General features: G+C 41.8%; 1 protein-coding gene across 1 annotated transcript; it reads left to right on the forward strand.

Moving 5' to 3' along the window:
• The first annotated feature begins 18,513 nt into the window (after window positions 1–18,513).
• RAMP3 (receptor activity modifying protein 3) lies at window positions 18,514–74,963 on the forward strand. The gene is made up of 4 exons (XM_059818915.1): window positions 18,514–18,574; window positions 37,021–37,050; window positions 39,758–39,890; window positions 73,391–74,963. The coding sequence occupies exons 1-4, from the start codon at window positions 18,547–18,549 to the stop codon at window positions 73,644–73,646; spliced, it is 447 nt and encodes a 148-aa protein (XP_059674898.1). The 5' UTR covers window positions 18,514–18,546; the 3' UTR covers window positions 73,647–74,963.
• Window positions 74,964–144,179: the final 69,216 nt, after the last annotated feature.

Genomic DNA, 144,179 nt, shown 5'->3' on the forward strand with positions numbered 1-144,179 from the left:
ATACAGGTAAAGCTGCACTCAGGTGTTTCTACTTGCAAACCTTCAGTGAGTTACTGAAGTGCTACTGCCCTTTCCTTCCTGTAGCGAAAGCCTAGAAATCCCTCTGTTAAGCATTATGCTTTTTTTCTGCCTGCTGGGCTTATTTATTTGGTTCTTGATGACGTGCATGGTGTAGGCTGAGGCCCAGCTCTGTAACAATGAAGCAGCTCTTCAGTCGGACTCTGTTGTAACCCATGTTTTCAGAGCTATCACAGCAAGGATTTTCCATCAAGAGGAAAAGGACTTCCGAGATGTTGCCCTAGAGCATCTTTTCCGTACCATGCTTGGGTGTAGCAAACATTAATTGGGTGTGTATATTAAGTTCATATTGCTAACAGTCTCTGCTTTAAGCCTTTCCCTAGTGTTTAACAGAAAATATTCCTAGTTCCACTGAGCCACGTATTTCATTATCCACTTCCCCCATCATAGCACCAATGCAAATGTGACTTGGGTCTTGAGAGGGCAGGCCAAAGCGGTTGGGTAAGACGGCGAAAGTTGAGTAAGCGCAGCCGAGTGCTCCAAGATTGACGCTGGCAGCCAACGGGAAGCCATAGCTTAGACAACTTTGTCGTAATTCAAATACTATTCAAGTTAATTTTTTAGAACATCGGTTTCCCACAGGGACATAAAATCTCTTGGTTCCCCAGTGAAAAAAAAGGAGATGCATTGTTTTATTTTTAACTGAGGGAGGCAGGGAAGAGTTTACTGAGGAAGGCTGTAAGATGGCCATGTTGAGTCAAAAACTTCGTTGTCATTGGCCCTGCACTGATCATGTTTTTGCACTAAAAGTAGAGATTACTCTGGGAACCACACTCTGGGATTCAGAAGAGGCTTAGAAGGAAGGCTTTTTGTATCTTGTAAATTATTTGCTACATGACTCGAGCCTAGTTGTGTGACCTTCTGGTTAGTTTCTCTGCCAGCAAAATGGATGTAATACTAAATTGTGTGAATATAATATTAATTTGGAGTTCAGTTGCTATATTTATTTAAAGTCTTTTGAAGGAGCTGGAATCTACATATAAATGAGCCATTATAAAACCCTTGCAAGAATTCTTCTATATCTTTAGATAATAGACCTATTTTCTTTTTCTTTTTTCTTCTAATGTTTTTAAAGGGAATTGTAGCCCTGACTGTAACAGGAATTTTCAGAACAGAAAACTTAAATATGTTGTATCCATGGCTCAATTTCATTCACTTTTTAGTCTTCTCTCAGCATATTCTTTTCAGACCTGGAATTCCATCAGAGTTTTAGATTTCAAGTTTTCTGGTCATCTATGAATGTACTATTTCAGGGCACAGGGACCCCTGTATCCCAGGATACAGGGTTCAAGCATCGAATCCTTGCAATTTTGTTTTCTGATGCTCTGCAGACTGATTACTTCATTGCTTTCTAGCATTCTTTCAGAGTTTGAAACAGATCTGATAAAAATTGAGTACCTTTCTGGTTTAGCCACTGAGTGGTACCGAATGGTTCTGGCACTCATCACCTTGACAGCTAATCTTTGGTTAGTGTAATTAGGCATCGGTTGGACCTCCAGGCTCGTCACGGGGAACAGTGATATTTGTTTTCTGTGATACGATTATTTCTTTTTCTGTCATGCAGTCTAAGCGAATTTCGTGTTTCTTAAATCTCTTTATAATTCTGTTTGGTTTGTTTCTTTCTATTAGATTTGCTAATAGGTTATGTTTACTTCTCAGCTTTCTGAACTCTTTCAAACTTTTCGCTGATCACTGTGGGTTTTTGCGTGATAGGTATTTTCCTCTCTTTCCCTCCCCGCCCTAATTCCTACTTTCACTGTCCTCTTTTCAGTTCCCTTACCTGCATACTTTCCTCAGCCACCTGTTCCGCTGCGTAGGCACAAGGCCTGTGAACATGAGTTAAATAATAGAAGAATGTGCTGAATGAACCTTACTGTCTAGCAGGTGAAGGAAGCAGACCACACATGCAGTGACCTGTTCATGAACAGAAGTACTTTTGCTTCTGTGCGCTTTGTGAGCTACATGATCTTGTTGGTCTGAATTCATGTCATCGGTTAATTATCATTATTTATTCTCCGTGTGCAGCGTTCCTTGTTGGAAAAACTGTTTCCACTGAAATCAAAACTCCATTTGAAAACTAAGTCCTAAGATACGTATTTTTCCAAATGTGCATACTCACCAATAAACACAGGAGTTAATAAACATGAAAGAAAAAAGTGCCTAATTTTTTTCCTATCATTTTACTAACATTGAAATGCTAAAACATGTGCTGACTGACAGACCAATTTGAGTCCGTGACTAAAACCCCACAACTCCCAGAGACACTTGTTCCAAAATTATTCTGGTTTTCTTCATTTCCTTGATTTTCGTCTTTTTCATTTAGTTTATTATCATCGGACTAACCTTGGTTTAGTCAGTTTTGAAAATTGATCAGTTTTGCATTGAATCTCTTGTCGCTGTTATATTGATTTATAAACCATCTATAATAGCTTCCCCCTCACTCTTCTCCTTATTATACCTGTTCTTTCTTCTACAGGTTGCATGATTTTTTTTTTTCCTTAATCTAAGCAGAGCCTTTCTTCAAGCTCTGAACCTCCTGGCTTTCATCTTCAGTATCTTTTATATTCTTCCTGTCAGACTCTTTGTTCAGAGAGTCATCTTGGCTTTTGTTAAAGTGCGTATCATAAAAGAAAAATGGAAGTCACCCAGTTCAATTCCCTCAGACTATTGTGGTATTGTTCCCTACTTAGTATTTTTCAATACTTTGTCTATTTTTAAATATCAAAAGATACAAAGGCACTAGTTATTTGTATTAGAAAATTATACAGTAGCTTGATCGCTCCCTAACTTGTCTTCTTCACACTCACCCATTTTTTCTCATTAATGCTGTTTGCATATTGTACTTCGAAATTTGTAAGAACTGCAAGAATCCCCTGCTTTTCCAATGAGTTTAAAAATATTCTTTCTTGACCTTTACCCTGTAGCCATGATTTCATGCCTACCTCTTACTACTCATTTTTTTAAAATCTCAGTGGTCTGTTTCTGTTGCCAGTATTAGTCTTTTTTTTTTCTGACCTCTGTTTAAAGATCTGTCTTTGTTAATTGTGATGGATTTGAACAATTCTGTTCCACTGCAAATTTCATTATTGTCTCTAATACCTTTATCTGTATGGCACTGAAGATGATGAACACTTTTTACTTAGCAGTCCTGCCAGTCTCCTTGGACCAGACTGGATTGCAGGTCATAGTAAGCGATCATCAAATTAAATTGACAATTCCCGCAATGGGAACAAAAAAATAGTACGTGTGCTGCATTTTGAGATCCCCGACAATCTGCAAGAGAATGTGGAAGTCCAGATTAAGATAATGATCCATTTCTGTGGGGGACCAAGACCCCAGGAGGGAGAAGAAGCTTCAGTAGGTCCCCACTCCTTATGCAGTTTCCTCTCTATTTTTTGTCTCCAGAATTTATGAACCTGGCAGGACTCGCCGTGAAAGACGCCTTGCCAACAGCTGTCTTGGGATGTGCCTGCAGAGCAGCCCGTCACAGGGCACGAGGTGATTGTCTCTGCGGATTTGTGCACCCTTCTATTGGATAAAGTCCCCCCCTTGTACAAGTGGAGATATCTGCCTCCGATCTGGGGGATGGCACAGTTGAAAGAAGAGAGAGATTTTCTGATTTTTCTTTTGTAAACTTCAGAGAACTTCAGGACAGGTGGGGCACACAAGCCATGAGCGCCCTTCTACTGCCAAGTTCTGCTGAACTGGATGAAGACACTGAATTTTGTGGTAGTTGTTGCCTCAAAGAACAGGCTTTGAAACCTATGTCTCTGTCAGGAGAGCACAAGAGACAGGGAGGCTTAAATCGGACAGAGTGCTTTGATGTTACTGCAAACACCGGGAATGCTCCCTCCTTCTCCTGGAGGCACATTAGAAAGGTGGAAGTTGGGACAGTGTTAGGGGGCTCTCGAAGGCAGAGAGCTGGGTGTGATGAAAAGTCTGTAGATAGATGGATCCGATAGCGCTGGAGAGTGTGGTGAACCTTTCCAGAGTTCAAGGGAAAATACCAAACACGGAGGCAGAGCAGGAGGAGAGCAGGTTATCTATCTGCTGGGAGATGTGGGAGTGCTACAGCACTAGTGGTGTAGACATGTTGAGGGGACCGGGAGTAAGTTTACGTCAGGTCAGCTCGCAGTTCTGGATTTTTCTTCGCTAACTCTCTGTACTCAGGTCAATTCAAAAAGAGTACCTGATGGACTCTGAGCTGGACCAGGGATGAGGGGGGAAAAAGAAACTTCAGAGGCTCTGAAAATGCATTTGGATGTTTAAAAACCTTTCATCATTACTGTTGTCCCTGTCATTGCTAATGACTTACTGTCTTTTAAAGAGCTGTAAGTCTGACTGTTTCTTCTGCTTCTGCGCTGTTTACAGATGAGAATTTTCAACTGCTGTCTGCTTTGATATCTCCATGTTGCCATATTTCTCTCTGTGGTTTCATCATAGGTATGAACACATTTAACTTTAAAAAACTGAAGAGATGGATTTGCGTGAAACTCTTGGTTTCTTTCTTAGGTAAATGGTTAGCTTTCCCAGCCTTTAAATGCTCTCTGCACAGTCCTTGCATTTTAATGAATTGACCACTTGAAGACAGATGTTTTGGCTTTTCACTTCTAAAGCAATGACGTAATTAATGTTAATTAGCAAACAGGGATACTGAAATGCTTGTTTCTCTGTGGGACAGTCTCTATTTGGAAACGTAATTTGTTGCGGAAGGACTACTGTCAACCAACACCCCCAGACCCGTTTTGCAGGGCTGCTTTCCAGCCACTCCTCTCCCAGTTTAGAGTTGTGCCTGGTGTTACTCCGTCCCAGGTGCAGAATCCGGCATTTGGTCTTGTTCAGTTTCATGCCATTGGTGAACCCCCAGTGCTCCAATCTATCCAGATCCCTCTGGAAGGCCTTGGGCATCCCTACATGCAGAGGAATGTCTAGGGTGTAAATGCCTTCCCCCTAGTCTGGCCGTGCAGATGAATTTGCAGGGAGGCCCAGCAGCTGTGCCCAGCGCATGGCCACCACGGGCAGGGACAGTCCCCTGGGCCTCCTGGGCACAGGGACTGCCTCGGGGCCAGCACCCCAAAGGCCTTCCTCCAAAGGGTGCTGGGTGGAGGGGCGGTGGGTGGGGCTGTGCATGGGGGCCCTGTCACCCCCATGTCATAGGGCCACCGCCCGGCAACGCCGCAGTCACAATGCCCTGGGACAGGATAAAAGGGAGCACCGTCCAGTGTCCCCCTGCCAGAGATGGCCTGGGGGCAGCCCGAAGACATCCCAGAGGAAGCCCTTGAGGAGCCGGTGGAATTACTTGGAGAGGGGGCTGAGGGAGGAAGACCAGAGGAGGTGGGACGAGGCTGCTGGAGGCTCTCTGCTGCAAGGCCAGCTCCCAATGGGGCCCTTTCAAAGCTCATCTGATGGATGGAAATCCTTTTCAGCTGGATAAGCAGTGGCCAGACCAAGGGAATGTCTTCTCGAGGAGCATTGCAGAGCTCGCCGTCCTCATCCCCTGCGGAGCCAGGGGCAGCAGCTGTAAGAAATGGGATGCAGAGATGTTGGCAGGAGTCCCAGTGCTTTGGAGCACCCACTGGTGCCCTGCCCGGCGCGGGACGGATTCTTGCCCCCAAGGTCGATCAGGCCGGGGGCCTTTGGCCACTCTGGGAAGCCCCTGAGGTGGCTCCAGGTTGAGGGAGAGTAGGGCTCAGGCATCTCCTGGGAGGTGTGACCAGCCCGTGGGACGAGGAGGCAGGTCTTGCTCCCATGCTCAGGGACTAGCCGATCGCCAGCGCTGGGGTCAGGAAGGAATTTTCCCCCGGGGTGGATTGGCACTGGTCCCCGGGGGTTTTTTGCCTTCCTCTGCAGCATTGAGCATGGCCACTTGTCAGGGCTCCTCGGGTCCCTTTTGGCTGGGTCACTGCCTGCTGCTCATGCACCACGAAGACGGCCCCTCGTGCCCTGCAGCTGGGGGGAGGAAGGCTTTTTTTCCCCCAGGGTGGGCTAGCCAGTGTCCCCGGGGGTTTTTTGCCTTCCTCTGCAGCACTGAGCACAGCCACCTGCCAGGGCTCCTTTGGGCCATTTTGGCTAGGTGCCTGCTGCTCCTGCTCCACGAAGGTGGCCCTCGTGCCCCGCATCCGGGGGGAGGAAGCTTTCTGGACTCCCAGGGTGGGCCCCCAGGGTGGCCCCCGGGGGTTGCTGCTTGTCCTCTGTAGCACTGAGCACAGCCCCTTGCCAGGGCTCCTCCGGGCCCTTTTGGCTCGGTTCTTGCCTGCTGCTCTTGCACTTCCAAGGCACCACTCGTGCCCTGGATCCCTCGGGCTCTCTTGCCCAGCGCCCGTTTGGAGCGGGAGTGAGATCTGCTCTTCCCTCGGCTCCATTTCCCCAGGGGTTCTTCCTTGTGCAAATCATTCTGTGCTTGAAGGGCTCCAGGCTCACTGCATCATCCGGAGCTGCCGCTTTTCAGCTCTCCCGGCAGACAAGACAAGCGCAGGGCAGGTACGAGAGCGCTTTTCATGCGCCACTGGCCAAGAAGCACAGCGATGGAGCAAGTTTTGGAAGGCCGGAAGTGTGCTTGTCATTGCTACGTGTCATACTTTGGAAAATACCCCACGGTACCACACACCTCCTCTTCTTCTTCTTCTTCTTCTTCTTCTTCTTCTTCTTTTCTGTGTGGTCAGTACCGATGCTCATTCCTCAAGTTCTCACTCTTCAGGAACCAGGGACTCTTGGCCTGTATTCCTGCTGTGACTTTCCGTGGCTCTGTGGCTTTCCTTTGCCAGACGGCGAGGGATTTTTCTCAAGCTAAACTGAGTAATGCATCAGCCTGCTCCTGGCTACAGACGTGCATTGTGTTAGTGCTTGTGAGCATCAGCTCTGAAACAGATTCAGAAAAATAACGTAAAATAACATAATGTAAAATAACATAACGTAAAATGAAATAAAATCCTGTTTCAACTCATAATCTTTGTGATTTGTGTCCTTGAAAGTGTTTCAGCTCCTTTGGAGCTGAAAAGCCCCTGACATTTCAGGCAAATAATGGTCTCATCATTATTGAACTCATGGTGAGTGCAGCGAATAGAATACAATACAATACAAAATAGAAGAGCTGAGTTGGAAGGGACCTACAACGACCATCAAGTCCAACTGCCTGACTCCTTCAGGGCTGACCAAAGTTAAAGCGTGGGCATTAAAGGCATGGTCCAAATGCCTCTTAAACACTGACAGGCACGGGGCATCGACCACCTGTCCAGGAAGCCTGTTCCAGGGTTTGACCACCCTCTCGGCTAAAAAAGGTTTCCTCACGTCAAGGCCGAACCCCCCCTGAGGGACGCAGCTTCGAGCCGTTCCCACGCGTCCTGGCTCTGGGTCCCAGGGAGAAGAGCTCAGCACCTCCCTCTCCACGTCCCCTCCTCAGGAAGCTGCAGAGAGCGGTGAGGTCTCCCCTCAGCCTCCTCCTCCACAAACTAGACAAAGCCCGAGTCCTCAGGCGCTCCTCACAGGACATGCCTGCCAGCCCCTTCCCCGGCTTTGGTGCCCTTCTCGGGACGCACTCACGTACCTTAACATCCTTTTTAAATGGTGGGGCCCAGAACCGCACACAATACTCAAGGTGAGGCCGCACCAGTGTTAAATATAGCAGGACAATCACCTCTTTTGACCGGCTGGTTATGGTGTGTTTGATGCACCCCAGGATGGGGTTTGCCCTCTTGGCTGCCAGCCCACACTGCTGAGCTCCCTGTCAACCAGCACCCCCAGACAATTTCTGCAGGGCTGCTGTCAGCCACTCCTCTCCCAATTTAGACTTGTGCCCAGCGTTACTCCATCCCAGGTGCAGAATCCAGCATTTAGTCTTGTTGTTTCATGCCATTGATGATCACCCAGTGCTCCCATCTATCCAGATCCCTCTGCAAGACCACATGTCCCTCAAGGGAGTCAACAGCACCTCCCAGTTTGGTATCATCAACAAACTTGCTAATGGTGCATTCAACTCCTGCATCCAGATCACTGATACAAATATTGAACAGAACTGGCCCTAGAATTGAGCCCTGAGGAACAGCGCTGGTGACCGGTCACCAGCCAGATGTAGCCCTGTTCACTGCAACCCCGTCAGCCCTGCCCTTCAGCCAGTTCTTCACCCAGTGCACCGTGAACGCGCTCACCCCACAGCTGGACAACTTGTCCAGAAGGATGCTGTGAGGGACAGTACCAAAGGCCTTACTAAAACCCAGAAAAACTATATCCACGACCGTCTCTTCACCCACAAGGCGGGTGACCTTATCGTAGAAGGATATCAAATGAGTTAGACAGGGCTTTCCCTTTGTGAGCCCGTGTTGGCTGTGCCTGATGATTGCATTGCTCTTTACAAGTCTTTCAATAGCACCCAGCATGATCTTCTCCATCATTCTTCCCGGTCCTGAGGTTAAAGATAGTTTGCTGTCTAAGGCACAACTGTGTTGATACAGCTTAATTTTATCCAAGGAACTTTTACAAAATAATCCTAAAGATAGTTCTAATCTCAAGGTAGGATGCAGAGATGTTATGCAATGTAGTATCACAAGATGGTAAGTGGAGCACCATTGCCCATCCAGAGCAAAGACGAACGATGTCTCTTTGGATGGAAGATGAGCAAATCTCCACCTTGTGCCCAACTTTAAGGTATTTAAATTCCAGAACTCAGAATATTTGTTCGCACATTTAAAGGCACATGTCTCCTCTGGGAATTCAGAATGAAAAGAAGATGGAGGTAATTTTTTTTTTCCTTCTGAATCATTTCTAGATTAAACGCTTTCAATCAGAAATGGTCTCTTCCTGCTAATGCCTCTGCTGTGTACTGTGGCAAATCACGCACTGAGCCGCTGCCTTTTCTTTTTCCATCATCTTCTTCACTGGGCTGAACCACCTTCTCTTGGGCCTGAGATCCAAGAGTCAGAATCAGTTTAACTTGTTAGAGCTCTTTCTTTGTAGGAGTTTTTACAGACTGCAAGACAACCTTGGTTATGCTTCTCAGTATTTTTATTTTTATTTTGAGTATCAGCTAACCTGCTCCTAATGAAGCAGAACTATAAGCTTCATTGATGCTTAGTAAAAGCCGTATTCCTTTTTTTTTTTTGTTTTCTGCAGTGGTTTGATATTTTGTGATGATGTATATAGAGTCAGCTATTCACAGACACAACATGTATATTAAAGCAAATTGATGTGGCCCCATCACCGCGTGACTGCTGCATGAAGTTCTTTTAAGTACTGATGTCCAGTGCACCTGCCTGAGCTTTTAAAGGAGAATGCAGAGGCTGTAGTGAGGCTTGGCCAGTTGCTCTATTGGGATGTCGTGCTCCAGGATAATACAAGATTAGGTCCGTGATGCCTGATTCCTGGATATTAGCAGAGAACGAGCTCAAAACCTAGCTGATCAACACTGGGGAAAACAAGAAAATAACTTTGAGTATTTTCTTACATTATTTTTGGTCTAAATCTTTTCACTCCTACATAATTTTAAATAAGAAAACACTAAGCTTTTTTTAAAAAAAATGTTTGCACAGTAGAGGGAGCTGAAATTTAAAAAAACTATATTCAGTGTGTTGTTGCCTGTAAAGATGAGAAACGTGGGTGGAATAATGCATGAGGTTTTAGCATTGCAGTTCAGGAAGACGATGGACATTTGTTCCAAGCTATTAAGTGAAATGAGTCAGAGGATTTTAAGTCAGTGGTGTTAATGGTCTTACCTGGGGACACTACCATGCAGAACATAATACAGCAGAGTAGAGGCAACATGCTGCTCAACCATATGCTTTGCAGCTGATTTTTATTAAACTACAGCTTACCTTGATGCTGTTTATGTTCAGATACACTCATTTAATGGAACAATTAAAATGAGATATGTAAGAGAAATTTTTCAGTTACTTTTTTATACTTTGAGAATTAAATAATCTTTCCAGATTCTTTAAGTGTTGGGGGTTTTTTTGTGTATTTTAGTTACTGTCAGACTGGTTTCAGTCAAGCCTGAGATTCAGTCCATCGGAGCTGCCAGTATAAAGGCACGTGTACTTGCCCCTGAGCCTGTTTCTGTGAAAAGGAGCCGGGTTAACCTCTCATTCTCCCACCTCCATAGGATTAAACTATTTATGCTAAGCCCATTTTGATAAAACTGGGCAAATGAGAGGCTGCATGCTTGGCTGGTCTGGTAGATCTGGAAGAAAATATAAACCAGTCTTATCTCTCGCCTGCTCAGAGCTACAGGCACCACGCACGCTCTAATGAAAAATCCCTCGACCGGTGTTTATTTCCAACATACATGGGAATGATCAGGAAACCCTCCAAAGAACAAAACGCCCTGTTGTCATCGCTGTCCTTTGGCCGCGTTAGAAAAACGACCTACCTGGCAGCAGCCCTACCCGATCCTGTCGTTTCGGAGGCATCTCTGAACATGTGCAGAGGAGCACGGGGCTGCTTCTCTGCTCTGCTGAGAGCAGAACTTCCTTCGAGCAGTAGGATTTTCATAATGTGATGAGCTGGTGGGAGCGTGTGAACTGGTGGCAGAAGTGGTTATTGTGAATTGAATTAATAGGGGATGTGATAGAACGAGAGCTCTAGCTGCATGGACAGTCATGTCTCAGGCGGGGGGAGAGGAAGGCACGAAAAAGATCAACACTTTGATTTGCGAGCTTAAAGATGAGCTTAAATTTGTGAGCGGTGTTTTGGAAACAGAAATTGCCACTTTTACATCAGATCCGTGCTGTTGTTACGTGTGTTATTAAAAGAGATGGCTTTATGATCTATTATTTAATCATCGTAAATCGTTCTTCCTACTGCTGTTTCTTTGCAGGCAACTGCAAAAGTGGCAGTTTAGGCTCTTACCACAGGGTGTCTCTCACTGGTAGAGTTTGGCATCCTTTCCGTTACGACCCGTATCATCTCCGGGCTGATAACTACTTTCTCTTATTTGGTCAAGATAATTCACTTCAAAGGATTTTTTGATTAAGCAAATCCATTAATATGATCTCTAGATAATAGTAATGCTTCTTTGCTTGAGTTTTCTCAGTTACTGTTTGGACAGCACATTTTTCTGTAGTCCATTAATGAAAAATCAGCGTTTTTTGAAGTTTACTTTAATGGAAGGCCTTCTATCAATTAATTAATATTTGCTAAGTTCCAGAATGAATTAACTGAGAAAAGTAAATGTATATGGTATTATTGCAGGAAGCATCTGTGCCCATCTCTTATACAGACCGATTTAATGCATATCCGTGGAAGTGTTCACCTGAAGAACAGTCTCACCCTCGGGCTTTCTGAGCCCATCCCACAAACTGTCACAATGCTACCCAAAATGTTGATTTCATACTCCGCAAAACAGACAAATGAAAGAAATGTTGTTCAGGAAATTACGATCTTTTGGATCTTTTTGTTCATTTCTTCCAGGAAAGGAAGAAATGTTACAAGAAGTCTGTTGAAGGAAATTTATTCCTTTAAGAGACGGAATTGCTGTCTCAAGCCATGAAAACAGCTTTCCTCACAAGCTCAACTGTAGACATGTTATTTTATTCAGAATTAGAATAGCAATATACTGAAGAGTAGACAAAAAATAATCAGATTGTTCTGATAGAGGAACAGTTGGGAAACGTGCAGAAGACAGAGCCAGTTAAAAATATTTGGAGGTAATACTGTCTTTTAAAAGTAGTTGCCTAATTTATGGTGTGCACAGGTATATGTTTTTGGTTAAATATTTATGCTTTTTTTTTTTTCACCCCAACATGCACTTTAAGCACTTTCGGGGAAGTATAATTATAATTTGTTTTGGGTTCTTCTGTTTGGGGTTGATTTTGAAACTCCCATTTATTTGAACCTCTGATTGATGATTGAGGCAAACGACACACTCGTGACACCAGTGAAAAAAAACCTCCGTGTGTGTGTGTGTGTTCAACACCGCTTGACTTCACTATGAACTTTCAATCTTGGTTTGGCTTTTTGGCCGGGGGGAGATTTCATACTATCTGATACCTGTCACTTCCCCTAGTGCAGCGCTGTACTTTTTACGCTGAGCTTTGCTTCAAGTATTCCTGTTACCCTCGCCAACATCAAGCAGTAAATTCCACCTGAAATCATTGAGCTGCAACTAATTAATCAACCGGCTGATATAGTAGATGGAGACGGTGAGTGTGCATGCCTGCCGGTGGTACACCACCTGCGGTGCCTGTCATCCACTTACTCACGTCCTTCCTCTGATTTAGAAATCTCAGGAGACAATGGTAAAGATAGCTCGCCTTTGGAATATTTTACGTCTTTATCTACCAACAAAACAGCTGCCTATCTCAGTTAATCTGAGTTATTTAAAGTATTCGTTCTCATCTATATTAGTTGTTCACTTCCTTTCCATGGAACAATTTGATGTCTGGTAAATTTAACTTGTTAGGTGGCTACTGCTATCTCATTTTGTTGTTTCTGATCTTTTCTAAGTTGAAAACAAAAAGGAGCGATGCTGAGAAGAGATCCTGTGTAAGATTTCACTGATGCTTCCATGAGATGCAGTAACATTGTACTACTAGTCTTAAAAACAGTGAGAAATTTCTACAGCAAATCAGTTAAACATGAAGGCCTAGATATTCTGTTAAAGGCAATTATGAAGAATAAAACCCTCATAAACAGTGAACAACTGAAAGGAGAATCTTCTTTCCTTCCCTTTATGTTTTATACTTTTATTTGAGGATAGATATTATTACATGTTAACTAATCCATAAACACACACTTTACTTTTCTGAATAATATCTGGAATTTCCTTAAAATGTAGGTTAATTCTCAGTGACTCAGAGACTGAGCACAGCCATTTCAGCAGCGTACGCTGCTGTTCGATGTAGAGTGAAGATAGCAAGTACTACCAGGATAAATCTTCAACTCGCTGTTCCCACCCATGTCCTGTTCTTATTTTTGTGCTGCTCCAGCTGTTTGAGGCACGTCATTTTCTCAAATGAGAGTTACGGTCACTTGGCACACTGAGCTACTCTCTGTCGGTTGGGGTCAGCAGAACCCAAGCAGATGCTGTGTTCTGTAAGTGTAATAAACTCGCTGAAACCTTTAATTGATGCACTTGTAAATGCAAACAGTAGTTTCATTACCATGTGAGGGGAATAATTGGTCCCCTTGGCTGAAGCCATTTGGAGGGAGTCCCGAAGCTTATGAAAGTATGTGCTCAAAGGGTGAAAAAACCCTTGCGAATGGATACTTTTGAGATCCCTGGAAAGATCTGACAGTGATGGAAAACACGAGCAATGATGTGTCTCTGACACATCATCTTTCTTTCCTCCCTTCCTCTTTTTCAATGGCAGTGATGATCAGTGATGTGCTTTAGGCACACTGCCAATGAATTTCCCCTAAATTTCCCAATAATAGGCAAAAGTATTTACTGCGCGTCACTTCTCCATCAGGGGAAAGTGAGGCAGTACCTGTAAAGAAAATGCATGACACTGCGGAAGCTCTCTGGATCTTGTCTTTGAGTAACGGAAGCTGGAGCTCCGCACTATCGCGCCGCAAGGGAAACTGGACAAGTAAAACACCGCGAGGCAATCTTTGTGCCTGGGTTCACATTTTCTGCGATTTGTAGCAAATGCTGTGAGATGTGTCTGTGGGAAGAGGTGTAAGTGATCTGCGCGTGAACTGGGGTTGCTTGGGGCTGTAAAGATGGCAAGATTAAAATAGGATGATTTATTATGATAGAAAACTAATGGTGTGAATGTAATAGCAAGCTGAACTCAGCCTTAATGAAACCATGGGTTGTTTTAATCTTCTATTTTACTTTAGAAGGAGAACTAGAGTAGGAATTAGGAGTGGAGAAAATTAGAAGTGTTATGTATTGCATTCATTTTGTGCCTCCAAATAACCTTTTGTTTACTATGGGATCTGTCTTGCTCAGCCCTAAAGCCAGTCTCTCATGCGCCTAATTAATCCGTTTTCATGCTAAGGGGACGCTGGCTGGTTCATAATTGCACTGATCGGAGTCCGCTCGTGGAGTGAGAAATCCCGGGCTCAGCCTGAACTCGAACAGGCTTTGCTGCCTTCTGTGGCAGGGAGGTTTACGTTGGTACTGTGGGCTGCTTCGCCAATCTCTGCAGAGTCACCTGAATATCAAGGGTTATAAAATGATCCTTGAATATTCCCTCAGATGGCTGCAAGAGTACTGATGACTCAATCCTGTAAGATTTCAGACTTCAGCTCTGTAAGATATTGTATCAAGAGAAATCGTAACTGTTATTATTTCTAAAAAGAAAAATATATATGTGTTTCCATCTCTCTTCTTGTACCTTTCTCCCTAATTTTCCAAGCTGAGTTATTTCTTGGAGACACAACCATGTATGGAGACAGTCTACATATTCCCTTGCTGGCATTTCCCAGGCTGCTCAGACAGCCTGTCATGAAAAAACAAATGCATTTTCTGAGTAAAAATTCAGGGCCTCTAGAACATAACTGACAGTGAAGTGTTTAAAAACATATAAATTAATTTTGGCTTTATTTAGTCTAGAAGGAATAGAGCGTTGTGTGCATTTTGCTAATGTTTACATTAAAAATGAAGGCATGATTAGTTTCCCGTGCCTGAGCTGTATTACAAAGCCTTTCTGTTATGCTAAAGCTTCTGCCTGATGTACAAAAAGAAGAATAGCCGTGCGCAACAGGAAGAGAAGATCACGGCGTGTATGACACACAGTCAGTGGCAGCCTTGGGATGCTCCTTTTGATAAGAGAAAACCAGCTGGGAATCGGGGGAGATATCCCAGCTCTTACAGATTCATGCTCAAGTCCCTTGTCAAGTCTTCCATCCTAGAAACTAGGATGGAAGCAAAGTAATTGAATGTTCTGGTTCCTTCAAAGAAAGCCCACATCTTGTGCCAGTGGAAAGGCTGTCATGTCATAGCTGGGTACGCAGAATAAAGTGCTCTTGGAGGTGCTGAACATTCGCAGCTCGGCACCTCTGAAATTGAGTGCAGTTTGAAACACGTGCATGCTGCTCAGATGCTTTGCTCTGAACACGGGAACCCGGCCGAAATCACAGAGTGCATTCACAGGTGGCTTAAAAAATGCAGTTTTTGAAGGCTGGCAAAATATTTGTGCACTCCCCTAATCCGTGTCTGCTCTCATGTAAAAAAATGAAGATCTTTACATACAAAAATGTCCTTTGCTTCTCCCTTCAGTTCAGGTAATAAAGGCATAAAGAGTTTCAGCTCATCAAATTTGACTGACTTAAAATCAATTTGGCTTTTATGTGCAGTCGATATACCACAGTGTGGCCTCTGAGTCACAAAAAGAAGCCCTTTTTTTTAACTCTCTTTTTTTTAGCATGTTTCTACGTTTCCTATATTGATGGTAAAAAGACCGGAGAAAAGATTTGTGTGGAATTACACGAGTAGAATACAAAGGACAAAATTATTTTAATGACCTGCAGGTGCCTTTTAGTTGTTTAAATTTCTGGAGCAGGAAAGGCATGCTCCTAGGAGCACTGAATGGGAAAGATGACCTACTTTAGTTGAAAACCACAGATGAACTGAACCTACTTTTTCAAACCTCACTCCAGCAAGCAATCCCATTACAACGTGGTCTTAAAATCTTAATGTATCTCTCATACAAAATTGCTGTGCTAGGAAGAGGAGAACTTTCCATCCACCACTGGGCAAGGTCTCTGCGCGCAGGTGAGCGGCCGCTCTATCCGGGCCGATACTTGAGGCAACAGGGAAAGGCGATGCTGTTTTCCATAATGTAGTATCTTCAGCTTCTTATAAAATTTTATTACATTTTATTTTTACCTTTTTAGTTTCTGTTGGGTGAGTTTAACCTCTGGAGCAGGAGAGTTTATTACCTTATCCCGCACTGCCCTGAACACCCTAGCACTCACGATGATACCTGTCCTGGATGGCTTGACTCCTTCCGTCTTTTCTCGTCTCAGACTCCTTGGGAACGTTCCATACTGAAACAACTACCTACCTGTCTATTGCTATCACTATTTTTAAGTCAGTGGCTTATTAGCAGATTTAAGTATTTTAAAACAACAGTGCCTGAAGGGATGTGATTGCAGCACCGTCTGTAGGGTACCTGAAAAGGGCTGTGTGTGACCTCTGGAGGTGGCGTGTTTGGAAATTAAAAGAGACTGTGGTTTTGAGGTTATCGCTGCAGCATGTTGTCAGGGACAGGATTCAGAGCTCTGCACCCCAAAGGGAATTTATAGCATTTCTTCTCTGAAGGTGAATCAGCTTTCTACTGCTGGTGTAGAGGCATGATGCTACTAAGGCAGATTTGCAGAATAAAAAGGTTCGCGGCCTTTCTGAAGTAAATTTGTTGGCATTACTGCAACGGAGGGGGAGAGGCAGTCTTAAGGAAACCCTTCAAAAAGCCCAAGTTACCTCTTGCTGATGGTTCCAACGCTGTGACAGTTTTGCTCAGATACCCCTGTGAATCAGACTTACTCATTTAAATCACATTGCTAAAGATACCACCTAGCATGGTTGGCTTCTGATTCAATACGACACTCTAAATCCGTGCGTTTGCCTATAAATTTTAGCTATTGTTCTACCTCAGGGGTACTATTTACACCTTCACACTCTCTGCTGCAAGCATAAAATGGGAAGTGCTTGCTGAATCTGGCTAGTTGAAAGCAGTAACGTTCACTTATAAAATTCTCCAGTTTCTCACCTGAAACAGATGAAGAAAACAAATACAAAAGATGTAAAGGAAAGTTATCATCATTATCTCCGTATCCTAGATGACAAAAATGTTGCCTGTGTACTGTATATTGTGTATTTTTAATATGTAATATTGCACATAAAGCACAATACATCATAACCTTCCTGAAGATCAGTCCAAATTCTTGAAAATACTACTTGTAACTTCAGATATTGCCGGGAACAGATTTTATGAGGGAAACCAGGATCTTAGCGCTAGGAAGGATGTTACAGCAAGTCTGCGGCGTATGCACCTTCACGCTTGTCACTTCAGTGTAGTTCCTTTGGGCAGGAGCAGCTTGCAAATGCTTCTTGCAAAGCCGAAGGATGATCTCCCCGAGCTCTGGTTTATTTACGCTTTACGGTATTTTACAAGACTGGCTTTCAGCTAAGGGGAAAAAGCGGCACACAAATGGTAGGAGGTTCATTATAACTGACCCACTTCAACGTCTGCAGAGCTATTTCAATACCGTGGATTCCCAGCCTTCTCTGTGGTTTCCCAAGTTTTCCATTTCCTTCAGCCTGGATAACAGCATCAATCAGAGTTTGCGGATCGAGTAGCTTGCTTTCGGAGGCGCGCTCCATGGGTAATTCTGCTGCTGCCTTGGGCTCCCACTCTCCAGAAGCGTCTGAAAGCACCATGCTATGCACAGGAGCAACCTGACTGATATATAAACGTACCCTACGTTCGTGCGTATGGCATGAAAATCTTTTTGGAATGTAAAGTTTTACGGTACCTTTGACCTTTAACAATGGCAGGGGTTTAACGTTCTACTGAAAGGCGGTTACTGAGGTGGAGTGTCCACGCACCTGCAAACGCACTCTGGCTCTTTATTACTGAGCCGCACGATTATTTTTAGCTAAGAAAAGGCTCCTTTAGCAGCTTCTCAGTCTGGTGTTTCTTGCTGGAGATGCTAATTTCCTAGAGAGCGAGCTCCAGGAACACAGCCTTTAAACATTGATGAAAACGAGGAGCCATACCAGAGAGCAGAGCCACCCCGAGATGAAATGATGACCTAAAAACACATGAAGCGTTTTCTTGGAGCTGCTGGCTGCTCTGCTCGGGTGCCCAGCGGGGTTAGGCTAGCTCGCTGCCCGTGTCCAGCCTGAAATATTACACCTTGGGGCCGCGCAAGCCAAGCTGGAAGGGCCGCGGGTGGGCCAACGCTCGTGGCGGCCCTCCGGCCCCTCAGGCCTTCGCCCCACCGCCAGCGGGTTGGGGCAGGAGGGGAGAGGCCGCTCCGGCTCCCAGGGCGGCGGGCGGGGGGGTCCCGGAACCCCTCGGGCCCTTGGGACCGCACTCTTCCCCCTTTGGGGCGGGGGGGGGTGTGTGTGTGTGTCCTCCGTGGGGGGGAAAGCCCTCACGCGGCCCCGTGAGGGGGGAGCGCCATCCCCCTCGCCGAGGCCCCGGCGGCGGCAGGGCTGCCCTCGCACGCGCGCGCAGAGGCGCGCTCCCGCGCACACACCTGCAGGCGGGCACGCCCGGCCGCGCGCACCCGCGCCGGGGTGCGCGCCCCCCCTCACCCATGCACGCCTCCCGCCCGCACGCCCCCGTCCCCCTCCCTCCCGCCCCGCCCGGCCGCGGGGCCGCCCCCCCCCACCCCCCCGGCTCTGGGAGCCCGCCGGGGGCGGGGGAGCCGCTCCCCTCCGCGCCCGCCCCCGCCGCCGCCCGGGGCTGGACGCCGAGGCATGAAGAGGAGCCTCCCGGGCGGGCCCGGGCCCTGCGCGGCTGCGGACCGGCCGCCCCATGCGGGCTCCGTCCCGCGCGGCCCCTCGCTGCCGCCGGCGTCGGGATGGAGGCGCCCGTCCTGCTGCTGTGGGGTAAGTGGCGCGGGATGGCGGGGGGGGGGGGGGCGGCTGGTCGGGGCTCGCCGCTACCGCCCCGGGGGCGGCGGGGAACCGGCCGAGCGTCCTCGCATCCCGTGGGGAGCGGGGGGGTTTCTCCGGCGGGGTGTCCCTTGCGGGGGCCGCCCGCAGAGCGGGCAGGCCGGGCCTTGCGGGCGGCTCTGGCCGGGCTGCGGGGGGCCGCTTCCCCCCCCCACCACCCCCCCCCCCCCCGGGGCTCTCCGTCCCCAGAGGAGCGGTGGCTTCGCGGCGGGAGCTGCGGGACGGTGCGCGGCATCCCGCACCGCTGGTCCAGCCCCGCATCCCGCCACCAGCTACCTACCGCCCGGGGCGGGGGGAGCCCCGAAACGCGGCCCCTCAGGAAAAACCATCTGGCCAACTTCTAACGTTAGTCATTGGGATCCTCTCGGATCCCAAAAGCGAGGCTGGGGAGGCAGGTTTGGCCGTGGGGGAAGGTTTTCTGCTGCAGGCGAGGGGTTGATTCCCCGTAGAGTGTGGCTGAGTTACAGACAGGCGGTTGTAAAAGTGCAGCTACCCTTCAGATCTTTCACTTCATAGAAGAGTAACCCTACCGCTAGAAAAACTATGGTTTTTTTCCTTGTCAGCTGGCTTGTTTCAGGACTCCCAGATTTAATACGTTGCAGTCAGGTCAAAAGTTGCCGGGAGAAGTCAGTCCTGATCTTCTTCACTCAACAGCAAACCCGGAGATGCGCTTAATTCCTCAGGAGTCAGAGATCGGGGGGAAGAAAATCAGGCCTCGTACGTTTAGAAGGTTTATCTGAGCGCTTTATAACTTTGTTCGCTAACTTTATGCCCCTTCCGAAGTACAAAGCTGGTAAACGCTCGACATCTTTCTATGAAAAGAGCGACGAATAAATGGATAGCTGTATTGACAGTGTTTAGTGGCATTGTCTTGATCTGGTCTGTCAAAAGAGTGACACGACAAATGCATACATTTTCTGATTCTCTGTGGCTTGAGGGCTGCTGAAATCTTACCTTGATCCCTCAAATTTTTTGTTATTTCCCAGCTGAAAAGGAATAAAGAAACACCCGACACCTGTTTTGCCACGTGAAGGATTTATGCAGTCTCGAACGTAGGGAACCAGACAGCAATCTTGTATTGGGAGAGACATCCTGATGTTACTGTGACTTTTACAAAGCAAAATTGCTCACTGGAGATTTAGTTTCGGAGAGCGAGTGGAGTGAGGGCCAATGTCCCTGTAGCTCAGAAAGCTACAGAACGACATTTTTCACCGGAGGGGCACAGTTAAATCAATTGCGCTAGACCTTTTTGACTGTGCTAGTTGCGTTCTTAATAGAATAACCCCCAGAAGATGATTTTGAGGATATCTGTTAACTGCTAATCCCTTACTTTTTTTTGGAATTGGAAAGGAGAGATATAACAAAAACCTAATGGAATCAGACTAATTGCCTAGCAGAAAAGCCCTGATGTGAAGTTTTCTGATGTGAAATTGAGGTTTTTCATAAGGAAAGCCTTAAGTGGTAGAAAACTAAAGTTCTTCTTTGAGTAATACAAACACGCTTTTAATATCAGTTATTTCGGAAGGATTTTTACTTGAATTGAATGTGCTTTCCTCCCTCTGATTAACCAGGGACCCGTGACCTCTCTCATTAAGGTAAAACTCTTGCCAGGATTCCTCCGTGTTAGCTCTCACTGAATTGAGCATGCAGCCTGTCTGGGTGGGGACCGGGACCGTACTTCTGCAACCTCAGACCGCTGCTTTCTGCTTTCAGGAGCCTAGGGCTCTTGAAATATTATCACTGCATTGAACCATCTGCTGTGTTATCCCTCCTTAGCGAGGATGGCAAAAAAGGCGGTGTGTTTGCTTGCTGGAAGCTCAGTTGTTGTAGCAGAAGTTGGATTTGTTCTCTGCGTGTGGTGTGTATTGGGGGGGAAGGAATGTGTGAACTGAGGTAGCTGGTCCACGGGGAACGTCATCGGTACTCTTTCCCCTATGAAGTGCTGATAACATCCAGACCGGGGCGAGGTGCAGAGCTGGAAACGCCAGCTGTCAGGTGAAATCTTCCGTACTTCGCTTAGCAGGGCTGTAGATCCTTAGAAAATTCTACTTACTGCAAGATCGGAGCACCTCAGCAATAATGATGTGTTTATCATATTACCCGATTCTTTTATTCCACTTCTGTGTATGGAAACTGAGGCAAGGAGGAACTTAAGGGCTTGACCAAGACTTTTAACAGACTAAGTAGTTTTTTTTCTACACAGGTCATCGTTTCAGCATCCCTGTCCAACCATTTGCTCCTTCATCCTTTACACAACACCTGCATTTCAGTGGTGCTATCTGTATATGAGTTGAAAGATGCTGCCAGAGTAAAGCTGGATATTTTTTTAAATTCCAGAGGAACCTTTCTCAGGATATATATGTATACCCATATAGAGAGAGATGGTGTGATTCTTCTCTGGAGCAGTATTCCCCTGCAGATTTCAAAGACTGTCTATAGTTGTTCGCATTTCGTAATCCTGTTTCCCAGCGGTTAGCGAAGCTTAACATTTTGGCCAGAGGTGAACAACCGGACAGTTGGAAAGCTGGGAACAGAGCCTGGCTCCAGGCTCCCCTTCTTACCTTCTAATTTAAAGACCGTACCCCATCCTGCAAACAATAATGAAAAAGCTGTGTATTAAAGTCTGAATTCTGTAAGGTCCTGAGCTCCCCTTGCGTGGAACATGGTGTCCGTAACTCCGGGGGAGTTTGTACCCTAACGCGGAAAAAAAAACCAAACAAACGGGGAACAATTTTATTGGGTTAAAGTTTGAAAAGCAAATAATTTTTTTTTTCCATTATTTTCTTATGGGTATATCATGCTGTTCTGCAGCTGGAAAGGGTGGAATGAAGAAAGGGAAAACCGTTGTGGGAGTCCTGAATTTAATAGACCCAGGCGGGTGTGCGTGTAAAACAAATAAACCTTTGCAAAGCAGAACATCTGATTTTGAGACAGACCAAAGAGTTTTAATGAAAACGATGCTTCGTTTTCTAGAGACACGATTTTCAGCACCAGGCAAACAGGAAGGCAGTCAGCAGACCCCATCAACATCCATCCTGAAAGCAAAGCGTCGAGTGTAAACGCGACCTCTGTTCCAACTTGCTGGTGGATCCAGACATCCTTCCCACCACCCTTCACCCTTTTTTCGTGTCTCCCGATTCCTTTTTCGGGAAGGTGTTGCCCTTTTCCTGAGCTCTGCAGGGATGGCAGGAGACACGTTCATGCTACGTTCATTTGAGAGGGCGAAGGGCGGTATCTTCTGTCCCAGTCTGTGGTGACTGCAAGTGGACTGAAGGTGGTAGCACAGAGCATCAGATGCCATCTCCAGCTGGCTTGGTCCCAGCAACCAGGAGGAATGGCACTCCCTGTTCGGAGGTAACTCCAGATTGAAGGTGAGGAGGAAGCAAAGGGACTTTCTGAACCTGATTTACGCCAATGAGATCCGACCCTGGAAACCATGCAGCTTAGCTAGTAAACCCTTGCTCTTAAATTAGGAAGATGTTCCTACCTACACAGTACTTAGGTTTTTAAATACCTTTGAGGTCTGAGGCCTTAGCTTTTAGGTTTGTTTTAGCGAGGCAAACTGTCAGAGGCTGTGAGCTCTAGCTAGAAATACATACTGAGATAGACAGGTGCTGCTGTAGGTACAGATAAAACCACGAGGTTCTAAGGAAAGGGTCCTGAGCACGACTGGGTGGGCTCAAGGGGAACCCTGGGAGGTTTTGCCCATTAAGTTGTATTTAAACATTGCAGCACCGGTGGGTTTTGTACAGTTTGTTGTTTCGGTTTCTCCCACCTCCCTACTGATTACAGAGATGGTTTGTGGCTTGGATTGGTGGCAAACGAATGAAATTCCAGTTTCTCCTACCAAGGAGAGAAATACAGGGAAGGGGTCCTTTACAAAACAACATTTGCTACCATCTGTGTCTTTGCTATTGATATTAGTGCTTGAGAGAGAGCTATGAAGAAAGCAAACTGTGTTCTCATTTAGGGCTCGTAAAGAGATTAATTTTCACAAACCTAATGAAGCCTGTTTTAATTCACACCTTTTTGTTTTAGCCAAAGCTGTTGCATGAACCATCTCATTTCAAAATAGAAGTGTATTATTTTGTGTTTTATGAAAACAGCCTGTGCTTTTTTCTAAAATAAGAGTCTCTTCGCAGCTAGGCTTGCATTGAGATAAACTGGAAAATATAAATAAAAAAAATGACATTATTTTAATTTGACTGTGTATGTAGAACAACCAAAAAAGCTGCCTGAAGAACTTTTGGGTCATCTGGGAGGAAGATGTGTGGGTATGAAAAAAGAAAGGAGTAGGAGAGCAGAATAGGAGGAAGCCACCTTTTCCACAAGTTTTTAGGCTTGATCTCCGTTCACACGCTGGCTTCCCTGAAACCAGCCTGAAAAGAGGAGGCAGCTTCGTTCCTCTCTAAAGGCTTTAAAAGAAAGTGTGTCGGTGCTGTTAGGAATGGTCTGAAGGCTAGAGAGGGTCCCAGCTTTCATCTGGAGAGCAGCTTGACATGACCTACCATATTGGCTTGAACAAGGGGCATGTCTGCGTAACAGCTGCTGGCCTCAATTTATCCCCTGGAATACAGAATTTTGTCTGTGTGAAGCCAGATTTATGGCCTTCTGCAGACGGGATGTCACTTGCTCCACCTATGCTCCAAGCCGGGGAGACTCTGATCTGACGAGGACAACGTGATAGGCACTGTTGGGGCCCTAGCACAGCACCGAGCTGACAAAAGCACATCTTGTTCGCATCTAAGCAGATTAAGTTGAGTAAGCAAAGGACTATGCAGAAGCACCGCACCCTGCAATAAAGCATCTGTCTCATTACTTTCACACTCTAATAAATGTGACTAATTTGACTTATTTTGGAGAGCATGATCTGGGGAGAAGTTCTGAGGGCGGTGTGAGAGGAAAATACTGTAATTCACGTTGGCCAGTAATGACTGTCGCTTCTTAGGGGAATTCAGAATTTTGTTTCCAAATGTTGAAAGTGACAGATTTCTTTTGCATCCCCTTGTGTGCAGAGAGATTGATGCTAAAGACTCTAATCTTTAGAAAATATTCTTGCAGTTTTGTTGTCTCAAAAGACACACTTCAGGATTTGACAGGGTGTGCTGCTCTCAGTCTGCGTGGCCCTCCGGCCTTCAGTAGAAAGGAAAAGAGAGTTCACAGCCATAGGGTATTGCAAAGAGAATGGGAGATACTGGGACAGAAATAGCATCTTGACATAGCAGAAGTCATTCAAATGCTCATCAATAGGACACAAAGTCCAGGTTTCTTCCAAGACTTAAGCTCTTGAACTTCAGCTTTGGTCTGTAGTCCTCTCTCTTACTCACCCTCTGCGCACAGAAGAATATCTTCAAGGCTGTGAGGAGGATGGCCGCCTGATGTGGCGGTGCAAAGACCACGCGAGTGCTTGCAGTCAGTCTCGTTGAAGAGACTCGGTTGTCTCTGGGGTACCTGGACACGGTACAGCAGCTTTGGAGTGGTGGAGGCCCTTTGCTGGAAGGCTGTCTCAGCCTTGGCATCAGAGCTTTGCTGCCTGGTAGCCACATGGGGCTGTGGAACACATTTTTCTCTTCATGTTTGCTTTTGGCGAGTCGCTGCAAGTGTTACGCTGTCCTTCCACGCCCCTTGAGTTCGTGAGCTATTCCAGCTTTACTCCTCAAGGATCTCCACGTATCAAGAACATAACTTGTCCAATTTAATATTAGAAGAGATTTCTTTAAATGTATTTAACAACATGTGATGTAGACTTACTATGATACAGCATTAAGCTTACGTGTTCCAGTGAAATAGGAAAAATAAATTTGTTTTGGCTTTCAATTTGGAGATGCTCAAAGCTAGTATTTCCATAGAAACATTGATTGTCATACAGTATGTGTGAAATCTCCTCTATTCCTGTTTTATTTTTAGAAAAGCAGATCAAGATACAGTTTTGTTACAAGCTAAATACATGCTTCAAAATAGCTCAAAGTTAGAACTTAACTGCATTGTATTAAAAAATCATGGCACTCTCCTTACTTATTTTTGACCAGTTGACCTACGGTGGATTTGCATTCAGGCAAGCCAACCTTTGCCATTAGTTAATGTTGCTGCTGAACGTATTTCCAGGGGTACGTTTGGGTGGGAAGTGTTCTGCCATAAAATACTTAGTGGGGCACAATGAAGTAGAGATAGTGTTGCTGGAATAACCACTGGTCCAGTATCTATTTAACTAGCTCTAGTGAAAACCAGAAACACCAAGAAAGTCAGAGCAATGTGAAGGAAAGGCCAAAGAAAAATTAAGCTCCTCAAAATATTTGTGTTTTCATATCTTTCTGCATTTTAAGATTTTGGAAAGAAATGTTAATGCTCTTTTCTTGCATTTAATTAAATATTTTTAATAATGGGGGGGGGGGGGAATCTCCCTCTGTGTAGTAACATAACATTTTAAGCCTCGTATTTTCAGTGAGTTTTAATTAAAGTAGGTTCCAACTCCTCTTTCTCTTACCTTTCTGGTGGGGCAGTACCGAACAGGTAGAATATACATTACAACACCGTAAGGATGTTTGAATCTATACTGGTCTGCTGAAGATTTTGGCTGTTGTGTGCTGAGTGTACCTTAGACATATTTGGGTTTTCTTTTCCTCCCAGTGGCTTCATACTTTATCCGGCAATGGATTATAAAAAAGCTTGTCAAAGAAATAAAAAGCGTTGGCAGAAATAATCGAAAATAAACACCTCCTGTAGGAAGTGGGGGTTTCTCCAGCATTTGCAATCTCGAAATCCACACTGGACATGTTTATGAAGAATATCCTGTCATTTGAGGAGGTGTTATTGGTTTGGTGCAGAAATTATTGAAAGACTTTCTTTAACTTGTGTTGCAAAAGGGGTAAATCTGGATGATCCGAGGGATTCCTTCTGGCCTTGGCGCGTATCGCTCCACAGGGTTTTAAAATAAAGCTGTTTCTAAGTTTGTGAGGACAAGAGTTGTTGACACATTTGCAAAATGAGAGGGAGGGAAGTCCTCATTCTTCCCTACTCCTCTTTCTTCCGATTTCTTGCATGACTCAAAAATCCTGAGGAGGATTTTCCTTGGACTTCAGGGTGAAAAAAAGTTCACCCCACTATGGCAGCAAAACCATGGAAAAATTCAGCCCAAGAAGAACGTCTCCAAGACTGTGAAAGTAGTCGGGTTTAGATAAAACGTTTTGCAGCTTCACTGGTGGTGTTTGAATTAAACAAACCCTTGTGTTCTGTAGATCAATAGAGAATAACCAGTATTGGTCAGATTATGTCTACACTTGCAGTTCCCCTTTTTTGGGCTGAAAGATCTGAATACGCAATGAATTGGCTGCAGGTGTATCGAGTGCTCTTTTCTTTAAGCCAGGGTGACTTAAAGCACATCACTTACTCCTCAGGGCATCAGTAAAGAGTTATAAAAAGGCTCCCATAGCAATGCAGGGAGGTTGGGTTTATGCAAAATGAAGCAGCCAGCTCTAATGCCACTAATTAAAGTCCCGGTTACAAAAGAGAACTGTTAGCTGAGGAGACAGGCATACAATAATACAGTTAGCACATAAATTTTTTTGCAGCTGACTTCATGCAGATGTTTATTTGTGTAACCCCCAAAAGGAGATTTCGCTTTATTCTCAAGTTATTGAAGGCATTTTTATTATTTATAGGGTGAAAGCTTGAGAAAAAGCCTCTGCAAAGAAGGTCTGGCTAGTGACCACAATAGGGTGGCTGTGCAGCAGGGGACTCGGGGCCGTCCCAGAGCTCAAAAATGTGCGGATCTAAAGGTCTTCGGAGCCTGCTCTTCAGGGTTGGTCACGTTCACTGTTTCAACCTGGCTCCACAAATAGCGATGAATGATGTCTTCTGCACTCCCTTGCAATTCTCTTCGCTCAAGAAGAAATACAGTTTAACGTTTTTCCGCACAGTGTTTACTTTTTTTGGTTTGCCGTGCTTGTTAACTGGCATATTCCTAGCACAGTCTTCACCTTCCCATGTAAATGTAAGCACTGCTGATCTGCTGTTGTTAAAGTGTTTTTTGGTCTTGGGCTGGTTGAGAAAACAAGGTCAGACATACTACCCTCTTTTTAAATTTTCTTAATAAAATACTGACATGGAAGAAAAACAGGACAGAGATTATTAATGGCTGTGAAGAAGAGTTTAATTTAAAGGTTTTACTGTCTTGTTACTTTATGTATACCTTTGTTACTGTAAGTTTTTTTTATGGAACAAGTACTAGTAAATGCTTTGTTTTAAGCCTTATGAGGAGTGGCTGAGGGAGCTGGGATTGTTCAGTCTGGAGAAGAGGAGGCTGAGGGGAGACCTCATCGCTCTCCACAACTACCTGAAAGGGGGTTGTGGTGAGGTGGGTGTTGGTCTCTTCTCCCAAGTGACAAGCGACAGGACAAGAGGAAATGGCCTCAAGTTGCCCCAGGGGAGGTTCAGGCTGGATATTAGGAAAAATGTCTTTCCTGAGAGAGTGGTGAAGCATTGGAAGAGGCTGCCCAGAGAGGTGGTGGAGTCCCCATCCCTGGAGGTGTTCAAGGAACGTGTGGACGTGGCACTGTGGGACATGGTTTAGTGGGCATGGTGGGGTTGGGGTGATGGTTGGACTTGATGATCTTACAGGGCTTTTCCAACCTTAATGATTCTGTGATTCTGTGACACACATGTAACAGCGTTGGGAATCTGCGAGAGGAGTACATGTAGCATCAAGAGAAGGTGGATGTGCAGGGTGGGAATTCTTGTTGTCTTGTGGATTCTTGTGGCCAGAAAAGGGGGGGGAAAAAAAAAAAAACCAAAACATTTTCCCAGGCCTTCTATGATGGCAGTATCTTGATTTAAATGTTCTGCCTGTCAAGGAAAGAAGAAACTTTTAGTGTCTTCAAGTATCCCATGGTTTTAAACACTTCCTCAGGAGGGAGTGTGCCGTGACCCTCGTCTGTGAAACGTTCATGGGTCATTTCCCCTTCCCAAGGTTATTTAAAAAAAAAAAAGTTGTTTGGCTTCTCTTTCAGGCTACTCCACAGGAGCAGATCAGAGTCCTTATTTGCCTTGAGGGACTGGTTATTTACACTCATTCACAGGTGGATAGGTATAGAGTAAAGTAAGTATTGTGCTGACCTTATGTTTCCTTATGTTTGACCTTATGTTTCCACTTTCTTTTGTGTTTTCCTGCCTTTTTGACTAATGACAGGCAGCTGGGTTACAATAATGAGCACCCATTAGATCGAATACGTGCTTCCAGGTGATCAGGTGGTGCAGTGTCAGGCTGAGGTCCTGGATGTGGATGACCAGCTTTGGTGGCTGTCACAGTTCACATGCGGACTGGGGGTGTGTGTCTCTCCACAGTAATTGCAAGCTGTCTGGCCTTTTGGGGGGAATAAATCTGAACTACGCTGCCTCGTTTGTTGATGTACCTTTCCCATGACTTACACGGCAGATGCATTTCACAATTATCTTTTAGGCAGAGAGAGATCGTCGTGTTCTTCAGATGCTTTGGTAACATTTTCTGAGAGAAGGAGGTAGTGGTGAGACAGAGGTCCTGGCATAGGACCACTGCTGGGGTCACACTGGACTCAGCATGATGCTCGTTCCTGCTTGTTACCTTACACAAATTTCTTGCTAGTTCTGTCATTATTTCTGTAGTTGATGTAAAATGGAGACTGCAGTAGCGGTATGTCGCTAGGCTGTAATGAACCTGAAGAAGTGCAGATGTTTAGGGGGCAAAAAAAAGATGTTCACCTCCTCTTGCTAGAATCTTATTTATCTGTAATCATAAATTATTAAGAGCTATGATCTGTTTGGTTTAGAGATGATACATCTGTGTGACAACCACTGTATCCCAAGACCCAGAAGACTAGGTCTCACAAGCAGAAGTTAGATGACAACGAGGAGCATGAAGCCTTTGGAAGGCCTGTAGATACGTCCTGAATAACAATCTTTTTCCTAACATCCTGAGGAACACGCACAGAAGTGAATTAAGCCAGAGGTGGTTTGGGTTTGTTAGGAAAGCTGTTCTGCTCGTCTCTGCTGGCTGCAGGCTGTAGCATCTCCTGAGGAGCATAGTCCTCTGGAACTCTCTTCCAACCACCTTAAATCAGATCGTGGTCCCTGCATTGTTGTTGAGTGTCATCGTTAAACAGTTACTAATGCCACAATTTCTTTCTTCTCTAAAAACAGATACTCCTCTTATTATTCTTCAGTTTTACTCTCTGGAAGGATCTTGAGTTGAGATTTCCGTCAAGGAGCACATGTGTCTATACCACTCTTCTAAAAGAGTGTGAAGAGAGTTTACTTCAAGTGATTGATTCTGCTGTTGGAATATTTAGTTAATCCACTGTCTGAAAGGCAGTGGCTGTAAAAAAAAAAATACCATTTTATATTTCAGTTACACACTGCTTCATCAAAAACATAACGGGACAGAAAAGAGGTGGAGAAAACATTATGTGACATTTCAGGTTGAGTCTCGCAATGTCTGTTACAATACAGATCTTAGCATTCGGTCAATTGCTAAGTCATCCCCTCCCTAAGTATGTTGTTAAACTGGTATGGTTAATTTAAATATTTATTTAATAAATAAATAATTAACATATAATAAATATTTGAATAGAACATACTGGTTATATATTTATTTAAATAAAACATACCGGTTTCAAACAAAGTAGCAGAAAACCCATCCAGCTCCTCTGGGAGTAGACATAGGCTGTTCAGAAATTGTGAAGTATTATTTATATGCTGCCAGCAGTGATTTAAGAACTTCACAAAGGAATATAAAGGACAATAATTCGTATCCCTGCTCTGAAAAATTCCCAATTCAAATATGAGTTCAGAATAATTGTCACATTTCTTTGCAGTCACTGGAAAGCTGGGGAACTCTGAACCAACGTGAGACTGAACAGTTGATGCCCTCAGTAATGCTTCCTGTTGATTTGCACTGATGAAAGGAAAAAGCTTAAATTGCTTCCTTTCATGCTTTTCTTGCTCTGCAGGAAGAAGACTCTAATGTCCAAAATTGTTAACTGTCTGAAATAACCTTACCAATTCAAAAGCAATAATGTAATGCCTCAAACTGTGATAAAGTACAGCACTGAACTGCGCTTTTAGTTTTGAATATTACATTTCCATGGCTAATACACATCTTCCATATAGTTGTCACAAGGGGAAAAAAAAAAAAGGTATTAAGAAGGATTCGGCATCAAAGCAGGGGATAATGCAAAGCTGACTTCTGTGTTACGCTAGCTCTCTAGATAACTTCTTGGACATAGGGGCAGATCAATCCACCCTGCCAACAGGTTTACCTTGCTCCTGCCTCTCCATGTGCTGAGGCATGTTTTTTTCTGGTCCAATTTTGCATGCTAGTGTAACACTTCTTTCAAGTACTATATTTATTGCAAGCTTCAGTTTATTCCTGGCATCCTTCCTTTGTGTTGGGTTCCTGTCATTGCCCGGCTCCGTGAACTTCAGTTGCCTCATTTCCTCAGCTGCTTTCACACTATGTGATGACGTTCTTGCGTCCTGTCCCCCCCCTCCCCGTCCTGCTCCTCTTATAAAGAAAGGTGTCAAAGGGACAGTTAGCAGCTGAGAACAAAAGATGACCTTCTGAGCCATGTATATGGTAGCAAGGGTTATTTAAAGATGGGCAGGTGGAGCTTTAGTTTTTGTACCAACAGCGTGATTTTTCCTGTCTGTACTTTTGCAACAGCCTCTAGACTTGAAATAATACGATCATTCCTGTTAGCTTTCTGAGGGCGGGCCACCTGAGATGATCTGGTGTATTTTCCCCATAAACATATGCCTGCATTTCACTGTGTAGTGGGTAGAGGTATCCAGCTGGACCAGTTTTTGAATCATGTTCATTAAGCCCTGGTGGAAAGCTGTGCTTTGTGGGCTGCTTGCTGAAGTGCTGTCAGGACTCTCAGTGCATTAACAGTGCCCTGAACAGCCCACTGGGTCCCCCCTCGCCCCCGTGTATGAGCCTGGGTCCCCCATCGTGCCCTGAGCTACACCATAAGTGGTCCTGGCTTACTGTCTTTTCTCCTGTACGTGCTCTGGACCTACGTGCTGGGTCGCTTTGTCTCCTATCCCATCTCTGGCTCTATCTCCTGCTGCTGTCTGCACTCCCTGGTTCAACCCCTGCCACGTCGGAGCCATCGATGGAGCCTGTTTCCCCGCCGTGGCTCTGCCCACCTCGGGGGATGACGCCAGGATCACCCCAGCTCATCACCAGTCATCACCAATTTTTTTTTTCCCCTGAGTGTGTTTCAAACTTTTTCATAGCAGAAGTTGATTCTTTGCCCATCTATATGGCAATTTCATGCGAAATTATGACTTTGTTATCTCCGTTGAGGGTTTAACATCCTGGTGTGATTAGCTGCAATAAGAATTGGGCTCAGAGAAGCAATTTATCATTTAAAAAATAACCCGGAGCTGCAGTTTGTCGGGGTATGAAGTAGGCCTGTAAGGGCAGTAAGGATAAAGGCTTAGATCCTTAAAAACAGGCTGCAGCAAGGAGAGGACCAGCCAGCTCCCTACGGCACTTGAGCAAGGTGTCTTGCGTGGCTGTTGAAATACATTGCTTCAAGCTTCCACAGCCCTGTAGGAAGCTGTCCGTCTTAAGACTCTTTCTCCGAGTTGCAGACAGTGGCACTGCAGGTGTTAAGCCAAATCTGTTTCAGTAACTCGGTTATCATGTCTGGTAAGTCAACACATGTCAGTCAGCTCCTCAGCGGACTGAGACAGTCAAAACTCAGTGAGTGCTCTTTTATACTAGCTAAGGATCAGCCCCTTTCCTCCCAACAGCCAGCGTAGCAAACCTTGGCTTTTAGCTGAAAGGACAGAAATGGTTAAGTTCTTTCACATGCTTCTCTTACTGTCAGGACCAGTTTCTGCACTCCCAGCTCCGTGGCCATATCCTAACTTGGTCTCACCTCTGCCCCTCCTGCCAGCGTTGTACTCGAGCTGCCGATACAAAGCTGTGTACCCTAACGTGGTGCAAAATTGGAACAGAGAGATGTACCTTCATACGTCTTTAAGAAATGCTTACTGAGGGTATTTGGCTGAAGCTAGGTATAGAGATTATGCAGGGAAAAAAGTGGGTTTGATGAACTGTATTTGAAGAAACTGTTTTGTCTTACAGGCCTGTTATTCAAAGCAGGAGGGCTCAGACCTCTGTGGGACCTTTGTGGGCTTTTCCGTCAAGTTTCAGGATTGCTCAGCGTCTGAGGTGTCTTCACCACATACATGTGACTTGCCCCCCATGGAGGGCTTTTAGAGAAGTCTTTGGAAGGCAGCCACATGACACCTGTGTTAGCTCAGTTTTTCCTTCTGTATTCATACAGACCCTCGTGAAATGACGCTCTTGAGCTCGTAAATGCCCAGGAAGACAGATAATAAAGAAACCCTACCCCAATTGTAACCAGCGTTTTTCTGATGCAGTAAGATGCTTCTTGACATTGTGTCAGAGCATAGGCAAAATTATTTCCATGGGAGTGTCTTATGCATCAGATACCCTGAAGTGTCTGTGCATTCCTGCCAGAAAACCTGTGATGGTATAACTTGGGGTTTACATAAAAAAACTGGTGAATTTAACATGATCTTTAATACCATCTATGCAACAGGTAACTTTATGTAACATTTAAATACCTGGAGAAACATGGGTACGCTTCTCTAAGATCGATTTGTTCAGTATTTAAGATCAGATTTATAAAAGAAATGTGGGTAATGACATTTGATCAACGTGACAAAATGATATTAATAGAGTATTTATTTCTCTCCTGTGTTTCCAACAAACCATAGGTGCATGACTGCAGAGAAGCAGTTGCCATTTCAAACTGCGATTTTAATTGCTTTCATGAACTGTCGGAGCAGTTCTTGCATGGTTACGTGCTGCTATCAGTAAAACTTCAGGTTCTGCAGAGAGGCAGGTGTTTGTTTAGTGCATAACTTCCAATAGAGATCTGATGTCCTGACATACAGTTAAAGATTATATGATGGTAATTGGCAGGATTGTCTTTAAAAAGAGGTATAGAAGTAGGGTCTTGACATGAGGTTTAACTTGAGGTCATTATATGTTCTTTTTTTCTTACGAAAATTGTGATTGATAAAAATATGGGTTTGAGTCAGACATCACAGATTTCAATGAATATACATAGGATTATGCTTCTATAATTGCTGGTGGAAAAACTGCATACAGCGGTCAGGTAAAACAAGGATTTATTTAATATCTGTATTCTGATAAAGTATTTGAGCTGCTCAAAAATCTCACTATCCTGTCAGTAATTGCAGCATCCTGAAGAAATGTTCAGGCAAGGGAAGATAATATTCTAACATTTCCCTCTTATATACTTATGCAAGGTTTTCGAGATTATTCTTACAAAGTGTTTGGAGGAACATGCAGTAAGAAGAACACGCAGCAATTCATATGCTGCTTGAGATTGATGAAGTAGTTGCAGTAGAAAGACTTTCAGTGCTACTTTCAAGCCTCTGGGAAAAAATACCAGTGAATAATAACAGTATAAAATAAACATTGAGAAATATTTAACCATTTCACAGAAAAACAGAAGTTTATAGACTTGAAAAATTATAGGACAGTTACCCTCTCATGTATCCCAATAGTGAATTCACATATTGCTGTGAATCCCATTCTGAATTCCCTTTCTAATGTCAGAAGAATGTCTGTTTACAAAAGGAGAGTAGAGAGTAGATAATAAGAGTCTGCAGTGAAGGTCTAGGATCAGCTTTTCTTTTTTTTCATGTACAAGATATTGAAGTAGGTTGTTAATAAAAACTTGTTTTTTTCTTGGTTTTTGTATGTGGTGGGTTGACCTTGGCTGGACACCAGGTGCCCACCCAGCTGCTCAATTGCTCCCCTCCTCAGCTGGACAGGGGAGAGAAAATATAACGAAAGGCTCCTGGGTCGAGATAAGGACAGGGAGATCACTCACCGTTACTGTCATGGGCAAAATAGACTCAACTGGGGAAAATTAATTTAATTTATTACAAATCAAATCAGAGTAGGGTAATGAGAAACAAAACCCAATCTTAAAAACACCTTCCCCCCACCCATACCTTCTTCCCAACTTCACTCCCGAATTCTCTACCTCCTCCCCCCAAGTGGCACAGGGGGATGGGAATGGGGGTTGCGGTCAGTTCATCACACATTGTCTCTGTCGCTCCTTCCTCCTCAGGGGGACTACTCCTCACGCTTTTCCCCTGCTCCAGCGTGGGGTCTGTCCCATGGGAGACAATCCTCCATGAACTTCTCCAATATGAGTCCTTCCCATGGGCTGCAGTTGTTCATGAACTGCTCCAGCGTGGGTCCTTTCCATGGGGTGCAGTCCTTCAGGAACAGATTGCTCCAGCATGGGTCCCTTCCATGGGGTGCAATCCTTCAGGAACACGCTGCTCCAGCATGGGCTCCTCTCTCCACGGGGCCATAGGTCCTGCCAGGAGCCTGCTCCAGCGTGGGCTTCCCACGGGGTCACAGCCTCCTTTGGGCATCCACCTACTCTGGTGTGGGCTTCTCCACGGGCTGCAGGTGGATATCTGCTCTGCCATGGACTGCCATGGGCTGCAGGTGGATATCTGCTCCACCATGGACCGCCATGGGCTGCATGGGCACAGCCTGCCTCACCATGGTCTTCACCAGGGGCTGCAGGGGAATCTCTGCTCCTGCACCTGGAGCACCTCCTTCCCCTCCTTCTTCACCGACCTTGGGGTCTGCAGAGTTGTTTCTCATATTCTCACTCCTTTCTCTGGCTGCAATTGCTCAGTTTTTTCCCCGCTTTTTAAATATGTTATCACAGAGGCGCTACCACCATTGCTGATGGCCTTGGCCTTGGCCAGCAGCAGGTCTGTTTTGGAGCCGGTTGGCATTGGCCCTAATTAGACACAGGGGAAGCTTCTAGCATCTCACAGAAGCCACCCCTGTAGCCCCCCTGCTCCCAAAACCTGGCCATGCAAAGCCAATACATTCTACCCCTCATTCTATTACTTCATCCTATTTTGCTTATCTTTTCTTTTCCTTTCCAAAGGCTCTTCAAACTTATTTTTCCCCGTCTTTCACTCCATGGTGCTTTCCTTCACCTCTTGCTCCAGCTCCAAGCTGGTTGATCCCTTTGCATCTGATTCCACTGATGCTAGGGGCAATCATACATACAATGTATGGAGAAAATAAAAGTTTAAGGCCAGTGCTGTGGTCCATTATTAACTTGATTTAACCTGCAGGCAACTGGTACAGTTAAACTGAACCTCCTTTCCCCTCCCTTAAATGTTGGTTCAGGTAGGAGTGTATGGCAACTGGTTGTTTTGGGATCATGGCAACATCTTCCAACACCGTGACCCACTTTGCTTCCTCTGTGTGTCTTCTAATGAGATGTGATGGCATCAACCGTTCAAGGAAAAAGCTGAACTTGCCCCTTCTGAAAAGAGCTACTGGAAAGGTCATACCTTTTTTTGTAAACTATCACTGCCAACAAGCTGTAGTCTCCTGATTAAGTCTTTGTTACGAGTTGAGTATCTGGGAGCAAAGAAAACGAAGAGGGGTGGGCATGATAGCACATGGTGGTCTGGATTGTTGTTTTACCCTTCTCTGAAGGTATCTGGACTCTCTTGGTTGAGGCTAGGTGCAAAACATCCCATGATACTTCGTTATGAGCAGATCAGAAAATGCAAAAAACATGTTTTCCTGTGAGCAGGGGGATTTGTGAGCACAAACCTGTGAGCCTTTATTTGGTGCTTGGTTCATCACAGCTTCCCTGCCTGATGCTGGGGGAGTCACTCAACCTCTTGTCTGTAAAACATGGGCACGTTGTTTTCTCTTACCAGTTCTCTCTTGTTGTAGATCCTGTTCCATTTGCCTCACCGTGGTCTCATGAGGATTACTGCAGCTGTAACTATGAAGGTTCTAGAGATTAGCGATAGGAATTGATAGAATAAGAATCGGAGGTGCAGTCTGTGGTCCTCAAGGGGAGCTTCTAGGGCACTTGTGTGCGTCTAGACTGTTTCGTCAGAATGGATGGGTTTGGCTTCCTCATGAAGTGTATGCTTTTAATTAGATCTTCAGTTTTCTGCAGTTGATAAGGCACATTTTCAAGTGAGGATTAAAGAAAAACCTACCCAGGGACTCAAGTATATTTACTAGTATAACAGCTAATAGCCTGCAAAGAAAAGTGCTCTATTTGTGAAAGAGATACAGCCATCAGAGTGTATAATGGAGTTCCAGCTCTGTGAGTTTGGTTGCAACAGAATTTTCTCATACGTGGGTTCCTGCTTTTCACAGTTTCCGTACATTCTGGCTCATTAGTAACTAAGACAGAGATTAATGCTTGTCTGGAAGAAAAACGCGTTCTTTAGAAGGATCTAAATTCTTCTCAGATTATGTAAGCAACAATTTGCAGTTAACTCAGTCGAGAGCTTCGCATATCTCAGTGAACACACAGTCTAGATCAATATGATTGGAACCGATATTCTGCTACGTATATCTTGATTCATTTTACTGGAGTGATGCGTATAAACAAGGAGCAGGAGGCACCCATCTGTGTGAAATTACTCATTTAATTTCTGATGCAAGGTTAACACTATAAAGATTTGTCAGCAATTTTTTTTTTTCAGTGGGACATCAAAAATAATTGAAGCCACATCCCTTTTAGCTATAGTTGCAAAATCCTAAGTGTGGCTGGAGCTGTGCGAACACAGTGGGCTTCTGTTGATTTAATCCATCTGGATGTACTGCAAATCGCTGATCAGAAGGCTTCTTCTGTTGGCATAGTCTGTGTTTCCGTTTGGATGCTCTTCTGACATACCTGTGTTAGCGTAACGTCCGCGTGAGAAGCTTGTGGGTTTTGAACGTCATGTTTTTCAAAATGTATGCCTTCACTGTGCAGAAGGTGGAGACCATCAAACACAGCATTACATTTCTAGATCAGTAGAGTACACACTTACTTATGCTTGCTTAATTTTAACAGCAAAAGGATATTTTTTTTTTGCTCTACACTTTAGAATGTGCAGTTCAGCTACATTTTCAGTGAATGCGTTATCTTCTCCAACTTCTTCACCCTCAAGAAGCTTAAAGCAAAAACTTCCCTGTTCCTAAACCTTAATGTTCGAAACTACAGGAAAGAGTGGTGTGGACAGACCCATAACAAGTCTGCATGACTCAACCATTTGAAGGATAGATAAAAAGGAATTTAAAAACATAATGTTCTCTAAATGTTCAGTATTCCGTTCAGACACACTCTTTAATAAAACTGAAACTAATGTTCGAATGGACATTTTGAGTATTCTGTTGAAACCTAAATTATGCTCAAGTTTGTTTGTATCTGCACTAATTCTTTTATATAATAGTACAGAGATATCTAACTAATCTCTCTCTCTTTTTTTTCCTCCCCTAGTTAATGGTCTAATGACGCTTGGATTTGCAGGTGAGCTTTACTTCTAAAATTCGAACTTCTGTTTCTGTTTTGTTAATGGCAGCCACTTGAAAAGCGCTTCCATCCTATCTCATTTCAATTAGTCAGCCGTTACGCATTTTTTACAACTGGTCTTGTCCATCGGTTGTATGAACAGAAGAGTGTTGTAGTGTTTTGTAAAGGTCAGGCTCAATAGCAATGGTAAAATTGTAGAATTATTCGTAATTTTGAACCCCTTTGGCCAGGGATTTAGGCAGAAACTCTTGTGTTGTCAGATTGTTCCTGTCAAATGACTTTATCAGAGCTTTTTCTATAACCTTGCAAAATATTGAAGTTCTAGAGAGAGCCAACCAAAAACACCAAGGCCATGGAAAATCCACTTAAACACCCTGCTGGGAAGGGGCTGGAGTAAGTTGTCAGTGCACATGACGTAATGGAGGAGAAACTTGTGTTCAGTTGGATTTACAGGGTTATAAATCAAGTGGTAGCTGGCTGTTTAGAATACCCTGCCAGGGAAAGCAGCTTTGCTTAACTTTTGTCAAAGCATCAATGCAGGATTTACGTTGCCAGCTATGCAATTTTCAGCTCTGGTTTTGAATTCTGCCCAGCTTCAGTGTTCATCTGCAGATCTAGCTGTGGAAAGTACAACTTATAACTGCTGCAGCTGCCAGATGAATTGGTGGGAACGCTTAAATAGGCAGGGTCCACGCTATCACGTTAACTTCCCAAGGACAAAACTATGCTGCCCCTTTTTCATAACTCACCGTTTCTATCGCTGGTGATTAATTGTAGTTCTGATTATTTTTTTTTTACTGATATGGATGAAGCCTTAGCGTCAGCTCTAAGAGCTCAGACAATCAGACATGATGAAGGAGGAAGGGTCAGGTCCCAGTGAGTCAGCCGTATGTCTGGAGAGGTTTGTGGTCTGTATCAAATAGTAGGCTTGGGGTCTCAGGTGTGGCATAGGCTGTCCAGTTATGGGCTTGCTGCTCTTGGAAAGTATGTGAAAGCAAAGTATTTCTTTGGTCAGATGTGATGGGTGCCTCTTGTTTGGCACATAGCATCACTGAGTCAGTGACTTCCCCAGCTACGGAGCTGGCTGCAATAACTGGAGTTAAATTGCAAGGCGCTTCTGCCCGGGCTCCGAAGGAGCCGTCTCCTTCGTGGCTGAGACACTTATTGTGCACTCGAGCCTGTTTTCCAATCACACGCCCCATTTTGAATGGAGATGTTCAAGTTTCTTGATTGATGGCTGGGTCATGACGTGAAGCCGGAAACCAGTCATCTTGCCTTAGGTTTTTTTTGACTAACCAGTAAGGGACAGCGCCCTGTTGAGAGTGAGGGCTGTGCCTGACTTCTCATCAAGCGAAGGCTTGCATGCCTTTGACCTCACTTCACCTGGCAGTGTGTTTGGCTGTCACCACACAAAATTAGAACCACCGGCTCTTTTCAGTAATGATGGGATCCTGCTCTCAAAGTAACGAATAGAAGGAAAAGAAACACCTCCTCTCCCTGCTGTAAATAGGGTCTCGGTAAAAATGTAGGTTCGGAAGAAAAAGGTGCAAGACCTGATTCTACTTAGACTTCCTTTTTCTATGATTAAAAAAGGATGAAGTGGTCTGTTCTTCTTGGCTTTGTTCTTAAAAAAAAGCTGTTCCTCCAGAGTTCTCAGGAGGGTTGCCTGACACATGGGTCTGTTTTGTTCAGGTAAATCCTTTTCTCAGATTTGTGCTGCTGTAAAGAGAAGAAATCACACTGGTCTTTTTCTGACTAATTTAATTTAGGCATTTGTATTAAATATGTTGACATATATATACTTACAGGTAATTTTTAATGTTCTACAAAATGTATGTGTTTTGTATCTAGAAGAACAATCAAAATAGTGGCAATTATAAAGGTAAAGCAAGACATATTTAACTACTTAATCAAAACAATGTTTCAGCCTTATCAAAATCAAACGCTTTGGTTAGTCTGAATAGAATTTTTTCAGAATTTTAATTTTGTAAGAAATATCAAAATACTATCTTTGTATTCCAATGCAGGCGTGGGCTGGATGAGAAGAACCTTAGACTTTGACTCTAAATGTTGTGGAGTTGACATTACAGGTTGCAAAAGATACAGGCTTGCTCAAGTCAAGCTTAACTCTTTCTTTGCAAGTAGCTGTATCCTGTAACATCAACATCTGATAATGGCAGATAATTCTTTTAGTGGATATACTAAAGAAAAAGCTTAATTGTGACTGTGGGAGTTCAAGCCCTGTAGCTGATAAGATATACAAAGGTTTCTGGTGTTGAAGTACATCTACAGTCATCTAGTTAGTTGAATAGGATGCATCTGTCTAAGCTTGAAAAGGGCTTTCTACACTGAAGTGTCCGATCGGTAACTTCAGTTAGCTTATAACTAAAAATGCAAATGGGCAGTAGTAAGTTAGTGTGAGTAGAAGCTAAGCAGGATTAGAAAAGTGGTAGGTAGGTTCCTCATTGCTAGGTCTAAAAGATGATACTATGTATGGTATCCTATAGTATTTTATACAGTTAAGTTTTTAATAAATTTACATAAAGGTATATTTTATCTATTTTCTAAAATGGTTTAGAAAGATGAATGTTAGGTTTACAACAATGTAAGTGGGAAGCAGAATTATGTGAAGGAGATTGCGAGTGATGTTTTCGTTCTTCTATTTCAGTGTTTGAGATTTAAGGTGCTTTCTGATTTTACCTAGGTGCACGTCAACAGACTAATCTCTGCAATGAATCTCTCATGTTAGAAAAGTTGCCTGCCTGTGGAAAATCCTTTGAAGAGATGATGAAGAAAGTGGACTCTAAAAAATGGTGCAACCTGACAGAATTTATCATGTAAGAGTTAGTTTTGGTTGTGATAGTTCTTACCTTATAATGGTGTTTGTCCTTTAAAAAAAGGATCATCTCAAATACCAAAAACACTGTAGTGCCTACATCATCCCTAATATATCCCTAATACATGTAAAATGTTTGTGTTCCAGATAAATTGCAATCCTCCTGTATTCGGTTGCCAGTTGCAGAGGGCTAAGCTGTAGCTGTTAAGTCCCTGCAATATGGCCACATGCACACAGAGCTCTTAACTCGAAGAGTGCTCAAAATAGAGCACTTTAATAAAAACTAACCAGTGGGCTAATCAGTACTGGCTGCTATTGCTTTTACCTCAGACAGTTGTGTTTATATTTAATCTCTATTTCTGTGCATTTTAGGCAAATGTTACTTAAGTCAGGTTTTTTTTTTCTGTGAAACCTCTAAAGCGATGTGCTTTTAGAATCACGCTGTTCTGTTTTCTCTGTTGGTATCAGTGCAGTTCCCTCCTCTGATTTCTTTTTTACCGTAAGACGACAGGAACATTGCCTCAGACACAGTTTCAGAAATCCACCTCTTGTGTGAAATTGTCTTGTGTCCAAATGTAAAATGATTTGTCCTATTGAAACTGCTGCGGCTTGTTTCTTTGCCTGCCAGATAGCATGGAGAGAGTGAGCACCACTCGTTTGGTTTGGATGACTAAAATACTGCAAGACTGACAGTAGTGAGGGTGACATTTTTATTTTCTTATCTCTATTCCTGTTCTGTAGTTGCTGGAGGTATTTAAACATATCTCTATAAAGCTGCACACTTCAAACTCTGCTCTGAAGGAAACTCGCGGGGCTTATGTAATTGGTGGCATTTTTGGCGTTGTGGAGCATCTGCTTCTTCAGAGCATGTCTGCTCATGCATAATGTTTGGTTTTCGGAAGCGCCGAGTACCCTCTACACCAGCTGAAATCAGAGGAAACCGCAGGTGTTCAGCACTTCAGAAAACGAGGCTCAAGTGAATTAGCTCTGGTGTGGCGCGAGCCAGCCTGAAGTGGAACATCTCCCTGGATTTGGAACTGCGCTGGTGCTGTTTCGGGGGCTGGCAGGGTAGGCACCAGCTGGCTGTCACCACATCCATTACAGCATCATTTAGCCCCAGATATGTTCTTGTCACACGTGGCCTTTGGACTTGTCTCCTATTTATTATCACTTCATGTGATGCAAGATTTTGCCATCTCCTTATGCGAGATTTTAACTAGCTGATCACCAATAGACCCGATAGATAATGAAATGTTGGACTGCTCTGTTATGTTGCAGCACTTCCCCCTGTTTCTCTTACCACAGACACCCGTGTTGAGATGTCCCACCTGCTGATAATGTTCCATAATCTCACAGCATATTGACAACTTAGATGCTGTTCCTTCTTAGCACTTTTGTTTGCACGCCCTAGATGACTTTACAACCTTACAGCCTTTTAAAAGGTACATTATTAAAACTCATGGCATTGGAGTGAAAGATGCATTCATACAGCTCTCTCCAACTGTGGGGAAGAGCAATTACTTATCCAGCTGGTAGAAATTGCATTCAAATCTAATAAAGACATGTGCATCTACAAAGGAAAATAAAATCCTTGCAATGCAGATATTATTAAATGTCTGTATGTTATGGGGCAACAATTTTAATTTTGCAACTCATCTAGGTACAAGTTGTTTTACTTATTTTGAAGGAAGCACTGTAATTTTACTCCATTTGATCTTCGTCACAGTTGTATTATAATCACAAACCTGAGTTCTTTGCTAATTTCTCATTCATATTGATAAGTGTCCTCAACTAGTGGGACTACTTGCAGTAGTGAAAGGTACCGACAGGAGTCAAAATATTAGACTCTGCCTTTGTTAATGCAGGTGAAGAAGCAAGCAGCTTTTCGCAAGCCTTGTGCTAAAATTTCTTCAAGAGTTGAAATATTTTGGTGCAAGGTTTTTCCAGGGTTTGGAGGTGACTGAAGTCTGAGTTCTCCTGACTTTTAGTTAGAGTTAAGAATCCACCTTGCTTTTATCCATTCCAGTTGCACTTCCCCTTTGGTGTCACTTCCATTCCCTGTACAAGGCAATTCCTGCCTATCTATGGAGATTATTTTGTCCAAAGTAATCGGTTAGTCTGAGGCTTTGCTCATTTTTCCCTATATGCAGTACCAGAAGAGTTACAGCCTCTTCCAAAGAAAAATCTCTTACATTTTTACATAATATACAGTTTTATAAAACTTTCTATCACTTACATTTCAAGTTCTAGCTTAGGAGAGAGTAGAGGGAGGAATTTGTTTTGGAATTTATTTCCTGAATCAAGTATTAATCAAGCATTATCCGTCTGATTACAAAGTTATGTTAAGGGTTCATTGCACTGAAGAAACAGCACATTTACATCTACCTTTAAGAATTTTACTCTTTGGAGAACAGCCATTACGATTTGACGTCATGCTTTATATATGAATCATGTAGGCTAATTTCTTCCAGCTCATTGGAGGAACCCTGATGGATGGGACTGAAACACTTCTTTATTTGGAGTATTCTGACAAATGAATGAAAAAATGGTATTTCTAGCCATAGTGACTTAAAATTCAGATGTTTAAACCTGGTAGTATTAGTTTACCCCGATTTTACATCTAGGCTCCAGCAGTAAAAATTAGTCAACCTGGATCAGATAGTGGGTTAAAACTGTGAGTTTTGTATGACCAAAACTGTTTTTTCATACAGTAATTTCTGCATGGCGCTTTTCACGTACAGCGATCTTGCAAAATTGGCTTTGTATCTTATATCAAATGTCATCATTTATGAAAATCTGCTTCTTTTCTAAACTCCCTGTTTTATGGAGGAGTTTTAGCTCTTCATGCTGAATGGCTGTCCTTGGTTGTGGGATGGTAAATAGCAATTATCTACATTGCTTCACTGTTTGACCAAACAGTCGTGAGAGAGATTTCAGTGACTTCAATTTGCTGTAACTTAATTATACTGTAAGATTTTCTGACAGCTCCATTACTTACTTCTTAACTTCGTTCTTAACAACCTCGTGTTCTTTCAAAAGCAGCCTTTTGACTGATTTTATACAGATGAGGCTCTCGTGTGTGGCAGCTGGTACTGGAAACCAATATAAGCGTTTTAGCCTCCACCGCCGGTCTTGACCTTGCTGGAAATGTATAACGATCACACCTAAACCATAAAATTTCAGGTCAAGTTTTACAGAAGCACTATCAGGAGAAAGTTTCCCTCTTAGTTTTTGCATTTTACTGTGAGGATTCATACAGAAATTAGGATACAAATCCCCTGGGTCAGATTGTCCAAAGGTATTTGAAAGCTTAAATATGATGAGGGATCCAAGTCGGATTTTAAAATATTTTAAGTCATTTAGACACCATGGGTTTCAATGGTTCATGCTTGGACACCGGGGTATGAAGGACAACCAGAAATACCTTACAAGAAACGTAAAACCTTTAAAAAACAGCTGGAGACATTCATTGACATAAGAGGAGGGGATCAGCTGTTCATGGTTTTGCTGATGCCTTTAGGCTATTCAGAGGGAGCCCTGAAGTTGAAAATGTGACAGAGTGGTTTAAATGACAGGAAATTATGGCACATGGCAAGTGAACAAGCAGAGACTGAAGTGTGGGTGAACGCTATGTGGGGAGTTAACAAAAGCAAATAGACTTTTTGTTTGCCAGAAGACTGGAATTTGCAGAAAGTTTTTTATTCTTGATGTGTAATATTTCTGTTATTGTTATATATATACACACTAACATATAGGTTATATAGATAAAATACAGAAATATATAATACATAATAACATATATAATATATTATAAAATATATAATATTTCTGTATTATATTCTTAATATTTATCAACAGCAGCTAAACTTGTAAAATCTACTACTGTCCACAAACCTAAGCTCCTCATTGGCAGTCAGATGTTTTTCACCGTGCTCTATGCGATAGATCCTGGTCTGGTTACAATGGGGCTGTAGTCGAGAGGCCAGATATGACTAATTTCTTAAGCAAGAGGCCAGATGAAGATGGGAGTACCCAGAGCTGTCTTACATGAACCTGAACAAATGTTGCTTGTTGCAGTTGCATAGATTGCTTTCTATTCTTAGCTCACGAAAGGGTTTTCTAAGTACTTGAACTAGATCCTGGAAACAATTTAACTAGAACAAACAGTCTCTAAACAAATCTCCATGTGTCTCCCAGCCCTAACCCCTATGGAAATATGGGACCAAAATGTGCTCATGCTGGTTCTCAGTGGCTCGTTAAGCACTGGTATCTCCTCTCTCTTCTGCATCCTCATTTTCCAAACATTTTTGAGTGTACTTACTAGCATTTCATTAATTTTGAGGCCAGAGAGATGGCTATGGCCAATGGTCTGCACTGTTGAATTGCATAGGCCACACAATCTGCCCTGTAGTCACTATTTTAAACCCTGTAAGAGTGAGCGAGTATCTTATGGGAAGTCATCAACTCTTCTTTTAAAAGATATCAAATTAGTATTAATCCATTACATCTACAGACAGATTGTTCCAAAGGGTTCACTGTTCATAGTCGGAGGAAAATGTGTCTTGTTTCTCACCAGTTCGCCTGACTCCAATTCCCAGCGATTATGGCTTCTTACATATTTCCCTGATACAGTAAAAATCCTTCTGTTGTCAGAAATCCCTTTTTCCCATTACAAGCAAGTCACTTTTAAGTCACCTCTAAATCACTTTTTTTTTTTTTTGGTAAATTAAGATCAAACTTTTAAAGCCTGTCATGGTAATGCATGTATTTCAGACTTCTTGAACCCTTTGCAAGTTTTGGCAGCTTTTCTTTTGGAGAGTGGATTCCAGTCTGGAATTGAAGATTTCACCCAGCAATAGTTTGCATAGTATTATGTACAGACTCCCTGTTTTTTTCTCTAATTCGACTGGGTATTCAGCATTTTTCTTCTGCCAAAATATTTGTGTATTGCATTAACACTCCTAGCTGCCTAGTAATTCCAGGAGGACACGCTTTAAAAGCTGTACATGATTTTAAGTCCCTCTCAGAGTGACTTGTAAGTGTGACGTACGTTATTTCTTTCTGGATCTATCATCTTGCATTCACCAGTGTTAAAATGCATATGATTTAGGTAAGTCCACATTTATAAGTGATCCAAATCAGTCTGTGTAACTACATCAACGTCTTCTACTCCTTCTTTACCATTTACTATTCTATTTGCATACTTAAGCAAAAATTATTTGTTTGCTTCATTTCATTGATTAAGATATTGGCCAAAACTTTTGCAGCTGCCCTCCATGAATGGCAATTACTTGTTTACCATTAGTTTTCCAGTTGCATTTATTATTAATTCAAGGGCTACCATGATTTTTCATGGGTTTTTTTCATCAGAGTGTTTTAAACAAAGTTTGATAAAACATTTGGTCTTTAAACATGAATGAATGCAATACAGTGATTATAAGGAAGCATGTAGTATCTGCTCACACTGAAGTCCCAAAAGATTAATTTGAAAAATCCGTAAGAAAATGTTTTGGACTCCATGTATGCATTCCTGGTTGATTGGCTGCTGTGAGAACAAATACTATAGGGGTGAGAAATACAGATCTATATGGTATGACAATGCAAAAACCTTTAGTACCAATGTATACCAAAAAAGAGACATACATAAAGAGCTTTGATTAATTAGAAACTTTTCCTTAGTATATGATACCAAGTCTTGTTAGATTAACTTTGATCTTTGCTGTTGGTTAATCCTGCGTTGCATTCCTCATAGACAAAGAGTTATACTACTTTTTTTCGTAAGGGCATCCAGTAACTCCATTCAAAGGCAGCTGTTAAAAAAAGGCCTGTCCAAATTGAACTATACTGTCGCACGATCCAGTCAGCTTTCTTGATTTTATTATTATATCTAGAAATAAAGTATTTTCAGTGGTAGCAATAGGGCTAACGGCATTGCTTTCTGACATTCACGTCCTCTTTTTGTTGACGTACCACCAAGCACCTCCTCTGTTTAGAAGTATGTGGATCTCCTTATCATTCATTTGGGCTTGTTTAAGTTTTTCTGCAATAAAAATGTTTAGGCTGTAAGAATACAGAGAAATAATCAAGGGGTCACTGCTGGAAGAGCGAAGTTGACCATGACGTAGATGTTTAGTCATAGGCCATCTCCTTTCTTGGATTGAAACGTTAAGAGTTGATGCTTAATTTACTTGGCTGCCAGAAGGATCCTGTTTTAGGCAGAAGATGCACATTGTGTGTCTGGGGCACTGGGCAGCAGATGCCACTACAGAACGCAACCCTATTGCCATCACTCAGGCAAGTGTACCAGGAAATCAAAACGAGGGCAGGATACTGCGTGGTTCTGGGCAGGGAAAGACATAGTGCAGAGAGCATCCTTACCTCTGAGTAGAGCTGATCAGTCTCTCTCTGATGTCGTTGGGGACAGTGATGGCAAACGAGCCCGGAAAGTGATCTTCCTTCAAAGACATTCCTTTCACTCAAGAGAAATGGGTGCCTACATGTTTTATACACGTCTTTTGCTGCACACTTACTGAGTTGTATCCTTATGCATCTTGTCACTCCAACAGTCCTCTCTTGAATGGAGTCTCCACATAGACAACTCCAAGCTGGCATGCCTAAGGAGCACATCCCCAGACTAATTCCTCTCGGATCCAAAGCAAACTACAGAGTGCTTTTCATTAGCTGAATCAATAAATGAAATAACAGTTGATAACGTAATACCCAAAATAGGTAGTGCTGGTATGTAATTTCCAGTCTTTGAGTCCACTAAACATTTCCTGAGGGCACAAACCAGCCTCAGTTCCTTCTATTTGCTATTGGACTGAAATGGAGAAATGCAGGATTTGATGGTTATCTTTGATCTAGGCAGGTGCCATCTATTTCAGTGTAAGGCATTCTATTACTTCAAGCCAATACTACTGTTGCAAGAGCCATCTCACAAGTGTACAAAGTCTCATACCTGCTACCGGGGAGCTCCCAGCCACTCATTCTGTTTGCCAGCCAAGGAATAGCTGTGGATCGAGAGGCCGAGGGCGAAATAGCAATTTGTGTTTTGGAAGAGAGTTCTAGCAGAGTAGCGCATGTAACGAGAAGATGCGGCTTCTCTGTTTCAGCAAAAGAATTGATTGTAACAGACGTCTTCCTGCAGTCCCTACATTTCTTTTTACCTCATCCAGCCTGTCTTCACAGCCCAGAGAGCCCCTAATTTGCTGTGAGGCAGTGCCTGTGTGGCGCTCCTCTATGGCACCTGGAAGATGTTGCAATTCCGATTTTTCCAAAGTTTTAGATTTGAGTCCTTAGCAGAACAGGAGAGGGCAAAACTCATCTTTAACTATATGTCTGAAGCTGATTCATTCCATGTATGTGTGTAACTGGTGGAATTCCCTCCTTTGCTGTGAGCGTGGTCCAAGGTCTGTCCCCACGTTGAACAACCATTTTATTTTCTGTACAGCCTCAGTGTAGTTTTCCCAGAACCCTTTACATTAAAAACAAATCCTATAAACAGAAGCAGTAGGCTTCAATCCCATTGAAAATGACAAAGGAGGTCCACCCATGTTCTGTACAGATGGTGAAGATTTGAAAAAGGAATTAAGAAAAAAAGATGTGCATGACTAGAGCCAAATTTGATCTAATCTTCTGGAAAAATAATCTTAAAGCTGTTGCTCAATTTTAAAGTCAATGGGAGTTTTGCCTGTTACAATTTGGCCCAACTAAACTAAACTAATCATAAAAGTGCCTAGTTTTCAAAGAAACAGAGTAAAATATTAAAGAAAAGAAAGCCAGATGACATTAAGATCAATGGGAAAACAAACTGTGGAAGAAACATGTGCAATCCAAGATGAAATTATATGCCCCCAGTTCTTAAAGCTTGGACCTAATAACTTCTGCTGGCTGAGCGTGTATGTAAGAGCCCTCCAAACTGAGTCATTTTCTTGGTCGGTTGTACAAGTTTTTTTTGTCTTCTCCATTGACTGCTGCAGGAAGTCTGATCTAGATGCTGGTCGGTGATTGCATCCAGCTGCTAATGTCAAAACATCTGTAGGAGAGGAATGTACTGCGAAAATCTCAGACAAACCACTGGGTTTGTTTTGAAGCTGAGGTGAGGCGCTGATTCGTGTGAGCTAATTCCCTCCCACAGTAACATGTCTCACAATTAGAAAGCGGACACCTTTGGCTCATTTTTTTCAACGTTATCAGAAAAGTCTCAGTTCTGGATTTTTGCATGTGATTTTCTCATATGAAAGACAAACTGGAGCTGCCTGGATCTGAATATTTGAGTGGCCAGCACACATGTGATTTTAGATCCAGAATAGTACTGCTTAAAGGGAGTCCCACTCTTCCTCAGCTGTGCCATGTAGGGGTGCGTGTGTCCGTATTTGCGTTAGGTTTTATATCCCGGTAGACAGACTAGTACGTTGGTTAAGGTTTATCCTGGACAAAGTAATGGTAAAATGCTGCAAATCACAAATGTGCTTGCACAAGAAAAGCTCACTGTATTGTTGCCTGGTCTCCAGATTATCTTCTGCAATGTTTTTGAGTAATGTTCTGCATGTGTCTGAAGAGTAGTTCTCTTTTTTCCCCGAAGATTTACTGGGAAAGGGAACCAAAAATTCCTTATTTAGCCTGGTGTAAGCCCTCCCAGTTTTGTCAGCCCAGATTTTGTAGAAGAAAATATTCTTTGTCCGCTTAGTGTCTCTGTGAAGGAAGGTTGAAGAAACCTGCACTTTATGTAGCCTCACGTCAGTGTAATTTATTTGCCATGAAGTGTTTGGTGCAGTATAGAAAAACAGGGACTGCTGTGGTAGATGCTAGCGTTTTCTACTTCTTTAATAGGGTGGTCTTCCTTTGGGCTTTCCGTACAGATACGGTTGCTGCTTTTTTTAAGCTCTTAGTGAAATGCAGATAATGCCAATACTTCATCCTTTCTACCTGTCTATTTCTTTCACCTCTTCAAATATCAAAACTTACAGTAATTTTGTATTAAAAAATCCTTCTAAAAACTCCTAGAGGACATGGCAGCAGTGGCAAAACCAGACTGGTACTAATTACCCCCAGGAACCTATTATTTTCCTTCTGTGACTCATGCCTTTCTTTTCAAAAGCAAAGCAAAGTAGCTTATAAATCAGTTAGGTGCAAGCAAGTAAAGCCGTGGAAAAGAATGTCATGTTTGAGCAGTTGTGTTGCCATCGTGCTGGTAGCTGACAATAGCAATTTTTAATTGCAGAAATAATAATGTTTGCCATCTATTATTTAAAAAAATAGGAAAAAAAGAACCCTACAGTTTATATAATCTCACCAGATTGCCAGGTGCAGGGCTGTGCTGAAAATGTGTTCGGGACACGGTTTAGCGGGCATGGTGGTGTTGGGTTGATGGTTGGACTTGATGATCTTACAGGTCTTTTCCAACCTTAGTGATTCTGTGATTCTGTGTGATTCTGTCCATGTGCTGTTTGGGATCAGCCATTCTAGCCACAAAGTTGCTGTGAAGTTAATGCAAAGGTGCAGCTTTTCCCTGAATGAGGCTATATTGCAATATCTTTAAGAGGAACTGCATTTCAGGTGAATCTCCTTTACTTTCATATGAAATACATTAGCTTTGTTTTATATTGCATGGATAAGAGTACATCCTGATGAATGTGAATAAAGGGGTTAGTTTGAATTCAGAGACCAGGATTCCACATCAGACAAGAATACTCCATTACCCGCATAATTGCTTTCCTCCTTATAGAGGCTGAAATATGGTTACTTAATGCAGTTCTAATTTTCTTCCTTTACTACATAGGAGAGGGAAGAACATTTCATACAATTCATGGCTGTGAAAATGAAATCTATATTTGATAATTCCAGATGAGGGACTGAATAGGCTTACAGCTTTGGACACTCATTTCTAATATTTTTTCTCTTTTTAGTGCAAAGTTATGGCAATGCACTCCTAAATCTGCATCTGCTGTGGCCACCTTACATGATGCAGAAAGGTGGTGAAAAACATTCATGAACATCGAATTTTTAATTAATTATTCCAAGTATGACTTCTGAATTTTAACGATGTGTTAAGGACACTGGCATTTATGAATTCTGTGAAGACCTGCAGACCGTTTTGCTTATAAATGCAAAGCCATCACTTTGTTCTGCAGCATATTGGACTTGATGATCTTAAAGGCCTTTTCCAACCTAAATGATTCTACGATATTGTAGAAATAGCTATGTTACAAACTAGCAAAGCCTTATCAGCTTTTCATCTGATGAGATTTCTTGGGCTTTCGTTTTAGACACTGGAAATCTCGCTTTTTACAAAGAAAACCTTGCTTTGAAGAGCTTCCTTGAAACCAGTAAACGAGTTGAATGAACAGGATGAGGAGAAATTGGCCAATCTTTTGGGAGGCTGTTGAATTAAATACACAAACTTCAAAGAGCTCAGATTTGGTGACGTGAAACAACGTTACGTGTTATTTTTACCACAACTCATGTTGTAACTGCAGTCTACAAAAGCCTAAACTCAGGGATGCCATTGCTGAGGAATGGGGAGAAGAGAAGGTGATTGGAGTTTGTTCTTCATCAAGAATAACTGTTCTTTCTTGTTAAACCACTGGAGACACTGGGTCTGCCGTTGAGAAAGCTGTATATGACTGTATCATGTCAAAATAGTGTGCTTTTGCAGCCCATTCCCCATCTCGTCAAGGTTTTTAAGAGCTCAGACCTTCCTTTTCTTCAGTTTACAGATAATTTTGCTAATCTTTATGAGAGTTCTTAGCAGTGTGAGAAAAGAGAGGGATCTTCTGAGCCTGCTACTAAATAGGGAAAAAAAAAAGACCTTGTCATTACCAATAGCTGAAAACTCTTAAATTTTTAATATCAGATTTCAGTTTTTCAAGTCCTTTTTCAACAAGTTTTGTCATCTGTTACATTTATTTGTCACGAGTCATTGTTTTCAAAAAAAGAATGAAATCTGGCATTTGCCAAAAAGGTCACCAATGTAAATACTGGTAATTGCTTCTTAAAGTTCTGAAAGAGTTTTCAACACTGGTGAAGTTAAGGTCACCAGAAGACACCAGTTAGAATATTTTAGCAAGGGTGCTGTGAGACAAATTGATGCGTACCGCAGTAGATGCATTGGACTAATGGCTGGTAGCTTGCACCCACAAGGTGGGATAGGTATGTCAGTGCTTACTTTACCAAGTCAAACAACAAATAGTTCAAGATACAAGAATATAATAATCCTAATGAGTAAAGTCACTTGCAAAAAATAATGTAAGCAATTTAGAGGTGATGTTAGAAAGCACTCCACTGTTAAATCTCATGACTATCAGCTGATCTGCCCTTTCACACCTTTCATGCCCTCTTTGAAGTTTACTATGGCAAGATCAGCAATAGAAAACAATCTTCATGCAGCTTATTATTAAAGATTGTATTTCAAAATAAGCAATACATAAGATTTCTGTCTAAAGTTACGTGGTGGTAAAATAATATGGCATAACTGATAGACTGGTATCAATTATGCAAGGCAAATATCATAGCGTATTTTTAGAGGCAGTGAAAATGCGAAAGAAGATAAATGTGTTACGAAAATGAATACTTAATAAAAACTTTTGTGGTTCTTCTGTTTTGGTTTGCAAGACAGTTTCTGCATTCTTGTTTTCTAAACAGATCAACCACGAACATATAATAACCAAGATTAACTCAGCAGAGGCAAAAAAATAAATTTTCTTGCTTCAAGCTACATGTGGTATTAGTCATGTGGTTAACTGTTGACAGCACGATGAGGTATGAATTAATACTACCCATTTGTTCTGTATTCAGGGTCTTGTTTCAATTACAGAAGTTTATTATATAACGATACTTTAAAAAAAGTATTTTACATGGTTAATTGACAAGACTCTGGCATTTCTATTTACCCTTACAAAACAGTATATAATTCAATGCTGGAAAGTATATCCAAGACAACAAATGCAGTGTTCTGCACTCTTCAAGACGTTAGTCACCTTCTGCAGTCTATTGTATAATTTGCAAAGGGCAGAGATACATGTTGCTAGCTGCACTGATAAACTTGATGGCTATGTATGAAATGACGATCGTACTTATGAAAACTAAGAGACGTACAGCAGCCTGGTAAAATGAAAGATTTTTTCTATGATAAGAGCTGAATGTGTAAGGGGTGGAAAGAACAAAGGTTGCCACGGCATAGTGCATAGGTGAACAATTAAGAGCACTGTTCTTTTCAGCTTTCATGAAACTGATGTTTTACATTTCTCTTGGGTATACGAATGTCCTTCAGACATGTCAATGACTGCTAAAATTTACCATTCATATTAAGGTGAGTATCAGTTCATAACATAGACAGGTTTTGGGAAGGGAAATGTTAAAATGAACATTCTGGCATCTAGAGCTGGGTTCTGTGTCTGCCTCCATTACGGAGCTTGCGGGGCTAGGAGTTATCACTGAGGCCCTGAGTCTGATTTTTATCTGCAGGAAGGTAGCTTAAGAAGCAGAATGATCTTAAGATGGTCTATGTTATGTATAATTTATCACATTGCACTGTAGTCTATCATGGATTTTTTGCATCATATTACTGGGGAGTATTTATACCTAATACATATCTAGGCTGACATGTAGTATACAGGTGTAAGGTATTAGTGTTACTGCTTATGAAAAAATAGGTACAAAATGTAAGATTGTTTCTCCTTTTCACTATTGCTGTGCACAGAAAAAAAAAGCTTCTTTACCGTCAGTGTGAGAATGAGGCAGTATTTTCATTATCCACAGAGGAATTAGATAAAGGCTCCTCACTACAAGAAGGACATTGAGGTGCTGGAGCGTGTCCAGAGAAGGGCGACGAAGCTGGTGAGGGGTCTGGAGCACAAGTCTGATGAGGAGCGGCTGAGGGAGCTGGGGGTGTTCAGTCTGGAGAAGAGGAGGCTGAGGGGAGACCTCATCGCTCTCTACAACTGCCTGAAAGGGGGTTGTGGTGAGGTGGGTGTTGGTCTCTTCTCCCACGTAACTAGCGATAGTACGAGAGGAAATGGCCTCAAGTTGTGCCAGGGGAGGTTCAGGCTGGATATTAGGAAAAATGTCTTTCCTGAGAGAGTGGTGAAGCATTGGAAGAGGCTGCCCAGGGAGGTGGTGGAGTCCCCATCCCTGGAGGTGTTCAAGGAACGTGTGGATGAGGCATTGTGGGACATGGTTTAGTGGGCATGGTGGGGTTGGGGTGATGGTTGGACTTGATGATCTTAAGGTCTTTTCCAACCATAGTGATTCAGTAATTGGAACAGGCTGCCCAGGGAGGTGGTGGAGTCCCCATCCCTGGAGGTGTTCAAGGAACGTGTGGACGTGGCACTGCGGGCCATGGTTTAGTGGGCGTGGTGGGGTTGGGGTGATGGTTGGACTTGATGATCTTTCAGGTCTTTTCCAACCGTAGTGATTCTGTGAAAAAGTAAAACCACTACTTGGCTAGTCACGGTGCTTAAAAATTAACAGACACCCTAACAGGTTTCTTATGGCAAGGGTTTGTAGTCTTTCACAGGTGATGTGCCATACTACACTGTTCTTTCTTGAGTTAAGGTAGAGCTTAGCAGGACCCAAGAAGAAGTTGCATAAACTCAGCAGAGCCAGAAGCTGAGAACCAGCTGCCTCTCTCAGGTGACACCCTCAAGCTGCTGGGTCCCCTTGCTTCTGATCTGCAGCTAGTCTTACTGAACGTCATCCAAAATCTCCTGCCGTAGTCTTTTTTGCGCCTGCTTAGGAGGCTGCTGACTTGTCCTTAAGCAACTTCAGGGAGTGTTGCAACACCCAAGTCTTCCATAAGCAGTTGTGGAGAAGGAGTAGGGCCCTTCGGGTCCACCGTTTGCTTTTGTTGTCTGTACGAGATGTCAGAACAGACTCGGGAAGCCACAAAGCACATCAAGAAGTTACTTAAGGGGAGGGCATGTGTCTTTATCTCCACGTAAGAGGGGAAGATGTAAGAAAGGGAAAAAACCCACATTCAATAGTGGACAGGCTGTACCGTCAAAGTCATGTTAAAAACAAAATCATGTACTTGAATAGTAGTTAAGCAGGACTTTTCTATACATGGCACTTCCCCTACCTGACCTTTGTGCTATACCTTAAATTCTATTCTAATGTTATTAGTGTTCCTCTTATTCTGTGGTTAATTTTTCATCAATTTTGGTTTCATTTGTGAACTGTCCATGGACAGATTGCAATTTTAAAGAATGTGTTTATTATTCAAAATTGCAAAAGTCAACTAGTAGTTGACGTGATCTAAAGTTTAAGATCTGTAATTAGTCCCCTGATTTTTGACTCCTGTTGTTTGTGTTCTGCTTGGAACAGAAAACAACTGCCACTCTCCTCCCGAAGCGAATGGATTTTGTAATTACAGGAATTTTATCGGTGTGTATAAAACCCATTTTCCATAAACAGAAAAAAATCTGCATTCTTGGCATGCTCATAAAAATTAAGTAAGGAGGGGTACAGAAAGTGTGATGGAAAGTTCAACTTAGAAGCAGATGAGTTGTGTTTTTATTTTATTTATTTTTCACTCTGTGCACATGCTGCAGTGGGTGTTTCTCAAAGTGTAAGCCTGGTTGACCTGTGATTTCTATTTCACAGCTGGATATCATCAGATATTTTCTTCCCTGTTTCCACTTTAAGAAATGATGCTGTGGTGTTATAAAAGGCTTGTGCTACTTTGGACTAAGTGGAATCTAATAACAGCTTCCACTCAGCAGATGACACTTTAATATCCTTTTAAAAATGGAATCCGAAGCTGTTGTTTGTAGACGTAAGCAGAATGAACGAGGAGGGCTCTTCTGTTATTTCTTACCCTGTGAGTTTTTGTCTGCTGGTTAGAAAAATGACTGTGTTCACAGGTGCCTGTTTTGAATAGCTGTCTGGAGGCCCAGCTGAGTAGTACTGATCTGGATTAGAGCCACATTTTCTCTGCTTGCGTGGCAGCTTGGTTCATCTAGATGGAAAGAAAAGCCTTGAGCTGCTGAGATGATATGGAGAGTGTGCTGCGAGCGACTAGCTCAGAGCCGCTCTGGGCCGGGGACTGGCTCTTCCCTCCTGACTCTGCCTCCTCCCCAGGTGTTGGAGGATTGGACTGAAGCCCGGTGAGCATTTCATTTTGGAAGCAGTGGTGGGATAATGGTTTTAGCATGGAGTTAGAACATTTTGAGAAAAGTAGTGTCAAATAAACCATTATTCGTAGCAAACTTTACCAGGTGAATGAACAAAGCGACTGATGTGTTTGGGAGAAAGCAGAATTGCCTCAGCGGATGACTGATGCTCGTGACTAACCTGAATACCTGCACGCACCAAGTGCATTTGCACTTGGGCTGACTGGAGGGACACGTGTGCAAACCCGTGGTGGCTCTGGTGGTAATACTTTTGGGAAGGAGTTGAGCTTAGGTAGACACAAGGATAGCGTATTGGTTGCATGTTTCTCCATCACTGACAGTGGCATATTTCAGTGTAATTCTTGACTAGCTTGCTTTTTTTGTGATGCTTTTTTTTTTTTGCTACACAGAACAGGTATGGGATTCATCTGTCCAATGTACTAGTTGTCCTGAACTCCCTTCCTAGTCAGTGGAAACTTAAGGAAGGTGTCTTAAAAGAGATCATATGCATCATGCCCTACAATTATTCCAGTGTCTCCACTGACTGTAAAGGCAGCCTAGTTTCTAAGCATGCAGAAGTTTGCTTTGAAATCTAACCTGACAAGCAATAGTGGGAATGCACCTTCAGATGGTGGTATTAGCTTCTCAGGGCTCTCATCTTCTTTATGCTTGGCCTTTCAAGGAGGATATGCGCTAGAAAATGCTGATGGTTTTCTTGATGAGACTGAAGGGAGAGGCAAAGCTGATGGGAAAGAAAATATACCAGATCTTAGTCTGGTTTTGCCTTTGCCTTGACATGTTCTGAAACAATCTGAACTGGATAGAGAAATAGCTGATTGTAATAGAGAAAAAGCAGACGAGGCAGCAGAGATTGTGCATCTCTGATTTTCAGCACTGGGAAGTATTTACTAGGGATCAAAAGATGGTCTGATCATTTGGGTCTGAATTTTGGAGTACTTTCTGCTTCCCTTCACCTGTTCTAGTACAAGGATTAAAATTTTAGATGTAAAATTTTAAACACTGATGAATATAGCGACACAAAAACATGTGATGTGTTTCAGTGCTTGCCCCAGAAACATGCTGCCTTCTATCACGAGAAGCCCCAGAAGATGAAGGGCTTTCACTAGTTTACCAACTTGACAACAAGTTTGGAACTTGATCCATAAGTAAGAAGTTTTGAAGTTTATATTTCACTTACAGTAACACAAGCCTGATTTGTGTGACTGTAAGGGGTAGGTATGTAATGATTTGTGCTACTTGTAGTCAACTGATGTCACTTGACAGGTATGTGTGCGGTCTGGTAGAGAGTACACATCTGTAAGGCCGGGGCGTTCCCTAGTGTGTTGTCTGTATTTTTATCTAGGTGATATTTTAATTGTGCAGCTGGCAGGAATTGTCACACATTAACCCTGTTAATTTCAGAACCATACCTCATTTTTTTTGCCTTTCCTCCATTTTCTGGTTCTTGTACTTCAAATATGAGGTGTCTTGTGGATATATGTTTTTGGAAAGTTAAAAATGATTTTCTAAAGAAAATGCTCTGAATTCAGATACTACTTTGAGCCAGAGGGGAGAATTTATATTAATGATATCGTGGGTTAACCTTGGTGGGCAGCTAAGCACCACACAGCCCCTTGCTCAGTTCTCCCCACCTCCGCCCCAGTGGGGCAGGGAAGGAGGAAAGGAAGAATAAAAGCAAGAAAACTTGGGGGTTGAGATAAAACAAATAAATTGTTTAAAAAGTGAAGAATAAGTGGAAAGAGAGAGAAGAAAACAAAACAAAACAAGTGATGCAAAGGCAGTCGCTCACCACTTCCCATGGGTAGACCAATGCCCAGCCAGTTCCCAAGCAAAAAGATGGCTAACCTCCCTAAAACCCCCTCTTTTCCCTTTTATTGCTGAGCATGATGTTATATGGTATGGAATATCTCTTTGTTTAGTTTGGGACATCTGCCTGGTTGTGTCCCCTCCCAGCCTACTGCACACCCACCGATCTTTTCACTGTGGGGGGCAGAGTGAGAAACAGGGAAGGCCTTGATGCTGTGCAAACACTGTTCAGCAAAAGCTAGGGCATTAGTGTGTTATCAGTACTGTTTTGGTCAAAATTGTAAAACACAGCACCATATGAGCTGCTATGAAGAAAATTAACTCTATCCTAGCCAAGCCCAGTACAATCTCCAGCCCTTATTCCATACCATTTACATCCTGCTCGGGAACTACACTATCCAATACATCCTCATTAACCACCAGCCCCCTTCCCATCCTTTGATTTATACCCGGATATCTTCCCTTAGTCTAGAGGTCATCCCTCTGAAATGTCCATAACATGTATACTGAGTTCATTTAGTCCATGACTTGGGTTCTCTCTGTTACGGTGGTCGCTCTGAACAGGAGAGACGTGTTGTATTGAGTTACTGGACACCAAAATCAGCCCAGGTTAGGTCACTGCTGCACTTGTTCAGCTTTTGCAAGGCACTTTCTCTGTTGCTTTAGGTGATTCCTGCTGTGGTACTTCCTAGAATAGACAACTCAAATCATGGGTTATTTTCCCCCAAGGTTAAATCTCCTTGAGGTACATGTTGGGTTTCCCCATCCTCCTGCATTACCCACCAAGTGTACGGAGTCCTTGAGCAAAAGCAATCCCACAAACAGGTTTGCCTTTTCCCAAGGAAGAAACAAACCATGCTGTCTTTCCCAGCCATTTCCCTGCATGCATTACAGGGACCTTATCTCCTTCAATATACAGGGGTTTTGTTTGGTGGGGGCCAGGTCAGTTACCTGATCCTCTGGTATTAACTAGCCAAGTGGCTTCTGCTAAATTTGCATCCCGTTGCTTCTATGTCCCAGCGCCCATCCCTTTCAGTATGGTCTTTAACAGTCCGTTGTATCTTTCGGTCTTTCCAGCGGCTGGTGTGTGATAGGGAATGTGGCACACCCAGTCAGCGCCATGTTCCTTGGCCCAGGCGCTAATGAGGTGGTTTTGGAAATGAGTCCCATTGTCTGATTCAATTCTTTCTGGGGTGCCGTGTTGCCAGAGAACTTGCTTTTCAAGGCCCAGGATGGGGTTTCGGGCAGCGGTTTGAGTTACAGGGTATGTTTCCAACCATCCGGTTGTAACAGATGACGTTTGCCATGGGGGGTTTGTGGCAGTGTGATATAATCAGTCTGCGAGTCCTCCCTTACTGGTACTGCAGCCACCGTCCTTTACACCAGAGAGGCTTTACTCGCGTGGCTCACTTGATTACGGTGTGTGTTTCCCATTCATGAATAACCTGTGCAATGGCTTCAGTGGTTAAGTCCACCCCTCGATCTCGAGCCCAAATGTATGTTACATCTCTCCCTGGATGTCCTGATGTTACGTGGGCCCACCGAGCTATAAATAGTTCGCTCTTACGTGCCCAGCATTGGAGCAACCAGGTAGAAATTCGCTCACCTGGCTGATGGGTAAGATCTTTCTGCCTGTCTCAAAGCTTGGTCATGGATTGGGACTGGATAGTTTTTGCCTCTTTTATGATTTATATCTCTTTCCTCTCCTGTCTTCACTACAAGAAGGACATTGAAGTGCTGGTGTCCAGAGAAGGGCAACGAAGCTGGTGAGGGGTCTGGAGCACAAGTCTGATGAGGAGCGGCTGAGGGAGCTGGGGTTGTTCAGTCTGGAGAAGAGGAGGCTGAGGGGAGACCTTATCGCTCTCTACAACTGCCTGAAAGGGGGTTGTGGTGAGGTGGGTGTTGGTCTCTTCTCCCAAGTGACAAGCGACAGGACAAGAGGAAATGGCCTCAAGTTGCGCCAGGGGAGGTTCAGGCTGGATATTAGGAAAAAAGTCTTTCCTGAGAGAGTGGTGAAGCATTGGAAGAGGCTGCCCAGGGAGGTGGTGGAGTCCCCATCCCTGGAGGTGTTCAAGGAACGTGTGGACGTGGCACTGCGGGACATAGTTTAGTGGGCATGGTGGGGTTGGGGTGATGGTTGGACTTGATGATCTTACAGGTCTTTTCCAACCGTAGTGATTCTGTGTGTGATTCTGTCCTGCTGCAGAATAGGCTACCTCTTCTGATTCTTCCTCTCTCCCCCTCTCAGGAGGAGTTTCTTCTCCTCTTACTAACCAAGCTGACCTCTGCTTCCACTGTTTCTTCTTGACTACAGGAGCAACTATTCTAGTTGAGGGTTAGGTCTCTGGTTTAGTCTCAGTACCCATTTGTGTGGCTTCAGAGCAGGAGACCTTCTTGCCCCTTTGAGGGTGTTGGACAGCGGCTCGATAGACATGGGCCAGGCCCCAGCACAGCTTTAGAAGTCGCTGTGTTACACAGAAAGTGTTGCCAAGCTTGCACCAGACAAGAGGAACATGAGACACTTAAGGAGTAGTGGACAAGATGTTTGATGAGTGCTGGAAACACGGGCCTTAATACTTGACAGGGTTGTTCAGAAGCTCTATCCAAAGTGCAAATGTTTAAGCTCAGGATTAAGGGACTAGACACACTGATGTAGCCACTCAGGTTTTCATGGGTTTTGGAAAGCAAACTAGAAAGGGGAAGATAAACAGCTATATTAAAACATCTCTTTGGAAGCAAAACTTATGTGGTTCTGTAAAGATTCTGATATTTATTTTTATATATTTGCACGTCAGCATTGCGGGTGTGCATGTGAGGCTCTGAAATACAGCATTATCTTGAGGATCTATTCAACTTTGGAAGAAAAAGAACTTAAAGTGGATGCAACTCCTCAGCCTTTGAGGAGGTGTGAATACTTAGGAGGCTGCTGAAACAGGCAGTAGCTTGGGTGCCTTTCTAAGGCAACCCTTGATTTACTCTATTTTCTCTGAAGAGAGAATTGCATCCCTCGCTTTCTGCTTAACGAAGACTGTTGTCCCCGCTGCCGTCTCTGTAGCTGCTCTGATTGTACCACTGCTCATAAGGTCTCTGGAAGCAGACTGGGAAACGTTCATGTTAGAGGTCAAGATCGGTGGCAGCCTGGTCTGCAGTGATCACGCCCTGGTGGAATTCACAGTCTTGAGGGATGAAGTGTAGAATCAGCACCCTGAATTTTAGGAGACCCAACTTTCAGTTGTTTAAGGAATTAGTGGATGCGACCCCCTGGGAAACTGCCCTCCGGGATGAGGGAGCAGAACAGAGCTGGCAGCTCTATAAGGATATTTTTTTGAGAGCGCAAGAGCTTTCATTTCCTATGTGTAAGACGACAGGCAAGGAGGGCAGGAGACCAGCATGGCTAAGTAAGGACCTCCTGGTCAAATGGAAGTGTAAGAAGGAAATGCACCGGCGGTGGAACCAGGGATGTGTATTCTGGAAAGAATATAGGATGCTGCCCAGGTGTGTAGGGATGGGACCAGGAAAGCTAAGGCATAGCTGGAGCTGAATTTGGCAAGGGATGCAAGGAATAATAAGGGCTACAGGTATGTTGGTGAGAAAAGGAAGATTAAAGAAAATGTACTCCACAATAAATAAGACAGGAAAACTGATGACAACTGACAAGGACCTAGTTTGTCTTTTTAATTTTTAGGGGGACATTAATCATCACTGGAAGCAGTCTTTTATCCCCATACAAACTAGAACAAGGTCATGTAGATCATGTGAACAAAAAAGCTGTTTTCTAGCAGCAGTCCCTTCAGCTCTCGGAAGGAGGTTTGGTCTGCTGGTAGAAGAGCTTTTCTTTTAGGTCTTGCCAAGCAGAAATGTGTTACCTGCTCCCCATGAAAAGTATTCGGTGGTTGGAGACCGTTAAATGTTAAGTGACACAATAGGCTTCTGTAGCAATTCTGTTCTATGTATTGGCTGTTCCCCTTCATTAGAGATGTGTCTAACAAAATTGCAGCATGTGATACCTTGAATAAAATAACAATTCTATGTAACATGCTTGCGGCTAAACTGAAAATTTATTGCTTGAATGCACTGAAGATGTTTTCTACTGATAAAATTTTCCCATTTTAGAGACAGCAAAATACAGCTAGAACATTATTCTTTTGAGAGAACTGTCCTTATGAAATACTTCTTTTCCTCAAAAACCATGTTATGTCACACAGTTTTGAAAGTACGTAGTGCTTTTACAAAATTTAGCATTCAGACCCCTTCTGCTTCAACGTAATACTCTAATATGCATTAATTAGGCTGATTTTGGGGGGAAATGTGGGGTTCTTTTGTTTGTTTTTCTTGAAGAAGAATCACTGCTGAACAGTATTGAATTGTTCAGTCTAATGTCCTTGTATCAAGATAACTGTCCTCACTTAGGATGTTTAATGCAATTAAATTCTCTGAGCCGCTGAGCTATCTTGTGCTTTTGTACAATTTCTCCTTTCAGCACGCTGTTCAGTTGTATTTTTTTTTTCTCTACTCTCTGTTTGCAAGCACATACCTGTTTGTGCATGGAAGGTCCACAGCCACCCGCATTTAAACTGGGAGGTAAAGAGCAATGCTGAGCAGGAAATAAGTGACAAACGTAAGAGTTCATTTGTAGCTGGTGGGGTGGTATTTGAGGGTGCGGTGTCACCAACCAACTTGTGAACTTGACGCAACTTGAGGTTTTCTGCACACAGATAGTGCTTTGTGCAGTCAGAATACTCCAGGAAGGAAAGCAACTATTTTGTAACAATAAGAACTCAAAATTTAGCCTTCGCGGACATTGTTCAGGGTCCTTTAATTTTGTTATCTCTGACTCTGCCCACTTGAAGATATCAAGGAATATGTCAAGCCCCCTTTCCCTCGATTGTTAGATTCATTTACATTCAGCTTTGTTTTTCTTGAAAGAAGCTGAAGGGGCTATAGAAATCTTGGAACAACGAAGCTCAGTAATCTTGTACAAATGTTGCTATGGCATTCCACAGACTTCAGTGATATTGCTTTGAATATAAATGGGATAGGACTTGATCAACAAGGGCACTTACCATTTGTCTAGATGATGTGGGTCTTGCTATTCTTTGTTTCCAAGTAGCGCTGAAAACACTTTGCAGAAGCATAAAAATACAAAAATATCACACCTAATAAGTTGTGATGTTCATTATTGGCTACAGTTCTGCAAATGAGATCCCCAGTCTTCAAATGAACGCAAACAAGTTTTCTTCTCATTCGTATGAATTATTGCTTTTGGAGTTGAGCAGGGACCTGTGCTTTGAGTTTCAGAAGAAAAGGAGTCTTGCGGTGGACGTGTCCACACAAAAGCTCCAGCACCAGCTGCAGTGTAGGCTCAACTGCCTTCCTTTAACACCAGGTAGATTGGGAACGATACCAGTCCACTCCACAGGAGAATGGAGCTGAGCAAAGCGGTCTGCAAAAATGAGATACACGAGCTCGTTCTGAGGTGCGTGTAGGTAAGGCTAAACTGTTTCTAATATTCACGCTGGCTAATTGGAAGTTACTGTGGTATAATTGTATTGCACTGCGTTGGTTTAGTGGCTTACAGATCTACAGACTGAAAAAGCATCTTTTTGTGATTCATTTACCGTAGGAATAAAGGTTATGGACTAATGTTGTGTAATTATAATTACAGGGAAAGTTGCTGCGTTAGAGTTACCCAAGTTCTTCTGGGGGAATGATTAGTGAGAAACGATTATCTTGCTGCTTGGCCAGATTAATACAGTTCAGTCCCTTGCCACTTTATGGTATTGAAGGTAGGAGGTTTTTGACAACATTATGTAGGCTGTTAAAAGGAGGCTTTTTTACTACCCTTCCCGCTAGAACGCCACCTCCTTTATCTGGGTCTGGAAGTGATGATTTAAATAGCAATAAAACATTACTGTTGAGGAATTCCATTCTAGGTCTGTGGTTTAGTTGTAATTTTGTTTTTCCTGTTGCTGAATTGGAGGGTTAGGATTTTTCAGTGTGTTCAGTGATTTGGCTGGAGGAGGAACTCTGTTCCTACGGGAACACTACTTTTCATTAGACTGAAGTTTCACGGAACATTGCTGTGGCTTAGCAGTGGCCACTCCCACATTGGTTTGCCAGTAAAGCAGTTAATGTCCATGCTCATCTAGATTTTCAGCTACACTTTGAAGCAGATTAATAACAGTAGGATTAATATGTTTGGTTTAATAGTAGGATTAATTCTTAAAGGATTAGGGGCTAGTGCATTGCGGCAGAGTTTGATGGAAAGGAGCACATCTTTTTTTTGCAAATCGGCAGAAGTTGTGCTGGGGACTGCAATGTTAGGGAAGGTGTCTTTGTGATTTTGTATGCATTTGTTTTGCTGTTGAGACTTAGTTCTTCAAAAGAGTTGACTCTAACCAGCGCCCCAGACAAACTGCAAACTCTGTTGCTGCTCATGCAGCTTTCTGTCTTTTAAGCTGCTCCCATGCATCATTTTGCTTACTTTAAAGCTAGCTGCATGGTATGTCTTTCCAAAAGCAAAGCTTGCTTCTGCATTGTGGGGGAAAAAAAGCGCCAATAGCACTTGGAGAGGGTAGAAGACAGTATCAGTTGGTAACACCCACCACAACAGTACTTCATATAATCTTAGGACAAACAGGGTTGCAAAACAGTTCTTGCGAGAAGTCTGACATGCTTTGAAAGTAAAGAGGAATCTAGCTACCCATGAGCAAGTTCAAAACCTGCTTTTCGTCTGTCAAGAACCGTGGTCCCTTTTTGCAGTACCCGGAGAGGTGATGAGTGGTCACAGATGAGCTGATGGCGATGAGGTTCTGTAGGTGACAGCAAGCCTGGTGCACAAGTATTGCCAGGAGCGAAAAACTGCCTCTCGCTAGGGAGTAAGCTATTACCAGGTGTCCGTGCATGTTTCTGTTTTTAAGACTGGAATCAGTGCCCTGAGTTTATTCTGAAAGGTCAGCTTCTTTAGGGCACACAAATGCTGTTGGTCTCTTAAGAACAGTCCCCGTTCCATGTATATAAGGAACGCTGAGATTTCTTTTTGTGTGGCTGAGCTGAACTCCAACGTCTGGTCTATTGTTAAATGGAATTATTTCCTGACTTACTCTTTTCTGCTATGAAATGTGCATTTTCCCAGACATCAAAGATCTTTGACAAGGTCATCATTTTAATGAGAAACTGTGCAAGGGAGAAGCAGTAGGTGTGAAAATCAAGTTTAAAGTAGTCACAAAAGTATTGTGAATTCTTAAATCTGTTTTACCTCCTCACCTTTATGGACTTATTTCCAGCATGTCTCAAAAGTATGTTTTCAAGTTGTCAGGATATGCAAGTCTATGTAACATAAATTTCTTTTAGTGAGCTTTGCAGGACCTGTGCAGAACTTAAAATTGGCAAGGAATTCATTGAATGTAGAGAGGGGGATGATCTTCGGGTGAAAAATACAAACTTGATGCATTTGCAGGGGAATGAAGCGAGACGAAAGCAAGATGTAATGAGTCCCACCTCCCTTTAGTGTCTGTTTTCTGGTATTGTGGTGTGGTTCACTTGCTGTGCAATGCTCCAGAAGCTTTCCCTTCCGATAGCCCGTTATTGGGGCTCTGTTGCAGCATGTCGCGGGTCTCATCTGTGTGCTGAGGTTTGCTTTTTGTGGAACCAGAGGGAGAGAGGAGGTGGGTTACTATGCAGAATTAGTTTGTAACTGAGTTCCCCTTAACCTGGGAACTGTGTTGCAGTCTTCAGGAACATAAATGAAATGGGAATTCATATCAAAGCTTGCCTGAACTCTCCGGGAGCAGAGCCTCTTGCACGTGCTCAGGACTGAGGTGCAGGGCGTCTTTTATACTTTGAATTAAAGCTGGTAGTTCGTATATTCCTAATTTGCAAATGAGCAGCTCAGGTCTCAACTCATGGATCTCCTTCAGGCTGCTGCAGTTTTGTGTCTATTCGGAGATAATTGCTCAGGTGTAACTTTGTGCTTTGTTTTCTGTCCCTGAGTTCAGCGTGGACAGCATTTTCCTTTCCTGTGTGTCACTCAGGTGCAGGGGAAAGAGCAGAAAGAAGTTCAGGGCATCGCTCCGTTCCCCTCTGTCAGGTTGCGGCAGACCTGGCGCTCTGTGGTCCAAGTAATCCCCGAAGACCGAGCTTTTCTGGAGCTCCACTTTCTCTGAAAGAACCAGCCACTTTCTGGCCTGGAATTAAGTCATATATAGTCATGCTCTCTGTGTGTATGTGTGCGGTGTGTAGCTCAAACCATGGAGACGTCACAAGGAGAGGGTTGTTTTCAGTACCCCAGTTGCAGGATAAGAATCAGAGTCCTCATAAGTGGTCTGGGTCGTATCTAGAGCCTGGTCCGGAGCCCAGGAGACCCATGCTCTATTCCCAGTTCTGCCATGAACTACTCTGCTGCGGGCAAATTGTGATTTCATGTTACGCTTGAGTTTTCTCATCTAGAAAACAATGAGGACGTTTGCTTCCTTTGCAAATTAATGAGTGAAAGGTATTAGATGACACATGGGCGTTATTAGCAATTTTTTTTTTTGCTTATATCCGTTAGTAAAAAATACAAACCACGAAAATATTTGCATATAGAAGTCAGTGTCTGAAATAGCAGTCTTGAATGCTTGTTTTGTGTTACCATCCCTTATTTAGAAATTAGTTGTTTTATTTTAGCTAGCATTTCCTAACTGCTCTCTGACTTTGAAACCAAAACTATACAGTTATCCATGCTGGTTTTATTTGTTTATTCATTTTTTCAGTGGCGTCTGGTCTGTCACTGCAGGGATACCTACGTGTGTGAGTTTTTGAGTACTGACTCTGTGAAGTGATACGGAAAATATGCCACATTTGTCTGGCTCTTCTATAGCGGAAATTGTAAAGGGAAGGCTTTCTTTGCTTTGTTTAACCTGCTACCTACGGTTTGAGCAGCACAGCAAGCAGGATTAAGAATGAGAAACAGATATAGCTGCTCTGGGCTTCATTTTAACACTTACAAGGTAATCAATCAAATAATACAGAGATTGTTGTTATATACTTGGTTATGTGACCAGAATTCCCAAATACTTTTGGAATTATTGTAGCTGAAATTACAAATAACATGTATGATTTCAAGGGCTTTTAGTGACTGTCTTTAGGGATTTCACTAATTTTCAAGATCTGTCTCTAAACAATTGCTGTAGATCTCACAAGGGCTCATATCCCTCCAGACTCACACTATACGCTTAAGCTCTGCTCATAAAATAAAATCAAGCACAAAATGTTAAACAAACAAATATGTCCCAAACAATCCTTCACACAAGACGGAAGAAAGAGGAAAAGTGAGAAAATACATCAGAATTACTGTTCTCTTCATTAGCTGTAATATCATCGTTTTCTAAAATGAAAGGTACAATATAATAAAAAGGTACATTTTTAATTAATCCTCTTTCTCCTCCACATACAGTCTCATTCCCTTTCCAAATACCATTTTGTAGTTAAGCTTTCTTCTCAAGGTTTGGGAATTGGAGGTTTCTTTTTTAGCTCACGGTACTAAAGTCTGTTTTAAAAATTACTCTGCTTTCTTTCAGCGAATAACAAATGGCCCTTCATTCCCCCTTGCCGTTCTCTCTGTTCTCCATCAAATGTCGGTGTTACTACAATAGCTGCTGGTGTTGGACCAGGGCAGAGAGCAGGCACCAGACTTCCTAAAATAGTACCGAATCCTCAGTCCTCCTTGCACTGTTACATGTTAAGCTCATTCTGAATTGAGATAGCGGGGTCGCGGCTGCAAACCTGGGGACATCTGTTTACCAAGGAACTTGTTAAGAAGCAACTTTGCCAGTTCTCAGGACCTTACGCAAGAAATGAGCTGCGGTTGTAACTGCGATCTCCATCAGCTGCTCTTGTCATCCAAGTTGTAATTCAAGTCAACTTTAGAAACTGAGCAGTGATCGTTTAAAAGCAGTGAGTCACGGATGACCTTATTCTTACGATAAAGAAATGTACAATTTTAAGCCAGAAATGCAAAGTGTCCGATGTGTGCGTTAATTAACATAGCAGCTTAATACCTGTTGTGTCAAACTGGTGAAGGGATTTGCCTCCACTTGGCAACTTCCAGGAGGATTCATGTTCACCACTAAAATAGCACGTATTTCTTCATTGCTGCTCTGAAAGCTAGCTCAGGAAGGATTTCTTTGGAGAAGTTCAGCCTTTTTCATTTTAGTCTTTGTCCCTGATGAGTTCATGGTTAAGTAATGTATTCTGGCATAATTCGTTGTTCATGCAATAGTGTAGTAAATAATAGTTTAGACAAACTATATTAAAGCCACAGCTCTTGAGCCAAATCACTGCATAGAGCAGAGTGACACTGCAATGTTGTAATCATCTCTAAGGAGCGAAACAAGCTCTTATCTGGGAGATACAGCACATGAATGAACCTTTGCAAGCCAGATGTTTGCAGAGCGTTTCAGCGTTTGGATTGCAGGTTGCCAGTTCCACGTGCTTCTCTTGCATCCTGCATTTTCCTGCGCCCTCCGCAGCACATTCCCTGTAACTCTGCTTCTCCCTCAGCGGGAGAGGTGGGAATTTGCGAGGCGGCTGACAGCGTCTGAGACCCCGCCCAGACTCGTCAGTGTATTAAGTACATCTTTTTCCACGCATCATCGCTGATGGCGATGGCTACTTAGGAGGTGCGGTGCATATAAGCAGTGGGATACATATGCTTAAGTTTTTGCGGGATTAGGATTTGCCTTTGCTTACTCTTTTGATTTTTGTCTTAATTCAAGGGACTTATGGGACTGGCTCCTATAGACATGGCGTAGTGATGGCTTCAGAGAATACTTCCCCCCTGAACTGGTGTTCCTCGATAACGGGCTGAGTTTACAACTAAGTAATCATTAAAATATAGCTCAGGAGTGGTGGAAGGCAAAGCCCACTTGCTAGTAGAAGCTTCTGGCTTGGTAAAATTCCGGTGCTACTGAATTTTTCATCTTTATAACATTGTACCTGGTGTCAGGCCACGTTTCCCTCCTTGTTATACATTTGCTTAATGTAGTAGTTTCTGTTGCTCATTGGAGATGAATATTAGGTATATAAACTACCGCTTACATGTACGGTTGCTCTTAATATTTACATTTTCTTGCTGTATCTTTAGGAAATTAACAACAATTTGGTCACAGTTGTGCATTTTAGGGTTTTCAGTTAGGTTTGTTCAACCATTTTTCATTTTCCAGACAGCTGTTGATGTGAAGCCAAGGGTGGAGATCTGTAATTATTTCAAAGGACACCAGAATGTATTTATTATTTTCTACCCAAGTGAGTAAATCTGTCACAATGCCCATTATTTAGTGGCATGAGAGTAAACTATACTTTATAATGTTGTCATTAAACCAGCAAGGGCTTTTTTGCCTGTTTTTCCCCCCCTATTCATTTCCTTCCTTATGTTTTGTAGTGCATTATTTTCTTCTGGCTGAATTCTGTAGTGGAGGTGCACAACAGCAGATCTGATCTGATTAGGGAGGTAGAAGTGTGTCTGTGAGAACATTCCTCTTGGCAGAAGATACGCAATTAAAGGAATGGTGAGATACAGCCACAAATCTCTTTGGAGAGATGTTGAATGTAAAAAGCTCAGAAATATTCCACCATATTTGTAGACTCATAGCTGATTATAAAACTAAAGCTTTCCTTTTAATGTGATGGTGAAACCTCAGGAGATAATCATCTTAAGGTTTGAATCTGTATTTGAAGTTCATCTAGACTGTTACACCCCTAAATTCTATAAAATCTGGCTGCGTATCACACAAGAATAGGCACTTTTTCTGTGAGGTTGTTTGGTACTTCCTGCCTCTGCTTCATCTGGAAATGCTGTAAGAAGAGCCTTTCTCAATCATATGATATTTATAGTTATCATTATTTCAGCATTTCTCATTCCAGACTGGGTGGAGGTTACAAGGATGATCATTCACTTTGAACTCTAATTTAATATATGACTATGCATAAAGAAATTTCTTTGTTGAACCATCTGGGGGAAAAAAAAAAAGAGTTTTAAAACATCCTTATTAAAGTACACTGCATAACTTGTAGTATCCTGGAACAGTGCCTCTAGATTCCTGTCCAGGATTGTAGAGTAGCAGAAGGAGTGAGTGTCCCTGGAGTATCTATTACCTGATTTACATCAAAACTCGTTTATGCTAGAGAGAATTTCCCCTGTATTTTCTGAATACTTAGTGGACTCAAAATAACAAAAATTAACCCATAATGTACATACCCTGCTGTACCCTTCCATAATTATATCACTAATCATGAAGCTGATTCATGTAAAATGGGATAGTGAAAGTGCGGTGATTGTTTTAATTCCTGACCCATCTCATTAAGCAATTGCAAAACATCCCTGACTGCATCTGTGCAGAGTGTCTCTGGGGTGGTCTGTCCACGAGTGCCGGAGAGGTGGCAAAATTCTCTTACTGGAACTGCTGGTGGGTCTACTAGCTGCAGCCAGCGCATGCCTTCAGAAGTTTGTCTTCAGTAACATGATATATAGTACTCTGCTTTTGAGAATCATTTGGGATTTTTTTGAAAGAACAGTTTTTCTTTGGAAAGCGCTCATTTGTTGAAACTCTTAATGAAACAATCTATTTGTTTTCTTGGTCTCATGAAAATTTCGAGGAGGGAGTTGTAATTTTTTTTGGTGTGTTTGTAAACCAATCATCTCTACAGTTTTTCTGTGCAGGGATGTTGAGGAAGAAAGAGCAAGAATTTACCACATTCCTCCCTGGGGATGTGGGAAACTATGGATGAGATTCCAACCCCCACTTAGACTGAGCAGTGCCCTGAGTGGTAGGCGACTGGGTACCCTGAGATGGGTGAGATATAATACATCCAGCTGTCTATTTAAATAGTTTAATTTAATAGTTTAATTCTAATAGGGCGCTCCACAAAACACTGTCCCATTAAGGCAAATGCGTGCATTAGCATTCCTGATAATAACTGCCTATTGTCCAGGTTCTTGGCTGTAGGTAAATATATATAAATATGTTTTCTCACGGGTAAAATAACTCACAAAATAAAATTTCCCACAGTTTTTACAAAAACTAACCACACTGTTATTATCTGTTTTAGTGGAGACATAAAGTACAGGAGAAAAAGTGTTTGTGCTCTGAAAAGGAAGTATTGTTCTAGAATATTGAAAACTGTCTTTCAAGACAAATGTGTAACAGCTCAGAGATTGCTCCAAGAGGAATTAAGTATTTTTCACGTTCTCTGAAAGTGAGTATTTTCAATAATACGCAGTATGACCAAGTAATTGGTTCCTCAATAAAACTTACAATGATTCTCCTGAGCCCATCAGGGGAAAGCGTATCTTTATATGAATTGTGGTGCTCAGACTATGCTTAGTTTTTGTTTTTCGGTACTGGCCTACTGAACTGAGTTGAAACTCACAGATACATTAATTTTTCATCCCGCTGATCACGAAGCTTGTGACCCGGCTCCCAGTGAATATACCTTTTCTGAGTATTAACTAACTCGAGTCCGTGTAGCTAACCTGAAAGAGATGAAAATGTGACTCAGCACAGAGAATAATAACCTTCCCACACCTCCTTACAATCCGAGGGGTGAAGAAGCTTGTGCTTCTGTACTGCGCTCCAATTACTTGTTCTGGGAATAAGTAGAAAATGTCATTTCTCATTCTTTCCTTCCACAAAGTGTGTAATTTTTATGCATTTGTGTTGAAGTACCTCCAGTCAGAGGCCAGCGCGTCTTCGTGATAGGCTTTTTATTATACAGAATGAAAAGGATTCCTACTCTAGCCTTTACCATTTGAATAAAGAGAATTACATAAGGCATAAGAGAATTAAGCGTAGGAGAATTGGATTTAAATATCTATTAACCCCTACCTCCCTCTTAAAAAAAGCCCACCAACTTGCAAACCAATTGATCAACTACGAAACGCCCGTGCCGTAGCAATGAGGATTCCGTTCCTCCTTCGGAGGCAGCTGTTACACAGTACCATGCAGAGGATTTTTTTTTTCAATGTGAACTTTCTGTTGCACTGCATAAACTGTAAATGACTAAATTATGTAAATATTTAAGTGAATTGAGCTTTACTGGCAGACATGTGATTCTCAAATAGTTGAGATTTTTTCTTATCTACATTCTCAGAATTGTGTGAAAAAACAGTTATAGTGCAGGTAGCTTTTTTTTTTCTTGAGAGAGAGGGTATTAAGGGAAAATTGTAAGGAATTCACCTATTAAGAAAACATTTTTATTCTATTTTGGCTCTTGGGGATTCAATCTTTCAAATACAATATAGCTCCCTGATTATTTTTATCTGGCCTTTTGGCAACATTTAACCAGATTTTTCTAGCTATGTTGTACTTGAAATGCCAAATCAGTGGGAAATGTTTTTGTTTATACCATCTAACATTTGTGAAAAAAATCTACAGAATTCTTGGAAGAACAGTGAACTTTGTATAGGATTTTACACCCGGGGGCGGGGAGGGGGGGGGGGACCCAAAGGTTTTATATCATGAAATCTTTCAGTTGAGGGTACTTTTGTATGAAGTCTGCTCAGGTCACCAGGACTTACTGTTGGTTTTGTTATTCTGCATGAACAGACGGGCAGATTGAGGTGGCTATGGCAGTGGGGTGCTGAAGCAGCCGTTGATGGGATGAGCTTGCTCGCCAGAGCATGGCCCAGAGCGGGGCTGGAGCAGAGCCCGAGGCTCTCTGGAGCCCTGCCTGGTGTCCATGCTGGACGGAGCACTGACCTGTCTGGGAACTGGATGCTAGCTCCGCCGTCTCTGCGTTGCAGTCTGTCGAACCTCGTAGGCATGCCTTTAGATGTGTTATTCTTCAGGTCCTCTGGGACCGTCTCTCCCACATTCAGCTAGACACCTTCAGCTTCTAATTCAGTCCAAGGACATAAAGAATGGATGCTACTGGGTCACATGGAAGAGTGACACTATTAAAATAACAAACAGCTAATATTTGTATTTTATTTTTAGCTTGTTTCCTGTTGTTTCCCTGCGGCTGCTGACATTGTCACAAAAGCTTCCTTTCTAGTTGCTTTGCTTAAAATATACATACATTGTGCATATATGCATCTGCGTGCCAGAGCATCTGGGTGCGGACTTGTCAGATTGTCCGGTGTATTTGCTTACGAACAAAGCGGCATCAGCTCAGACTCCCTGAGAATGACAACTGTGAGGAAGTTGCAGAAGGACCTTTCTGTGAGGCTTTTTCTTCTTCTGTCAACACAGCCCTGAGAACCTAGATGCTCTGCAGCCCCTATTCTCACCCGATGTGCTTGTAGCCTGGGCAGGCAGACGTTTCCACAATAGACAGCAGACTTCAGTCTTGACCCAAACACTGAATGTCTCTCCTCCAGTACTTCACAGCGAAGGATTGAGTCAGCATTAGTCCCCTGTGGTACTTAATGTCAGAACGAGTCATTCATCAGCAATTACCTTATTTATACGTACTGAGAGGGAAGGTAGGGCCTTCAAATGATAGTGCTGGATGCTATCCCTTGAGGTCTCGTGTGGTTTCTTGCTCTCTCCTTTCTATTTTTAATTTCCCTTTGAAGTGAGTTTATTGAGTCACGCAGGACTGCGAGAAATATTTAAAAATGCAACAGACAATAATTCAGCTTCCTTACTTCTTGCCCTGTTCATGTACTGACCAGACACTCTTTGTCTTCTTAATTTCCGACCTGTGTCCCCAAACTCCATTCGCTTCCTGAATTTCTTTGGCTTATGATAACACCACGAAACCCATCCGATTACTCATTTGGGATTATTGTTTCCTTTTTTTTCCGGAGGGGTAGCCAATTCTCCTAAGTTATCCCTGGACAGGTAGATTTCAGCACATGCTGTGTTGAAATCAGGCGTTAGGCATTCACAAGGGGTTCCCAGTCTTTCATGAGCGTTGTGAAGATGTGTAATTAGGAATGATTTTTATGATTGGGGTTTTTTTCCTGCTGGGTATTTGCTGGAGTTGGGGAAGAAAATAAAGGTTGTCAAAAGCTAACTTTCTGGGTTTTTATTTTCCCTTTATCTTCTTACTGCCTGAGGGTAGAACAGAACTGAAATTGTTACACAGTAATGCGTGATTGGGGCTCGGTCCCAGTGTCACACCATCGTTTTCACCGCAACATCATGTCCAATGACAGATGAGGCATGAATTATCCATGTTTTGCTCAAAATGTCCTGTTCTTGGCACATTTGTGTGTACGTTTTTTTAAAGCTACTGTAGTTGTCTGTAGTGAGGGGGTTCTAATTCTACTTAAGTGGCATTAGGAGGTCCTGGCTGTAGTAACAGCACTCAAAAGACAGGATTTTGACCACTGTCCATGCGGGATCTCAGGATTTCACATGAAACCTCCCAGTTGTATGAGTACATGTGAGTCAGTTCTCCTTCTGACTCCCTGTGTAGTATTTGGTACCCACAGCTTCCATTAAAGGTCCTTCAGCAGAGTATCTACATGATAGACCCACTCTTATAGATTCCATATGGCACCCTATGCAGCTTTCTCTTAAGTGTAATATGCATATGTGTTCTATTTAAACTTCTCTTCATTTTCTTCTTCTCCTAGGTATTACGACAACTTTACCCAGTGCACAGAACGTGAAGCCAACAATGCGAGTTGCTTTTGGCCAAACCCCCTCGCAGAGGGCTTTATCACTGGAATTCATAAACAATTCTTTTCAAACTGTACTTCAGAAAAGGTTCACTGGGAAGATCCACCGGATGAAATTCTCATAACTCTGATCTTGATCCCAGTCATGTTGACATGTGCCATGATAACACTGGTAGTATGGTGCAGCAAAAGAAGTGATATCCTGGTGTAAGTTCTTCCTCTGGACTTTCTTTTTCTCCATTTCCTTCTTCCAAAAGCACTAATAAAGGAGGACAAAGAGAGAAACTCGACATAAAGATTTCAGATCTGCTGAGATGGAACCTGTGAGATACTGAGACAGAGACAATGCTCCTGTGAACAAAAAGCTGCCTGCTGCTGCCGCCGCTGCCGAAAGTCACTGCTTCTGAGCTTGGCCATGGGTGTTGCTGGCGGAAGGCTCTCTACTTCCATCAGGCCTCATCATCATGGAATTCACCGGCAGCTCCCAGAAACAGGAGAGTCCCCAGGCAAATGGACCCCTTAGCTGCAAAAGGGGTAAAGTTACTTTCCCGTGGGTAAGGCTGGTTGGTAAACTAAGTTTTGCAAAACTGTGTGTAAGCGTATGTACGCATGGTGTAATGCTGACTACGGGGGAGATGATATCTCTTGAGTTTTTGTGCAGGACACTTGAGGTTTTTGTCTGTGAACCTTGTGGCTTGGACAGAAGATCACTGGCAAAGGAACCGAATGTGGATGTAACCAAGTGGCAGCTTTTCCTGGAAGCTACTCAAAAACATCATTATCAAGAGCTGGAAGTATTGTTCTGGCAAAGGAACAATTTATGTACCCAGTGACTATCCCCACGGGGAAATATCATGCCACCTTATCAAATAGTTCATAAAATGTCTTTAAGCATGGCTACCTAGAATTGTATGGCTCACAGAGAAACTCTGGGAAGATATATAGGTCTTATTTTACAGAGCTGGAAAATGTGAGAGGAAATTGGTTGATTATAAATATACTAAGGAGTAATGGAGAAACTTTCATATGCCAGACTCTTTATTTTTCCTCTTTTATAATTATTATTCTTGACGACTTGTGTTCACTGTATATTCCCTGCTCTCCCTTCAATTTGTGCAAGTGATATCCTACAAATAAATATAAAGGTGTCATGTTGATTGAGGTGCCTTTCAGAGTATAATTTTGTACATAAATAATTCCTTGTCCCGTTGAGAGTGTGGGAATTAAAGCATGAACATCAAAGCTTGGAACAGACATAGGAGGAAAGACAAAAAATTCTACACAGAAATCTTATTCTAGAAAGCTACTCCAGTGTAATAGTTTAAATAAAGATTATATGCCCAAAATGAAACAACTTCTATGTTTGTCTTGTAAACCTTTCTTTTCTGTCATTTCACAAAATGCCTTTCAGTCGAACGCTCTTCTATTTTAAATGAACAATATCTGTTACAAGTCACTCTTCCTTTTTCCATACCTTATGCACACAAATAAAATACAGGTTGAATGGCCAAGTAATGGTGTTGCATCTCTCTGCTAGTTAGATTTTTTCCTTGAAGATTCTGGCCCAGTGTTTGAGATTTAGGTCTGTGTGTACAAGAAGCATTTCCAGCCTTGAACCAAATTAGAAGTGCCCCCTTTACTAGAGTTGTTTATATGTGGATCGATGAAGAACACCTGTAGCTGTACTGGTTTGTTTTCACATCCTTTCACAAGGGTTGAAGGCACCAGCTGGTTTTTTTTCATTACCCTAATATTAGAATGATTCGTTTTCTAAGGTGTTCCCTGTGTGTTTTTCCAAAGATACTTTTTCATTCTCTAGACGCTAGCAGAAAATTGCTTTTTGTAAAAGAAGAATGACATACGTACTAAGGGTTTTGGTTTAGTTTTCTAGTTCACTATGATTTTCTGCATTAAAATGTTTTAGTCCCCCAAAACTAGTGGTGAAATAAACAAAACCCAACCCATTCATTTGATCCCAAAGATCGTTTGGTTAGGCATTTTGGGTGGCCAAAACCAGTTTTATTTTCTGCATGGAGTTTCATTTTAATCCTCATCTTACCTTAAATTTCAACAAGCTTCAAAGCAAGTTTCAAAACTTCAGTTTGGAAACCACATAGCAAAAATTTTGCCTTTTTCAAAAACATGTTCATTTCAATCTAATTGCCATATTTGCTGCAAATTCTTGACTGGTTCTGGCTCATTTGAAACTCTGTTCACCTCATCAGCAGGTTGTCTGAGAGATACCAGCCAGCTTAATTCAATATAAAACAGATTGGCCCGGGTATTAAATGGAGAAGAAACTGTCACCTTGAGGACATCGTACTACTAGATGTGTATTGTGGTCTTTAAACAAATGCCATGTTTAAATGGATTCTGTTTAATTTGAAAATAAAATCTAGTGTGAACTTTTCAAAGAGTCTAAGAAATGTAAGATTCAAAGAATAAGAGTGGATTTTCCTTCCTGTGCTAGGCGGGCGGGATCCTGTCGCTGCTGTGTGCTTTGGATGTGAAAATTTCATCTTCTTTGTGTGTCTTCCCCATCCAAAGTGTGATCTTGCACTATGTTTTGATATACTTGATAGAAGGGCAGAGAAGTTGAAACAGCGCGTGGGAAATGACACTGCTAATTTAATGCAGCCTCTGTGGTTAAATCTGGAGAAACATTTATAGTGTTTTAAGGAAGAAAGCAACTGAAGTGTCCAGTTCTTAACAGCTGTGTACATTAATAGGGAACAGGAATCTTAACTGTTGGATCTTCGGACATAACTTGTACTATGTTTCTACTGCATGGAGCTTGCTATCTTTCCCCAAAAGCCTGTTTCTGTTGCCAAGAAAATCATATCTGGGACCCAGAATCCGGCTCATTTTCTAATTGTGAATTAACTCTATGTTACAACAGAGTCGCAGAGGCAAATAGGCAGAGATTCAAACAGAAAGAAAAGAAATGGTTCAAAATGCTTCCTAGAGTTGGAACAGTGGTTGATCCCAAGCACTGCTTATGCCAGAAGAGAAGTGACGGGCTTGCTAAGCAGCTGGCTGACATTGCTTAATTCCTGTGAGCGATGGGACTTTCTGCATTCGGGAACAACTGGGAAAGTGTGTGTTTCCATCTGGTGTAAGAGCTTCAGCGAAGACTTGACAGAAGAAGACAATGACGAGCAGGAGCAGGACAAAGGCTGAGAGGGCTGCCATCACTCTCGAGAAAGGTATCAAACCCCCTGGGCCTCCTGGGCACAGGGACTGCCTCGGGGCCAGCACCCCAAAGGCCTTCCTCCAAAGGGTGCTGGGCGGAGGGGCGGTGGGTGGGGCTGTGCACGGCGTTGCAACGTCACCCCCATGTCATAGGGCCACCACCCGGCAACGCAGCAGTCACAATGCCCTGGGACAAGATAAAAGGGAGCTCCGTCCCGTCCCGTGTCTCCCTGCCAGAGATGGCCTGGGGGCAGCCCGAAGACATCCCAGAGGAAGCCCTTGAGGAGCTGGTGGAATTACTTGGAGAGGGGGCTGAGGGAGGAAGAGCGGAGGAGGTGGGATGAGGCTGCTGCAGGTTCTCCGCTGCAAGGCCAGCTCCCAATGGGGCACCCTTCAAACCCCATCTGATGGATGGAAATCCTGCCTCAACCTTTAGGGAACAGACACCAGCTGCTCAGGAGATGAGAAGAACCACCAAGCCCTGGAGGTGCCCGAGGCCATCAGGCCTTTTCAGCTGGATAAGCAGTGTCCAGACCAAGGGAATGGCTTTTTGAGGAGCACTGCAGAGCTTGCCATCCTCATCCTCATCCTCATGTGGTTTAGCACATTTTCCCAAGGAAAACAGCTCTGGCATTTCTAAAACTGTGTCCAAGGAGAAATAAAAATCCACAGGGAAATGAACAGGTATGACTCACCTCAAAAAGTTTTGCAAGCATTTAGTGGAGGAGCACGTCCTGCTTCAGCCTGAGGGCTTGATCTCTGAGCCTCGCTAGGGTCAGAGGTGTGGGGTTCTGCCATCCTGTGGAAGCCCAGCTCAACTGGATGGACACAGAAGGCTTTCAAAACCTGCACTTCCCACCGGCTTTTGGTAAATCTGTTCAGATGGTCAAATGATGTCAAGACGCTGCCCAGCTCTCACCCCCACCCGAAGGCACATGCCTCCTTCCCACAACGTGACAGAGCCAACGACAAGGCTGGGACATGACTGCCCATTCAATGCCTTCTGCTAGCGTAGGGCTGGGAAGAAATGTCATCAGAGATTTCCTCAGCATGTACTGCAAGGGATAGGAGGAGGTAGGAAGAAGACTAGACTAGACTAGACTAGACTAGACTAGAACCGAACAGAATAGAATAGTTGAGTTGGAAGGGACCTACAACACCATTGAGTCCAACTGCCTGACCCCTTCAGGGCTGACCAAAGTTAAAGCATGGGCATTAAAGGTGTTGTCGAAATGCCTCTTAAACACTGACAGGCACGGGGCATCGACCACCTCTCCAGGAAGCCTGTTCCAGGGTTTGACCACCCTCTCAGTAAAGAAAGGTTTCCTCACGTCAAGGCTGAACCTCCCCTGAGGGACGCAGCTTCAAGCTGTTCCCACGCGTCCTGGCTCTGGGTCCCAGGGAGAAGAGCTCAGCACCTCCCTCTCCACGTCCCCTCCTCAGGAAGCTGCAGAGAGCGGTGAGGTCGCCCCTCAGCCTCCTCCTCTGCAAACTAGACAAAGCCCGAGTCCTCAGGCGCTCCTCACAGGACATGCCTGCCAGCCCCTTCCCCGGCTTTGGTGCCCTTCTCGGGACGCACTCACGTACCTTAACATTCATTTTAAACGGTGGGATCCAATTTATGGGATTGCATTCCCACACTGTGTCCCTCCACAGTATGGGAATGCAATTAGTAGAGTGATAGCTCATTATTTCAGGATGTGTTACTTCATCATGCGTGTGCCTTGTGGGCGCCCTTTGCAAAGAGGAAAGCAAAGGGCAGAATAATCAGTGGGATAATCAGTGGGACAATCACCTCTTTTGACCGGCTGGTTATGGTGTGTTTGATGCACCCCAGGATGCGGTTTGCCCTCTTGGCTGCCAGACCACACTGCTGACTCCTGTTGAGCCCCCGGCCAACCAGCACCCCCAGACCCCTTTCTGCAGGGCTGCTCTGAACCCTGGATTGACTCTTCAACGCTTGTAAGGCTGAGTGGAGATTTGAAAATAGGCCTCACTTAGCCTTTAGAGAGCTTTTTGAATTGGGAAGAGCCTCTGTGTTTCAGGCCGGCCCGGGTTAGTAACTTTTGCAGGTCAATTGTGGCCGAGAACCCCTCTGCATGACAGATCATTGTTTGCTACGTTGGGGAATGAGAATTAGGATCAACCCCTTCTTTGGCTGGTGTAGGTGGTGTCTCTGCCTATCTAAATGTCATCTGTGGATCCTGGCGACAGGTATCTACCTGCTCCAATACACCGTTTGGATCTTTTGGAACCCGATGCGAAGTATGAGTTTTGCGAGGCAGCAAGACAATGTGTAGGTAATGCTGCAACGCTGGACAATATTTTGCTTAAGCCATAATCATCAAAGGCGTGAGGGCACTTCATTCCCAGGGCATGAAAGACCTTGAGCTGAATTTGCAGTGTCTGAGTTCCAAAGGGAAAACAAAAGGTTGTGTTCTTTCACCTCATGGGTGTGTTGGGTGGATAAGGGCAATTAATGACTGCCTTTGCTTCTGGGTGCAAGAAGAATGAAGCTCTGTCAGTGCTTAGACAGAAATATGTAAGAGCACACGGTGTTACCTTAATACTGAGAAGTACTTCAGGACATAGCACAAGCTATTTAATTTTAGTTAAAGAATCTGTGTTTCTGCTACTCTGACAGAACTTTGCAAGAATGAGCTGAGACCCCAAAATAGCTCTGTGAATTTGATAAGAAAAGCAAATTTTCTGTGTGATAGGAAAAATTCGATAAGAAAAGCAAATTTTCTGTGCGATAGGAAACCTGAGATGCTGAGAGCTACAGAGTACTAGAGGCTCTGGAGCACCGAGGCTACTACATCGCCTGGAGGTAGACTCGCAGCATAACATTTGGAAAGAAGACAAATCATAATGGTGCATAATGGGCATGTTCTGTCAACACCAACTGGGCCAAGACACTCAGGGAATGGAGGTGGGAAAACGCCGTGTTTCTGGATCCCGGGTGGTCACAGGGAGCATATAGGCACCGACCCACTTAGAGCTTGCCGTGAAAGCTAACTCTGCTCTAAAGTGCCGGGAGCCACATTAATGTGATACTGTACTTGGCTCTGAGAGGTGTCCCTTGTCGTACTGCCTTATGCACCGAGCCTTACCAGGGCAGTGACCTGGAGACAGCCTGAAACATGGGGCTGGAGAAGATGTGGCTTTGTTGAGTTTCCTGAGAGTATGCGTATACAGAGAGGACTACCTGGCACGTTACTGGCTTTTTTGGGAACCTGCAGGGCTGGCAGCTGTGTAGCTGGAATTACTCCTTAAGATTTGCCATTCAGAGATATCTGAATTCTACCTGAATTCTTCAGGGTGGGGTATTTTTTTCTTTGTAAGTTTTTATATCTCCAGTGTAGGTGTCTACATGAGAGCAGGCTCTCTAACCCCATTTTCATCACATTCTAAGGGAAATACCTGGTTTTGGTCAGATGAATGGTCAGAAATGCTCTCTAGAAACCATCAAATGGATCCTAGTGACAGTCTCATTGTAGCCTCAGCTACAAAGTAGACATCTAAATTATAGAGGACGTTAATCATGCTCCCAAGCACCTTAGTCCTCTATTTTTCAGTGCCCTGTCTGAAAAGGGAATAATGAGGATAAAAACGTGAAGTTACTTAAAGAATACTGAGTACATAGAACATATTTACAACAACCTAACAATTCAAAACAGCAGAAATTAAAAAATCAGTGGGAAATAGATGGAGGGAGAATTTTCAGGATTCAGTCCATTTGCCTAATTGTTTTTCTTTGTTGTTATTTTTCTTTGCTTTGCAGTTATTCTTTGTAAACAATACATGGACTAGAGGGAGAAATAAAGAGCCTATGCCTGTTAAAGCACAGCCCTATATATTTGAAAGATGCCATTGTATTTCCCCTCTATGATTAACAGTAGCATGGGTCTTTTGTCATCTTCATTCTCCTGCTGCTGAGAGCAGCAGGAGAACGCAATTTCTGTCTGACAGTTTCAATAGCATTAAAGGTGCAGAATGACAACAGTGGAAGCTTTTTAGCACATAGCTGCTTAAAACTGAAATATGTTGACTGGCTTGGAAACGAATTGAACTCTTCTTGGAGAGCACACCAAGGGACTGCATATGTGTGTGTACAGACAGTGAGTGGGAACACACAGATAATTCCACTGGCACAACTTCACTTTCAGTCCTAGGAAGTTATCATACATTTAATTGCTCACCTCATACGAACACCTCAGCTTAGTCATTCAAAAACAACTGAAGAAAGCCTATCTCCACCATGTATGTAAGAGACTGCCTTATTTCTCCCTTCCCTTTAACAGGACTGTAACTAGATGTTACAACTGATTGTGTGAGGTTCAACAAGGCCAAGTGCCGGGTCCTGCACTTGGGTCACAACAACCCCATGCAACGCTACAGGCTTGGGGACGAGTGGCTGGAAAGCTGCCCTGCAGAAAAGGACCTGGGGGTGTTGGTCGACAGCCGGCTGAAGATGAGCCAGCAGTGTGCCCAGGTGGTCAAGAAGGCCAACGCCATCCTGGCCTGGATCAGAAACAGTGTGGGCAGCAGGAGTAGGGAGGGGATCGTGCCCCTGTACTCGGCGCTGGTGAGGCCGCACCTCGAATGCTGTGTTCAGTGTTGGGCCCCTCACTCCAAGAGGGACATTGAGGTGCTGGAGCATGTCCAGAGAAGGGCGACGAAGCTGGTGAGGGGTCTGGAGCACAAGTCTGATGAGGAGCGGCTGAGGGAGCTGGGGTTGTTCAGTCTGGAGAAGAGGAGGCTGAGGGGAGACCTCATCGCTCTCCACAACTGCCTGAAAGGGGGTTGTGGTGAGGTGGGTGTTGGTCTCTTCTCCCAAGTGACAAGCGACAGGACAAGAGGAAATGGCCTCAAGTTGCCCCAGGGGAGGTTCAGGCTGGATATTAGGAAAAATGTCTTTCCTGAGAGAGCGGTGAAGCATTGGAAGAGGCTGCCCAGAGAGGTGGTGGAGTCCCCATCCCTGGAGGTGTTCAAGGAACGTGTGGACGTGGCACTGTGGGACATGGTTTAGTGGGCATGGTGGGGTTGGGGTGATGGTTGGACTTGATGATCTTACAGGTCTTTTCCAGCCTTAATGATTCTGTGATTCTGTGTGATTCTGTGATCAGGCTTTTATAACACCATTACCTATGGATTGTGTCAGGTAGAGCTGGAGAGGGCTGTTAGGTGTTTTATATTTGGTCAACTGCTGTAAAAGCAGATACATACTTTATCAGACTTGAACAAACAAGTGGTTTTGTTAGGAACTTGAATAGGAACCAGTTTTGAAGGCAATGTCACATTAAATCATTCCTATTCCAAATAACTGGAAAGAGGCTTGGATTTGAGTCAGCTGGAGGAATTTAATTAAACTAAATAGTCTCTTCTAAATAAAATGATGCATGCGAAGTTATGCATTGATTTTTTAAGTGGGTCTTCACCACTTGCATGAATTTTAACCTGAATGAAGAGAGAAGGGTAAAGAAAAAAGAGAAATAAAAATGCCAAAATAGTCTATGAATTCTCAAGAATTTTATTAATTTATTTAAATAAATTATTTCTTTATTATTGCTTTGGTTTACTCTGCAATGTAGACTTTGTATAAAAGTACATTATCTTCCTTAAGGTCAAGCGTGGGTACTTTCTCAAAGGCATGAAGCTATTAGCCCAGCCAACTTTGGACATGGAGGTGCCTTGCTTTCCGTTTCGCGAACGGTGAGATGTCGCTGTTGTTTGCTGGTTAGCCTTTTGGGACATCTCTAGATGAAGATGTTGGAGACAGTTGTGGCAGGGTCGGGGTCTCTGAGCCAGCAGAACTGAAGGAACAGCTGGGTCAAATCTTAAAGGAAATCTTATTAGTCCTGCTGGGACACTGTAATAGAAGTGCTTCGTTCAGCTTGGGGCTGTCTGGAGTCTGTCTGCAGACTTACAAGCCTCACTTGGGAAGAGTTGAGTTTGCTGGGTTTGACAAAGAGAATAATTTCTAGGATTAACTATTAATATGTGAGGTCACCATTTACAGAAATTTTATAGGATCAGCATCGTAGAGACCTGTGTACCTTTGCTGGGATTTTGAATAAGTGGATTCCCATGAGCTTGAGTCTCTAAGGAGAGATATTTGCTTGGGGTGTAATATTTATGAGGCGGTTGCAAGAAATTTTCCTGTCAGCAGTAGTGAATCCCAGCTCATTTGGACTGCCTAATTTGTCCCAGATTATTCTGAAGTGAAAAGCTCTGCCAGCAAACTTTACCCTTTTTAGGAATTCATCCGGGCATTAAAACCACTTTTTAGAAACTTTGGAGAAACACCAGTATTTGACAAGTATGCTGGCAGAATATTTGCAGACTCCCTATTTTTTTCTGTCTTTCAACAAATTGATTTTGCTAACAAACATCGCATATTTTAGAAGTACTTTCTTTAGCAGACTAGCAGAACTGGCAGTCCAAATTTAAAAACACCTTTCTCATAACTAAAGCTGTAATACTTAATGCAAAATACTCTGATAAAGCTACTGTATAAACTTTCTTTTCCTTTTTTTGCATAAGAAAGTCAAACCGATAAGCATAATTTTAGCACTTCAGCTGTGGTGATTGATCACTGGAACCTCTCCATCTGCATGCTGTATATAATCTGAAATAATTATGAAACAGGGTTGAATCATTTTGGTTTGACTGCAAAAAGTGAAGGAAAATGGCTCTGGCTCTGGCTCTGGCTCTGGCTCCATACAGTGAATTTGGCAGATTACGAGACTGAAAGACACAGTGTTTTGTGGGACATGCAGTACTGTCAATTTATGCTGTAGGGTGACAGTTTAGAAATAGAAATAAAGGACAGTAATAGGCCACAAATATTTCTGATACTGAAAAAGTATACTAATGAAACTGGAGGGTTTTCCTGAGGAAAAACCAACATTATAATATTTGCTTAGTATCATCAAGGATAGTTTATGCCAGTTGAGGCTTTTATTAAAAATAAACACAACCCAAACCCTGGTAAAGAGCAAGAATACAGTTAGACGAATGGTTGAAAAAAGAAAGACTTAGATCTGCATCAGCTTCTGAATTTTCCTAAATATAAGCAGTGTCAAATGTTTTTGCCATGCTGTGATTAGTATGATTAATAGTCCTGGTTTCCAGAGGTTTTAAGAACATTAAATTCAAGAGCGCAAACACAGCTAATCAAGTAAGATCTATAAAACAGAGCGCAGCTTAAGGAACGTGGATTCAGAGACCATAACTCAGCGAGTTCTGCGTTAAACACCCCACATTGCTCATCTTGTGGGTTTTTTTTTCCTTTTTCACAACTATCCCTGCTCACATTCTCCTGGTGTTATCTGTTGTGTTACAGTTTTAGCCTCTGAATGTCTATTGATTCGAAGTGAAATCTGAAAACCAAAGGATGTGACTTTAGCCTGAGATCTGAGTCTTTAGGTCAGTAACCACCATAAGGGCAAAATTTACTTGGAAGACTGTGTATGTAAATATGATAATACTCTTCAATTATACTGCTGCTCGGTCTGTAAAAGTGCCAGAGTTAGACACACACTGAAAAAGGATCAATATTCATCTAGCCTTTCAAATCGAATTATCTGAATATATCAGCAGCTGTGGAAAGTACAGGAGGGAATTACAATATCTCTTTTATCAGTAGAGCCATTAGGCTCTACTGCATTAAAAGCAGTAAATTAATAATAATAATAATAATAATAATAATAATAATAATAATAATAATAATAATACAAATAATAAATAAATAATAAATAAATAAAAATAATAATAATAACAACAATAATAATAAAAATAACAACAACAACAATTCCTTTTTTCTCTGTAATGAACGTGTGCAATTAGTCCAAGATACAAGTCAGTCTTTATAATTTTCTGCTGACAGTAATTCTATTTAAAAAAAAAATCTATGACGTGATGGGTTAGCTGAAAGAAAAGAAAGAAAGAAGTGGGTAAAAAGTATCCAGATGAATCCAAAGCTGTAGACACTGAGAATTTAGATAAAATGTCTGATTGCTGTTAGCTTAGCATGAAAAGACGATTATGGAAAGAAATAATTTATGTCTCACTGAAAACACTTGAATCCTGGTAAACATGTACCAATAGTCTTTTAAAAATCTAACTAAAAATGTCTCATGCTTCTCCAAGGAGCATGAAAAACTTGCAAATAAATGTTTGGATCTTGCTTAGACAGTACACTGTGTAACGCTTCATGGATAGAATGGAAAGACTTAATAAAATCTACTGCAAGGTGTATGTAATATAACTGAAGTTGAAAAGCCACGGTAAAGAAAGAATACATTGAGACCTGCTTCTCCCAGATCAATACATTAAAAAAAATTGCTAAGAGGAGACAATAAACGTGCTCACAGCATGTTGCATATAAATTAATTATATGCAATAGGCATCCTGAGATCTATCCATAAATCCCTCCTCAAGTAGTGATTTGTATAGCTAATGTATGAACTTCTGTGCAGTGAATTAGTATCTTCCATATTACCATTGGAAGACCATTGCTCCAAAACAATATACAGTATTGGAAACCTGTCATGATATGGGGCTATAATGAAACCCCAAAATCTTCCAGGGTATGAGAACTTTGTCACATAAAATCAATAAAACATAATGCTTCCATAGGTGTTTTCTGCACGCATCTTTATATAGTTGGCTGCGGTCCATCCGTCTGAAAATTCTCCAAAATTCTACTTAGTACAACACTGCAGTAATGCAATAAGTGAGGCTTAGGGGTTTTTTTTAAAAGCTGTTAATTTATCTTCTTAAAAACTCTCACAATAGTGAAAGCGATTGATTTGAGTTCTAGTTTGTTCTTTCTTTACTGTGAAGTCTGTTTACGGAGTCCTGTTCCCCCATACTGAACAATTTTGCTGTTTTCTTTTTTATTTAAAAACGTCTAGAGTAGTATGATCGAGAGATGATGCATTTTTGTGGCTGGAGTACAACATCATCTGCATAGTAATTTTTGAAAGCTGACGGTTGAAACAGAGGTCGGTTAAGAACTGCAGTTGCTCTGTCGTTGAAAATCAAGTTACCTTTATCTTGGGTATCTCACTTTAAGCTCTCAAATGTGAAAGTTTTGATTTCACTGGCTTGGAGGTGGGATAATTGTACAGGTTCAAACTGTGCTTTGCATTCCCTAAGTGTATGGTATTTATAGGGCATTACGAAAATATTCATTTTCTCCCAATGTACTTCATGGTAAGAGATCAGAGTTGGACTCCTTCGCTCGCAGAGCAGTAACAGGGAGGACCACCTCTCTGGCTGGAGACACAAGGTGCTTTCCAAAGTTTTCCTCCTCTGGATGTTAAGTGTGCAGATTAATATCACCCTAATGGTCATGATGAGAAGGTTCTGGGAGAAGCATGATAAGAAGTAGAGAAGTGTATCCTTCGGCAGTCATTTTACGTTCTCTTCTTATGAACAGCCAGAGAAATACACTTCTGGATCTGATCCTCCCTGGTTCTCCAGGACACTTTCTGTTCGGCTCAAATGCCTTTGAGTCCAATGATGGAGATACTCTGCAGTCTGGAGAATTCAAAGAACAAGAACTTTCTTTTTGGACCTCAGTCTGTGACCGTCTTAACACCCTCCTTTAAAGAGGTTAAGCTTCATTTTAGCTCAACGGCTTTAAACAAATGTCAATCAAACATTAGCTCCACCACTGCATTTCTCCACTCTCAACGCAGACTACAGTCTTACAAACTTCTGGCCTCCAGAAATATACCAATCAGCATTTAAGGTTCCTTTAAAATGTTGCTGGTATTAATGACATGTTAGCAGATGGAAAATCTTATCTATCCCCCTTTATCTTGAATTCTAGATAGGTTAGAAAGGTGTATATAAGGAGAAAAAAAATGATGACAGAATTGCTAGCTTATGTAAAACTGAATGGAAATTTTACAGCAGCTGTAACAAGTGTGGTGTCAAAAATCGTATGATCAATGTAAGTATTCATTTAAATTTTCATTATATTGGTAAAATTAATTCATGCAAAAATAGTTATACACTGTTTTGCAAAACTAGTTATACGCTGATGTTTTCGCTTGGTTTCCAAATTTCCCCAGTGTATTAAAGTAAATATTGTACAGAGGTTTTATAACACAAGTAAGGACAAGTAGGATGAATTTGTCATATTCTGTTGTGCCCAAAGCTATTTATTATTAAAATCAAAGTGTTCAGAGGAGAAAGGCCAATGCACTAACCAATTGGACCACACAGCTCACAGGCAAAAATAGAAGCAGCATTCTCTGTATTGAATATATGCTATTCTAGCTCATGGGGCTATTTAATTGGAGGGAAAAATGTGGTTGTTGATCTACCAAATATTTCTTACAAATTGAATGCTTCACTTCTTTTTCCCCTTCTGTAATGTTCTACCCAGGAAAAAAGCCTTGGAATAAAAAAGAAATACAATTTGTGGTGTCTCTTATGAAGCATTTGCTTCAATGTTCAAGGGTACAGCCAAGGGAATGGCTGCCTAACCGGGTTGGGTGGAATTTACAAATGGCCAGCCATACAGCATGGCGAGCATCCAAAAAACGTTGGATCCAATGCACCTTATTGACATGGAGAATGAATCTGCCGCTTACGGTAGATCGTTATCACTTGTGATTCATGGACTAGGGTTTCCAGGTCATCTTTTTATGTGTGACTTCTGTGAAGCGTCGCATTTCTCTGATAGCCAGCCCAGACGGTACATATCCTTGATCAAAACTGAGTCTGACACTAAGAGTAAAAGCTTCTGTAGAAGGTCCTTCCAAATTTTTTTCAGTCCAGCCAGGAGGAAGACTCCTACCTTCGGATGTGAGCTGCCTCTCATTTACTGCGACACAGAGGAGACACTTGGGCGGTGCGGAAACCCCGGCCCGTGGTGGCATGCGAGGTGTTGGCATCGCCGTTCCCTCAGCGAAGCTATGTTGTTTCACCGCGTACTCAGGGCAGTGCACAGGGGTTTGGGAGGCAGCCTTTTGAAGAAGATAAGATAGTGAGGTCAGCATACACAAGCTACAAAAAAATCCTCTGTCAAGGAGGATTTTGTTGCTCCTGGTGTAACCTGAAAATGAATAGCTGAGAGTGAACGGTGTCATCTCCCCTGCCTGCCCGGGCTCTGTGGCCTTGTGATTACTGACAACCGCAAAGTGCTTCTGTCCCATTCCCACTACATTAAATAAACCACTACAAATCAGGGTGAAAGGATGCATGACCAATACGTAACTTAAGAGCAGTCTCCAGGGCAAATGTCACTTGTTGTTTGTAAGTTAATGGCAATAAGAGCGGTAGAGCTAAATCACCTGATTAACTTGGGAATGTTTTAATTTAATTGAAGCCAGAGAGCAAACCTGAGTTAAAGTGCATGTCTGTCAAAATGCAATCTACCAGTCAGTACTCCTTGGGTGACATGTAACCCCCTGACCTGGGAAGATTGTTTATTTTGGCTCAAAATTTCAGTGTCTTCAATGGCTTCAGTTGCTTGCTGTACGAGCTTGTAAGCTTGTACGTTTCCATGGTTCTTTCCTGACTTGTTCTTAAATGACTTGACAAGACAAGAGGAAATGGCCTCAAGTTGCGCCAGGGGAGGTTCAGGCTGGATATTAGGAAAAATGTCTTTCCTGAGAGAGTGGTGAAGCGTTGGAAGAGGCTGCCCAGGGAGGTGGTGGAGTCCCCATCCCTGGAGGTGTTCAAGGAACGTGTGGACGTGGCACTGCGGGACATGGTTTAGTGGGCATGGTGGGGTTGGGGTGATGGTTGGACTTGATGATCCCACAGGTCTTTTCCGATCACAGTGATTCTGTGATTCTGTGATTTAGGGAACTACTCAGGCACCAGTGAAGTCAATGGAGGTTTTGATCCACTGACCTGCCTTTGGCTGGATCATGCCAGAACCATGACATTTATACAAAACAAAAATTGGATCCAGCTCTGAAACTGAGAGCAGAGAAAGAGCAATGCCAAAATAAAGTTTGACTTTGACTGACGTTGCATTTTTTGATTCAGCATTAATAATCCCAGTTCGGAGTTTTGAGTGCCATCACAAATGAAGCCTCAAATACCATGGGGAAATTTTGCCCTTTTTGGTGGCTGAAGGGCATGAAAAGGCAAGTGGATATTGCCAGCTGCAGAAGAACTTTCAAACCAGAGACTTGCTTCTTGCACCAGTCTTTGACATTGTGGAAATGATTAATGTGTGTGCTAGCAGTCATTAGCTAGACACTAGCTTCTTGGAAAGTTTTGGTTTTGAAGAAGGCAATACGTGGGATTTAGAAGTCAAAGAAAAGGGAGAGCTGAAAAAATTAGCTGAAACCGAATCTCAGTTTATTGTCCCTTACTATATCTTATAGCTCTACAGATAGTAACAGAAAATACACCTGAAATCACAGATACAGAAGTCAAACATTTCTCCTTTTTTAAGACACCCTACAAGTTCCTGTTACATTCCCCCCACTAAACATGATGTAGCTGAGACAGGCACAAGTGTTCCAAAATGGCAGATCATTTTTAGTAGTAACCCGTATATGAGAACAACAGCAGTAACTACGAAGCATGCTGCAAGCCACACATTTCCTGAGACTGATGATCTAGGCCAAAAGTTAATGACTACTGTTAATGTCACCAATGCATACTGTTCATTAGGATCCCACCAGAGACTGTGCAGATCAGAGCAATCATTTCAGTAACTCCCAGGGTCATATGATCAGCCTCCTCAGTCTTATTTCTACTCTCCGGGGTGAAAAAAGTGCCTGAGAAAAGAAGAAAATGGAAATATTTATAGCATTGTGTTATGTGTTTCTCTCTTAAGTAGTTAGCAGGGTTTTTGGCTGCTGCAGTGGATCAGAAGCATGCAGTGACTACCCTGCTCTATTTGTGTTCTTCTTTTGAGGCTAGCGTTAGATTGACAAGGAGTCATCTAAGCAGTTGACAAGGACAATGCAATTGATAAGAAACCTGCTTGGTCGTGTAGGGTCACTTTTACTTCAGCTGGCTTATAATGTAATTCATAGGAAAGGTCATTTTTATTTCAGCTGGTTTGTATTTTTGGGGGGGTACACAGAAGCTGCAGAATCCCAGGAGAGTTCACTGTGACCATACGCCACCCTAGGCTTTTTTGGGTTGATTTCTTCTGCATGTTCAAATCATTCCGCTGGCACTTAATGGGAATGTCCTTTGCCTCTATTCTGGTTTGGGCTCTTTGCACTGATGCTGAAGTGCAAATCAGGCACTCCCCAGGCTTCCTATGCACCAGGTTGTCCATATGGACCAGGATGGAGGGTTTGCCTGGTGGATGTTTGCCCCAGTAATCACCGTGGTGCCTGAAAGCTACTTTTCTTTAATGCCTGTAATGTAATCGTTAAGCTCAGGAGAGTGAGTTGACCCTCTCTCACAAAGATGCCATGGTTTGGATCTCTGCCAACACAGTCAATACAGAGGGCATTAAGGATGACACCCAGGTGATACACCCATGGCAAATCATCTGAATAGGGGAGCCTACCACTTCCTATCGGCTTCACAGGCCTGGAGAGTGGGAGTCACTCATCAGTGCAGATGTTACTAGAGGCATACAAATTCTCTTAGATGCTCTGTGAAGATATTTGATTATACCCCTGAGTACTCTTCCAAAATTAGTTCTTAGATAAAGGAAAAAAAATGTGGCCACAGAACATCTATGATGGTCAGCTGCTTTCACATCATTCAGGTAAACTGGTATGGCTACTGGGAAGCACGACCTATTATTTAGCTAGCAACCGCAGTCAGAAATTAGAGTCCTGGTGTGCTGTATATATATGTGTGTGTGTGTGTATATACTCAACAAAGTCACAGTTACAAATGCTGGAGAATTTTGAGACTTTTGTGAACCAAGGTGATGCATGAGCCAAACACAACTGTGAGGGGATGGAAATTTGCACAAAAAAGTAAAATAAGCAATGAATTATTTGTGTGCCTATTATTATTACTTTAAAATAAAATCTGAGGAAGTAACGTAAGATTATTGCCACTTACCAGGTATATATAAGCTACAGTACCAGACAGCTGCACAGTATAATGATATTGAAAATAAATTCATTTTACTGGGGAATGTTTATTAGTGATCAAAAGATGAGAATTACGCAGTGATACTTTTTGGGAGTTGGTCTTTACGAGTTCTCAGGATGTCATCGATCAGTAGTCTTAACTGAATGGAAGCAAAAGCACACAGTAGATTTGGCCGTAATAGTCATAATTTTCTTTATTTTGTTCAAAATACAGTTCCTGTCAGTTGGAATTCCTTCACATTGTTGGGAGGAAAATCTCCATTCATATTTCTGCCCAAGTATTTTAAACTGCTGACAAGAGAGCTGTGCCAAAGAGTACATCTCAGGTTTTGTATGAAATATGGTAGATGCTGTGCATAGTCTTGGGTTTTCCAATTAGATTTTTTTATTAACCACCTTTTCCCTGGTGTGTAACACAGGAGCTGGAAATATTAGGTAGATTTAATAGGTATAAAATTCTAATCTCGTGAACTTCTTCACATGAAATATGGTTAAATTGTGGAACTTACTGCCCCAGGGAGTTGTTGAGATCAAGATTTTAGTGACAGTAAAAACCAGATTGAATTACTGCATGGAAATCAAGAATATTAATGTTATCAAACCATACAGGAGTCCTAGTTTTGAAGACCATATAGGTTTCTGCCTTGAAATATAAATCAAAAAATACACAATGCAGAGAGTGGCTTTGGAGGAGCAGCAGATAATTGGGTGTTTGCTGTTCTTGATGTGTAACTGCCAACTTTCATTTGGTTTCTTGAATCCACGTATTGCCTGCTGGAGATTGAGAAGGCATTTCAGGAGAGGAAGTACTAGTTTTGCTGAGTATGACCTTGGAGTAGAAAACAGTAAGTGGCTGTTTAGCCCAGAAAGGATTGTACTCGAAACTGAAGTGAAATTTTCCCTAAAGGAGCTGGTTTGGCTCTTTGGCCACAGCTGCGATTTCTGTGAGGGGGAAAGGAAAGAGTAGAGAAGGGGAGAGGAGTTCTTAGCAAGTACAGCCTCCAACATTCCCCTACTTTTCCAAAGGTAAAGCTACTGCCAGCAAAAATAATCTGTCCCCTGGACACATACAAGCTGGAGCTAGCTGTGGAGTAGCTGGCTGAGGCGTATTAGGAGAACCGATGCCTTCCCAGCGCAGAGATGTTCGCAGGCTGACAATGTAAGTCAGCTTTGCCAATTCAGTTTGAAGTTTATTCCTACACAAGGAGCGGGTTACAAGTCAGCTAATTTCCAAAAAGCTTTGGTATGTTTGCAGTGTAACTGAGGTGCCAGCAATCCTACAATGGGGATGGGACGGCTGTGGTGACCGCTAACTACCGTTAAGTAGCTACTACTTACTTAGACCTCCAACTACTCTTAAGTACTTTCTGCATTAAGCAATGTGCTTTGTTCTTTGCAACCGTGGGATGACCAGAAATGATACACTTAGTTGCAAAAGTGTAAACAATATTGAATATATAAATAAGGGATTGGCCCAGCCTGGTGAAAAATGAAGAAGAGCAAATGGTAGGGGAGGTGAATTACTGTGTGTTGTACTGCAGGTAATTCACTGAGCAGCTGAGGGTTTTGTCTTCAGGTGATGAAGGGAAAGTGCATCTGCTTGTTATTCAGACCATTACTTTCAGTGGGACTTGTAAATAAAATTCGACTCCAAATTAAAGTATTAAAAAGAACAAGCATTTGTTTTAAGGTGACAACATATCTGGCACATAGAATTATGAGCAAGTTGCCAAACCCTCTTTTAATAGGCTTGAAATTATTTATGAGTGATTGCAAAATCACTGGTCGAGCCTGAATTTGGGCTATAAAACTTTGAAAGTGCTTATTCTAATTGTCATCTCTCTATTCTCTATACTGTTTCTGCCAGGACCATCCCACAGGCCTTATCAAAAGTCTTTTCAGAGCTTTTGGAGCCCTTTGGAATCTCCTCTTACCCTTAATGTTCTCACAAGTAATTGACTTTGACACTGATGGAAATTTTACAAGCGGAGTGTGAATGAGATTAGGCCCTGAATATGGAGAAGAAGGAATTTTCCACATGAAGTAATGCTACTTGGTGTTTGGTACTCCTTACCCTTTCCCAGGCATTGACTCGCTATTAATTGGGCCACTTTGGAGGAAACATAGTTGATGTTTGCTGGCTTGTTTTGCTCAGAAGGGACTGATGGTACAAGAAAGACATGGACCTGTTAGAGCAGGTCCAGAGGAGGGCCACGAAAATGATCAGAGGGCTGGAACACCTCTTCTATAAAGAAAGGCTGAGGGTAGATTTAGATTGGATATAAGGAAGAGATTTTTTATGATAAGTGTGGTGGGACCCTGGACCAGGTTTCCCAGAGAAGTTGTGGATGCCCCATCCTTGGAAGTGTTCAAAGTCAGGTTGGACGAAGCTTTGAGCAACCAGATCTAGTGCAAGAAGTCCCTGTATATGGCAGGGGGATTGGACTAGATGATCTTCAATTGTCCTTTCCAACCCAAACCATTTTGTGATTCTATGTTTCTATGACTTTTCTGGCTTAATTTTTTCAATTTACAAAAAAACCCCATATTTTTGTTGATCAAAGTTTTTGATGATTTATGTTGGTGGAATGTGTTGGCTTAAACAGACCCCCAAATTCCCCAAGATATTTATGCTGATATTTTGTTATGTGAAACGATATTTAGAAAGGTAACATATTTATGACTTTACAAAAATGCAAACCCTGTATGACTGTGGATTAGGTATTGACTTTCCTTGTAAGCTTTTTCTTCACAGTTTTCAAAACTTCTCAGTGAGAAAACTGATTTTTTTTGTCATGGATTGTGAGAATCGGTTCTTTATTGCCTAGTCACAGGCTTGCATACATAACCCAATCTACATGATCCTCAGTTCCCAATAAATTTATACTTTCCTAAATTTCCTTGTGATCTTTCTTATAAATCTATTCATGCTGTAAATAGTAGGGAAACCAAGATCAAAAACCTGATTGCTACAGTCATTTTGTAAGCGGCTGCCATTTCACAGGCCACAAGTAACCTGAGATTTCCAGAGACTGAGAGTTTGATTCATCATCAAGTTACTCCAATTTTATTCTGCTGTATTTCTACTGATTCAACTGAGCAACCCTGAAGTAAAGCTCAGTGATGATGAATTATGCCTTGGGTTTTTTTCTTTCTGAATGTAAAAGTTACATAGCAAATAATGTTTGCTCCTCACAGAATAGCTATGAGGGGAAACATACTTTTCCTGAATATTAGAGATGCAAACTTGGCAGCAGTTAAAAGTATTAGAGGGTAGAGGGTTGGATTGGATAGCTCAATGAATTATTTGCTTTGCAGTACTGCTGTTGACGTTCTTGCTTCTCTCAGGACCCCTTTGGAAATAAATGAATATCTCTCTTGGGAAAGAGGCACATGAAGCAGAGCTAGGGAAGTGATTATAATTAAATGAATTCAGAACTGTAACTTGGGTATATTTCATTCCCATAAGCAAAGAGGGAACTTCCAGAATCAACCACTGTGGTCTGTGACTTCTTATTACCTTAAATTGGCCAGCTTCTCAGAGTTCGGATAGTCAGTGCTTCCTAAAATGAGGGTCTTTTAAGGCTAATGGTGGAGTCAAGCCTCCTGAGCCTAGCTCTGGTGCCCTGTTCCCAGGACCACCTTCCCTTGAGTGTTTATTGCATATTCCAACCAATCTTTCAACTTTGCGATTTTTTCCCCTGTTCTACTACTTCCAGTGCTTTCATTCCATCTTGAACACAGACACGTTCTTTATGTTCTAATTCAGCTTCCTCTTGTTAATTAGTTTTTAATTTTGCAAATAAACTTCAGGCAATTTAGTCTTGCTGACTTTATGTTTCTAATAACTGCCGCATTCGTTTGGCTTCTGCTCTGCTTACCTAAAGACCACACTGTGATTTTGTAGGCCTGTCTACTGAGGTGGTCCACCAAGTGAGAACAGTTGTATTTTACTAGCTGGCTGTATGGATTCAGACAGTTATGTAAGGAACATTAAAATTCCCTTGGACTGTTCACAATCAGTGACACAAACGTCATAATTTTAAAAAAAGAGTAATATTTAAGTCAGACCGAATGGCAGATAGTTTTAATGAAACATTCTCTTCTTTGCAATGTATGAGAAAGAAACCTGTGATATGTCTTACTTTGCCGATGCAGTCTTCTGGGACTCAGTAAAGGTATTACAAATTAAGTCAAGCTAATAGTGCTAGATAACTAATGATAAGTGTTATGTACAGACAACAACAGTTACAATGACTGTGATGGGCACTTTAATTGGTATTTATCACTGCTATACATGAAACTGCTCATATCCACATTTATGTTGCAAACTGTTACGGGGAAAAAATGTTAGTCACCTCTGTTAAAAATTAAAATGGAAATCTTACAGGGCATACATCCTATTTTGCCATTAGCTTTAGGCTAAAATATGCCCCCCTTCTGTTGCATGCTGAAGATTTTTATAGGTTCATTCATGTGCCAGCTCTTCACAGCATATTAGTTACCTGTTGAGAAATCCATCTTCAGCATTTTATACTTGTGTGTGGTCCAGAATTCTGGTATTCACAGTTTGGGATCTGCTGCAGAAGTTAACTATGTCTTTTCCCTGGAAGGAAGAGTTTCAGGATGCAGGCCTTTTCCTGGCAAGTGCAAAGACATTGTCAGCTTCTACATCATGATAGACGTACAATCCAAAATTTATTCAGACTTTGGAAAAATCTGTTTTGCTTGACACAGACTATGACTTTTTCCTGCATCAGACAAATCCTGTGTAGGGGATCGTGAGTATAGTGTGCTATTTACAGATGGATTACTCCATGTTATAGTTCTCCGTATGCTGTCTTCCTCTTGCATCAAAACAAGGCAATGGTTTTTCTGTAATAAGGATGTGTCAGGTCTGACATAGCTTCTGAGATGCATTCTTTAGCTGTACCTGCCTGATCTCATTTTTTTCCTTGAAAGGTCATGAATATATCTTTGTTTCATACCTAGGATGGTGCTTGAACGATAATCTTGAGTAATTACATAGAAAAACATGTGCTTGCTCTATCCCCCCCAAAAAATGAGTATGCACCCAGTACTCTCCTGTGCATATTTAGTCTGTAAGAAATTGCTCCAATAGCCAAGAGAAGATAAGTAATGAACAAAGACAGGGTAGTAGTTCATCAACTTGTTGAAATGTTGATTTAGCAGAGATGTCAAAAGACCAATCAGTAGCTCATCTGATGAAAAACTGTGTGTAACCTTGCATTAGCCACTTAAATTTGCTAGCTCTGACTTGCTACATATCATAATAACCTTATGGCTTGACTCTGTTATCATTACTCAGAAAAAATGAAAATCAAAGAAGCAAAGAGGCGAATTTAGAGAAGGCAGGTTCATCAAAGATTATTAAATACTCCAGTCTGATGCCAAACTTCTGATTGTCACCAAGACAGTGATTGCTGGAATCTGGGAGGAGCTTGTAGAACTATGTTCTACACTTCCCTTATTTCTTCTACTTTCCTTAGGACTTTATGGGTCCTGTGAGAGATCAGCAGATAGACCTTTGGGCTGATCAACAGTGTTTATCGTATGTAATCCCCATGCACAGTTATTGACTTCAAGGGAAACAGTCCTATCCCATCCCCTAGTGGGATGGCTTTTCCTATGCATATGGTAAGGAGATACATGCCATTGGTGGCCTACGTAATGGGTTGATGATACTCAGCTCTGTATGTGGTGGGAGAGTGGAGACAGTAGATGCGGGCATGAGGTTGGCGGCCTTGTTTGGAAAGTTTGGAGATGTAATACAGGGGCTGACTACTGAAGCTGAGCTTCTGGTTTCAGACATGAGAAAGTTGAAGAGTATAGCTGAGGAAAGAGGAGCTGTTGCTGCCACTCTTACTAGTGGTGATACCAAACCAAAGTAAGTTAGGGTATTCATCGGCAAGAGCATTTAAAAGACTCTGAATAAAGTAGTTCTTTGCAGAGGTCTGAGGTCTTCTGCTTACAATAATCCTGAGGTATTTTTGATGCAAATGTTTGGCAGCTTCTTGATACTAGGGGTTCTAGGATATGGCTTGGCTGACTGCTATGAAAGGGTGTGCACGGTGACTCCTCCTATGACAAAAGGTGATTTCTCTGAATCTGTGAAGACAGCAGTAGAGCAATCTTTGAAAAGATCAGTTCCATATCTGGATTTTGGTTCACTAAATGATTAACAAACGTATTATTTAGTATGTCCAGAGGACACCACGTCAATAAAAAATATTGCATTTCTTCTGTACAACAGTAATTAAAACATGTAATGGTTGCAATAGTACAATAGTGGTACAATAGTAATTAGAAAAGTAATGGTTGCTTGATGAATTAGAGTGTGACTTTGAATGTGTGAGAGAGAAAAATATAGGAATGAAGAGAAAAGCAATAAAATCTTCTATATTTTTTTAGTTGCTCTTTTCATAAAAACCTCTCGCTGGACCACTTAGACCACATCTCGTTGAGACATTTACTTCCCATCTGCAAACTATAATTTCCTATGGGATTTGCAATGGAAAAGCTGGATCCAAATGTAATTTGACTATATTTCACTGTTCTCAAGGAGTTTATAGTATATTTGCTTTGGAACCCGTTCTTTTTTGGAAAATGCTACAAAACAGCTGTCCTATTTATCAATTCATAGTTGAGCGGAATTAGCTGCAAAGCTAAGCTTTAAATCCTGTGCTCAGACTGCTGCACGGGGATGGCAAAACTGCAGTATAGATCAACTGTAATTCTGTCAGAGTCTGCAAATAACAATACATGTCTTTAAGTATTATGTTCTGGAAAGCTTTTCAGCGGCTGCTGAGTATGGGGATCCGAGCATGATGTATGGGTTTGCGTTCTGTTCATTTTACGTGGAACTGAAGAGCCTGAGTATACTCATAGTTCTTAGCAATCACGTGGGGAGAGGAAATGTGGCATTTTTATTTACGAATCTCATGATGAGTTTCCAGAAACAGGAAAAAATATCTTTAATTGTACACTGGGTTAATTTCAATTTTGAATTCACAGTCAAAGGCTGAATGCAGGAATCATAGTATCAGTTTAGGGTAAGACGCGTCGTAAAAATCAGTTCTGTGAAGTGATGAGTTATCTCACTTTCATCTGACTTCAGAATAGCATTCTATTATTTGGCATCTATTAAAACTCACTCAGCATTTTGCAGCGTAAAGCTTGGAAAAAGATCTAAAGCATTAGTAACTTCAAGCCATTGTAGGAATAAAAAATATCTGATTGTATCAGTCATTAAAAATCACAGGGTTTTTTTGGTTGAGTGATACTCAGATGTTCCAGAATAATGTCTTTTTGTTCTAGCTTTCTCACTGTATTACTATACCACTATCTAATCTACAGGCCGGTTTTCAGAAGTGATTACCTCCATGGTTCCCTGAGAATATGAGAGGGATGGATATTAAGTCAGAATAGATGAGGAGGCCAAAGACTTATGTACCCTTATCATAAACTGCTCTCTCTCTGCTTTGGAAGAAGTTTGCTAGGAAAATGATTCAGCAACCTGTAAGGAATGGGGAATGTTTGGTTGCATTGCAAGTGTATGGTTATAAGCGATGACATCATTATTATAGTAAATATACATGCAAAGAACATTGTCAGATTAGAAGAGCAGCAATGGAAAGAGCCCGAGTTAAGAACACCAAGAGAAATCCAGACCAAACCTGTTAGATTATAGAGGTGATAAAGAACGTAGTACATGCCATCTCGTTATGGACTATGAGACCATGTGGCAACAATATAAAAGCAATGCAAAAAGATATTAAAGAAGAAAGGGGAAATAGTGCGATTTATAGAAGTTTACAATGTAAATGAAGTAACAGCTTGGCTCAGTAGTTTGCAGGAAGATTATACAAAAGTCTCACAACGACTGTGTGATCCTGAATGGGGCAAATTCTGCCTTAGATTCCCCTAAGCTAAGTGACAAAAGTATTTTTAAATGACTGAAGAACTTGCTTGTAACAAAATACTTAGTCTTTATTGCATGGTTAATAAGTGGTTCTGGATGTGTAGATGAAAAGCGGTGATCTCTGATCCCTCTGAACTTGGGTCTACTTGCATTGTTTATTTTTCTTCCAAAAAGGAAACATGCTCATATATGTGTCCATTGTGAACCTTCCAGACTTTCTGAATGCGTTTAACTCCAGCACATGCACAGACCATATCCCACAGTTATTCAGCCAGTTTAGGGAATGTGGGGATAGCACAACAAATGTTTATAGCTGACCTATAAACCCCAAGAGGTTCAGAACAAAAGCACTGAAAAATTCCTATGTGTAACAGTACAACAGGGCATTGCCACAAGAAAATTTCCAATGGGTTTCATTAAAATGGAAAGGAAAGCTCTGTGGCTGTAAGGAAACATGTCAAAAAGAAAAGAAAATCAATACTCACAGAGGCTATTAACAAACTTACTTGTTTTCTTTTAGCACAGATTTCGAAAAGAAATAAGGCCCTTATCTCAGTATGAAAACTAATTCCAAAGGGATTAAACCTGCAGTAAAATTGAATCATTTCAGCTTTATTCAGTGCCTTAACTATAGTTCTCCTACAGATAAGGATAGCAACATCCCATTTGATTGAATCCCTATTTGTTATACTCAATTTTTCTGTATGTCTGATAGTGTGGGCTCCTCAAAAAGCCAGACTTGCAGTTGGCACTGGGCTACCCACGGGAGCCTGTGCTAGTTTACCACAGGGGGGAAGTTTATGTCATAATGGAGTTAGCAGGGAAGTAAGGAAACAAAAGAACCATTATTTCAATATATTATCTCCCTCATCAGACTCAAACAACTACTTTCTTTTTTTATCTCTCCCTGCAGTATAACCAAGTTTGATAGCTAGTGCGTTACCTCCAAGGCCATTGTTCTCTTGAACAAATACTGCGAAGATAAGCATTTGCCATGCTGTTGTTATGTTTCGACAAACATGCGAACCAGAACAAAGTCTTCTGAACTAAAACCACATTTAAATCATAGACTGGGGGAAATATTTCTTAATCAGGTATCACCTGATATGGAAGAATGGAATTACTATATTCCTGCTGGAATGTGTGACAGTGAATTATAATTATTATTTTTACTGCTGGAAGCAAAGCAATGCCATGCAAATGCGTATTCTGTGGCTCTCTCTTTTTCTTTAAATACAAAACAGAAGGTGAAATTGTGTTGGGGGAACTAATGGAAGAAACTACTAACTGGAGGCAAGCGGGCTTTCCCTTCGTGTTTGTTTCATAGGAGATGACCAGCAAAGAAGACTATGCAAAAGACCAAATTACATTCTGATAATTTGGCCCAGACCCTCAGAACAAGCTGACTTACTCCGGGTTATGTGAGGAGTAGGCTGTATAAGAAAACATTCAACACACTTTCTTACAGTAAAAAAGCACATACTTTCAGCAGGAAACTCTGGAGGTTTCCATCATGTTTCTTCCTAGGTGGCATGATTTCATATGACTGCACTTGCAGTCCTTCTTCACTTTTTCCTTTTTCCAGTAGACTGTGACACCATAAAGTGATTACTTTATTGTAGGTGAGAACTGAATTTACACTAAACATGGATGTTCCAGGATATAGTTAGAGTCTGTAGCGGCTCCAACCTGATTTAGCTTTTGTGCTGTGGTGGAAATCTGATTAGCCTCCTTTGAGCAGTATATGAAGTCAGCTGTCTGTAGCAAGACATATGATACATTCAAAACAAGACTATTTTGAGGCCTTCTTATTTAGACTCTACCTAAATTGTTCGCTGAAGAGAATGGAAGATTGTCTGTATATCCTCATCTTAGATGATCATTACTACTTAGTATTAGTACAGAAATTGAATTGGCATAGGAGGGATCCTATGAGTAGCACCTTCCATTTGAATCCAAGTGCGTATCCTGTCCAAATTACCTTTCCTCTCCTATTCAAGGATTTGGCCAAGCATGTTGCATTTACTGTTTATTGCTCCAAATTTCCAGTCTTTAAAATGAGAAACATTGTCTTTGTGCTCCTTCCTAGGGAACGCACATCTGTATTGAACAGCTGCTGTAATTAATGCTTGCACTTTCAATAGTGCATGGGGAGTTCTTATAGGCAGCTCTGTTCACAAGTAGAGAACTTCTGCTGTTGCCAGAGTCCGGATATACATGGTGTGAAATACAACACAATCTCTGGTTTTTGACACAGAAAACGAGTATGGATGTGATCCCGTTAAAGAGTAAGACTACCTTATGGATTAATGGTTTCATTTAGCCTTTGGATTCTGTGGTGAGAATTGCTTGATGGCTTAATTGTCAGCAAATCTTTGAGTGCAAGTCCAGAAGCCTGACTATGAAACTAAGTACAAATTCTCTCCTGCTTGCAGCTTGAAACTTGCCTCATGGGCCTGGCCAAACAAAAGCATGGTCACATTACAAGCTGATTTTAGTATGGAAGCCTAATTTTAAAATGGAAGGAATCTTGACCAATTACTTTGTGCTTTCTAATTATTAGTTCTTGAAAATTCCTTAAATGTATTCTGTCTAAGAAGTGTAGTGACTGTTAAAACCAAAGCAAATTCCTATTTTCAGCATCCATGTTTTAAGTTCAGAATTTAACTTTCTAGAAAAGGTCATGCTTTTTAGCTGTAAATTCTGATCTGTTCTCAACCAAGACTTTCAAGTAACTACATCTAAGCTGTTAAGTTATCTAACAATGTTGTTATGGATTTGATCTTGGGCAACCTGCTCTAGTTGATGGAATTTTGAGCAAGAGGGTTGGACTAAACAATATCCAGAGGTACCTTCCAACTGTGGTGATGCTCTGATTCTGTGATTCTACTCTTCATTTCAAGCATAACCTTTCACTTAATTTCACAGATGGATCTAAATGGTGTAGGTACCCCAAAATTAGACTTGTTTAGGAAAAATCTTGGATTAAATTAATTGGTTAATTTTAATTACCTTTGTTTCAGGCTTGGATTACGGAGTTATAAAAAAAGAGGTCTTCAACTATGTAGGAAGGAAGGGTTACTTAAAAAAAGAAAACAAATGATGTCATTTAAGAAATTGGTGTTGGTATTTTAGCTATACCAAATGAAACTATTTCAGCTGTAGTGTGGACACCATATTCCTTAATCTACCTCTAAATTAGTTATGGTTTATGTCTGAGAATTTTCTTTGTTGCTTGACTCTTTTGTATTTTTCTAGAAATTAACTCCTTTGCTCTGGTAAGAGGACTTCTCATTTAATGCATTCCTCCTGGGCCACATCTATGTATGTTGCTCAAGGCACAATTTAATAAATTTCAGAATTTCCATAGTTTTGTATGAGCAGAAATGACTGGATTAGTCTAGGAAGTGTTAGAACTGAGCGAACCATGCTCTGTAATTGGACACAAACCCAGAATCAGTCTTATTAGAACAACCCAGTCAAATAATTAACATACTTTTAAAGTATGTCTGAGAATTAGAACAACATTTGCATCTGTACGGCACATTTCGTATTTGCAGTCCAGATTTAACTCCATCTTTATGGTCTTGATCCAGTAAATTGTTTTCCCTTCAGAAAATTTGGATCGAAAGGTAATGGTGTGGTTATTTCCCCCTGAGAGTCTTTGACAACTGGCTGGGTTCAAACGCTTAAACTGCCCAAAGCTAAAACATAAAAGGGAAGCACTATTTCCATTTTAATGCTTTCAGGAGATATTCACAGTCAGTCAGATTCCTCATAAAATCATGTTCACTCCGTTGGCAACAAGTCCTCTGGGAAAGGGAGACCTATTTCAAAGGCTGCAGCACCTGGCAGCCTATTGTCCCTGCGTACATGTGCCAGCCTAAGAAGTCAATGCACCTACAAGTGTTAAGATACGACAGCAAAAGTGGAAGAAAGCTGATGAGTTGAAAGGCTGCTCAAAATTTGACCGCGGCGCAAGTAAACCCACCTTTTTCTGAGTCAAGGATGTTGGACTACTGTGTGGCTCTGGCATGGTTGCCCTTGTTATGGGAAGGGGAATGGCCAGAGCTAAAACAGAAACCTGGACAAACTTCCTGAAGATCTAAACATGGTGGGCTTGCTGCCCTGGGGAGAAAGTGTGGTGTGGAGGTAGTAGCCACTCCTCTTGGAATAGCGAGCACCAAAAGCCGAAGTACCTGTCCTCTTAAACACTCACAGAGTTTTGGAAATGGCAAAACTGTCAGAAGAGCCATGCTGTGATCTTTCCTACAATATATAGAAGCTACCTGTCTCTCTAGCTGTGCTTAAGAGCAATTCAGCTCCAAATGAACCCTAAGATAAATGCAGGTCATGCTCATCAGATGAAACCTGCTCTAGAATTACAGATTAAAGTTTAATGTTTCTGTAAGCTTAATAGAAGCCAGCATGTATTTTACATTAGTTGAAAAATTATCCATGTATGAATTTTAAACAGAAACTGCTTAGAGAATTAATCTTTACATTATACAATATGTGCAACATATATAATTGTAGGTAGTGGTCAGGGCCACAGTGTGGTAAGCAATGAACCTGCAGAGTGTTAAGTAATGGTTCCTGTCTTGAAGATGTTACAGTCTTAAGGAGACAAAGACAGTGAAAGACAAAGGCAATTAAAGGACACAAAGAACCAGAGAAGGAAAATGAAAGAAAAGCTCAAAGTTAATAGTAATGATGAAAATAGTAATAGGTTTTTTTGGCAATTTATTGCAGTTTTAGCATCTCAAATCGCTTTACAGACGTTAAGCAACCTAACACCAAGATGAAGAGGATCTTGCCTCAGAAAGTACCCAGGTTTTATTTCTAACTCTTCAACCGTCTCCCAATGAAACCTTCAACACGCATCTTATTTGCAAATTCTCAGTTTTCTGCCCATAAACTGGGTATCATTTATTGCTAATAGTCCTGAGCATTGAAACTGTGATTGACGGATGAGAGCTGTGTTTTACATGAACACATCCTGGGCTGGATTTCTGGATGGAAGCCAGTGGAGGTCATTGACATCAGAAGCTTACAATGTGAAGAACAAGGTACTTTGTTGCTTAGAGTTTGTGCTTTGCTTAAAACCCAAAGGCAGATGGAAAGGTTTTAAACACAAACTGGTCAATGATTCCAGCCAGGCTCTTAGTTGACGTAAATTACTTCCAAGGATGGCAATGATTTACAACTGCCGATGACCTGTCCCAAATCATGATGCTGCATTTTGAACTGCTCTTGTTTTGCTTAGTGCTCTGTCTGAGTGTGCTCAGCTGTCTATAGTCGGCTTTAGGACTGGCGGCTTTCTCTGCCAGTGCTAACAGTCTGTCTTAAATTTATTTAGCCTGATAGCATGGAAAACTGGAAAGCATTTTGAAGAACACTTTTATCAAGTAAAAACTGCAGTCTTAACAAGACAGGGACCAAATTGGAGATCGTCCTTGTAGTCTTCAGGTTATGCTGGGATTGTGTATTTATATTTGTGCTTTTATCTAATTTGAAACAGTTGCAATTCTGGTGAGAGAAATACACCTTCCAGTGGTCTGCAAAACATAATAAAAATGAAAGCTCAAAGACATAAAGCCTAGCAAATCCCAAAGCAAAGCATGATATTTTGCCTCATATCTACTGAACTTTTATAAAGATTTCTCTTTCAGAATGGCTTTGGAGCACACTGAGGATGTAACATTATATATCAATTAAGTGGTAAGACCTTCCTTCAGCAAGGTCTGAGTCCCTTTACAAAAAGTTATATTATGTTAGTTATTCTCATTATAAAAAGAATAGCAGTTTGACATGAGACCTGATATATTTATGAAGTGAATAATATCATCGCCTGACTAAAGAATGTGAAAAATGGTTGAAATCAGCAATGTTACCGTAAGCAGATTCATAAATGTTAGACCTCATTGGCTTATGGCAGGTAAAAAGTGACATGCCTAGTATGTATGTTACTGGTATATACAGGAAGATTTCCAACGTTTCTGAAATGTTTATAAGCTGCTTTTTAAAAAAAATAGAAGCCAAATCTTATACGAAACTTCCCACAGGTGTGAGTAGCCCTTTTGGGCCTGATCCCAAACCCTTTGAGCTCAGTTCACGGATGCCTGTGGACTTCAGTCAGCTTTGACACTTGGTGGGGTTTTTGCACCTTATTTCAAGCGTAGAAACCTGTTGTAGCTCTGCTCCATGTTCTCCCTGAAAGCATGCCCTCCCAGGACTTTTCTATGGGGTTTCCAGCGATCTACCCAGTGTTCTCAGCTCCTCGAGGTGGGCAAATCTCAGGAAAATGCTCCCACCATCATCAATATATTTTAATCCAAATGCGTCTTTGCCTGCAATGGCCAGCTTGTACAGTGAACATAATTCAGAGCTCTGTGTGTTGGGTAAGTGGATATATGGTATGAATACACTAAGCACATCGTTTGCATCACATTACAGTATCAGCGCTGTGCTGTTAACAAATGAATAACCTGGGGTGTGTGCTGCCTGTTGATTGCATATATGGGAACCTGGTTGGCTTCCTTTTTTCTCGCTAATGTGATGAGGAAATGTTTGTAAGGAGTAATTTGCCAGTGATTAGGACTCAAGGGTCTCAGCGGGTCTCTAGTGTCTCAGACCATTCAGGTGTTGTACCTCTCCTGTTTCATCTGTTTCTAGTTTGTAGGCTGTTTGGGATAGGAAGGATTTGGATTGTTCAGCTGACTGTGATTACATCTTAATATTGAATCAAAATTACACATATAGAAAACTGGCTTTGAAATGGAAAAAGAGGGAAATTAGCTGTCTTCCTGTTGCTTTTCCGCTAAACAGAATGAGAAAAACTAGACCTTGTGGTCCAATCTTGCAAGGTGATGAGACTTTCAATATCCCATGAAATCAAGCTGAGAGAGGCTTACAGAGAGGGGCAAGTCCCACACCTGGTGACTTAGCCAGTGTAGTGTGTGCCTCTTCATTGCCTATGCAAAGTTCATCAGGGCTTTAACAAGGAGTTATAATTTCTCATGTTTTCTTGTGTCAGTGTGCCACAGGTAATACTTTAAGGACTGAAGTGGATGGATGAGGTGGATGAATAGAGAAAAAAAATATATCCTTTGCAATCTTTATGTAACTCCTCAAACCAGAACAGTTTGTACTCTGTGCTGCTGTCTGATTCACTGAGCTCCTAGATTACCTCTGACATTTTGTACTTTTAGAAAAGAAGGGATAGAACTGGCGAAAAATCTCTGGGCTGCTCTCTGCAGGCTTCAGATTTTTCCAGGACACAAGCTGTGTGCCGTCCTGCCAGAGGAAGCATGTGCTTCGCTCCCACATTTTCGAAATGAGTTTCACGTGACACTCACATAAGTAAGTGGTCCTCTAAAATGTGCCAAAATTCCTGTAAGCAAAATAATCTGTGCCTGATGCAGTTTTGTAACAATTCTCTTAAAGCATTTATCTTCTATTCTTTTGGATCTTTCTGGAGTTTCATTTCCTTAGCAAAGCTTAATCAAATCTGCATAGCAATTGGCAACGACTGTACATGCACCTTGTAGCCTTTCTTTGCTGCCATCAAGCTTTGCTCATCTATTTACACATACAGCCATGTGTTGGTGACATACTGCTCTGGGCAATCTGTGTTTTGCAACATCAATATTCCATACAATCCTCCTCATTCTTTGCCTCTTTACTGCCCTCTGGTATGGCAGCTTTTCTATTTGTGCTACTTTTTTACTGGGTAAGGCAAATTAGCATTTAGCAAGAACAAGTCATGAAATTAATACACTTGCATTTGTATTTAAGTTATATTTAATTCTTTGTTTCCTTTATATAAATAAGCAAAGATTTCTGCAATATGGGCTAGCTGCTAACCATGGTTAGGTATTATTCACCAATGATAATTCAGGGTGAGGTTAGTTTATTCTAAAATTCACTAATCTATGAAATCTGATAGCTACTTTTTTTTCTTAACTACCAATGGTAAAATTATTACAGGTTTAATGACTGAATTAAGCCATCATAAATCCTGAAAAATTATAGCTGTGCCACATGCATAAGAAACTGATGATTTCAAGAGCTGCATGTGGTTTATTGCAGGGAAGAGTAGATGGTAATGTTACTCCTGCTGTATCCCTCAACGCCAAGAGATAATGATTTTTTTTTTTTTCCCCTGCATTCGAGCAGTTTCGTATCAGTTATTCTGCTCCACAACTTGTCTTTGGTACAAAATCTCTAATTTAAGATGGTATTGTCCATTCTTTTCTTTACCTCCTATGCTTACATCCAATACATTTAAACCTGATGGATTCTGTGCAGCCCTCCATACAAATTTTAGCAAGGAGCATTAAAAATGTTACACATTCCCCTCCATCTTTTTCTCCTGAATGTCTGTCGAAATCATGGAGGATTGAAGTGGAAGTGTCAGCATCTCAATGTGGAACAGGTTTTATCTTAGTGTGGCACCACAGCTCTGGTGTTTCATGTATGGGAAATATTAAATATACCTCTATGTTCATCAGACACATTCATTAACCGTGGTGTTCTCTCTATTTAAGATATCAGATACTTGGTTTACTGCATTACTTGCTCTCAAATGATAAATACTGACTAGCTATTTGCTACTTTTTGATTTTAGACCATATTCCCAACTAAAAATTAGTTAGTGATAACCACAGTCCCTGTTAATCTTGATGTTACATCCAAAGACCTTGCTTAAATTTGAAGCGTGAATGTTGGAAATTAATCTCCGTGCCCCAATAAATAAACATGTGGCATTCAAAAATAGAACTCTGTCATCGCGAAAAAACATATTCAAAGCTGACATCGGAACAAACTGAAATCACAAGACCATCACTGCAGCAATTAACAGCTACAATTTTCAAAAGTAGCTAGTATCGCTGAGTATTGCATTTGTTTGGTGGATCCTGTTTAAGATCTCTTTAAAAGATTTCATCTTCTATGGCTCAGTGCCAGGCAATTTAGAAGCAACTTGCAATTGGAAATCCTAGCTGCATAAGTTACCTAAGTGGCATGACTACTTGTAGTATCTGCTGCGTACAATTATCTTTATTCTTTTACATTTATATGCTTTATATATATTCCATTGATATGTCTCAGAATGACAGAAAGAAAGAAGTCTGCCAAATTTCCTTTTGGTCCTCTAGTAAAAGGTTAGTCAAAACTATTTAAACATGGGGAAAAGGGCTAAAAATCAGCTTCAGCTTCTGGCATGAAGATTCAGATATTGCAAAATCCATCACATCTCTTGGATGAAAGCACGTCATAGATGCGAGGTATGACACATGCTGTATGAGGAACTTTTGAAATATCAAAGACTGGTAATTAATTTCTCTGGGAAGCTTGGAACAAGCTGTGCTGAAAAGGGGCAGAAACCTGTTTTCAACTAATTGGAACTACTTATATACAAGACAGCTAGAAAAATACTGGAATTCTGGTTCTGACTGAGCAGAGGCAAAGACTTAGAACTAGGAAACAAATCCAAATTTGACACTGAATAAGTTCCAGGTATGAACAATTCCATTTGGGTAAGTAAAAACTTAGCATATATCTCTCCAAATAATCACAGAAAGCCATCTGAAACTGGGCTGTAAAGCAAGACTTCCTAAACATCACTAAGGTTTGTGATTGTACAGTCAATTACTAGACGTTACTTGAAAACGGGTCGGGATGAGAACCGGATGCACCTTCAAACAAATAGGTTTTGTAATTGTTTAACCAGTTTGGGTTTCAGGAACTTGAAAGTGCTTTCCTGTGTATAGAGATCAAAAGTAAGTGGTGTTAACACTGTCCGACATCAGCTGGAGGGAAGTGTACAGTGTTAGGCAATAACCAGCACGGAGGAAGTTAGCTTAATTTATGACTTTGAGGATTAAGGTTTATTGTCTTTTTATTACAGCTAAATGCAGCTAATACAGCTGAAAGTTTAGCTCTTTTTATAGACCTCCCCAAATCTAGAGATGGTGATATCCTGAGGCAATAGATTTCACATAATTAACATACAATGTGCAATACATTTTTCCTACACATGTTGACTTCTACTGTGTGTGTCTTTGGCTCTGAACTATAAGAAAGAATGAGCATCAGTGAATAACATACCATCCCGATAACAGCTATTATATCTGCTCTGTCTGTTCTTATTTATCTCATCCTAAAACTGTAGCGTCTCTATGCCTTGAGTGTCTCCTCATATGGAGTCATTCTAGCCCTCTAACCATTTGCCTTACACATCTCTGACTTCCCTCTTTCTACCTACTATAAAATGTGTAAGTATTGCTGCAAAGCTGTTGCAACCCGGTACCAACTGACACAATTCACTTATACATGAAATCCAGTGTTTATTTATAAGTTTAGCCATTCCCTTTAGCCAGCTATGCTGGACCAGATGCAGACTCTGGGCTTCATGGTTGAATGAGAACTAGAGAGCACTAGAAAACAACAGGAACCTGGGACTATAATCTGGCACGTATGTTCTCCTTCCTCAAATGGCTAAGACGCAGGAGCAGTATCACAGTGTGCCTTTCCATGGGTATTGTTTATCCTCCATGTTGGGGTTTGTGCTTCTCCCCCCATCCTGTTTCTGTAAATGGATTCATTTGAACACGAGGAAATCAGCTGTCTAGCAGCTCCCTGCCAGCCTTTCTGAGGACTTTGTCCTGAGATTAGCTTAAACTGCAGCCTGTAAAATCAAGGTAGAATCACTCAAAGCAGAGAGTCCTCATAGGCTCTGATCATGCAAGACATGGCCATGGAAGTCTTCCCAGTTGGATTGTTTGCTTCAGTAAATCCTATTTATACGAGTATATTTTGCCAGGTCAGAATGATGCACTAAGAATTACGTGCTATTACCTCAGCTGATGTAGCTTGCTTTGTTTTTAGTAAACTGAAGACTAGTTTATATTGGCCAGACCCTTAATATTTTTTTTTTAACCTGTTTTTTGAAAGTCTGTGCCTGGAAAAGTGTCTAATCCTTTAAGTGCTAGGAGAGAAATCCTACCACCATCACCACTATTAATGGCAGCCCTCCCAAAGACCGAAGTTGGGAGAGATACTCCAAGGAGACGTTTAGGAGCTGTTACAAGAAGTGTGCGATGGCAGTACCACCATTTCTGCCTAGGAGTTGCAGTGACCAGCCCTCAGGTTCTTTAGCGTGACACTTCTTATCCTGCATCTATGAAGTTAAGAAATACTGCCCAGCTGTAGTATTTATCAAGAAAATTAATTCTTACATTAGGAGATGCACTGCATACAATTTTGTTGCTGTTCTGATCTAGGAAGAAGCCAGTATAAATTATGAAAAAGGAAATCTCATAAGGCAATAGGGAGAAGGGAGGTTAAATTAAAAATGTTAGGCATTTATTCAAAATCAGCCCTCAAATTCATTTGATTGACTGGAAGCAGGGACTTGTAAAGGTCAGACACTGCAGATGAGGCGTTATGCATGGTCCAGCTGGTATAAACTCACAAGCCTTTTCACAGCTGTAGGGAAATGTTTCTTAATAAAAAAGAGAAATTTCTAAATTGATTTACAATCAGTAGATGCCTTGTTGTTCATGTGTCCCTGCTCATCTTAAAGCTAGAGAAACCTCACATAAGCTGTGTTAACTTGTTGCTGTCAGCATGAATGTTTTCTTTGGTTTCAATGTATTTAACAGTGTAGTCCTCCATATTTTCCTGTTCCTTCTTTTTTTACTTGGTTTCCTTTCCTATACCTAAGCACTTGCCTTGCTTAAAGCTGGATAGATAATATTAGGCAAGAAGTGTCTCATTATACTTCAATTTAGTAGATAAAAATTGTTCTAAATTCTTTTAAAAAAAGCCCTAATGAAACACAACCTTGTTTTAAAATAAAATTGAAAACCAGAAAAAAAGAAAAAACGAAGATCATGTCCCAAAGATGGGATTTGTAACTTTTGTTGATGTTGGCTTATGAAAGCTTCTAAGAGTGCATGGGAGTTTTTTGTTCTTTTTTTGTTGCTGCTTTTTTAAATCTTTGCTAGAGCTGTGAAAGAATGACAAGAAAAAATTCTTGAGCTGTTGCAGGCCGGGAAAGTCTTCATATTGTTCCTCATCCAGAGGTACCGAAGTGTTAATTCAGGTAATCTCCTTTGAATCACGCCTTGGAAGTTAGTATTGCTTTAATGAAAATAAATAAAACCAGAGCTCCTGGTGTAAAGCTGATACATCAGTGTTGCTATGTAAAGGTGTTAGTTAAAGTACCTTCTTGTCTTTGAGTCGTTACTTCCCTTTACCTTGCGGTGAGGATATGCTGAGCATATCAGATCTTTAGGCTCATTACTGAAATGAAATATTCAAAGTAAAGTCGTTGCTTTCCATATGTTTTTTAGGATATAATGAAATTATTTGAGCAACTGTTTTGTAGTCTGCACTCTGAATGTTTGAATTTGTAATGGAGACTGCCATGTTGAAGGGTTTGTTGCAAAGCAGGTCGTGTTTTCAAAATATGATGTGCTTCTATTTTGCAGAAACCGCCTATTTTCTGGAGCTGATAAGGATAGGTGCTACCTAGCCTTTTGCACTGCAGTCAAATAATGGTCCCTTTTCTAGGTGGGAGGAAAAAAGCAGTTATGTGACAATCCCTCTGACAGAGAGCATTCCACTACAATGCCAGGAAAACCTTGTTTCATCCTTGCTGTTGTAGCTTTACCTCTGAGCAGAGGATCTACATGAAGTGTAGGTCACTGCATATGAGAGCCTTTTTTTGGAGAGAAGCATCTCATTGTCCTGGGTCAGTAAATTAGGTGTAATTCCTATACATGCTTGAATGATGCCCTGAGTACAGTAGGCATATGGAATGATCTAAACATCAGTGAAATTCCTCATGAAAGACTTCAATTATACCTTATCCACAGAAGTCTTGAAGTGTTGGGGAATTTCCAGAAAACTAGAATTAATGTTATCTCAGCATCTACATAGAACGACCCAGAAATTAAAGACAGGTAAAGCTGTTGTGTTTTCCAAATTAAACAATGGAATGTCCCAAACAGGTTTTGATTAAAAAGACTTAGAAGATGAGTGATGCAAATCAATTCATCAACTTAAGGAGAATAAGATGTTAACTAGATGTGGTAAAGCTGATAGAAAACATCTAGCATTCGCTAAAGGCGGGTGGTCCAGCACTAGGAAGCATAAACGCTGTTGGTACGGTGTCACTCAGCCACTCAGGTAGTGAGGGAAGATCTGTGGTACTCAGTGGCCTCACACGCCGCTAGTGCTGTACCTGTCTGAAGAAAAGCTGGCGGCTGGGGGGGGAGGAAAGAGAGCAATCCACATCAATTTTGATAAGGTAGCTAAGGCCTGAGGGCTTTGAATTGCATTAGTTTTATGTTGCTACCACTCTGCTGGCTTGAATAGAGCTATTTCAAAACCTATAAAGGTCATCTCAGTGTATGTGCTTATTGGAAAGAGTGAACTTGCTGTGTTGTTACAAAGAAGTTACTTGGCTAATCATAATGTTAGTGATCCAGTTGAGAAAACAATCATTCCCAGGCTGAAAAATAGTTTTCTAAAACAATAAATAATTACTTCAGTTACCTGAAAATGAAACATTTAACATGAGCCTTAAGAATAAGCTACTTAACTCTGTGATTTTTTTTTCTCTTTTTAGATGTTGAAGAATTTGGGGAAGAGAACTAAATTGGAGTTAAATGGTCTATTGCGATTGTCAGTTGATGAAATTATTTGATTGCTGTTTCTACCATTTCTACAGATTTAGTATTATGACCTTTGCAGGCTCTTAATAATAAAAGTCTGCCTTCTTGAAAGTCAATCTTATCTAGAAGTAAAGTCAAGTCACTTACAAACTTTTTGGTCTGCAAGTGAGCAAATTATAGCTTCATTTCGGACAAGTGATCACTGCATGTACCCCTTTAAATTGCATGCAGATTTCTCCACTAAAAGAATACCAACTGAATCATCAACAAAACTTAAAGCAAAGACTACAAACAGATAAGCCAACGCTTTAAGCTAAGAAAGCCTCTCCTCGGCTTTGACAATAGAAGTTGAATGTCACCACTGTGTGTGGACCAGTCACAACAGGGAGCAAAACCACTGCAACAGTTGTTGTTTCGATGTCAGCCGCATGAGCTGCTTGTTGGTCTCTGGTTTCTGTGGATATAGGGGTAAGGAGACCAAAGCTACAAGGTTGAGAACACTGATTTATCTTCCGAGGTGATAAAGGACTGTGTCTGATCATATTACGTCCCTCACCATAGGGGAGGGTACTCAACAGTGGCAGAAAAGGCTTCACCATTATTACTGCAACACCAAAGGGAAAGTTACTAAAAAAAGATCTTTTCCAGTAGTTACCGTAGTACAGGCAGGCTTGTGAAAGAGGTGAGAACGAAAGCTGCAATTTCCACTGCTATTCCAGGTTCCCCTGGAATAGGGGAATTCACTCCCTTGGGGTTTACACTCCAGCAAGAATACTGACACACAACAATGGCAATGTTGTGTTCTTGTTGTGTTTTGGGAACTGGAAACTGTGGGGGTTCCCATGAAATCAAGGAAACAAAGCCTCTTTTTCCTCCAATAGTTTTTGCTTTTTTGGGGGGGAGGTATGTGTGTGCACGTGCGTGTCACAACATCAACTGAACTATGTAAAATAAAACACTGGAACATATTGACCTGAACAAAGAGATCTAAAACTGGTGTAAGCAGTAAAATAGGCTGTTATAAGCTGATTTATGGTTCCCGAGTTCCCTAGGGAACTTGGTTCCCTGACTAATAGTAGGGCAAGTTTTTGTCAGTAGGCTGCAGAGCCTCAGTAACGATCCAGTTTGAATGGAAACAGCAATGGCCCAGCACGTGTGAGTTATCTTGGACCTTGACCTCCCAGGGGAGGTGTGTGCACCATTGCACCTGGGTGGCAATGGTTGGGCAGCGCTAGCTAGTGGGACACACAGGAGAATTCTCTAGCCTTTTTTCCTGGGTAGGAGAGGTAGGAAAGTGAAAATATCTGAGTGGAAAACTAATTGCTGAACTCTCCCCCCTGCTCCCCCTCTCGGCCTATTCTAGAGGTATTTTGGAAGAAAAGCAAAAGCAGATAGAAGGACGTATTGAAATTTATGCAGGGAAAAGACATTTTCTAACTAGCTCTATCAGGAATATCAATGCCTGTTTCACCTAAGAAGCATGCTAAGATTTAAGGTTTTCCTTTGTCAAGGGATATTAGTCAATGCCCTTTGGAGTTAACCATAAAGCTTATTATTTCTCATAGTCTGAAAAAAATGATACTTTCTTCTCTAGAGAAGTTGCTAAAGGGAATTTAGATGGAGTAGACACAAGAACAGAACCAACACCGTGTAAGATAAAATTCAAAGTTTGTTTGTTAAGTGGGATGGGTATTGCAGGCAAGCAGTGATTTCTGTCCTATAACACTCTCACTCAGCTGCAGAAATCAGACCTCAACCCCTCTGGTCCAGTTCAGCCTGGCAGCACGGACCCTGGGGGACAGGACACTTACTCTAACCACTTGATGTGGCAAAGTCCTGGCTGGCAGGCTGGCCCCCGTGCGTAGCAGTTCCACTTTGGACTCAGCCTTTCACATGATGTCAGGTACCTGTGCATATGTGTTTCCTTCCCCATGAGGCTACTGTCTCCACTATTTATTACTTTCTATACTGGACTGTTGACACAAACTGCAAATTGCTTCACTAACTACGTAGTTCCAGGACAATGTCTTTGATTTTCTCAATATTACAAGGCCAAGCAGCAGTGTCACTTGAGGTTTCTATCACCGTCTGGTCTCCCACTTCAAATGTACCAGGAAATTGTTATATAGTTGTTGCTGACTTTGCAAAGTTCATCTTTTGCTTCTGTTTTCTAGTTGCTACTGGATTCATCTAGTTAGAGCTGGGCAGGTGCAGTCAAAGTCGCATTTACCTGAGCAGTTCTTTAAGGGTGGCTTCAACCTGGGACAGAAATAAAATAAAGAAATGTTTCCCTGTCACTCCTCAGCTCTGGTATGTGTGGCTAGAAGCTTGCCTAATCAGAATGCCTTTTATGTGCAGCTCCAAACAACTCACTAGTACGGGTGTTGCCTTGGTGCCCTGCCGTGCTGGCAGGGTACCCTTGGCAGACCTGGCTGTAGGCATTAAGAAGATACTGCCTCCTGATAACATCCCTATTTGTCTTCCAGATGCTGTATGCTGTATCACGTTTGCACCAGCAAAGTCTGAATGTATTAAAATGTTCAGTGTTATAGTAATAAAATACTTGGCATGGTTGCCAGATGATACAGTTGGTAAAAGTAATTTTGTTTTGTCACAACAGTGCAGGTGATTGATAGAGGAAAAAGCCAGTGGAGGAAAAATTCTGGCAGATCTACGTACTGTTTCAAATAGATGCAGGCAGTTGCAGGTAGTTGGACATACAGGAGCCTGTTTAAGGTTTCAGCTGAGACTTATTATACCTTCTGGGTCTAGAGCAAAAAACCATTGCAGGAGTAACAGTGCTTGAGTTTGGGGCCAGGAAAAATACCATAATGAAAGGAACTAAGTATTACTTTAATATTTTTTTTGTAAAATCTTAAAGAAAAGCCACACTAGGCAGCTGAGATCTGGAAAACCAGATCAGGTAAGTCCTCTGATTTTTGTAACTGATTGTATCAAGAACACGTTTTAAATTACTTTGACACCTATATAGAGGGAAGAGTGTCCTGCATATGGATGAGATACATATAGACGAGATGATAGATGACACACATAGATGAAATGACTAAATACTCAATGCTTTTGGAAAAAAGTATGGGATCAAATCAGGTGTCACTTCTGAATCATTCCAAACCTCCACCTTTTTTGCATTTCTTGGTTTCATTCCCAAACAAAAGACTCTCATGGGAAGACTCTGGTTCTGTTGCTATTACCTGACCATTTCTGGAGCCAGAGGTTAGCTGTCTGATTCTGGCCTTTCAACAAGGTGTGTGAACCTCTCAGCCTCTCACACTTTTCAGACTCACTTGAGTTCTAATTGAAGTATATATTTAGGCTGAGTTTTTTAAAAGAACCCAAAGTCATAAATGGGATTCGAGGTGACAAATCCCTTGGGTTCACAAAAAATCCCAAACTCAGGCTATAGTCCTTTAAGCAATTAAATAAGTAATTAAATCCGTACTTCTGAATTATTTCCTTGAAAAATCTGCATGTCCATGTAAAATTAAGAACACGCAGTACATACCTGAAAGATCAGGGGTGTAATTGGCTAAGAAATTTGGCAGGCCAGGTGGGCATGTTTTTGTGAGGAACAAATATTTGCACATTCATTCTTTCTTTGAGTCGCTTCTTTCCCATAGGCTTTCATCCTTAATTACGCTGCCATGGTATGGGCACCTTTCTTGTACTTAATTATTTGTTTCCTGTTTATTTTCCTTTGAGAAATGATCTCAGTTCTGTGCAGTCAGTTTCTCTCAGGAGAAATGTATTGCTTTTCTGCTCCAGTTCATAATTGTAAGTGAAAGTATGGGTGGTTCCATCCTGTGTTCCAAAAGAGCCAGACAATACGGTACCCGATTTACCGTTCCCATAGACTCTGAGGAGGGGTGAACTGGTTTGGTGGAGCTCTGCAGCGATCAAAATCTTTCTGATGGACTATTTTTTTTGCTCAGAAGTATTCTGCTGTTCCTCTGAAATAAGTTTTCCATATCAGTGTGACATTATATTTAGGGAAAAAAAACAGCTTTCAACGATATCAAAAGTTTTTTTTTTCTTTTTGTACTGAAATTACTTTCACTTCACACTTTTATTACAGATTGCAACATTGTGTAAAGTAAGGAAAAATGCGAATGGAAAAAAGCAAGTATTTCAATCAGTCTGAAGAATTATTTTCTTGAAACTTTTCTTTGTACATTTTCTTTGCTCCCGTTCAGAATGAAAACAAATTCCTAAGCAGAATTTTCTGTTTGAAATTAGCTCGTATGTACGATGACCTAATGGATTGTTGTGTCACACCAGAACTTCAGGAAGGTACACACATACTTAAGGGCATTCAGGACAATGTAATATTGTTTCAGGACTTATACTTTCTAAAAGTTAATATTAACACATTTGAGGTGCCATTTTTTGATAACTGTGTAAGATTTGGCTGAAAACTGGAAGTTCTGGCATTCATATGTGAATAATATGAGGGTTTTTTAACCAGATTGAGAATTTGCGAATTGAGACTTTTACATATAGCAATCAATATGCGGGTAGGTAGGTATCTCTATTGTCATTTTTAACTGAAAATTTCCATATTACAGATTGCCTTTTTCTGGCTTGTTTGTTTTAGCTGGACCAGCACAAAGCATGGCCATTAAAGGGTTGAGTGCCCTGAATGATTATTCTGACACTATGTTCATGCTCTGTTTTTCTTATTCTACTTAAAAAACCTTTATTTAATAGCAAAAAACCATTTTCATAAAGCAGTGAATAAGACAGCTGTTTTCAAGTAGATCACCACAGACACTTATTAGCTGTACAAACATTTCTGCAGATTACTGAACTACCTACCGTAGTCGTCACAGGGGCCTCACGTTTCCCGGAATTTCTTTGATTTGATGGTCCTGTTGGAATTTCAAAGAGTATCTAGTGCTTTCTCCACATTTATTTTCTTCTGGTATAGAGACACTTTTTTTGCTTTAAGAAAAGCAAATAGACAAAGGTTCATTTGGTTAAGGTGGCTCTGCACAGCCTGGATGTCAGGTAAGCAAGCCCAGCTCTCTGCGTTGTATGGTTTCTCACGCTGTGTTTAGTTATGCTCTGCTAAGGTTGAATATGTGATCTTATGTAGGAAGACATCTATTTAGCACATGTAGAAGTCACATAAGTATACACTTCAGCAAAATCTATCAATCTATCAATCTCCGGTAGGATTTTCTGACAGAGCTGCAAATTCTGTGTTTGCTACTGTAACCTATGTTATTAAATTCAAACTACTGCGGGCCTGACTGGGCAACATTCATGTTGTCATCAATGTTTCATACTTGGTTTTGGTTTTTTTCAGGGTGATACAAATTTATGTACAAGAACTTAAAGCTCTTTGGTTCCTGGGGTCTCTTGTAAATCAACCTTCTCCATGCATGCTCCAGGTATCTTTTTCCCATTCTCTCTTACTTCATTTCTGTGTCTTTCCTTCTGTGAACTCATGGAGCTGATGCTTGTGTCAAAATGTTGCTGTCCTGATGGCTTCCAACGGCTGAAGACCAGGATATTTAATCAAGCTTAATCTCCTTACAATCACTTGTATAATGTCACGATTTGATGGGCAGCAGCAAGGGTTGGATTCAAAACTGAAAGGTTATGAGGGAAAACAGGTGTCACCCAGAAACGTGGGAAAATTGTAATAATCTTTCTGGGGCTCCACAAGATAATTTTTACCACTTTAATATATGAACCAAATTGCTAACAAGCAATGTTTTTATAGAAGGGAAGAAAAGAAAACTCTTAGACAGCTAAACTATTATTCCTAAGGTGTAACAAATAACAATATCACTATTTTCTGGAAAGGCAGCTGCTAGATCATCTGATGGCTTACTCTTCCCTGCAGCTCAGTTGCTGTTTCAGACCGTCAGTCTTGCTGGGTAGCAAAGTCTGATTTAACATGTGTGTAACTGTTCGATTGAACTATTTTCTGTTGGTTGCAATTCATTCCTCGTTGTCCTTGCTGCTTCCAGTAACTTCAGCTGAGCTAACACATCTTACTATCTCAACTCTTCGCTTTGTTACATTTAGAAGTGTAACACTGAGAACTGAACACTGGTGAATCTCAGTTCCTTCTTCTTTGCACATGATCTCTTGCAAGGCATAAACCTCCAACTTTTCCACCAGTTTCTTTTCCCCTCCCAAAGTTCTATTCTTTATACCCAGATGCTCTTTGCCAAACCCAAGTGTGACAACTCATTCAAGGAAGAGTGAATGGACTTAGGTTTTTGTAAAATCATAAACTCCCTCTACTTTATAACATAACTCCATTCTTCACAGAGCTATTTAATGTAACAGCAATGCACACATAAAACAACTGGTTTACGCCTGCCCATGTGTCCTTTCTATTTCTCTCTCCATTGCTCCTTGACATCTTGGGCTCTGAACTGCTCCCCATTCCTTGGGATTGGATCAGAGTTTTGCTACATGAAAAGAAAATCAATCCTTCAAAAAGAGATGTGCAATTCATCCTTCAATAGCCAGAGCTGTATGCTTTCCTCCAGCCTGAGTGTAAAGGTTGGTCAGGTCTTGTTCTGCATCTGGCTGGTTTCAGTAGTGTGAAGAGATTAGTCAAGGACACAAGAGTTTTTGCAAAAATTTCATTGAGTGGCTGGATGTCAGCAGTCTATGGAAAGCTCTTTGCACACAGAAAGAATGTTTGCAGTCCTGAGTCTCAAGTGACCCACAAGAAGCTCCTTCTGAAAATATTCCCTCTTTCTTTTCTTCTATGGACAGCAAAGGTCTATGTGCCCTGTGTGGAAGCAAAATATTTGTGATGCTGGGAAGAATAAAAGCCATCCCAAGTAGTGCAGGGCAGAGAGGGATAAGAGGAAGACAGGAGTGGAAAGGTATTGGGAATCAGCTTGGAAAGAAACACTTAAGTATGAAAACTTTGCCTTTTTTTAAAAAAGGCAAACTTTTGAAATTTTAAGAAGGCTCTAAGATTGCTTTGTCTGAGGAGAACTAGAGGGAAAAGGGACACTATAACACCGCAGTCTTTGAGGGCGGATGGGATTCTTCATGCATTCAAGCTGGCTAAATATAGCTAAGATAATGATTTCCCTAGTATGATGAAAGTCACCTCTTGGTTTATTGGGTACTTCACATACAAGTAGGCGAGAGGAAAAACATGTACAGTAACAGGAAAGGGCAGAGTTCGAGTTCTTGTTATTTTTCATACAGCTAAATTAATGATCTACTGATCTTATATGAATGTATGAGAACCTAACAGACCTAGAAATAAAAAGACTAACCCTTTCTGCTGCTGCTGCTCCAAAGAAAAAGCTTCCCTGTTTGGTATTACTCTAGCCTATGAGCTCAGAAGCAGGCAAACGAGGATAACAGATTACAAGAATGACAGGCTAATTTTATTTTTAAATCACATCTTCTAAGGTTTTGTATGTGATAGTTTAAAGCTTGAGGCAGGCAACACTGCAAATGCTTTTATAAAGCACAGAACGGCTGTTGTCACATATGAATCTGAGGAGCTGCTGAGGGAGCTGGGATTGTTCAGTCTGGAGAAGAGGAGGCTGAGGGGAGACCTCATCGCTCTCTACAACTGCCTGAAAGGGGGTTGTGGTGAGGTGGGTGTTGGTCTCTTCTCCCAAGTGACAAGTGATAGAACAAGAGGACATGGCCTCAAGTTTTGCCAGGGGAGGTTCAGGCTGGATATTAGGAAAAATTTCTTCACCGAAAGGGTTATCAAGCATTGGAAGAGGCTGCCCAGGGAGGTGGTGGAGTCCCCATCCCTGGAGGTGTTCAAGGAACGTGTGGACGTGGCACCGTGGGACATGGCTTAATGGGCATGGTGGGGTTGGGGTGATGGTTGGACTTGATGATCTTACAGGTCTTTTCCAACCTTAGTGATTCTGTGATTCTGTGATTTCCATGTTACAAAGACCTTAAACCAGGCCTTGAACACTCAGGGTCTCGAAGCCACTGGCTCCCTCCCTGTGGGATCAGTGTGGTGGGACCAGCCTCACTGGGGTTTGTGTGCAGTAAGAGCTGACTGGCATCTGAGCCAAGATGTGTGCCTGTATGTGTCCTGCTTTTCAGCTAGCAGGTACAGTAAGGCAACACTGGCAGCACAAATACATTCACGAGTTAAAGGTCTTAAAGTATTTTATGGTGTTAATATGACAAGAAAAATTCTCTGAAGGAAGGAAGGAACTGGGGAAATAGAAACCATGAGTTAAGAAAAGCTTCCCAAGTGAACCTGTGGGAATGACATGGGAGAGCCAAGGCAGAAGAGCAGCCAGTTGCTGCATAAGGCTCATGCAGGGCTACTCCTGCCTGCAGGCAGCCTGCTCCAGAGGGTGTGAGACCACCCGAAACCAGGGCATCTCACAGTCATGCAGTTCTGCAGGGCCGTTGGGAAATCTGCAGGGATGAGTGTTTGTGGGAAGCAAATGAAATGGAGTGAGGCAGGTGAGCAATGGAAAAGAGGGCTAGGATGAAAAGATACATGGGAAGCATTGGGGATCAAACTGCAAGGAGCAGATAGGAAGGAAGGGAAAAAGAAAAGCTGTGCTAAGCAAAACTGTGTGGTTTGGAAATGCAAGATATGAGGGAGGGCAGGAGCACTGCTCTTGAGCTTTCTCTTCCCTTCTTTCCCAGGATGTCAGATCACTTTCTCTATGTCCCTTCTTAAATAAATGCCAGTTCCTCCCTTTGTGTTCCCCCCACACCTCCCCAGATTATCCTTCCTTTTGCCTCCAGTTGATGGGGCTTCTTTGGTGCCTACCTCCCAGCCCATGCAGGAAGCAATGAGTTTTCCCAGTTTCTTCTGTATTCCAGAAATACGTCCATCACCGTCTTTACTGAACACATTTCCACGCATGGGAACTCTTTCCACACACAGAGAGAGGTATGTTATTTAGAAAGTCATGTTACCCATGGACAAGGCAAAGGTCTAAGTCCCAACACAACTATCGGTCCTTGTTCTGAAAAGGAGGAAAGATAACATTGCCTGTGCAAAGATGTCTCAGCTGACATTATCAATTTACTTTGTACAGGAGAGTGTAAAATCTCTGACTCACGTGGTGGTGCCAACTAAAAATCTAGTGCCTTCCTCGAGAAGTGAGGATGAACCATTAATAACAGTCATAGGCTTTGGAAGGAAGTGGCTCTGTATCAAACTCTGGAGGATTTAAATATTGGATGTTCATAACTGTCCAAATCATGGGATTGAACTAATGTTTGTACAATGTTTTGTTCTCTTTGAAGGAAAGGTACTGTAAAAGTGTCTTGCAGTAGGCTGTTTGATTCCAGGCACCTTGGGGAGATGTGAAACACTCCTGAAATAAGTGTATGATACAGTATAATTCTGTAATATCTTTCCAAAAGGCAGGCTGAGAACCACTTCTGTGGGTAACTTAGTCGACCAGCATTAGATTTTTTAAGTTTAGAACACAGGCCAAACAATGTTATTCATTCTGTGTAAAAAGTGTTATTCAAATATATATGGACCAAAAAAAAGCAACAAACAAAACAAAGTGAACTGGCAAGCCCATTGTTTTTGGTTATTGCTTCTTGAGATGCCCCTGACAAAGGGAGCGTTGAACAGCAAACAAAAGGCTCTGTTGTGCACTTCCCTTGCCATTCGCCTGGCTCCCTCGAAACTTCTGGGAATTAAAGCACCGCACTTGTGGTTCCCTTCTTTAAATCAAAATGAGGAAGGACCAAAGACAGGGTGAACTCTGCCAGTTTCAGTTTGATAAGATTTCCTGGACAGGCTGGCCTGTTTTCTCAGTTGCGCATTTCCACTAGGATTGCGTGAGCCTAGTCATAAGACAAGAGTTGTCTTGAGCAGAGGAAACCTTTGTTTCCCAGAAGGGACCCTTAAAAAGGGTGTGGTGTATCTTTCTTACTGTTTGCATATGTCTCCACAGAGGCTGACTTATTAGGTGGGTTAGAAATGAAATAATAATCTACATGAATCATCTATACGTCGTTCCACTGCAGACCAGAGAGCATGTAATCAGACCTGCTACATGTACAAAAAGTATGGCTCTGCATAGTAGTGATTAGGATCACTTCACAAAACCCACAGGCTTGAGGGTCGATCAGGTTTCATCAGGAGAGTATAGCATGGCCAGAGCAGTCGTAAAGCAGAAAAAATTAAATAAGAGAGGGAGTGTGAAGAAAAGGCACTTGAAAGTACCGATAGGATCTGTGTTTAAATTACGGCTTTCAGGTGACACTTACAAACTTTCCTAACAATTGTTGTATAAAAATTACAGGTGATAGGCTTGTGGTATTGTATATATTTATGCTACTGTATGAAAAGATGTTGGAGCCCGCAGTTTATCTGAAAGCTGCGTCCTTTCTAGGCACTTCCTAAAAAAAAGTGTTCATGGAGGTGATGAGGGAAAAAAATTACAGCTGCTTGCAATGCCTTTGGAGCATGAATACCGTTATTCTCTACTACTCTCTCAGTTGAGAGCAACTGGTCTTTGTTATTGTGAGAAGAAGCATTTTAGCTATTACTAGGTGTATTTGGATGCCACTTCCATCATTCAGAAAGGCCCAGCAGGATTCTGTCACACACTTCCCAGCCGAGCATGCATCCAGGCACAAAATGAAAGCTCAAAGATTGAAGAACCGATCTGAGTAGGAATAATGGAATATGCGATTAGGGAGAAGAAGGAAAATTTCAGTAGCTGTGGCTCTACCCTAGGATGTTAGAAACATGTCTGCTGCCCCACAGATACCTGGACAATTTGAAATGAGTTCTTCAGACCTCAGCTTCCATGAACAGCGTGAGGAAACAGTGTTAAATACCCTACAAAACTATTGTCTGGCTGGGGGCACTTGGATGGTAAGGCACTCCAACTCTGGTGACAGCAGCAATGTAGTGTTGATAGGCAAATACTTAAATCCCAGAGACTCCTGTTCCGGAAGAGCAAGCCAACATACACATCAGTGGTAACTTCTAATTAATACTCTGCGAAACTTAGTTTTGCTCCCCACTTGAGTATATCTGATCATACCCAGAGGAGCCCACATCTCTCCCTGGTTCTTGGAAAGCTTCTCTTCCAAATGGAAGCACAACATCTGCAAGGCCTTATAACATGTACAATGGCAGCAATGCTACTCATAATGCAATATACTTACCAGCATTCGCTGGTTTTACTCATAACTAAATCTGGACTTTTTCAAAAAAGCTTTCCTTTAACCAAGTTAGTATAGCAACAGAGGAAAGATGTAAAATTATTTTAGCAAAAATGTGGCATTGTTAATGAATGTTTTTAGGCAGAGTTGCAGATTTCTTTTTCATTGCGTTAATGGTGGAGGTTATTCCATCGTTCAGCAAATAAAGGCAGTTTCTCTACAGTGGTAATGAAAAAAAAAATTGACACACTTTGCATGCCTCCTTTCCTGCCATTTCTGTGGGAGCTGATTTTTTCCCCAAAGAAGTCCGTTCCATACTGTGCAGGCTTTTCTTGACTGCAGTGTTTTGGTTTGCTTTTTCACTTGCTTTAGGAGATGCCTTTCAGCCTTCTGTAATGACTCTTATCATACCGGCTATATGGACACCTTCACTAGCTATTTTATATTCTGCTTGCAAAAAATTTTGCGTTCAGTGGATTAGGAAATAAAAAGAACATAAATGACATGGTGAATAATAAGGTCAGAGACTTGAAGTCCTGATCACCCATAGATCTAGCTCAAAGCTTCTCACTGATGCTGGCAAAGCTGAGTGTTGCCACCATAGAGGTCAGGATGACCTAAGTTACTGAAGGAGCAAAATTAGGTGTTGCGGTGATGGCAAAATATTACTTCGTCAGAGATTACTATCCCTGGGTAGCTCTGATTATTGAAATTAAGCACCCAGCCTCAGTGAAGAGGGTCATGGTACTGACGCCTGAGAGCCAGCATCTGCTTTGCACCTTTCTCCAGCCTTGCCAAGATGTGTCATTACCTCTGAGATATCCTGTATTTGGCTGGCTTGGGGAGTGGAGAGCAGCTGAGCTCTGGGTTCCTGCTGCCAGGGCAGTCCCATGCCTGCACAGGGTGGATACTGGCTATTTAGGAAAGACAGACTGAGAAGATGAGGAGAAGGAGTTGCCCTTCGTGTGAGAGAGCAACTGGAGTGCATGGAGCTCTGCCTGGTGATGGATGATGAGCCAGCTGAGAGCTTATGGGTAAGGAAGAAAGAGCAGACCAATACAGACGACGTTGTAGTGGGTGTCTGCTATGGGCTGCCTGACCAGGAAGAACAAGTGGATGAGGTCTTCTACAGACAGCTAGAAGCAGCTTCATGTTCCCCTCTCATGTGGGACTTCAAACACCCCAATATCTGTTGAAGGGACAACACAGAAGGCCATAAGCAATCCAGGAGGGTCCTGGAGAGCATTGATGACAAGTTCCTGGCCCAAGTGAAAGAGGAGCCAAGGAGGAGAGGGTGCTGTGCTGGACCTCATACTCAAAAACAAGCAGAGTTTTGTTGGGGAGGATAAGGCCAAAGACAGTGACCATTAGATGGTGGAGTTCAGGACCCTGAGGGCAGGGAATAGGGCAAAAAGCAAGCTGACAACGCTGGGCTTCAGGAGAGCAGACTTTGGCCTCTTCAAAGATCTGTTTGGAAAAGTCTGATGGGATAAGGCCCTGGAGGGAAAAGTGGCCCAAGAAAGCTGGTTAATATTCAAGGATCACCTCCTTCAAACTCAAGAGCAGTCCATCCCAGTGAGTAGGAAGTCAGGCAAAAATGCCTGTGTGGATGAACAAGGAGCTCCTGGCCAAACTGAAACACAAAAAGGAAGCATACAAAGGCCAAAATCGGGGACAGGTAACCTAGAAGGAATACAGAGACACTACCCAAGCATGCAGAGATGAGGTTAGGAAAGCCAAAGCCCAGTTGAGACTGGATCTGGTGAGGGATGTCAAAGACAACAACAAGGGCTTCTATAAGTACATAGGTGGCAAAAGGAAGGCTAGGGAAAATGTGAACCCGCTGCTGAATGAGACCCGTGAGAGTGTACCCTCAGCAAGTTTGCTGATGACAGAAAACTGGGAGGAGTGGCTGATACACCAGAGGGTCATGCTGCCATCCAGAGGGACCTCGGCAGGCTGCAGAAATGGGCTGACAGGGACCTCATGCAGTTCAGTGAGTAGAAGTGCAAAGTCCTGTGCTGGGAGAGGAACAACCCCATGCACCAATATGTGCTGGGAGCCACCCAGCTAGAAAGCAGCTTTGCAAAAGGCCCTGGGTGTCCTGGTGGACACCAAGTTGACCATGAGCGAGCAGTGTGCCCTTGCCACAAAGAAGGCTACTGGTATCCTGGGCTGCATTAAGCAAAGTGTTGCCAGCAGGCTGAGGGAGGTGATCCTTCCCCTCTACTCAGCACTGGTAAGGCCACACCTGGAGTGCTGTGTCCAGTTCTGGGCTCCCCAGTACAGGAGAGACATGGGCATACTGGAGAGAGTCCAGTGAAGGGCCACAAAGATGATGAAGAGACTGGAGCATCTCTCCTGTGAGGAAAGGCTGAGAGACCTGGGACTGTTTGGCTTGGGGAAGAGAAGGCTCAGGGGGATCTCATCAATGCCTATAAATACCTGAAGGGAGGGTGCAAAGAAGAGGGAGCCAGGCTCTTTTCAGAGGTGCCCAGTGGCAGGACCAGAGGCAACGGGCACCAACTGAAACACAGGAGGTTCCCTTTGAACATCAGGAAACATGTTTTCACTGTGCTGGTGACGGAGCACTGTCACAGGTTGCCCAGCGAGGTGGTGGAATCTCCCTCCCTGGAGATATTCAGAAGCCGCCTGGACATGGTCCTGGGCAACCAGGTCTCGGTGACCCCGGTTGATCAGGGGTGTTGGACTAGATGACCTCCAGAGGTCCCTTCCAACCTCAGCCATTCTGTGATTCTGTGAACTCAACTTTTATGCAGTAGTAGGATACTTAACACGAAAAGTGAGAACAAACAATCAGTTTGCTACATCTGAGGGGAAAAAAAGAAAATAAGATTCTCTTCAACATGGTTAAAGGCAGTCTTCTGCTGTATGCAAACACAAAAGCATGAAATGGTGTTTCTGTAGAATTCTAGCTCTCGATATTTGTACTGCGGGCTGCTGCTGTTGTTTAGGCAGGTGAAATAAAATGGAAAAATATTATTAACAGGAATAAAATCCATTAACGCCTCCGCAGTCCAATTAATATTGTGAGTGCTCATTTGATTGCTTTTGAGGTAAATGAGGTGATATTTAAAAAAAAAAGAAAAAAAGAGAAAGATCAGCTTTTATTAAATGAGGAAACTGGGCATGAACAATTCAGAATTAATTGCAGCTAGCCCTCAAGATGGAAATGAAGCTGCAATGAATCTCTCTGACAAGGTATTGTAAATCAGAAGAGAAAAATGAGATTGAGTGATGAATCAGAAAGAATCATGCTATAGAAATTAATCCGTTTTCAATAAACAGAGAATTAGGCAAAAGTTTTAAGATGAAGACAGCAAGTCAGCTCAGAGGCATATTCTTCATGTTTTGCTCTTCACTAAACACTTGAAGTGTGCTGTCTATGGTTCTGCCCTATTCTATGCACATTTGTTGAGTGATCCTATAATCTAGTAGGAAAATGTTTCATCAACAAGTAGTTTGATGTTAATGAAACATGCAAATTACAGGTATTAGGCATATAGGCTCAGAAATCTAACTGCAGGTTCACTGAGTTGGAGGTTTAGGATCTTTTAGTATTAATTTGTGCTCAGTAAGGTGTGTGCCAGAACAAAGCCCTCCTGACACAAAATTAGCTCTCCATCATTAACCTCAACCTGAGTTTTGCTCTGAGCATCTGGGGTCATTCAGAACAAAGCCCAGGTAAGAAGTAGAGATATGTTGTGTGAAGGAGAACAGGATCCTTGTATAAGTCCCTCTAGCCTCAGGGGATGCGTTTTCTGTAGATGTATCCAGGAGACAATGAAAAAAAGGTGACTCTTAGCCCAGAAATACATTCTCATTACAAAAGAACTGGGCTTTGTATTAAGTGGCTTGATGCAAGTGATTGCACTGAATTGTTGAATGGGAAATAAAATACTTTGATCCTTGTCTTGGAGGAGTGATGGCAGTTCCTTTCAGCTATTAAATGCATTAACATATGATATTTATAGCAATGTGTTCTTAAAAATCCATTATTTTTAAATGATTGTGTTTCAAGCAGGAGCTATCACTTGAGCTGAGCTGCTGTGTAACTTGGTTTAAATCAGCTGGCTGCTTTCCCTGAGCAAAAACTTATCGTCTTTGAAGAGTCACCAAATAAAGAGTGAGGCTGTCCTGGTGGGTATTTTGAGGCTCTGACATACCCCTCTGTTCATCAGTCTGTGTGTTTCGCTCAAGATCATGCGGTCAAGGCTCTGGAAAAAAAACAGTCAGGCTGTGGCAAAAGTCACAACTTCTGAACTTTTCAGTATTTGACTGTTCTTGGTATTTTACATTGCAATTTGTGATGCTAGCTGAGGAGCTTCACTTCAAGAAGATGTTCAGCAATTGGGAGAGACCATCCACAGCATACTGGGGACTTGCTTCAAAGGATACGGTTTCTGATTTTCTGTGGAGAAATGTTGACCTCAATGGGATTTTTAAGAAGGGAAAAAGTCAGGGTGCCTAGTTCCCATATTTTTCTTTTGTTTTTCATTTGCAGGTGTGGGAGGTTTTTTTCACAGATCTGCCCTTGGTTATAGGATTTAGGGTGTTAATTCCTTTTTTAGCCATGGCATATATTTTAGAAAAAAACCCCCAACATTAATTTCAAAATGTTCAGTGATGGACAACACAGAACAGACCATGGTAGATTGCTCTCCTGGTTAATTATACTCTTGGAAAAAATGAAATAAAAATCCTGAACTTGTCAAGCATCCAGCCACATGGCTTTTGTCAGTGCTTGGCTGCAGAGCTTCACACTGTCAAATTTATGCTCCTTTTGCTGAGATTTAGGCTGATCATACTGTTCCTCAATATGCTCTGCTTGTTCACTTAAAGTGTTTTTGAGTCTTTCTCTAAGAGGCAGGTTTCCTTAACCTGCAAGCATTCTTGCCTCTCTTCAGAGCCACTTTGAGTTAATCAACATGATTTTGCAGTACTAATTATTTTTTTTAGAAGTAATAAAAGGATCAGAATCTCTCTGTCCCTAGTCAGTATTTCCCCTGTGTGGATCAAATGTCACCTTTTGCTTTTTTATCAACAATATCACACTGGGAACTTGTATTCAGATAATCAATAGTCATGGCCTCAAAAGATATCTTCTGATTCATTGCTTCTATTCGATTGATTGCTGCAAACATAAAGTCCTTCTTTTACGTACAAAGTTCCTTTATTATTCCTATACATACATAACATTTCATGTAGCTTTTTAAAAAAAAAAACTTCTTGTTTGCCTGCGTCCAGTTTCCCAACTGACTCTGTCCTCTGGCTTACGACTAACTCACATACTCCCTCTGTACCTGTAATCAGTCCTCCTCAATTTTTGTCTCCTACAATTTGTATATCATTAGCAAAGAACTTATGTAATGCTTTTCTATATTCTTCTCAGCTAGGAATTGTAATGTTAAATTGTGGAGGGTCAATATTCACAATATAGAATCCACTAGGTCACATTGCTTAACCGGATTCTCCACTCACTTAACTAGATCAGCTTTTCTAGTTTTTTACTTCTTTATATATCAGCATATTGCTTCCTTCCAGGCCTCTTGAGCTTCTCTGATAATCAAGATAGATATACTGAAAATCAACAACAGTAATTCAGAGAACTTGTCAGCATTTCTAAGCTCTTAGATACTAGGTACTTGGACTTGTTAACTCAAGAAGGCCTCCTTTAAGTAGTCATGCAAAATTAGTAAGGGTCGGAATAGAAGCATTTTGATGTCATTGTGTGCTATGACTGGATCACAGAAGACTCATTTCATGTACACCTCCACCCTGTCTTTAATGTAATTGTCAATTCTGCCACTGCCATTCAGTAATGCACCAAGAATTCCTCAATTTTTCTGAATATACTTGGACAAATCTAAGTTTCTTAAGTAGCGTGGTCTATTTCTCATTTGCAGGCTATTTGTGTAGCTAGCGAAATGATTCTAAATAGTTCTCTATAGTTATCCACGCTTTAATCTTTGAACTCTCTCTGCTGATGGTGATGGCTCCTAGCTGTTCCCTGCTTTGCGCAGCTGGCCCTTTTAAAGCCTGAAACACGTTTAAATACATGTTCACATGTACAGTTCATATGTACTACTTTGGACTTTATTCTGTTTGCAACAATAAATCAGAGCAAGTTGTTAAAATATGGGAATGTATGATTTGTGGAGCCGGATTAAACCAGTATGTCACATTAGTTAATCCCATGCATCTGACAGTTTTTCAAAGCAAAGCTAACCACCGACTACCTCCTCCATGAATCACTTCAGCATGGACTCGTCTGGGTACTGACACAGCTTTAAAATGTCAAGCAAGCGAAGCTAATGGGACAACTGACATTTAAAAATGTACTTTAAACATCTCACTGAACAAGGGCTTGGGCCAGCTGTGCAGTGGCATGCAAGGAAGCATGCTTCCTGAGCGACTCTGAAACAGAGCTTGCCAAAACTGAAGAAGAAACCCAGGGAAGATGGGAACATGTCGTGTCTGGCAGGAATAATCGGGGCTACTCTCACACGAAAAAAAGGGATGATGACAGGAAGCAAATTTACTGGTAACACACAGAAAGCTTCATTGGATGAAGATGGTGTGTGATGGTCTATCAGCACTATGAGGTGATATCAGGAATTTTGTTTTTCTTATCTTTCACCATAAGGAATCATTCTACAGGAAGGTGAAGAGAGAAAATGTCAAACTCATATCCTGTCTTGGGTGGCAAAACTTCTTGCTGCATTTCCAGGCGTCAAGGAGGTGAGTTTCCTCCAGAACGTTAAACACGTTTCAACAGCTTTATTGGACTCCTGTGATTACTTTCTACAGCCTTCCTATTCAGAGCGACAATGATTTTTGAGGTTTGTTTTTGTTAGCCATGTAACTAGAAGTTGTGCTGGAAGTCTTTGAGGAAAGTTGCATTGTTTATATCGTGACAAACCCTATTTCGATTAATTCTGAGTGCATTTCACTTATCTGCCCAAATGATCAGCTCAGACTTCACAGTCCGTTCAACACTAGTGGGAGCCACGCTGACACTGCTTCCTGATATCATTTCCTGTCTGCTTCCCTACATCAGCGTACCTCCAAGAAAGGAGGTTCATTTAGAGCGTAGATGTTGACCTGAGACAGGCCTGGGTAAAGCTCTTTTTCATTTGCAACTGCTGATCTGTTGAACTCAATTTCCTGTAGGAAAAGTTTAGTTTCAACAACTGTTTGTTTAATGTTCAAATACAGGAAAAGACCATGCAGATAACTTTGAATTGAAGTTTTAGTTTAAACATTCTAATTGATTTTTACTGTTTATTTTTGCAAAATAGAAACACACAAAACAATGAAGAGATATTTCACCAATAGTATTTCTGCTGAGATGTTGGTTTCCCATTCCAAATTAGGATGGGAAGATTTTCACATTCCTGTGGGACAGTTTTTCTCCCCCCATTCTAGTCTAGTGGCATCACTGAAGATTGGAGAGATTGATGAAGCATATTAAAAGGAATGAGCTTATACTGTTGACTTAGTAATGATTAAGTGGAGATACAAAAACTATTTGTAGGAAGGATAAAAACACAAACAAATGACTGAGGGTACTTGGAGGATTTGTGGGATGGCATTAATAAACTAAAAAATTAGTTCGATCATCATGCTAATGTTCCTTATGGTGAGATTTATTAACTTTTTTAGTAGTTTCACATGAAGTCTCTTGCCTGCCAGAGATTGTAAACAGCCAAAGAGAATGATGTAATAGGACTTTCACATTGCTGAATCTGTTGACTACATTTTCCTAGCTCTCGTTCAGCCGCTTTCGTCTTTCAGGGCACTCTTGAAATGCATCTGCCCTTTCATGGCTGCTAGGATGTTCTTTTCAAATGTAACATGTTTCATTTCATACTTATGGATTGGTGCGTTATGCATTGCCTTGCTGACATTGCTGCAGCCCATTGTACTTGGAAAGTCTTTCCAGAGACTTTATAAATTGCTGATTCTGATATATCTGTTGAACAGCTAAGAAATTCTAGTAATGAAATGAGCAAAGATGATAGATAATTGGCCCTTCCAGCTCAAACTGCTTTCTTTTGGAAAACACATTTAATTGGCCTGAAACTGTTAGCAGAAATGTGCAGACTAGTTCACTTGAAAAGACCTCTCCAGCTGGAATGGCTGAGGAGTCACGACTGCTAAGCGAGGATGTGGAAAACAGAAGTCCTCTGCTCTCTGAATCGGGTAGAGGGAGACTGAGCTGGAGTCTTTTACAGCTCCAGGGAATGCTCTGGCCACCTGAATGGTGCTTATTCAGTTCAGATTTCTGAAAAGGATGGGATATAAGTATAGGCAGTTACTGAAAATAAAAAAATATGGATCACCAACTCTCTTGTCAAGTGAACATGGAGATCAGACCTCAAATACATGTGCAGTGTCAGCTGAAGTCATAATTTTCAACAGCGCTGCCTGAGAGTACCAGGGCATCGGATGTTCTGGCAAATGCAGCACAAAAAGTGAAAATGAATATGTAAAATAAGCTGCTGACCTCTGAGGGTTGAGGGAAAGATCAGATTATTCTACGAGAGAAAACCTGCCCAAATGACTGAGAAGATCAAAAGCAATAAAAGCAACGAATCCCGGGAGGAACAGCTGAAATTATTAGTTAAACTATTTTATGAAGTCTTTATGACATAAACCTTCTTAGCTGTGCTCAGCAGTTTAGTCATTTTAAGGGAAGTTTTTGTGTCTGATCTCAAACTCAAGTGAGCCACTTTGAACTCATTTCAGCTTTGGATTAGGCATCTGTTCATAAGAATTCTAGCAGAAAAAAATGCCAGATTTTAGATAGCAGTTATATTTCTTAGGTTCACAGAAAAATAACACTTCCAGCAGCATCTGATTTACAGTAACTTCATGGCATATGTCTTTAACAGATGACCTGTTCAAGCTTCTTCAGCATGTCCTGGTAAAGGCCAAAAGCTAGAGCAATGTCATGACATGACAAGGACAGAAACTCTTCCGTCATTGTCCAACACTTAGTTTTAAAGGGAAAATACATAATAAACGGTAGATTTTTGATTCTTAGACAAAATCTGAACTGGAAGAGCAGAAAGTCCTGTCAGTATTCATGCTGGGGATTATTTTGGAGTGGTCCACAAGACCGAACACCCTCTCTACACTCCCACCCCCCAAAAAATCCCTTCTAAAAAAGGCAACATTAAATACCTTTCACATGGAGCTGCTTCCAACCCAGGGCATCTTACGAGGAAAAATGAAGTGGCAAGTGATGCAAACAATTTCCCCTCAAGATGACTCAGCTGATATACTGGGAAAACCCCCACTCTTTTTGCAGTTTGCTCTTAGGGGTGGTGATGTTTCGCTCAAAGCTTCTCTCTGGCCCTTCAGAGAAATTATGCAAGCAACCATTTCCAAAAAGTGTATTTCCAAGGTTGTCTTCTTCTGCTTTGTGCTGGACTACTTGCTCCTTATTTAAAAAAATTGCATGAGTTCCAGAACAGCCGTATTCTAAAGGCTATCCTATCTATTCCTAGACTTAGCTGGAGATTATACATTTTCAAGTTAGGATTTTTCCCTTATGCTGATTTTTTGGGGCATTTCTGAAATGCCCCAGACTTTCATCAGTTCGCTCCGAACCTGCATTGCTATGAAGGGAAGAAGAATCAGGTACAGAAGGGTTTTGTAGTGATCGGGTCAGCCTTGCTATGGCTATTGTTATCAGACAAATCCCAATAAATGACAATTTGTTCTTATTATGTACTGCATAAAACATACACAAAGTAGAAATTTAAAATGTATAAGGGTGAAATAAACACTATTTAAAAAATGTATTCTAGTTTATTTTATTTTACTTACCAATGGTACAAAAAATATTTTCTTCCCACACCTCAATGACTTGTCTCGCACACACCCTGGGTGTGTGCGCACCCCACTTCAGAGACCACCGGTCTAATCCCCAGCTCGTGTGAGTGTCCTTTGTTCCCTTTTCCTCTTCCCAGAGGAAATAAAGGACATTTTTCTCCTCTTGTTTCTTTAATTTACTAAGCTCTGAATTAATGATCCATTTTCTGGTGCTGAAAGTCTGCATAATTTTTTGATTATGTCAATAAATAATAATAACTGAATAAATATATTGGAAGTGGAATGAAATATTGCTATTAACTTGAAATGGAAATACCATAAGCTGTGAGAACACTATCAGGACCCTGAGGGCTCTGACATCTCCTAAGGCCCTGACCAGCCTCACCTGGGACCCCCACCCACACCCTCTCCCCATGGGCCCAGGAGCTTCATTTCAACTCACACGTGGGCCCTCGGGCCTTACCGAAGCTCTTTGTTAAATCACTTTTTCTTGCGAAAAAGATGAAAGTACTTTCTAGCTTAATTTATGATTTATGTCATCCCTCCCAACCTTCCCCCAAACAGAGTAGTCCTTTTTCTGGAAAAAAACAAAGTCTTTCATCTCTTGGAGAATTATAATGTGGGACAGCAGACATTTTGTACTATATTCTCTCACAGTTATAAACTAAGATCTATTCAACAGATCCAGCAGCATCTCCGGTACGTGTCTATTTTCAGCCTTGAGCATCCAATAGACCAAACAGTAAGACAGGATCTATATAACATCAAGGAAAAGGTGTTGTCGAGCATTATGTAAAAATGTTACACAATTTCCTAAAATCTCCCTTGGCTTCACAAGTGACTGGGAAATAAGACAAAGAACCAGTTACTTATTTTACCTCGATTGCCCTGCTTTGATTTTCTCAGGTGGGCCAGGTGGCCCATAGAAGCTTTTGTGCAAGGGATTTTTCTCTCCATCCTATCCCAGCTGATAAGGAATCCCAAAACTAATTGGATTGAGAGGGTGTAACCAGCTCTGATGGTAAACTAAGTGTTATGCAATAGATGGGGAGAGTGGAAACTCCTCTAGGAAACACTTTAGGGAGCCCTCAGTGTTTCTGCTGTTGGCCCTATACAGCTCAGTCTTCAGAGAGCAATTATCATCACTGCAAAATAATGTATAAAACAGTAACATGGACTTTTCTTGGGAGAAGCTTGTGCCTCTCGCAAAGAGCTTTGAGTCTCAGCTGAGCCTGTGCAAGCTGTTCACTCGTTACCTGTTACATAAACAGAAAACAATGGAAACCAGATGAAAAGGCCCTCAAATAACCTCACACCATGTTGAGGGCAAGAGATTGCCTTGGGAGCTTCACATCAGTCAGAAGGATGAATGCCCTTGGAATGCAGCTCAGGACAGTAGTGCCAGCAGCTATTAAGGGCTCGCTAACTAGTGCTGTTTAGGATCTGTCTCCCATGGGGGAAGGAGCGTGCTGCCCACCTCTCTAATGCAGTTCCTTCTATGTGATCTGTCCTTGCCGGGCTTTGGTACGTTGAGGGGGAGCAGGAGCTGGGTTCCCAGCCTCTCCTGCCACCTTTTCTTTTATATCTCTTAATTCCTTACTTCTGGCTAGTACAGTGAAATAGTAGTAATAATAATAATAAGAAATAATAAGAATAATAAAACAACTCATGAGGATGGAGCCTGCGTGGCCCAGTAAAGTGTTCATCATGGCTATTGCACTAGATAGAGCACTTCATAGCTTCTTGTTGGTCCATTTAAAAAATTTCAGGCAGATCTTCTGCAGACTCTTTCTTCTGCCTGCTCCATACAGCCCTTGACCTACTGAATCAAACTAGTAATCATTTTGCATAGTGCCTCCCATCCAACTGTGCCAACAGCCAGAGTGCTTCAGCAGCTGGCAGAAATAGGCTGTCTTGCTCAGGGGTAAGTTTCTGCCAAATCCCAGGCAGAGCTGTCTTTGTATCTTTTTTAAAAATACCCTTGAGGGTTGAGTTTTGGAAGGGTATTGGGCACATGATCCATTTAAATACTTCTCAAAATCTGATTAGACACTTGCTGGGCATCCTTAACCATTTAAATAGCTTTTGAAAATCTCCCATAAACAGCTTAGAAAGCTTGCGAGAGCTTTGAAAATAGAAGTGATGCAGTAGTCCAAATTTTTCATGGAATTTAGGTGTTTAGCCAGATTTTCAAAAGCATGCGTAAGCCTGGGTAGGCTCAGAAAATGTAAATCTAGGTTGCTAAGTTACATACGGTAATGGGACCATAGTCTTTGGGGTGTTGTTTGTTACTTTACACCCTTCCCAAAACTCTGAAAAAATCCAGGCTAATGTAACTCTAGTTCTTCTCACCCATATGAATGTCCAGATTTTAATTTTTAATTAAGAATAAGTAATTTTGGGTAGTATTTGTACAGAAACACTTAACTTTAAAAGCCTTATGCGTATCTTGTATTAGAATGTCTATAATAATTATATTTTATAAAAATACGATGTGTTTATAATCCACATAAATATTATATAGAATAACTAATAAAATATAACACAAATTAAGATTAAAATAATTATGTACCGGAGCTTTCACAGCAACTTTCTCTTTGAGAATTATTTCCTTCACTAAATGGCCAATGGACTAGTAATACTAACTAGTGACTTAATTACTGAATAAAGCTAGGTACAATACCATGAACAAAGTACAGAAATTGGATAAATACAAATATAAATATGCACACAAACATCCTGATACATGAAGCTTTGATCAAATTGGTCATAAGATCAAATTAACCTTATCTTGACATGAACAGATAACATTGTACTTGGAATTGTTATTGAAGACATGAAGGATTATACCCCATTGTCTATATTTGTTTTATTTTCATGTTTTCAATTTTGAGCCTAGCGGGATGTTTACATGACTTGCTCATCTTTATGGTATGTATTTTGAAATCTGTGATTACAAAATAAATAAAGTACAAACAAGTCATTATTGTATCTGGAAAGGCACGAGACTCTTTGCATACATAGGAAAAGCGCAATCAGGACAGCTGCGCTAATGCAACTTCTGGCTCTGAACGACTGATGAACCCCTCCTTTCTTCCAAAATATCTCCCTAGAACCTGTTAGTGGTGCTTTTACTGCACACATTCAAAAAATAGCCACTGATTTTTATTCTTTTTCTGCCTAGCTAATAATATATTGGGAACAGGGCACTGATGTCAGTTTCCAGATGTTTTCTCCAAGTGAGTATTTCAAATTAGCTAAAGACTTGGATAATTTGCATTAGGCTTTGAATGTTCCCAGCATCCCTTTGATCTCTGTCATACGCTGGGCCCTAAATCTGCACTGGTTGTATGGTTTTCTCCATGTTTTCCCCGAGAGTGTGCAGACCCCTGGCAGAACGGCACCGCTTGACTCCCCTGTCTCCTGGAGGCCTGAACGGGTCTGACTAGGTCTGAATGCAGCCAGTGCTCAGCGCTGACAAATCCTGCAGGGTACACTGCAGCCCTGCTGCCATCTCATCTGCCTGAGCAGTGGTGTTTTGGCTTTGTCTCTGAGTTTCAGTCTTTCATTGATAGGGGTCTTCAAGAAAAATGTTGGTATTCTGTACCTTTCAGCATCTCAGACGCTGGGCTGGATGTGGAGCTCAGCCCCTAGGCAGGCTGCTGTCATGCTTGCCCTGAAGCTCCTTCTGCTCTCCATTGGTGTTGGCTTCTCTTGCTCCTTCTGTTATGAGTTTCCTCCACTTCGGCATGGCGCTGAACCACCACGTGGACAGGCCAGAGGGTGGATTGACAGGAACCTTGTGAAATTCAGCAGGGACAGATGGCAAGTCCTACCCCTAGCATGCACAAACCCCTTTCAACACCACAGGCTGGAGACTGCCTGCTTGGGGAACAACTCCATGGAAAAGGCCTTGAAGGGTCTCCAGGATGGAAGGGGCTGGAGGACCTTCCCTGTGAGGGGAGGCTGAGGGACCAGGACTGGTTCAGCCTGGGGAAGACACGGCTTCAGGGGATATGACAGCAGCCCCCCAGGACCTATGGGGATGTCATCGAGTAGATGGGACCAGGCTCTTCACAGTGGTGCAGGGCAGGAGAATGCGAGACAACAGATGTAAGTTGAAAGAAGAGAGTGGCAGAGTGGATGTAAGGAAACACTTTTCCCCACGAGGAGAAACAGGCAGTGGAGCAGGTTTTCCAGACATGACTGAACAGAGCCTGGAGTAGCCCAATCTGATCTCAGAGATGAGCCTGCTGTGAGCAGGAGGACGTGAGACCTTTCCAACCAGAAATGCTCTGATTATATGATCACCTGCTGCCGCATTGCTTGGGGCCGTGGACCCCTGTAATCAGTGTTAGTGAGGAAGAGACGATCGTCACGCCTCTAAATGTTAAAAGCTTGGGTATTATGGCAACTTCAGAAAGGGGAAAAGAAAGACTAAATATTGGTGTTGAAAGGGGATGACAGGGTTGGGGAATGAACGAACAAACAATGAAGAAGGACAGGGACACATGGACAAGGAGTAGGTTAATGGAGATGATTACAGGTGGGATGGGGAAATGAGTGAAGGGGAGTGAGGTGGGAAGCAAATTGGTTCAGGGAGACAGAAGTCTATACCTAACGGGAACGGGAAGATGCTAGGCATTATGAAACACTTCATATTTCAGAGATGAGAGCTTCATTATCAGTTTGTCCTGGAGCTTTTCTTTTCCCAAACATGTATGGTAAAAGTGCCCTATCAGTGTCACTTGCAAGATCCAGAGTCTGTGTTAGTTCCTAATTTTGTCTATCCTTACAGAAAAAAATAACACTATTGCTTTCAGGTTTTTATTTCAGGGCTATGGGAACCACCATCCCAACTATTGGTGGCAATACCTCTGGCGGCAATATCTCTGGCTCAGAAAGCCTGGTAGAGTTCCCAGCTTTGTTGTTATCACAGGGTTGTATTGTCTGGCAAAAGGACAAGACTCTGTACAATACATTATCTCTGAAAGCACAAAGCCTGGGAATGTGAAAAAACAGACACGGGTTTTGTTTAATCTTTAAACATTAGAAAAAGAAAAAAGAAAGTGTTGTATATTTTAAATATCACTGTTTATATGAATATATTTGCATTAAAACAACGGGACTGGATATTGCTTTGTGAAAGCCTCTGGCATTAACATCAGCTTGGGGTTATTTGTGTGACTGGATAAGTGAACCTGGCACACAAACCTTGTGGGAAGTTACCTGTTCAAGGACAAGGTTTGGATTCTGTCACTCCTTCCTGATGGTGCTTATCCCCATAATCAGTGAGGTTTAGTGGTGGTGTAAAATACCACTTACTTTTGAATACCTGGGAAAAAATCTGGCCTTTACTCAAATTGTGTTGACTTCTACTTTAAGTAGCAACCCCAATCAAAAGGTCTAGGCTATAATAAAAAGTAGGTGGATTTTAAACTCTCCAGCTACTTTGCTTTTGTTTCTTTGGAATGTTATTATATCACTATTTTCAATGGTCTTGACATCTACCATTCATGTTATTTCATCATGTTATACCATTATTATTAAGGAAACACAAGACTGAAAATGAACAACAGATAAGGCCTTGTGTAAGAGCTGTTAGCAATGGCCCCTGAAGCAGACAGAAGAAAACACTTAAGGGTGACCCAGTATTTCTTTCAAAATTTAAAAACATATCCAATTCAAAAACATATCCAATCCTTTGATGGCTGATATTGAGGATATCTTTTAGATGTTTAGGAATAACTTTTTTTTTGATAAATGGTTTGGTTTCTGTTCTATGGGGAGGGGAGTTCTCTAGTTTGGTCTTAGCATGACTTCTACTCAGTTAAAAAAGTCACAGACAAAGGCATTATTCTTTATGGAGTATTTCTGAGTAGCCTATTTTAACACTTCAAACTTGTTTCAAGTGCTGAAATTTCTATCCATAGGAGAGAAAGGCATCTTCTATCTTGAGAAAGGCATCAACTACACATGATATTAGACAAATACAATCTTCTATTATCTTGCATAGCCTTGAGGATTTGAAAAGGAAGTTTAAAAATTCTTTGTTTTTAAATTTTGCATAAGATAAAGCTCCTAATATTAAGAAGAGTTCTAGAAACTCAAGGCAAATAATACTGTAAGTTAAAGCAGCTTACTGTATATAATTTTCCCTAATTAAAGATCAAGTTCTAGAAAAATATGCACTTGTGCCTCCTCTCACACAGCTGAGCAGGTATTTCTGCGATGAGACATTTGACCTCTACACCACACTTCTCCCAACAGCTCAGTCTGCACTCTCCTTGTAATTTGTCATCCTCCACCACAAAAGAGTTGCTTTCCCACTCACAGCTCGCAGTTAGGCTTTCTAGCTTGAACCATGGCACCGGCCTCTTGGGCAGCCGGCATAGGAAGTATATTGTGATGTGTGCTATTGCACCGAATGATAGCCATAAGATCAGGCCACCGCACTATTACAGCTGTGCCACTATTCACATTATTTGCCTCTTGCCTCCCAGTATAGCCCTGTCCAACCCTGCTCCGTTGTCCCACCTCATCCATGCTCCAAGGTTGGCGTGAGGTCTCAATGACCACTCTGCATCAGCAGTAGGGATTGATTTCCACCCCCTCCACCCCATGCTCCTCTCTCTGCAGCAAAGTGGGAAAGTGTGTTAAAAATTCCATTAAAGTCCAACAAAATTTTCCTGTGAATGTATCTGTTATAATTCTGGCCAAAGTAAAAAGGCAAAGTTAAAATGACACTTAACTTCTAGTCAGAATTCTGTATGCTCAGCTTTCTCATTAGCTTTGTAACTTATAAAGAAAATGTAAAAGTCTTTTGGTGGAAATCTATATTTGGGCAGAGAAGTAAAAGACTTAAATTATTAACTCTTCTGAAAATTAGGGTACCAATTCAGGAGCTAAGGGACCTAAGGCATCTAAGCTGAAGAAAGTTTAAAAGAAGACTCAACGTTAATTCTTCTAAACAGCATTATTATGATGAGATTTAATCTATTAATAAGACCTAATTCACTTTGATTGATGTGCAATTTTAAGTGCTGCTCATAATTTAGAGAAAAGTCTTTATTTTGGTATTTTTTGAAAATATTGATGTATTAAATACAATGGCATATGTGGAAGAAGAAAACTTCATGTGCCTTAGATCTATATGTATAAGCCAACAAACACTGAATTTCTGATTTCTCAGAAAGCTTGACAGAAATATATTCCCATTTCATATTATCCTTTAGTTAAGTAATGCCATATTGAACATGAAGTTGAAATACTCTTCTCCAGGCTAATCATAAGCAATTATCTCCTAGCACATAATTATTGCTTCTGGAAGTTCTGTTACATAAACAACTAAATGTGGACTATGTGGGAATATTTCAAATTGCAACATACTAGTTTTGCCAGGATCTGGTGATTTGGCCATTTCTTTGATGGTGGCTCTAGGTTATGAAGGTGCTCTGTGCCTTCATGATGGCATAGACTCATCCTGAATGCCAGATAAAGGATTTAAAACAATTTACAATTGCGTGTAATTGCCCCCTTAAAACTTCAGCCTTTGTGTGAGTTATGGCCTTTAGGACTTGTTCAAAACTGTTCAAAAATAGTGTTTGAGGATACAGAGAGGAGCCAGGACTTCTGTCCTGAGCATGAAAATCTCCAGATCATCATTGGTTTATCTGAGGTCAGTCAGGATAATAGCTGCTGACATTCTTTTTTATACGCACTGACTTAAACTGCTTGCCAATGGCCCCTCCTCTCCCACAGCCTGCCTTCCTGTCCACCAAGCCCAGGCATTCCCGGGCACAGGATCCACACAACCAGTGAAGGCTTATAAATAGCATCCTCTCTTCATCCACTGTGTGCTTCTGTCCACTCCCTTTTTTCCCTGCTGCAGGTATGGAAGTGCTTGCAAAAAGCTCCATATGCATGCAACTGACTCCTCATTTTGCAACAGCGCTAAAAGATCTGCAATTTATTCCACAGACTGTATATATTTAAATATTTGTATATAGCTTAAATGCTGGAGCCATTATCTTCTCTGTTGCTGAGTTGTACAAGCTGCATGCATGGTCTCCAAGACTCCATTTGTGGAGCTTTTCCACCACAACTGGTTTGTTTATTAAGTCTCCAGATCCCATCAAGAGTGTTCTGTCAAGCCAAGTAAGGCCTGATGGTTTCCTTACAAGTTGTAATAACAGGACTGCTTAACACCAAACAGCTATATCTGAACACATCAAATGTTATTCCGGGGCATTGGAACTCATCTGGGACCAATAAATAGAACCGACAAGAAGTTTCTAATTCAAGTCAATTTTTTGATAACTGACTCTATATGGAACACTCAGTTTTCCAGGAAGTAACAGCATCATTTCCCAAGATCTAAATTTCCCATTTGGTTTAGAAATGATCTTTAGGAAGTGCCATGAGCTATGCATAGTAAGCAGTATGAAGTCTGGAGCACAAGTCTGATGAGGAGCAGCCGAGGGAGCTGGGGTTGTTCAGTCTGGAGAAGAGGAGGCTGAGGGGAGACCTCATCGCTCTCTACAACTGCCTGAAAGGGGGTTGTGGTGAGGTGGGTGTTGGTCTCTTCTCCCAAGTGACAAGCGACAGGACAAGAGGAAATGGCCTCAAGTTGCGCCAGGGGAGGTTCAGGCTGGATATTAGGAAAAATTTCTTTCCTGAGAGAGTGGTGAAGCATTGGAAGAGGCTGCCCAGGGAGGTGGTGGAGTCACTCTCACTGGAGGTGTTCAAGGAACGTATGGATGTGGCACTGGGCGACATGGTTTAGTGGGCATGGTGGGGTTGGGGTGATGGTTGGACTTGATGATTTAAAGGTCTTTTCCAACCTTAATGATTCTGTGATTCTGTGATGAAAAACCAGCCTCCAGCTGCAAACCATAGTCTACTGTATTTCTGAGTGTGCCATATTTGACACACTTCTCACAACTACTGTTTCTTGAAAAGAAGTATTCAGATAATCTGCATCGTTGAACTGTGATTAGACATTTGGTGATCACCCTGTTTAAGTGTGTTCTGCCGCCCCTTTCTTGGTTCTCTGTTCACATCTCACCTGTCCCCTTCGGTAAGCTGGACAGGTACTTGTATGGCCATATAGGAAACATGAGTAAACTGGAGAAGGAACCAAAAAAGAAAATTTATTCTTCGATTAGATCAGCTGCCACCCTAACAGCTCAGCCAGAACGATGAAGGGACTAGGGAAGAGCAAGCAGACTCTGATAGGGAAGATGCAATTTATGCAGGAACTCCTGTAAAAGAAATGCTCATCTATCTGACACCTCAGATAACACGACCCCCCCATTTAAGACATTTGGTATATGCAAGAAACTGCAAATGGGTTCAGAAGTACAGTGGAACAAGCACACAGGTTTTCAAGGAGAGCTGGTGAGAAAGAGTTGTTTGAATCACAATAGTACTTTGTGAGCTGTGATTACCACCCCAGCTTTTGGCTTTGCTGGACTGTGTCATTCATTCTTGTTAACACAACAGTCAGTATTCACTTAACAGCAACACCCACTTAACAGAAACAAAATCATATTTTATTTGTCCTTTGAACATGCAGTTGCAGCTGTGTGATATACTGTGTCCTTTCATTTGTTTATCAACAGTTAAGGATTAAAGTTTTGTTTTGTTTTGACTTTTGCCATGGCTTTGTGCATGAATGATAATCAGACAAACTGTGAGCTGAGTGATGATGACTCAAGCATTTAGTAGAAAATTTTATGAGAATCAAAGCTGGGGAAAAAAGCCACCAGAGGAATACAGAGAAGTGTCTTATTATGATAAAACTAGGGAAAATCTGCATATTTAGAAATTTTTTGAAAAATCAAATACATACATGTATATGTATGTATGTGCATCTGTGTGTGTTTATGAAGACCATTCAGGTTGCAAATGTGCAAAATATGATACCTGTTGACATGTGTTCATTTCATAGGAAGTATGCAGCTTGCTTTTATAAGTCAAAGACAATGAGTTTTTTCTGAAGAAAAAAATACTCTCAACAAATCTAGGTAACAAGAAGGTACATTTCTGTAATAAATCCACCACCTAAAATTGATAAGTAGAAACAAATCCACATTTTGATGAGCAAAAGCAAATCACATCCAGAAACTGCCTATTCCCTGTCTGTGTGATTGCAGGAGTTTGTTATGTTACTAGGTTTTTCCTTTTCATCTTGCAGAAACTACTTCAGGGCATCGCTTGCTGTTCTCAAGGCACGAGAAACTGCCCTGGCACTCACCTGAAGTCAGAAGAGTTAGCTGAAGAATTAACTGAAGAATTATTTGAAGAATTAGAGAGATTGGGGAGGGAGGGCAGAAAGGGAGGTAGAAAATGAATATGTTTTTAGAGGCTGACTGATTTGAAGGTGTGACTTTGTGACATGCTAGAGGAGCAGGGAAAGAGATGATGCTGTACGACAAAGAGATGATGGCTAAGAAGAAAGAAAAAAATAGGAGCAATAGGGAAACACAGCAAATACTTCCTTACAGGTCATGGAATTGCTCCAAGGGCACTGCTTTAACTCTCTGACCTCTACAAAACCTAGATGTGCTATTAGCCCACAGTCAAAGTTTTCCATGAGGCCCTCCCTTGTTTCCTCTGTTTGAAGTGTAACAGATTAGATTTCAAGTCCAATCATTATGTTTGCATGCTTCTTTAGCAGTGGCTTATTAACATTTATTCAGTTTTAATGCCTAAAAAGTATAAATTGCCCTTTTGCTCAGGTTGTTTCCCCTTTTTACCTGAAGTTTTGCCAATTTTTAGGAAGGGGAACTGTGCTAACAGTTTATAATAATTAAATGCATGTGAACTCCAGCCTGTATGCAACATCTGATTAGCAAATATTTGAAGTTCTA

Source organism: Gavia stellata, chromosome 6 (assembly GCF_030936135.1).
Source record: "Gavia stellata isolate bGavSte3 chromosome 6, bGavSte3.hap2, whole genome shotgun sequence".
Classification (NCBI taxonomy): Eukaryota; Metazoa; Chordata; class Aves; order Gaviiformes; family Gaviidae; genus Gavia; species Gavia stellata.

Bases quoted from the DNA above. Each gene is read 5' to 3' on its own strand.
- RAMP3 (XM_059818915.1), top strand. From the start codon at position 18,547: ATGGAGGCGCCCGTCCTGCTGCTGTGGG. The intron at 18,575-37,020 runs GTAAGTGGCGCG...TTCCTCCCCTAG, and splicing joins GCCCGTCCTGCTGCTGTGGG to TTAATGGTCTAATGACGCTT. The intron at 37,051-39,757 runs GTGAGCTTTACT...GATTTTACCTAG, and splicing joins AATGACGCTTGGATTTGCAG to GTGCACGTCAACAGACTAAT.